At 31.6% G+C, this 144,179-nt stretch overlaps 6 protein-coding genes, 7 long non-coding RNA genes and 1 pseudogene across 24 annotated transcripts; 4 read left to right on the top strand and 10 right to left on the bottom strand.

Annotated features, from left to right (window-relative positions):
- Positions 1-14,286: 14,286 nt before the first annotated feature.
- Positions 14,287-30,461, bottom strand: LOC121121710 (N-acylneuraminate cytidylyltransferase). 11 transcript variants are annotated; one of them, XM_071890178.1, is made up of 6 exons: positions 29,935-30,454; positions 18,096-18,246; positions 17,798-17,992; positions 17,299-17,742; positions 16,861-17,225; positions 14,287-16,312 (listed from the first exon to the last, which is right to left on the bottom strand). In XM_071890178.1, exons 1-2 carry the CDS (start codon positions 30,379-30,381, stop codon positions 18,211-18,213), a joined length of 483 nt encoding a protein of 160 aa, XP_071746279.1. In that variant the 5' UTR covers positions 30,382-30,454; the 3' UTR covers positions 14,287-16,312; positions 16,861-17,225; positions 17,299-17,742; positions 17,798-17,992; positions 18,096-18,210. The 11 variants fall into 11 exon arrangements, with proteins under 11 accessions (XP_071746279.1, XP_071746280.1, XP_071746281.1 ...); XM_071890179.1 differs by having other exon boundaries at positions 14,287-15,267; positions 15,327-16,312; positions 17,299-17,992; XM_071890180.1 differs by having other exon boundaries at positions 18,092-18,246.
- LOC121121711 (uncharacterized) lies at positions 20,726-23,972 on the top strand. The gene is made up of 2 exons (XR_005865548.2): positions 20,726-20,984; positions 23,123-23,972. It is a non-coding gene; the product is annotated as an uncharacterized lncRNA (long non-coding RNA).
- Positions 21,303-22,808, bottom strand: LOC139906061 (uncharacterized). 2 transcript variants are annotated; one of them, XR_011781273.1, is made up of 4 exons: positions 22,342-22,808; positions 22,149-22,274; positions 21,997-22,086; positions 21,303-21,937 (listed from the first exon to the last, which is right to left on the bottom strand). It is a non-coding gene; the product is annotated as an uncharacterized lncRNA (long non-coding RNA). The 2 variants fall into 2 exon arrangements; XR_011781272.1 differs by having other exon boundaries at positions 22,149-22,288.
- Positions 30,462-30,570: 109 nt separating the features above from the next.
- LOC139906062 (uncharacterized) lies at positions 30,571-34,508 on the top strand. The gene is made up of 2 exons (XR_011781274.1): positions 30,571-31,097; positions 33,663-34,508. It is a non-coding gene; the product is annotated as an uncharacterized lncRNA (long non-coding RNA).
- Positions 34,509-37,088: 2,580 nt separating this feature from the next.
- LOC121121214 (N-acylneuraminate cytidylyltransferase pseudogene) lies at positions 37,089-42,871 on the bottom strand (annotated as a pseudogene).
- A 2,117-nt stretch (positions 42,872-44,988) lies between these two features.
- On the bottom strand, positions 44,989-46,638 carry LOC139906063 (uncharacterized). The gene is made up of 2 exons (XR_011781275.1): positions 45,760-46,638; positions 44,989-45,697 (listed from the first exon to the last, which is right to left on the bottom strand). It is a non-coding gene; the product is annotated as an uncharacterized lncRNA (long non-coding RNA).
- A 422-nt stretch (positions 46,639-47,060) lies between these two features.
- On the bottom strand, positions 47,061-48,249 carry LOC121121213 (CDAN1-interacting nuclease 1). Its single transcript, XM_040716089.2, has one exon. The coding sequence runs from the start codon at positions 48,247-48,249 to the stop codon at positions 47,428-47,430; it is 822 nt and encodes a 273-aa protein (XP_040572023.1). The 3' UTR covers positions 47,061-47,427.
- On the bottom strand, positions 47,061-48,772 carry MED10 (mediator complex subunit 10). Its single transcript, XM_040716093.2, has 2 exons — positions 48,638-48,772; positions 47,061-48,575 (listed from the first exon to the last, which is right to left on the bottom strand). The coding sequence occupies exons 1-2, from the start codon at positions 48,752-48,754 to the stop codon at positions 48,258-48,260; spliced, it is 435 nt and encodes a 144-aa protein (XP_040572027.1). The 5' UTR covers positions 48,755-48,772; the 3' UTR covers positions 47,061-48,257.
- Positions 48,773-48,788: 16 nt separating this feature from the next.
- tsu (40S ribosomal protein S12 homolog tsunagi) lies at positions 48,789-49,624 on the bottom strand. The gene is made up of 2 exons (XM_040716092.2): positions 49,286-49,624; positions 48,789-49,235 (listed from the first exon to the last, which is right to left on the bottom strand). Exons 1-2 carry the CDS (start codon positions 49,460-49,462, stop codon positions 48,927-48,929), a joined length of 486 nt encoding a protein of 161 aa, XP_040572026.1. The 5' UTR covers positions 49,463-49,624; the 3' UTR covers positions 48,789-48,926.
- A 3,503-nt stretch (positions 49,625-53,127) lies between these two features.
- LOC139906064 (uncharacterized) lies at positions 53,128-54,781 on the bottom strand. Its single transcript, XR_011781276.1, has 2 exons — positions 53,902-54,781; positions 53,128-53,839 (listed from the first exon to the last, which is right to left on the bottom strand). It is a non-coding gene; the product is annotated as an uncharacterized lncRNA (long non-coding RNA).
- Positions 54,782-60,326: 5,545 nt separating this feature from the next.
- LOC139906031 (uncharacterized) lies at positions 60,327-61,348 on the top strand. The gene is made up of 3 exons (XR_011781228.1): positions 60,327-60,844; positions 60,898-61,037; positions 61,100-61,348. It is a non-coding gene; the product is annotated as an uncharacterized lncRNA (long non-coding RNA).
- Positions 61,349-74,056: 12,708 nt separating this feature from the next.
- On the bottom strand, positions 74,057-80,999 carry LOC121122079 (uncharacterized). The gene is made up of 4 exons (XM_040717087.2): positions 79,301-80,999; positions 78,031-78,242; positions 74,739-74,913; positions 74,057-74,675 (listed from the first exon to the last, which is right to left on the bottom strand). The coding sequence occupies exons 1-4, from the start codon at positions 79,899-79,901 to the stop codon at positions 74,218-74,220; spliced, it is 1,446 nt and encodes a 481-aa protein (XP_040573021.1). The 5' UTR covers positions 79,902-80,999; the 3' UTR covers positions 74,057-74,217.
- Positions 81,000-133,214: 52,215 nt separating this feature from the next.
- Positions 133,215-135,540, bottom strand: LOC121122296 (uncharacterized). The gene is made up of 3 exons (XR_005865776.2): positions 135,196-135,540; positions 135,025-135,127; positions 133,215-133,721 (listed from the first exon to the last, which is right to left on the bottom strand). It is a non-coding gene; the product is annotated as an uncharacterized lncRNA (long non-coding RNA).
- Positions 135,541-143,268: 7,728 nt separating this feature from the next.
- On the top strand, positions 143,269-143,880 carry LOC121121454 (N-acylneuraminate cytidylyltransferase-like). The gene has a single exon (XM_040716388.2). It carries the CDS (start codon positions 143,269-143,271, stop codon positions 143,878-143,880), a length of 612 nt encoding a protein of 203 aa, XP_040572322.2.
- The last annotated feature ends 299 nt before the right edge of the window (positions 143,881-144,179 follow it).

Raw genomic sequence — 144,179 nt, forward strand, 5'->3', positions numbered from 1 at the left:
AAAATAGATGACAAATATATTGGGCCTGTATAACTTTTCCAATTGATTTCTTCATTACTAAATGGAATATTTAAATTCATTTATAATCCCTCAAGGTACAATGTTCTAAAGAATTACTCGTTAGTTTTTTTGTTTTAATTACTTTAGGAACATGTAATGCTTAAGCATGTTAAGGTTGGGATGTGTTAGGAACGTGAAATTGGATGCAAAAACATTATTGCATTACATTCTTGCAAATTGGTACGAAGGTACATTTTTTTAATTGATCAGGCCCTAAGCTATTTCAAACATTTAAAATAAGTATCAATAGTTTATGTATGCAATAAAAAAAATACATGTTTGTCAACGAGTGGTTTTTGTAGGCTCAAGTTTTTACGGTTCTAGGACACAGCCGAACTTACACATTGACCATTTTGCAGAAAGGCCCCCCAAAAAATAATAAATATATTTTATGACGATTCATGATCCAATACTATGTAATTATGATTCACATTCATGTTACTCCAATTTAAAAAGATGGAATGTATAACTATTTGCCACGAATGGCAATGATTAAGCGTTTTCTTTATTAAAAATCATCTCCCACTCGATAATTCTCCGGATGAGTTTTTCATTGGACAAGAAACTACACAAGAAGCACGAGTTCATTGTAAAAAAAAAAAAAATTATATAAAAAATACTCACACAAGATATCCAATCATCGACAGTGGTCAACCAAATACACTGTATATTTTTGTTTTAGCGATGTAATGCCATGATTTTTTCTACAACGGCTCTAATAACAGTTCGAGCCAACTGTTGAAGTATTCTCATATTGAAATAACTCAATTAACTATTAATTAATAGACGTTTAATCATTGTAATTCGTGGCTAATATATATATATATTATTTTTTTTGATTGGATTAACAGTAATGGGAATAATATAATTTAACTAAATCATCATCCACTCTACCAAGTGGTCTATTAGAATCGAATAATTTGAATTTTAAACTTCAACAAGATATTAATTATTAATTAACATCAGACATTCAACAAAATTAGTACTATAAATAGATGTGCGTCTGACCACACTAAATCATTAAAGGAGCCCTCCTTGGTAGCAATGACAGCTTCCAGGTGACGCAGCGGCTGCAGGCCTGGCACCCGCTGCAGATGTAGTCCTCTGCCATGGCGTTACAGTGCTGGCAGATGGTAGCTTTGAGGGCCTCAGTTTTGGAGTACAGATACTACAGACCTTTCCCTCGACATCCACCCAAAAGGTGTTGTCGAGGGAGTTAGCATTAGGGCCGTAGGGCAGCTAAAAGTGTCAAAAAAGAGTTTAAAAGACTAATTCAAAAGATTTTTGAAACGGAGGAGATGGGTTTATTTCATTGCTCGTGACAAAAGTGGCCTCTCCACCTTCACAAGACTCTTTTGGCCCATTTCTTAATAGTTTTCTGGACAGTCTGGTGATTTCTTGTATGGGGCATCATAGAATTGAGAGTATTTGCCTGGGCTGTTTTCTTTAACTACTCTGGGTCAAATTTAGCCTTGTTGACAGACCCCTTCTTCCTCGCCAACGTTTCAGACTTGCTGACAGCGTAGACGGTGGTCCTGGAGACATCCAACTGCTTGGAGTGTGCGAATGGTAATTCTGTGATCACTTTCGAGTGTCTTCTTCTCGACTTGTACGTAAGATATAGTAATCAAGTTTGTTTTTATTAATAACTCATTTTTTATGCTTTAATATATCGAAATATTAATTGATTATAATCACTTAACCTTCATTAATCCTTGAATTTGTAAGAGTTCAGGTTTCAATAGACCATCCAGTATGTATGTTAGGCATAGTGTCAGTTTGAGAAACAAGTCTTTCGGAAAACTGTCTGTTCGACAAAAATGACATTCGGCAAAGTGTCTGCCCACTAGTTTCTTACAAAACGATTAATATTATGTTATTTAAAAAAAATCTCAATGCTTGCTCAATGTCATCTTACGAAAAGAAATATCGAGAGATATACTCAATAAATTTATAGCAGACCTACATGAAGAAATTGGTCATAAATTAAATACACAGCGAATTTTATAGACATATGAATATTATTTGATGGAATAACTAATGAAAGTTATTGTTTTTTTTGTAGGGTAACAAGCCACGTTAATTTACAGGGGAAGAGGGGTCAAAATAGTTTCAAAAAATATACACAGAGCTAACATATCTCACTTTATTCAATTTTCAGTCAACAGCCTTTTAAAATAAAGATAAGTATGTAAACTATAACCTTTCAAAAGAACCATGCAAAATAACAGACAAATGCATTAAAGAAATGCCTCAGAAATACAACATTTTTTTTGTTTAGATGAGTGATGAGTGTTGCTAGATGAGAGACAAAGGAATGAAATTCGAAATAAATAGAAATCCATAACAATATTAATATGATAACAATAATTATTATGTCAAGATCCTTAGACATAATTATAACTTTTCTACTTCTTCCAAATAAAACTCAAATTTCAACTGATGAATAAGTTCTTTCTCAGTAGTTTAGGCTAAATTAAAAAAGCTGCCTGAATGGGTTTTTTTTCTTTCTTGTTTTTAGGAAGGGATTATAAAATACTACTGCCTTACGTAGAATTCTTTTTATTTTTCTATTTTCCTTAGCGCCTCCTTTAAGAGGAGGTGCGCTTGGTTTTTTGGAAAAAAAATGAAAAATTAAATGTTTTTTCAAAAAAGATTGATATTAAATTATTAAAAATATTAAATTTTTGCAAAATTTTCAAAAACCTAAAGCTATTTCTAAACAAAAATAGGGGCAAAAAAATTAAAGTAATTTTTTTTTGGAAAACAAATCCAAGAATCGACAACTATTGACGAACAATTAAATTTTTTAGAAAAAAATTCCAAAATCCGTAGGTATTCTGAAATAATTCAATTTTTTGGAAAATAAAATGAAAAGGTCTTAGGTGTTTACAAAAAGTCTTTTTTTTTTTTTAGTATAAAGGAAGAATTATTTTATATTTTTTATTTATGTTTTTTTTTTTTTGTGGGGGGAGGGTGGTTACACTCCTGAGTTCCATGACTTTGGATAACCTAATATAAAAATAATAATAAAATATATTTGTTATCTCAACAAAATAGGATGAACAAGCCTCGCATGTTAAGGACTTAACAAGGGACAAGCCAGAAGACTTCCTATTTCTCATTATTTTATTTTTACAACATTCATCATGTTATACATATATATGTGACTAAATAGTTTTTTTATGAGTTGATCATAGATCCATGTTATCTCATTGTGTTCTTTCTTAACTAACTAAATCATAGGTCCACAAATAGGTTTAACATCTGGTGTTGTTGTTTTTTCTATGAAAAAAAACTTCCGGGTTTTTTCCAGATAAGTCCAATTATAAATATATCTATCTTTCTACTAAAAAATGTAAAATAGAGCACCCCACTAATTACTATCCTTATTTGAACATTTATGGCTCAAGTACCATTTGCTGAGGGATTTACATAATTATGAGTATAAAGTGTACGTATTATATAACTATAAGTAGATCACGAAGGATAGTTAGTCTATTTGAACTAAAAATCCGGCTAAGAGAAACTTTCATTTCTCAGATAAAAAGTGGACTATCAGGGGCGTCCGCAGGGGCTGGGCTGAGAGTGTGTAGCTCCTACCCCCCCCCCAAATAAAGGAATTTTTTGGTGAGGATTTAAAATTTTGACGCAAAAACGGGGATTTTTTTTTTTTAAATATTTATTTTTCTTATAAAAAAGGTCATTTGGTCAAATTATGGGGGCTTTTAGACTTTTTTCCCCCAAGAATCTAATTTTTTGTGAATAGCTGTGCATTTTTGAAATTTATTTTATTTTTTTGAAGTTTAATTTAAAAAAAAGATAAAATCTTTTGTGGACAGCTATGGATCTAGAATTTTTTTTACAAAAAAATTAAATTTTTGTGAATAGCTATGGATTTTTGAAATTTTGTGTTAAGCGTTGGATTTTGGATTTTTTTCACAAATTTAAAATTTGAAAAATTTTTCCAAAAAAATTATTTTCTGAAAATTTTAATTTATGGCTTATTTTCAGAAAAATTCCAAAATCAAACCCCTTTCCCCCTAAAAAGATATATATAATCCTGCGGTCGACCCTCACTATATCTGGTTTTTGTTATATAAGATGTATATAAGGAAAAACAAAAAATTTGGGAACTTATGTGAATAAGTAATTTTGAAACTCCCTTTTTTGAGGCAATTCGTGTTTGATTAGATCCTATTTTTGAGGAATCATCGATGATTTTTAGCTTATCATTGAGCAAAAAAGTTTTTTGAGGGCATTCATCATAGGTATTGATTGAAAAGCAATGTGAAATTATTTTTTAAAGAACATATAGGACAAAAACTTTGGGCCTAGCTTATGATTATTGCCTTTAAAAAGGAAAAGTCTTCCTATGGAATTCTTTATTCTCATGAAATTCCCATGAAGTTGATACCAAAAAAAGAAAGAAAAAGGGATCTTTCTTGGAATTTTTTACTTTCTGCTTCTTATATGCAATCTTTCTGAGAGAACGTTCAGGAATAAGGGATACTGATTTGACTGGTTCTGCTAATTTCTAAAGAATGAAGAAATTATGCAACCTTCTGTATATAAGATATTGAATGAAATCGATTTTTTGAGATAATAATAATATTTATAAATGTATTACAAATATTAAAGATGATTGAAAAAATAAGACGTATAGACAACTGGTACCCCATAATTCATTCAGGGATTATTTACAAAGTATGTACTCAAATAGGAGGTTAAAATTGCTATAAAAAATTGTATTATATTTACAAAATACTTTCATCAAGATGAGGGGAGGGGGGAAATTCCATAAAATGCGGGCATCCTGTATACATAGACCTGTACCTTAATGGATCTTGCAAACTGAAAAATTAATTTAGGTTTGGAGCTTAATCCTCGTATAAAAATGAGGACTTTGGAAATTTATCTTCATTTGATCACATTTTATTTCACTTTGAAGTCTCTTAAAAAAAGTATATTAAATGTAATTTAATTGGTTTAGTAAACGGAAATCTAATAGATGACTTTAGTAGTGTGTATATTGCATTGTATAAATGACATTGATTTATGCTGGATGATGTAAGAAAAATAAGAGTATCTACTAAAGAATCTTTTAAGACAGTTTTGTGTTGTTTGACTCAGTATGGTTTGAGCACGCGTCAAATAACGCGTCAACCAGCAAATAGAGAATATGCCATATTTTATAATTATTCTTTGAACAAGGAGAAATGTAAGGCAGGCGGCTGAAAATGTAAATAGTGTTTATGACCCTGATACTCTAACAGGAAATTATACACAAGTTTGGTTTCATCTACTCCGTTTCGGTAATTTTTATGTAAAATATGCAAAACGATTTGGAAGGATAATGGTTGAAAATGCGGATAAAATAATGGCCATGCAACAGACACTGTAAAAAAAATATCCAATCAAATAATGGATTTCTCATCGATTTCTTTTTACAACAACAATATTTTCTACATTTTGTTTTAAAAAAAAACACATTGAACTCTTAAAACCAATGTCTAATGGTTTAATAATAAATATTGACTCCTCCTTTTAAAAAATAAAATGGAATTTCTATGGCCATGAGAACAAAAATGTTGGCCAAAAATGGATTTCTTAATTATTTTTATTTTGAAATCAACAAATTATCACATTTTACATAACACTTTTATATTACTTCATACATCAATATTTACTAATTTGTGGTTCATCCACTGTTAACAGTGAAATAGAACCGAAAATACATATTAAGGAATCATGTCGTAATTACAAAAATCTATTTGTAGGCAGGGATTAATTATATTTTTATTAGAGTTTTGATACTTCTGGGAAGGTTATCTCTCATTTTCAGTAGCAATATTAGCACTATTTTAAAGAAGATTCAGTACCCCCCCCCCTCCAGAACTAGATTAGAAAATAAACAAATAAATTTCTTGCAATGCTGAAACTGGTCTAGTTTATGAATTTGTGAATAAAAATATAAATTTTAACCATCCTCCTTTATTTTCAATCAACGCTTCTCAAAATGTCAAAAATAGTAATATTGCAATGATATGCTTAATATTGTAGATTAAGCCAGTCAAATGATAAAAGTAAAAGAAGCAACCACATTTTCCAAAAATAAAATAAACTGTCTTTAAAACAAAGCTTTGTTGATTTTGGGCAATTGGCAAACGATTTTTGCGGATTTTACCATTCTTATTTAATAGATAAATTATTTAACTATTACTTATAAGGCTCTATGAACGTGGTCGCGTGTCCAATGTGTATCCAGATGTTAAGTAAGAGTATGTAGTAGCATATGGAATGATTTGATAAACAAAACAATATTTGTAAGAGAAAAATGTTCACTCTTTAATTGTCCAATTATCCTAATTGGATAAAAAATTATTACAAATGTACCTTTTGGTCGACAATGCTTGATCACATTTCAGTTGTGCTGATATTAGTGGCATGAATAGGCACATAATGTGTATATATTCTTTTCTGAGTAAAAAAGAGCATTTAATTATACAACTTGTACCTATGATTCATATAATTTCTTATTTGGAACACACAAATTAGTATTGGGTAGAAAATTGCTTTGCAAATAGGTACTGTTTTATGGCCATCCTATTATAATGTAATCCCCTATTTATGTATTTATATATGTTATGGAGGGTATATCCATTTTCATTTTTTCAAGAATGACTAAAACTCAATGATTGATTCTAAATTAATTTTGGAATTATGGGATATCCTAAAGAGATGGGATTTCATGTCTAATTAAGTTATATAAAAAAAAGGAGGTCAAATATTGCGAATATTTGTTACTACTTTTTTTTTCGGTAGGTATTACAACTTCTGCTGAAATATTTAATACTAACAGGAGTACACAGCATTGCCAAGCTATTAGGGTCGACGTACATAGATTTTTTGTTTCAATAATATTGACGATAACTCCTTAACTAATTATCATTGTTATTCTCCGTTTATCTAGTCACACTCAACCGGAATTACTTAATACTTCAATATTCTCTCATTAAGAATTAAAAAATAATAATACCAGCTTGATAATTTTTTAAAATATGATTCGTTGAGCCAGGGAGTACTTTAGCCCGTTCCTAAACTTCAACTAATTCACATTCATGCCCATATTCCTCCAGATCATGCATCTAGACAGTGTTTTATCATATATTTATATCAACAAATAAGTATACAACTAATTATGAATCATTATTTCCGTGTAATATGTAAAATAAGTAGTTATATGAAAAATATTTTGTGGCATGCTTTAGACTTAAGATGCCTGGACATGCCATCAAGAGGCAAATATTCAAGTATGTGCAATCTAATATTATCATTACTGTTTCAGGTATCTAAATAAATCAAATAAATAATATTGCGTAACAATGTAGCATTAAATGCCACATGGTGGGATAATATGGATCTAGATATATATTTTATTGGTAAAACCATTTGATATTTTTTGTTGACAGCACAGAAAATTTAGATATCTATCACTTTTATACATAGAAAAAATTGTGCAGTGTTGAATGCAAATGCAGTTGAGATATCAGCTGTTTAATTTCTCTCTGTTTTAGTATGAGTTGAAATTAACAAGTGGGTGATTTCATTCCTTTTTACTTGCGAGCGTTTGATATTTTATACTATTCTTAACCTATACTGTAAATGTATAGGAATTATGCTATACATCAGAGAGCAATATTATACTGTGCTTCTGTATATTATACTTCCTTTTTGTTTTATACTGTATAGGTATATGATATACATCATACAGAACTATATACATTATATAGTGCACCCTGTATACACGCTCTTTACTTACAAAACGCCTGCTATATTTCATTGATAGGACCAATATAATAGAAATATAAGGTTATAACATAACGCTTGTATGACTGATATTTGACTTTCACCGAGCTTTTTAATAGTGATGTCATAGAACATGATTGATTGCATGTTTTTGTTAAATCTCTCTGTCTTGCCCAGAAGTCATTACGAAACATAAAATAGAAAATTCTATAAATACTGACGTCATAGAATATGAATGGTTGCGTATTTGGCAAAATCTCTCTGTCTTACCCAGCAGTTAGTACGATACATCAAATTGAAAATTCTATAAATACTCACGTCATAAAATATGATTGGTTGCGTGGTTTACCAAAATCGGTTTATTTTTGCCTAGCAGTCGGTAGGAATCATCAAATTGAAAATTATTTTAAGCCTCATTACATGATGGTCTAACCTTGTATTTCTAATAACTTTGAATAGGACTACGTTATTATTTCTCTCATCAAAAATGTTTTTTTTTTTTTTCAATCATGTATTCATAATATATCCAGATAAACTTTGCTTCATTAATATAAATATTTTCCCTTTTGCATACTATATATGTACAATGTACATACTAGCAATCTTGCCTTAGGCCTCCCAAGCAAAGTTTCCTTATTTTATCATAATAAAATGGACAAAAATAATAAAACAAGATAATGTATATTATGTGAAGAATTAGAAACGTTAATCAATTATAAAAATGGAAGGCCACGTATTAGAGCCCCTACTTTAAATGAAAATATAAATACAAGAAATTTAAATCTATTAAAAAACATGGAAAAAACTAATCGAGTAGATATACTATATGGCATTAAGACTGAAAATACAAAAAAAAAAATCCTCCACAGACCAGAAGATTAAGTTCATTCAGGTCTATTATCAACGCCTATACACTACCAAGAAAGAGCTTGTGACTAAAAGAGAAATAATAAAAGAAAATAATCTGTCTGAAAGAGAGCAGAGGGATCTGACAAAGAGATTTACTCCATCCCAGATCTAGGAATACATAACTAAAAAACTTAAAGTAAAAAAATCTCCATATATAACCGGATTTAGAGCTGAATTTTACAAGTTTTTTCCACAATTAACCTTATACTTTGTAAAACTCTTCAAGAATCTCTTTTTTGGCCAGGATCCTCAAACGGTAAAAAAAAGGAAAAGACAAGACAGAGATTAAAAATTGGCGACCAATCACACTACTTGAAAATGAGTATAAAATTTATTCAGGTATTGTATTACTGAGAGGTTAAAACTGATTTTGAACAAAAAGCTTCCTAGAACTCAATTCGTGTTCCATCCTGATCATCAAATGGAAGATGTAAGATGTCATTAAAACCATTGTCAGTTGTTACGAGGCAAAAGGAGAAGATGTTGCCTTGATTCTTCTGGACCATTGAAAAGCGGAGAGCATTCCTTCATTATTGACGAACTAACGATGATGAATTTCCCTAGAGTTATTTTTTCGGTTATGAAAAACTTAGCGCATGAATCAGAATCAATCATTGATATTAAAAAAGAGGAAGGTACCAGCGGGGTATGAGACAAGGGGATCCTGTGAGTCCCATGCTTTTTCTTTTAGCTGTCGCTCGCCTACAAAAAATGTTAGATACCGAGATTAGAGCTGCAAATATTGGAGGGGGGAAAAGTGACAAGCCTGTTTTATGGAGATGATGGAACTGACATTCTTAGTGGTTGCAACATTGACTCCCAAGCGTCTAGGATAGGAGAAGTGTTGGAAATATTCGGAGAAAGATCTGATTTAAGGGTGAAGGTATCTAAATCTCAGATGCTTACGAATATGACAACGATTCCTCAAAATCTATATTCCTTCAATCTAGTGGAAGAAGCAACAATCCTAGGAAATACCATCTAAACCATCAAGAACGATAGTGTAAAAAAAAACTACGGAAGATAAACATTATTAGTAAATCCATTGATGGAATTTTGAAATATAGACTCAACCTTATCGAAAAACAAAATATTGAAATCAAGTAGTAATTCCAAGAGTAAACCACATCTTGAGATGTCCACCATATGATGAGACATTGTGCCATACTTGGAGAAAGAAAGGAATTAATTTCATTCGGCTCCCAAAAACGGTTGGAAAGAGCCGTTTTTTTACTCAAATGAAACGTGAAGAATTGGGAATGATTGACTTAAAATTAAAGTGACATCTCCTTTTACTATCTTGGAGGAGGAGGAAGAGGGGCCCACATGTAGGGTTCCCGTGGAAGAGGGCGATACTAGAAGCTGAAGGTACAAAGTATACAGATAGTTTACAGAGGTGAGAGAAAGGACTAGCGTTCCGATTAAATCAGGAAAAGGATACTGGCTAGCTATAGGCTCAGGTGCCCCAATCGAAGGAAAAAAACTGATGTCCATATATCTACCTGAAAAGTGAATAATAATTTGGGGCTAGTGACTGTGGAAGATGTGATAAATGTCTGAGAAGTTCATTCTCTATTCGTGATCCTGAAGAATCTACTCCAGCAATACTCATTGCATCCAAAAAGGAAAAAAGATGGGGACCCTTTCAAAGTGGCCACATCGACTATTAGGAACAACATCTCTTGGCAAGACCATACAGACAAGTTTAAAGAGGAAGCGAGTGAAACAAAAAGAGATCAATACTTCATCAAGCGTGTTTAAGTTCCTATCCTTAAGCCAAAACAGATGTACTTGAAATACTGTATTTCGTCTCGGGTCTTTTTCAAAAAAGGGCTCTTCAAGGACGACCAGGCAATCTGCAAGTAATGTAATTAAAAAAAAGACATAATTTCTATAAAAAAATTCAAAGCCAATTTTAGGCTTGTGGCAGGGCAGTTTGGGAAAAAAAATACATTTTTGTAAATTAAAATGAGTTAGCTATATTATTGTACAAAAACAGTTTGGGAATTCTACGGGTTGGAGACTTATTCAAGATTAGTTAAATTATTTGAGCTCTAGACATTGGATGTTCTTAAATTAGGAATTGACTTATTTGATATAGCTAATAGATTTGCAATAAGTTAAAATATTTAGTTTATTAAATCTTGAGGAATGGACGTTTATAGTCCGCTAAGTTGAATAAAACAACTTCTAGATTTCATAAAGAATTGAAGTGATTCTTATATTAAAAATATAAATTATATCTCGAATCTACATACATCAATAAAGCAAAGTTTGTCTGGATGTTTGTCGTAGATTCATTTTTAAGTGTACACTTAATATATTATGGTTAGTACACTTGATTGATTGCGTATGCATATCTAAGTTCCTTTAATTTGTTAGATGGAGTTGGACTGATTAAGTATAAGTATACATCACAATATTACAACGACTCCATCTAACCTATGAAGTCCATATATATTAATTATATTCGTTTCTTAGGAACGACCAATTATCAAGCCTACGCACATTCTGTTCAAGAGAATAATTTATCCTGAGCACGTTGTTCATTGAGCTAAGTCGTTCCATTTATTATTATTAGACTAGCTTACGCATGCAGCGTGGTTAAGTTCATCAGTGAACCCAGCTTTAGAACTGTGTGACTCCTTGATCTAAGAAATAAGAATATAGCAACAAGTGTGTATAGCTATAGCTTAGCACGTCATATTTAAAAAGAATAAAAAGGAAAGTACCTACATTAATAACCCAAAAAATAATTAATGTGACTTTATATTAAGCTCATCACGTAATACTTTTGATGTTAACTTGAACAATGTTTTTTTTTATTTTTATCGAGCTATTATCATTAGTTTTTCATTCTTGAGAGGAGACCATCCTAGTTGTGAGTAACTACATGTGAGTGTGCTCATAAAAAACGGAGAGCTACAGTAGGAATTTGTTCGGCAGTTATAATTTATTGTTATATTATTATAACAAAGTTGTTTTTTTCCTTTCCTTGAGACCTAGTAACTCTGCATTGAGAATCACTGTACATAAATAGTATTAATGGATTATTGGGTATATTTTAAGTATTTATGTATGCAACTTAACATCCTTATTTCAAAAATTGTCGACCGTAAGGATACTATCAAAGTATCTTGGTTCTTGATTGATTTATTTATAAAATAGTTCCTGCCCAGCTTAGAGAAGAAGATCAAGGAGTACCCCACTTAATCGATGAATTGTCTCGCCAACGATTTCTCCTAGGCTTCTATGGCCATCAGGACTGCCGTGAAGGCCAACTTGTGATTGTCATCATACACGAGGAGCTCATAAAAGCTCACCTTCTAAAAGTGGTTATGAAGTCAGGAGGCTCTATAGTTAACGTTTACTACCCAAGGGGATTAAAATAGTTATGGAATCACCATAGCTCATAGACAACGCGCTCGGGGGAGTTATTCTCTTGAATTCAATGTGCGTTTGTGACCAGGCGATTCCTAGAGTAAGAAATATAAAGGAAGCGGGAAGCAAATTGTCGCCTACCTTGATAACTTGAAGACGACGTTATCAAATAAAAAACCGGTTACCAAATAGGAAAGCTATTCTCATCAGCTGAGGATAAGTAGTTCAGTTAGCATCATGCCGTAATCATATGAGGAGATAAAGAGCTATAAGTGGAACGAGGAGCTTTCGAGATCCGCCGTAGTCATGGCATTGGTTAAAAATGGAGGTGAAATCTCCAATTCAACGATTGCTTCAACCTTAGGAGTGAATTTACGGACTGTTCAGCGTATCCGTAAGAAGCTAGAGGACACCTGGGATGTTGATGCCACCATAAAGAGGGCACCCAAGGAGGAGGGCGCCGACAGGAAGGTCAGGGACACCGACTTTGTCGACAAGGTGAAGAAGATGGTTGAGGATGACTCTACCAGGTCCATGAAGGCCGGAGACAGGCCCTGGGTGTGGCAACAGGACTCAGCACCCTGCCATGTGTCCAAAATCTCCATGCAGTGGTTAACCGAGAACTGTTATGACGTTGTAACCAAGGATTTGTGGCCTCCTAACTCTCCCGACCATAATCCTTTGGACTATTTTGTCTGGGGCTATGTCGAGAGACATACCAACAGACATTTCCATAGCACCAAGGCCAGCCTGATGGACTCCATCAAGGAGGTATTCGGCAACATGGACAATGAGATGGTCAGAAGAGTCTGCGGCCGATTCAGAGGCCGTATTGAAGCCGTTATTCATGCCAACGGTGATTATATCGAATGAATGGCTACTCTATACCTATATGCTTGTCATAGTTTTAATTTTCGATAAAAAAGTTAAAAAATGTATATTTTGTGTTGTTTTTTGTAGAAAAATATTTTGACGACAATTTGATCCCCGCTCCCTTTACTTTCTGTATATGGATTTCACCAAAAGATTCCTAAGTCAGATGGAGTAAATTTTGTATAATGTTCACTTATACTTAATGAGTACAACTCCATCTAACCAATTAAAGGAACATTAAAAAAAAAGTTTAAAGATACTTCATATTCAAAATAGTTGATAATTATAAAGTCATAAGCGATTCATTTTTCCCCGAGAATATTATTGTAATCTATATTCAACTCGTAATCCCAGTTTGTTTGAAAACTAACCGTTGCATAATTTTTATAGGCTATCCTGAGTAATCAATATTGCTTAGAATTCAAAGACATATGCTGTTTTCTTTAGTTACATTCAATACATAGAAGTGAAGTGAAGGAAATATTATTCAGTTTATTCGTTTATCAATTAATTGTAATTATGACTCACTAATCAGAATTGTAGACTCGGACACGGGTATACTTAATTCTTATTAAATTCTCCACAAGGACTTGATTTGGACTACAAAAAGAAATTTCAGATTAGACTAGTACTAAATTTTAAAGACTCGTAACCCAACTAGAGTTCGTCGTCAGATCGACAAGGTCCAGATTTTAATAAGACGCAAGGCTTGAAACTCACTGTCCCAAGTACCCAGAAACTCGCAACTCTACTTGGACTCGTATTTTGAGATATTAGACTTTACCTTTGAGACTTCTCTCGATTTTATCTCTCAATAATTGAGATTCTACTAGTGGTCGTAAAAATTACTTATGAACAGATCTGTTTAAGAATATGCATGTATAGACATACTCGTAGTATTGAATTTTTATATGAATTTTAAATTTTTTTAAGAATTCTACTAAAGAATCATTCTCATCACATTCAATTGTTAATATGGAACTGAACTCTGTTTCCTCTTGAATTCGACTTATATGTTGATGTTAATATTGGGCAGCGCTTGATTCACTATTTCTGCAAATTTATAAGGATCTTTTAAACACAACATTATCAGAGATTAGAAGATGATCAAATGAGAGTATAACAATAAAAAAAAAATCCTAACAAAGTAAGTGAAGGCTGTATTAATAACAACAGATACCTAAACTCCAAAAATAAAAATATACACATGTCCTAGATGAAGATATTAGTAGTTGGAGAGAATAACACATGATATTATAATAAAAGATTTATTCTGTGTAATTCTGGATATATACAATAAATATTATTAAGTAATCATCATATTTATACTAAATATACATATATTAATATCCAGTGCCTAATTTCTTGGAATTACTCCTTTCTACTTATTAATAAATATTTGCTCATGAAAAATTATCAATAAAAAACATTCTCAGGAGGTTTGTCAACATAATATTGTTTGCTTATTTCTAGGTGAAAAGTATCAACATCTTTAAAAAATAATAACCAAAAATTTTACCAAAATAAAATTAATATTCAATTAATCCAAACAAAATTGTGGCTTATGAACAGTGACTGGATAATGAAGATAATTAATTAATAGAATAGTTATACATTTAGCATTAAGTAATATAGATATAAATTAAAATAGGAACTACTAATAAGAAAATGAATAAACCGTAGTTTTTGTAAAATACAGACGCTCGTTTTTAGCATTCAAGTCATGGATATTTCTAGCCATCTGGACTACATACAGAAGAATAAAAAGTGCACCGGCTCCAATACCCGGCTTATTTCTCAAATTAATTAGTCATTATGTTCATTAGTGTGAAAGGTACTTATAGCTTCAGGATTCCGATCTTGAATCTTAAGTTTAAGGTGATGGGATGCAAGTGCTGTACTCCCGGATGCCGTCAAGGTTATGACAGCACCCCTAAGATCCAATACCATAGTTTTCCTGGTTTCAATGTATCTCCTAATCCGGAACTTGAATCCAAATGGAAGAGGACTGTTCCAAAATAGAAAGTGGATCTCAAAGTGAATTAAAAAGTATAGACAATTACGAAGAATTCAAGACTGTACAGTAGAGGTTTCGCTATTTTATAAAATTGACCAAATCCAAAATTATCATGGATCACAAGATGTGTTTAGGTGTTGGTAATGAGCTCCTCATTTTTTTTTTCTGTGCCATCAAAAACCGTTGCCCTCCATCCGGTCAAAGTTATGAAACCATCGCTGCAATTGATTATGATTCTTCTAATGAAGAGGAAAATAATTAACTCAAAAAAACATACTCAATCTCTCAGAATCAAGTCAAGCACTCGTGAGATATGGTTTGTCCGTAAGAGCTGCGACTGCTTATGGCAATGCCTTATTGAAAAATCTTAAACTTTGTAGTTTAGAAAGTTTGCTCTCCACAACAAAAGTATTTTATCAAGCAAAAAAATATTTTAATATCTTACTCCAGAAACACAAATAAAAAAAAAGATTTATTTGTATCAAATTCGATAGACGCAAAGCACTACACATTGCAAATGAGTTGCATTCCATAATTGTTGAATCTGGAAGTGTCAATTCCATCAGAGCTATTGGAAGTGATGGTGCCCCTGATAACACTGGATACCAAGGTGGAATAATTAGACAGATTGAACTAAAATTGGAAACACCACTGCAATGGGTTATATGTTTACTTCACATGAATGAACTGACTTTGAAAAAAATATTGTAATACTATGAAACGAAAACAACAGCGTCAAAATCTTATACAGGTAAGATAGGCTCTCAAATTTCAAACTTTTCATGAAAAACAAAGACTATAAAATTTGTGGCTATCAGAGGATGTGTACCAGACATAGAATAAGATTTTTATAAAAGTTTGAGCAGAAATCAGCAGTACTTTGTGCAGATATTTCAGATTGTACAAAAGGGCCCACATTATGTACCTGAAAAGTTTCTTGAAAAATATTCTGGAATAGTGCATAATGCAAGGTGGATTACCACTGTTTCTACCCTTTTAAGATTACACGTTATATTAAAAAATCCATCAATGGAGCTTAAAAGACTTGTTTTAATGATTTTAAATGTCTATTATCATACTTTCCTTAATATAAAAAGATTCCCTCACATCAAGCACGGATCGAAATTCTTTTTCTTTTCAATAAATCAAGCAAGCCAGCATATCAACTCTGAAGAAATAAATGTAACATTGACCTCATTGAAGACAAATTCCTTCTTTGCACATCCAGAAAATGTCCTTATATGTGCATTGTTCGATTCAAACCTGAGGACAAGAAAAAAGCAGTTGACATCATCTTAGAAGATTGTAAAAGAAGTTAATACAAAACTGAACCTCTTCTAACATTTGATACAACAAATAATAAATTATTAAAATATGCACAAGGTGAAAATTTAACTATAGATATGTACTAAGATATGTTGCATCAGCAACAAAAGAATCCCAGAAAACATATGATCGCGATAAAAGACACAAAAAATTAATTGTTACACATAATTCAAGATCAGAATTTAAAAAACACTTTCAAAAGTCTGATTTCACGAATTAATTTACTGAGATTTCATAGATTTAGAAACTTTGCATGTATACGCCCATTTTTATGTTAAATACTAAAAAAGTTTATAGAAGAAAATTTGTTTTAATCTGAAAAAAGTAACAAAATAGTTTTATTTAAAAAAAAATATTATAATATCACTTGCTAAATAAATAGAAAATCCATAATTATTTATTTATGTTTGTATTCCGTTAATAAATCATTCATGAGTTTTAAGTAACAAAACCGACTTAATAATAAAGTAAAAAAAGTTACTAACAAATTCAAAAAAATAATCAAATCATTTTTTCTTTCCATGTGCCATAATTGTAACAAGATTTTTTCTTTTTTTTTAATTTGATGTAATTTTGAAGTAATTCCGGTACACTTGAACTTTGACCAGATGGAGGGTAACGGTTTTCGATGGTACAGAAAAAAATGAGGAGGTAATTACCAACACCTTAACACATCTTGTCATCCATGATAATTTTGGATTGGATCAACTTTATAAAATAGCGAAAACTCCACTTCACAAAATGGAATTACATTATCCAGTCTGTAGACCAAAGACAGGAAGTGGTCGTCAATTTAATCAGCAACTGGAACTGAGGTAGAGCTCTCATGGGTACACGTCAAAAACAGGTTCTAGTTTTTTGTTAAAAGGCAAAGTTACTTTTAAATGAAAACATAGAACTAAGGATTGATTTATGTACTTAACTTTATGGGAGACTAAAAAAGGATGGTGTGCCTTGAGTTTGGCCAAACCTTCCACTCTACCTCTCTTCTCCTCCGAGTCTTCCTAGACCCAGCCGAGCATCCACTAGTTGCCTACGAATCCGGCTCGAAAACGAGGGTCAGGAAGCGTTGGAGCTCAAAATATTTAAGGAAAAAGAGGGGTTAACCATTAACAAGCTTTATGATAAGTTGTAACTTGAAATATTACCGTTGTGATTTATACTAATTAAATCCCCTAAATTGGCCCTATTTAAGTTGGAAGCGACTGAAGGCAGGGGCCTTGATGTTAAGGCTAGCCTCGAAATCCAAGAAAACTTTACCTTTAGAATTTTTCATGGGCATCCTATGCTAAGCAATAGTTCAGTCTCCCACTGTCTTACAACAAAGGCTAATGTCATCAAATAAGCAACTGAAGTAATGAACACTACTGCGTATTTAGTATAAAAAAGTTCTTGAATAATGAGTTCACCAGTCCAACATACCTCAGTTCAAGAGCTTCTATCTGTCCTGAAGTCATTTGGTAAAAAGTCTGGGCTCTCATTAAATATCTCCAAACTCTCCAAAAGTTGTTTCGTCCATATCCCAAAATCTGAGGGAAATTTTCATGAGCTTTTGTGATTCTTTATCAGCTGGTTTACTTGGCATCCAGAGATCCCAATCAGAGGAGGAGATTCATTCTACAAAAAGAGAAAAATATTTTGAGATCTCTTGAAGTTTCTTCAAGTATAGTATAAATTTTATAGAGAAAAAATTAATGTGTGGAAAAAGTAGTTCACTTGCTCATGTAGGTCTCAATCTCTACTCCAATCAAAAGCAGTATAGACATCATCAGACAAAGATTTCTTTGGAACCCGAAAAGACCATATATATCCGAAACTAGGCTCCAAACGTCAATCTATGAATGGGAGTTTAGGATTACGAATGTTGAAATCTAAAAAAATGAAACAAAGATTATTTTTCAAATGAATTGTGATGAAGAGTACAACTCAAGTCAACAAGTTTCTACATAGTGTTGCCTGAGGGAAAACATAAAATCTAAATTTCACTCAGAAAAAACTTTAAATTTATCCATGCTAAAAAGTCTAAGGGGAAGTGGATAACTCTGGGGGAGTTATTCTATATAATAAAAAATGATAATATTTTCTGGAAAAACATGAATTTTTCATGGAACTCAGTAATAAAAAAGGTACATCCACTTTTCATTCAAGATGAACCTCCAAACTTTAACACAAGGATCAACAGTAGAGAAGACTTCTTTTATTACGCAGGAATGACCTCTAGAGGTCAACTCTTGCAATCAAAAACAGAACATCGTCCTCAGACGTTCTAGCTTGCCTCAAGATTGGCAATGAGAAAGCTGGAAATACCATACCGGGTGTCCATGATAAATTGGAACTACTTTAAACTTCATCTAGATCCATAATGTGGATACTCAGGGTTAAATCATACTAATATAAAAGGTTGCATGAACAATACACTATAACTTCCACCACAATTGTTTTGACAACAAACAATAGTCATCATGGAACATGCAAGGAGAGACTCCATCCTCGAATTGGCTCGCGCATGACACAAGCCCTCTGCTATGTACAAGCTTCTTAACTACCCAAGACCATGGTGTACCGGGTCTTCAATGCCTGGGAGGTTGAGGGGAAGGTCTGCCGCAAGGCCCACAACATGAGAAGTGACCAAATCCGCACTCCTCGCTTCCTTGAAGGCCTCCGGAAGTCCATCAAGGCTTTGCCGGGGACTTCCTGTCCAGGTTGGCCAAGAACCGTGGAGTGAGCAAGCGGCTGATCTCCAAGGCTGTGAATGAGGACCTCGGGTACAGTTCATACCGAATGGCCAAACAAAACATCCTCACGGCATCAATGAAGGCCACCAGGCTCACCAACGGTAAGCGTCTCCTCAATGACCTGAGAAGTCATGGAGGACGAATCATCTTCCTTTCCGACGAGAAGAACTGGACTGTCGACAGATGCTACAACGTCCAAAATGACAGGTGGCTTGCCAAGGAGAGAGAAAAGGTCCCTGTAGTCTTCCCCACAAAGTTCCCAGCCTCCTTGATGACCCTGAGTGTCATATGCAGCACCGGTGAGGTGATGCCTCCTTGATGACCCTGAGTGTCATATGCAGCACCGGTGAGGTGATGCCTCCTTTCTTCTTCAATCCCAAGGAAAGAGTTAACGCGATAAGGTACTGCGAAGTCATGGGGGAGTTCGTCATCCCCTGGATGAAGGATACGGCCGCTGGGAGGGAGTTCATAATTCCAACAAGACTCCGTGCCCGCACACATCGCCAAGAGGACACTAACCTCTTCAACTCCTACGACATCACTTTCTGGGGATTGCAACACCTGGCCCTCCAACTCACCCGACCTCAATCCGTGTGATTACTACTGGTAGGGGAAGTTGAAGAGGGAGGTGTGCAAGGTCAGCCACAAGAGCATCGTGGCCCTGAAGGGCTCCATTACGAGGGAGTGGAAAGCTGTCGATTCCGCGGAAGTCGTCAGGGCATGCTAATCCTTTAGGGGCAGGAAAAGAAGATGGTGGCTGCTGAGTGAGGACATGTTGAATAAATTTATTGTTTAATATCATGTCTAACTTTTTCATATTAACAAATACACTCCAAATTCCATTTTTGTCAAGCAGGTTAAGATAGTTCCAATTTATCGTAGACACCCTGTATGAACATCAGCTGTTCACTCCATTTTACATATCTTTTGAGTACCTTCCCTGCAAATCAATTAAGAAAGAAATTAATACGTATTTTAAGTCTAACTTCTCAAAGACGATAGTAAAAAGAAGAATCCGAGACCTTGGGGAAGAGGGAAACAAACATTTGTAATAATAAAGAACCCTTATACCAACTGAAGTCAAAAATGGCTCAGATAAAGGCTCGCTACCTCCAGCCATTATACAAACAAATCCAAAATGAACGAAGAAGAGAGGACATGTTTCTTTTGTGGCAAAGAGCAGGAAACCTTGCTACATATATTTTATGAGTGTGACAACACCATTCAGAATCAAAGTCAAGGAAATTATGATAAAGAAGTTTGGTCTAACTCCAACGAAGGTAGACTGGATGTTTGCTGGAGGTCTTCACTCCAGCAAAGCGAACTCCATTCTCACCAAAGTCATCTCCATAATGTACGCAACAAGGTGCATAGGGTGACCCCTACCCACAAGTATGGTCGATCTCATCTAGGACGTTGACCTTTTTCGGGGCTGTAGAAGATTAATTTTATATGTTTATAAAGTCACATACACAAACCATCATAATAAATGCAGGTTGCGTAAGTTAAATTTATAGAATTGTTCCGGGGAAGGAATTTTAAATAAATTGTGTTTTTTCTTCCCTTTTTGCATTTCTTTATGACTTCTTTTATTATAAGAAGGAAATTATTTCCTTTTATTCTCTCTGTTTGTCTTCTGTGGCAAAATGTTAGTACAGCCCTCTATGATCAAATCTTCAAGTCGATTTGCTTTACAGCTCCATGTCCAAAATATCTTAGAACTTTGTTTACTGCAGTTACCGTAGAAACTGGACTACTGTCATCTATACTTAAATATCTTGGAATAAGTATCAAACATCTTGACAGCAGAGAGTCTAATATCAATCTTATAATCGATGAGTTCTACTCCACAGAATGATTCAAGTTTGTTATAGGTATAGTTGATAATATTGTAGAGAATAACGCGTGCGAGTAGAAGGGGGGGAGAAAGACATATGGTATTATTGTTTAAATACTGATGAGATTATCATCTGCCCGCTGTATTATGATTATTTATATATATTATTTTATTATATGATTTTTGAGGGTATAACGAAAGAATTTATTAGCAAAATGTTTAATAAAAATATACTACGTATAATTGACTTAGACGGTTTTTATCCGTTACAGTGGATTTGAAAACGTCACATTCTATGAAATTGTAATTCATTATGAACCATATTCTCAGAATAATAACTAATAAAACGACAAAGTAAGAGTATTTCGAAATATATTTGAAGTTCCAAGTTTAAAATAGAAGGCTTAAATTAAATATAATCTACATACTAAAAATAAACCATCATACATTTAAGTTAAATATACAAAATTAAACAATTAGAATCATATAACTAATAATAACAATAAATTATAAACACAGAATATTGAAATAATAGATTGATCCAAATAATATTTTCTTGTTCTAACATCGGAATTCAGTTCAATATGTCATAACTTTAGGTTGCAAAACACAAGCCAGGCGTGGGGTTTAATAAAAATATCATCACCCTTTTTTCCTCATGTGCAAGTTGCATATACAATTGTGCACAGGATAGAAAAATCTCTACCGATAAGATCTTAATTATTAATAATAAAGTAAATGTCAAAATCATAAAATAATGTTAGATTTAAATCCATATCTTCTTCCAATCTTAGTACGAACAGCTTCTAGAATCCCACTTTCATTTATTTCATGTTTATCTAAGAAAAGAAAAGTTAATCCATGCAGTAAAATTTTAAACCTTAATTACTTATCTTAGATATAAAAATTATGTAGTAATATCCGGCGATATTACTCCTTATTAAGAGCATCAAAAAAGACCCTGGTGATTTATGCTTGTATAACAACATACTATTATAATGAAGGATACACACAATTACTAATTATAATGCTACACCCAATGTAACTACCTCCGTTGTTGTGACCATTTAAGCCGTTGTTTTTGCCTTTTATGAGTTTTTTGAACATCATTTCTTGGAGCTTATGAACCATAGCTAATCCTTAAGTGACAAAAAAGTAATATTTATAGACTATGTAATATTGGAAAACCTAATGATCATACCAAAGTCTTTAAGCGAAGTAAGTAGTCTCAGACAAACTAGTTGCGAACCATCCAAAGCTACTACCCCCGTTGGTGTGACCATTTAAGCAGTTGTTTTTGCCCTTTACTGAGTTGTGTATCATAATTCTTGATATGTTTAGCTAAAATAAAATCATATTTTATGGTTAGATTTAAAAAAAAATTGAATACTTACTGTGAGATAGTACAAAATTCAGAGTTCCATTTCGATATTCGTAAATACTTTTTACTGATAACATGATCATCATTTGGTGTGGATGACTCAAAACATTTTTATATGTATTTCTATATATGACATCAGTACCAACATCCTCCATTAATTTAATGATGGTTCCTCGGGAAGGGATATGTTTACCCTTGTATTTCTCCATAAATTTTTTGAACGTAGATGATTAGCAATGGATAAGGTTATATTACATGCAATAAGCATCGTTGTGAGATCAAAGTTAAAGTCTGACTTGATGTATTCATCGTCAAATTGATTTTATAGATGAATATCCATACTCTTGTTATGATATGAGGATAATGAGTGGCGTGTAATTCTAGACAGGGGACTAAAGGCACATTTATATCGACAAATCCGACAAACCATCTGTTTCTCATCAGGTAAGTATTTTCCAAATTCCTGGGCCTCCATTTTCATAAATCAGACAGAAGGCGACGTCATTTTTGTGGATTTTATTCAGTTCTCTATCGACTATTCTGAGAATAATAAAGGTATAACCATTTTCATAAATCCAGACAGAAGGCGACGTCATTTTGTGGATTTTATTCAGTTCTCTATCGACTATCACCATCTCATATTATATTAATATTGAATAATAAAGGCGGGAATGATAACGTTCATGATTGATAGAAGAAGATGTATATTATTTAATCAATGATGCCATAAGTAATTCTTCTTTTCTCCTCGCACGCTTTTGTATTCTTACCAAAATTATCACCCTTAGTTATAGGTAAGTTCTTGAGCTGCGAGAACAACCAAACAACTAAAACGGTCCTTACAAATATGATCAAATCTGTTGGAAGAAACTACATGGATGTGGTAGCACTTATACCGTGTATCAAATTAAACGGTGAATTCCTCTATAGCAAATATACTCTAATTATGAAAACCCTGTATCAAATTGGATTTATCGTTGTTTAAAATGTTTTGTTTTTTAATATTTATAACTGCTTGCAGAGGCAAGAATACTTCAGCATTCCCCCAAATCGTCAAGGAGTAAAATCATCATTACATCCTAACTTTGCTCATATAAAAGAAATCCACCATAAAGAGTCAAGAAAGAGCTCAGAAACTACAATAGAGGCAATAGTTTGATCAAGGTCACAAATGGAAAAGCATTCTTGGCAAAATTTCAACCATCCTCTTCAACGTGATGGGGAAAAATTTGGTTTATCAACTCAATGAAAACTGAAAACAAGCTCAAATCTAGAAAGTTGGTAAAATGTTGAGGGTGTTTAAGCTATGAACATTAATTTTTCTGGGGTATTTAAAAGTAAATTATATTGCAGCTTATTTAGTATTGATTTTTTATTATTTGTCCCATTATGAATAAAAATTTACTGATTTTAACTCATACAATCCGTATTGAAAAACCGTATTATTATATTTTTATTTTTTTTTAAATAACATATTTGTGAACTTCTTCTTAGTCATCCCTTGGATCACGCGTTTTCTAGTCCATGGCTCTAGAGAAGAAGTTTGCATTCTTTTCAATATTTTACAAGTTGTCATGCAAAAATTTTTATTCATTCAATGTATTTTAATTATATTATCGGATTGAATAAAAGTAGATAATATTATATTTATGTATATTCATATAATTATTCTTCGATAGGTTATCAATTAAGGCACCTCATATAAAAAAAATTATTCTTAAAGTGATGGGGAAAAAAATTTCTTATTTGACCTAGTACATATTTTCAAAAATTGCTCTAATAATTTCTTATGCCGTCGAAATTTCGTCTTCCCATCTTTTGAAAATAACAAAATTCCTGTTACTGCTAAATTAGACGACATTAAACCAATGTTTGAAAAGGAAATAAGCATGGGAATCAAATACGAGTATTAATGAACTAATCAAATAATTCATCCACATTCTATAGAAAATAAAACAATCTTTAACTTATCGCTAAAAAATGTATGAATTTACAATAGAGGCTTTATATCATTATAGTAAAAATAACGAAGAATTGCAAAGTTACATCTAAACATTTTCATATAAAATGAAGGGATGGGAGTAGAAAACCAATTTCTAACGATCAAAGAATACAAATATAGTATTTAATTTCATTCGGAGAATAGTTATTAAAATGGAAAACAATATCTGGTAAGCGCAACAGTTTATCATATGATACATTTCAAGGTGTAATTCACACAGTTAAAGGATCGACATAAGACTTTTCTTCTACATATAAAACAGACGTTCAGTTTATATTAATAAGAAAAATAAACTATTACTCCATTGAAAGAATATTCGGTTGGTATTGTCAATTTGGTGGCTTCAGATTCGGCCCCTGTTTCACTGCCAAAAGTGTGAAAAAAAATATTTAGGGTAGAAAATAAATATTGACATGTGAAAAAAATGCTGAAGCGATATTTGTTTTTCCATCAGATTAGACCTGCCTTTACAAAAATGAGTATATACAAAAAAATAATTGCCTATATTGTATTTCTGACTTCAGATTTAAAGTCTTCATAAAATTTTGGTCTACAAAACAGATACGTAGGCTGCTTTATATATTTCTGGCCTTGGCTACACTAAGTGTTGCCAGTTGGAATTTAACAGTTCCTTTAGTAAGTTTGACATTTTTGTAGCATAATTGTACTCGGAATGTTTTGACGTACTACCATCATTTGTGTTGTTTACAGTGACTTGAAAAAATTAATTTGGCAAAAAAATGGAATTAAGTCGTGAACATTTTCGTGCAATCATATTTCACAACTTTCTACGTGGATTATCACAAAAAGAGTGCATTGATGAACTTAAATCTTTGTATGGCGATGAAGCACCATCCTATAGCACTCTGAAAAACTGGTTTAATAAATTCAATCGTGGTCAAAGACGAATTCAGTGAAGGTGGTTTAAAAACAGCCGTTGTGCCAGAGAATATTGATTCCGTGCGTGAAGTGATAATGCAAGATCGTCATGTGACATACCGCGAGATAGATGCATCCTTGGGCATTTCTTCCACCAGCATACATTCGATATTGCATCTACACCTGGCGGTAAAAAAGGTTTGTTCTCGTTGGATCCCGCACAATTTGACAATCACTCAAAAGAAGGCTCGTCTCGATTGATGCAAAGAAATGTTGAAAAAATACGCTTGCGGTGTTCAAAAGACGTTTCTAAGATCGTCACTGGTGATGAATCATGGATCTTTGTGTATGAGTCCGAAACAAAACAGCATTCGACCATGTGGGTCTTCGAAGACGAGCCAAATCCAACGAAAGTTATTCGTGGAAGAAGCACTTCGAGGCAAATGTTCGCCTGTTTCTTCGGCAAAACTGGTCATGTGGCAACTTTTCTACTTGAACATCATAGGACGGTCAATTCTGAGTGGTACATCAAAGTTTGTTTGCCTGAAGTCATCGGAGAAATTCGAAAAACGAACAGGAGAAAACGAATCATTGTTCACCATGACAATGCGAGCTCTTACACATCGGCTCAAACCAGTGCCTTTTTGACCGGCCAAAACGTTGAACTGATGGGGCATCCACCGTACAGTCCTAACTTGGCACCCAACTACTTCTTTTTATTCCTGCACATTAAGAAAAAAATGCGGGGTCAACGATTTTGGTAGGCAAAAGATGCTGTTGAAGTGTTTAAAAACGATGTTTTGGAGGTGTCTCAATCGGAGTTGAAAAAGAGCTTCAACAATTGATTTGAGCGCATGCAAAAGTGTATGAATCATGCTGGAGAATACTTTGAAAATCAATAAAACTATTTTTGATGATAAATATTCGCATCTTCATTATTAGGACAGAAATATATATAACAGTCTTCTTTTTTCTTTTTTTTTTAATTCGATACTTGATATTTTTCCAATTTTGGCAGTGAAACCAGGGTCGAGTCTCAAACCATGTTATACATAGAATAGACATATATATGATAATTAATAAATGAATATTTATAGACATTCTTCTACGTGATTTTTTACTAAAATCGCATCAGAATCAGTATCAGGATTTTTTTCTTTCGGAATCGTCACATCACTACAAATAATGTTGTGCTCATTCTATTAGATGAATCTTTAATGTAAATTTCTTTATCAAGAAATATTTTCTTTCAAATCAAGTCATTGGTAAAGAAAGCTAATAATGGTTTATAATACGTAGAAGAAGAGAAATCATAGATGAGTCAATGAGAGGTCAAGTGTTTTTTCTGATCGCACGTCGAAATACTCGTTGAAATTTTGAAATGACAGTAGATTGTATTTAATCTCACAATATTAAAACCCAAACCTACATTGATTATTTATTAAATATGAAAATTAAAAAAATCAATTAAGATCGACCTGTTTTAAATTGTAATATTGGGGCTAATATAAAGGATTTGAAAAAACCAAAAGAATATGCTTTTCCCAATTATTTTTTTTATCAATTGATACTTTTTTTACTTCAATTGAACTTTGATGTATTTGTACATGGTTTTTTCACGTCCAAATATGGCTTTGAATCATAATTATAATATACTAAAAACTTGATTTGAAAAAGGCTAAACCAATGTAATGCAATGTTTATGATAAGTGTTGGAATCGTTTTCCACGGCTTAAGCAACAATAATAAATGTGGGTTAGATGACCTTAGGTACTTTAACATAAACTATTTCGCATTATGACATTTTGTCTCAAGGATATTTCCCCTTAAAATATAAATATATAATGATAGAATTTTGTTCAAAATTTCCATATATACATACTATCAAAATTTTACTATATAATGAGTTCAACCCAGAAACAAAATGTTAATAAAATAAGTATAATAAGAAAAAGAAAAATGAAAACAGAATAATGATTCGAACGGAAGGAGTCCTAATCACATTAGACATGTTGGATTGTTCATGACTTATGGATTGGAAAACAAGCTTAAAACGAGGAAAAAGCATATTTCCTTCATTAGTCCAATAGAAAACAACCATTTAACACATTTTATACTAATACACATTACATATTTTTTGATCAAAAAATTCAAAGGGAACATCAATTTCCACCAAAAAAAAAAAAAAAAAAAAAACAATAACTACGTATAATTCTAATTTATTCGTATTTTAAGGCTAAATGGCTTAATACAAATGTTATTTAACAGTGTTTGAATGTTTAAAACTTATTTGACTCTTTCCGCACATTTAGTAAAAAAGAATATATATATATATGTTACAGGCAATGTGCAAAATATCCGAGCAACGTACAAAATGGGTAATGTGCGAAATGCACAGGGCAATCTATATAATTTCTAATAGAGTTGTCAATGGTAACTTTAACTTTATTTACATTCTCAGCTAAAATGATTGTGGATAATTTGATTATTAAAATGTTAATAGCTAAGCAATTTGATCATTAAGGATTTGATTATGATAATATATCTTTGCTTTTAATTTGATCATCTAGTTAATGGATGTTCATCCTTTGAATAACGGGCAACATTGTGGTCCGCCGAATGTTTAGGTGAGGACAACTAGGGATATCACGGGAGCCCAAAATTGAGTTATCACGCATTCTGACGCCTCAAAAGTTGCAAATGATGAATAGAAATCCGTTTTACTAATATAATAAAATCACGGAGAAAAAAATTTACAATATTGGTCAGATAAAGAACTTATGAAAGCAAAGAATGAGCCTTTGAAATTACAGAAATATTCATGTCATTCCCAATCTCTAGAAAGAGCAGTGAAACTAGTTTCAGAGACTTCCTGTAAGGTTTACGGATATAACCAAAGACACAAATACATTTTGTCAACTTTAAAATCAAGAGATAAACGAAGTAAATTTAAAACTAAATGTCAGTACCCCGTTTGATATTTTTAATATAATAAGTTTAAAAATAACATTCAGCAAAGATTAAGGATAATTATCTACATTATTATTAACTAACTTATATAGAATTAAAAAAATAAGATATTGGCAGAATTTTCTCCTTTTCATAAGTAATTTTTATCTTTTTTGTCTATTTTTGCACTAAATCCGGGGATGCACAACGTTTATCCAGCTGTACAAGTAAGGGATTTAACTTTAGCAAAATAATTACTTATCGTGCAATCTCATTTTTTAAAGCACATAAAGTTTTTTTTATAAATTAAAAAAAAAAAGTATATTTCATAGTTGTTTTTTTTTAACTCATAGAGAAACCTTTCCCGATAAAAATGGAGTGGAGTAATTTTTTTCTCCGGGATTTTTTTAGTAAATTGTATTTCTATTCACCATTCACAACTTTTGAGGGACCAGAATGCGTGATTGCTCAATTTTGGCTACCATGGTACCCCTAAGGCACACTACTCATTTTCACTTCCAGTAGTATTTCTTGGGAAAATTATCGCAATATCATCAAAACGCGTAGAACGCTCATAATACGAACAAACATTGAAAAATATTTGAAAGTATTTTCAAAAACTCTAACATTTTGGCAGTTTAACTTTTTCTACTACTTAAAGTGAGAATGAGTAGTGGGCCTCACCTAAACATTCGGTGGACAACAATGTTGCCCGCTATCCACAGGTTGAGCATTCCTTCAATAGATTATCAAATTAATTTCAATTAAATATTATCTTTATCAAATCCTTAATGATGAAATTGCTGAGCAACGAATATTTTAATAATCAAATTACCCACAATCATTTTAGCTGACAACGTTAATGAAGTTAAAATTACCATTGACCAATCTAATGGAAATTATATAGATTGCCCGGGACATTTCGCACATTGCCTGCTCTAACTGACATTTTCTACATTGCCTGTAACATATATACTTTCGGAATTGAATTTCATTCTGATACAACAACTGACTCAATCATGCACCCAGTTAATGTCCCTTCTAGTCCTTCATACAAATAAATGGATAATTAGTGTGCCTCAGAATTATACTACACGTCATACAGTAGAGAGTTAAGCAAACATATCACGCATTGATTTAACAAGTGTTTCTTGCTTTGTGGAATTACATTTAGGAATCAAAACAATGAATTATTAACGTGTTGTATTTTCTTTCCTTTAGAAGAGAAACATTTAAATTCTAAATTTAGTGTAAAGACTTATGATGTTACATATATTTCAAACATTTAAGTAAGCTTCGAAATTGGAACAAAATTCAGTTTTGATAAACCTTATAATGACTAATGTGCTACAATTTTCTCGATATACATACATATGAGACGATAATCTTTTGAACATATTTTATTCTTATATTGTACTAACAAGTAGATCAAAGTTTTATTAACTGATTAAAAGAATTTATATCACAAAAAAAACCCAAGATGGCAGGAAAAAACAAATTAAATAGTTTGAAAATAGTAAATTATTTTTTCTCGTTTTGAATCATGTTTTCAGTGAGAAACATGTCAAAAGTGCTATCAATTTCAATAGAATATTCTAGAGGTATTTAAATGTTGCAATTTTTTCCCCCTTGCATTGCCCCTGCCTCAATTATATGTCTTTTGCCAAAATAAAACATGCCTTCCTTAACAAGTTTCCCAATCATATTTTTTTTCGTGTTCCTATCTTTGCGAAGATAGTTACAAGGTAATACGAAATCTTTACCATTAGAAACTACCGAAAGCTTTAGTTTACGAATTGCAGCAAAGACGGAGTCATATTGATCCGAAGTAATGAGATTGCAGGCTCGCTCCAAGAAACTCTCTTGAATAAAGGGACTTGTACATTGAATGAGGCCCACAATGTCCACTTCCTTATGGATAGCAAGGAACTCATTGATAGCAGCTACAGAGAATGCTTCATCCGTGGCATGTTCGTCAGATCGATCAAACACTTGAACTTTTGGCCCTGCAGAACGAGCCACCTCTGCTATTTCGGCATCATCTGTGGAGACCCAAATGGAGTCGAATTTACCACATGCAATAGCAGGTTCAAGAGTTCCAAGGAGGAGAGGTTTCACAGCAATGCCGTCAAAATTATTATTACCAAGTAATCCCTTGGATGCCCCTCGAGCAAGGATAACAGCCGCCACATGAGGTTTTTTGTTTTCTCTAATACAACTCATGATTATGTATTACTGAGTTATAACACAATAATAATACTAATGAATATTGATAGAATGTTCTAGACATGGTCAGAGATGTTCTCTGACGTCAGAGCGTCTTATAATTAGGGATGAGGCGATAGCTCACGAGCCGAGCTCTTAACGTCTATCCTCACAGTAATGATAAATGAAATGTAAAATAGACTTAGTATGTAGGTGAGAGCGTTTTTGCAATCAAATGACAATATGAATAGAGAGGAAAAATTGTCACAGATGTTCTTCTCTTTCTGACTGAAGCAAAAAGGATTTCATGTTATAACAAAAAAAAGGTAATATTGATTTACATCACAGGATTCGTATTTAATCATTATTGGATCCTGACCCACGAATCTACTCAAATGTTCTTATACAACATTTTTTGCTCTGCTGTATTCATCTTCCCCGAATGACGGAGAAAATTGTAGTAAAAAGCAAAAATTCAATAAAGTGTTTTTTTTTTTTTTTTTTTTTGGGGGGCTATAGTCCCTGCAGACTCCCCTGATATGAGTTCTAACACTGATAAAGTTCGGTCCTTCATGACATCACTCAACTTTATTTTTTCCTCTCTAATCAGTTATAGACAGTACTGACAGTCTGAAGGACCAACAGTCTTAAGGATCGATCCGAAGGACTCATAGGACTGGTCTTATGACTGGACCAGACCAAATACATCACTACTAACGAAGCACTAATTACGGGTAAGTGTATAACTATAATTATAGTTGATAATATTGTAGAGAAAAACGCGTGCGAGGAGACAGGGGGGAGAAAGACACATGGTATCATTGTTTAAAATACTGATGTGATTATCACTGATAATCACATCAGTATTTATCAGTTGCCTGCTTTATTATGATTTTTGAGGGTGTAACGAAAGTATTTATTAGCAAAATGTTTAATAAAGATATACTACGTATAATTGACTTAGACGATTTTTATCCGTTACAGTAGATTTGGAAACGTCACACTCCATGAAATAGTAATTTATTGTGAACCATATTCTCAGAAAAATAACTAATAAAACGACAAAATAAGAGTATTTCGAAATATATTTCAAGTTCCAAATTTAAAATAGAAGGGTTAAATTAAATATAATCGACATACTAAAAAATAAACCATCATACATTTAAGTTAAATATACAAAATTAAACAATTAGAATCATATAACTAATAATAACAATAAATTATAAATACAGAATATTGAAATAATAGATTGATCCAAATAATATCTTCTTGTTCTAACATCGGAATTCAGTTCAATATGTCATAACTTGAGGTTGCAAAATACAAGCCAGACGTGGAGTTTAATCAAAAAGATCATTACCTTTTTTCATTATGTGCAAGTTGCATATACAATTGTGCACAGGATAGATATATTTCTACCGATGAGATTTTAATAATTATTAATAATAAAGTAAATCATAAAATAATGTTATATTTCAATCCATATCTTCTTCCAATCTTAGTAAGAACAGCTTTTAGAATCCCACTTTCATTTATTTTATATTTATCTAAAAGAAAAGTTAATCCATGCAGTCAAATTTAACTGATAAGACAATTCAGGCAACCATTCTTGACTTATTGTAGTTTTCTAACATGACATCGTAAAGATTTAGAGCAAAAGCTAATTATGTAGTAATGTCCGGCGATATTACTCCTTATTAAGAGCATCAAAAAAGATTTTTTTCTCCGCTATTTATGCTTATATAACAACATATATGCACAATTGGTAATTATAATGCTACACCCAATGCAACTACCCCGTTGTTGTGACCATTTAAGCAGTTGTTTTTGCCTTTTATGAGTTTTCTGAACACCATTTCTTGAAGCCTATCAACCATAGCTAAGCCTTAAGTGATAAAAAAGTAATATTTATTGACTATGTAATATTGGAAAACCTAATGATCATACCCAAGTCTTTAAGTGAAGAAACTAGTCTCAGACAAGCTAGTTGCGAACCATCCAAAGCTACCACCCCCGTTGTTGTGACCATTTAAGCAGTTGTTTTTACTATTTAATGAGTTATGTATCATAATTCTTGATATGTTTAGCTAAAATAGAATCATATTTTAGGGTTAGATTTAAAAAAAATATTGAATACTTACTGTTAGATAGTACAAAATTCAGAGTTTCATTTCGAAATTAGTAAATATTTTATACTTTTTACTGATAACTTTGGTGTGGGTGACTCAAAACATTTTTACATGTATTTGTATAAATGACATCAGTACCAACATCCTCCATTAATTTAATGATGGCTCCTCGGGAAGGGATAGGTTTACTCGTGTATTTCTCCATAAATTTTTTGAACATAAATGATTAGCAATTGATAAGGTTATATTACATGCAATAAGCATCTTTGTGAGATCAGAGTTAAAGTTTGACTTGATGTATTCATCATTAACTTGATTTTATAGATGAATATCCATACTCTTGTTATGAGATGAGAATAATGAGTGGCGTGTAATTCTAGATAGGAGACCAAAGGCACATTTATTTCGACAAATCCGACAAACCATCTGTTTCTCATCTGGTAAGTATTTTCCAAATTCCTGGGCCTCCATTTTCATAAATCCAGACAGAAGGCGACGTCATTTTGGGGATTTTATTCAGTTCTCTATCGACTATCACCATCTAATATTATATTAATATTGAATAATAAAGGCGGGAATGACGATGTTCTTGATTGATAGAAGAAGATGTTTATTATTTAATCAATGATGCCATAAGTATTTCTTCTCTTCTGCTCGCACGCTTTTCTATTCTTACCAAAATTATCACCCTTAACTATAATAGATGTATTAACTCACTTGAAGAGGTGACCCTTATTGTGACCTCTTCTTTTGGAGAATATTTAACTGTTATTTTCTAAAAGTGGCTTTATGGATAAATAGTAATCATGTTTCATTGAATTGAACTTTTTTAGAATATTATATTGTTTTTGTTTTTGCAAATGACTTTAATTATTCTATTTTAGTTCTACTTGATAATAGGAAAATGCATTTGCAAAACATCGATATAAAATGATGAGTATCATTATTACTTGTTAGTTAGAATTAGTAATAAAGATATCAGATGTTGTTAATAAAAAATAAAGGGCCATAAATGAAAAACTACTATTTTGACATGTATATAATTAACATTATTTGATCGATAGTTGATTTTAAATAAAACACGTTAAGTGGGAACAAATCAGTTTATTTTTAATAGACAATAGACAAAGATCTTAATGTTTTTTTAATTTAATTTTATAAATCCACTAGGATGTACATATGAATCGTATTATACATAGATTCTATTTCGAATTATTTTATTAATGGTTTAAATAACTCCAGAATTTAGTAATACATCTCGATAAGAAAACATTTGAAGTTATTCCATCCCTGTGGCCATTATACCAGGTGTGACGAAAAAATCTTTACACTAAAAATAACTAATATTATGTCTTGGCCATCCTAATCATCGATGTAGCACCCCCTCCCCCCTTGGCAACAATTATAGGTTCCAGATGGTCATGGAAGGCATTGCACCCATTATGGAAGACGTCCTCAGACATGGCATCCCAGTAGTAGTACTGGTTGACTGTGTGCTTTTATTGATATTTGGCTGACAGACGGTGCAGGCCTTGTACTCAAAATGGGTAGGCATCTGGTGAGTAGAGGTCCACATTTTCTTTGGCCAGAAAGTCAAGTTGTCCTCCAACCACTTCTGGGCCTTTTTGGACGTGTGTGTAGGCGCACCATTCATGTCCGTATAGTTGGTCTGGACCCATGCTAACATGAAAATCTTCGTTGGTTTCTTACCAGCGTCCAAAAGTCCGCGGACCCAAGTTCATTGGTTATGTTCAGATGGCATTTTATCGCCTTTTAAGACCCTTAGGAAGATATAGATGTTGTTGTGGTTTTTTTGGTTTTTTTAGTATTTGACCGGAGTAATTTTACTGCATTCACCAAAACCTTGATATATGTATGTGGGAAAAACAAAATACAAAGATTTGTTCGCCACACACGTAAATTGGAAATATGTTCCGCCATCAACCAACTCACTCATTCCCTTCTTCCCTTTTTTTAATTCTTATTCAACATACGACGTTCTCCCTTTTTCCGTAAGTATGATAATTCGTTTTTTGGATTTTTAATATTTTTTGGTGTATTTTCGAATGAACAACCCATACCTTAAAAAAATTGGTCATGTTTTATGAAAAAAATCAACTTATGTGTGAAAAAACAAACTTGCCCTCCAGAGCCCAGGAATTTGGTCTGATCAGAATGAAACATAGCTTTAGGTATCTTAGGTCTAAGAAATTAATAAATCCCAGTTTTTAGGACATTATTTAACTCCAATATCAATCCTATCACAGGCCTCTTTTTAGGTATAGGCATATATTCGACTATTTAAATCTAATAAATGTGTATTTTTCCTTACAAATATGACAAATGGTTGAGAAATGGGATTATAAACTTATGTACTGTTAGTGTAGAAATTTCTAAGTTATTCTACCCCATTTGTAGCGGGCGCACATGAGCCTACGCTTACAGGTTTCTAGTATTATATGGCTAAGCTAACAATCTTCTCCGTGGAGCAAACACTATGGGAGAAAAAAATTTTTAAATACAACTCTCACGAATTATGAATTATTTTGTCAATAACGAAGAACATAACAGTTCATCTCTGGGACGAGATTAATTAACGAAATGGAGAATCCTATGGATTCCATTTTTGGGAGTTTTGATATTTCAGACTTCAGATGTTTAAAATGTATTTATATATTTATAAGAATTTGGAATACACCTGACTCATCTCAAGGGTAGGATTATATTTTGTTCCGTCGCATAATTTGATCGAATGACCTTTTTTTAGAAAAAAAAAATCGTCCATGTTTTTTCATGATAATTTATTCTTCCTTATCACTAATTTTTCAAAAATTCCTTTATTTTTTTTTTTTGAGGGGGGGCTACATCCCCCGCATATATATATTAATATTGGGCGTGGGTGTCAGAGAATTAGAGCCAACCCAAAGAGTGGATTTTTTTGAAACTTTTCATGTAGGCTCTTAAGGCACATGAAATGGTTACCATTTTTTTGGCTTTCAAGGCTAAGGCGACCTTAAAATAGTATTTTACTAAAACTATTTTCTTTGACAAACAAGCGACTACTTCATATACAACAAAAAATTAAAATTATAAAATTCTAAGAATTATTCTGGCTGTATGTTGGTACGTATCTTTTCATACTTAAAAAAAAAAAGATATTATAAGGTTCACAGAAGAAAAACATAAACAGAATAATACAAAGGATTTTTTTAATAGTATGAAAATTGAGGAAATGACAGTTCAACTTGAATATGTTTTCTTTCCTTAACCATAAAATCTTCTTTAAAAAAATTGTGCAAGGATACATAAAAACATGAAATGATAATAATTCTTAAAATCATCGACATTTATTTTGTGTCTTATATGAAGCAAAAGAGTTCATAATTATAATTTCTTAATAATGTCCAGGGAAATGCCAGGTAAATCTACTCAAGTTAGTGTTATATTCCAAATAATAATTTGTAAATTAGAATCATTTAATATTTTATGCTCCAAAACTTGTTTTCAGTTCCTATTTTTTTTTTGTTTTTTTTGTCCATCACAGACAACACTTGTATTTTGTTGCAAGCTGTGGATTTATCAGTTTCTTTTCTCCTAATCAGTGTTCTGAACGGTAATACGTTGAATTTGAAGTAGTTCTTGTTAGGATATGACCAATTATCAAGTATTATGAAAGAATAATTATATAGTTGAGAAGAAATGGCTTAATACCAACTTATTTTTTTTTTTTTTTAGGGGGGGGGTCCACCTGTTTGTTATTGTAAGAAAGACTGCGTAATAGAATGAAGGTATCAACGTCCCAATTAAATTGTCATCATTCTCCTCAACTTCAAGATTTGTATCAGTAAATACTTTTTTTGAGTCTTTTGATTCGAGAATACAATTCATTTATTCACAGAGATCTGTTTCTTCTGAGAACTCCAGAGCAGGGCTGAGCAAATGTCTCATTTTTACACACAACATCATAACGGAACTTGTGTTCAAATATATTTTCAACATCAGTGAGAATGAAAGAGGAGTTGCGCATCACGTATAAAAATGGAGTCACATCTGAGATCGTTCTTCGCTTCCATGGAATGACTTTAAACTCCATGGTCATTTTTAAACAGGCTTGAGATATTAAAACTATAGTTAAAGGTGAACGATCTTCTGATTGTATAGTGTATTATTTAATTATATGAATTTTACAATCAGGAGGGAAAGCACATTGGAATAATTCAATATATATACCTATAGTTAGGGAAGCTTTTTGTCATGTATGTTTAATAATGAAAATCCTTTACATTTTGGCCATGTTATAAAATAAGAAACCAAAAATCAATATGGTAACCCTGAAAATTTTAAGAATGTTCGGAGGAGAGCAGCTAAGCTAACATGACGTTTCATTCTACTATGAGTCCATCAAGAACTCACAATTATAACTCTGCCAAAGATTACTCAACATCTTTTAGGATCACACATAAATGTTTTATCCGGTTTCGTATGTTTTAGAAACGGAAGTTGACTCCTCAGAAATTATATAATAAGGATAGCAGGTTAGGAAGTGTTTGCCAACTCCCCAAAAAAATGGAGGAACTAATAAATGGTAGGCATTAGTATAAGAAGTGTGTTCCATATATTTAGGCTTCGCAAATAAACCATATATAAGTTTTAATGAAAAATAAAAATAATAATAATGAGAAAACATGTTAGATCTTTCTCTAGCACAGATTATAAATGATTACCTGATAAGCATATTATGTACAATCTGCAACTTATACAAGCCGCCTATGTAACGATACTCTTCAGATTAAATATTATTTCAAAGTTGTACAAACAAGTAAAATAAACTTTGAAGAATTGACTAAAAGATTCAAATAAAAGTATCACACTACAAAACACAAGATATCAACCAAAAACAATAGAAAATACTAAAAAATCACATTGTTTGAAAAAAAAAATAAGGGTTATTTTTTCTCATTTTGAATCATGGTTTCAGTGAGAAACATGTCAAAAGCGCTATCAATTTCAATTGAATATTCTGGAGGTATTTCAACGTAGAACATTCTCCCCCCTTGGATATATCCTTTCTCAATGAACTCCCTTTTAGTGAAATAAAACATGCCGTTCTCAACCAATTCCCCAGTCATATCCTGTCTCCTCTTTCTCTGTTTGGGACGAAAGTTAAGAGGGAAAATGCATTCTTCATCATCAACCCATCGAAACTTTTTGTCACGAGTTACAGCAAAGACGGAGTCATATTTATCCGAAGTAATGAGATTGCAGGCTCGCTCCAAGAAACTCTCTTGAATAAAGGGACTTGTACATTGAATGAGGCCAACAATGTCCACTTCTTTATGGGCAACAAGGAACTCATTCACAGCATCTATAGAGGATGATTCATCTGTGGCATTTTCAGGAGATCGATCAAAGACTTGAACTTTTGGCCCTGCAGAACGAGCCACCTCTGCTATTTTGGCATCATCTGTGGATACCCAAATGGAGTCGAATTTTCCGCATGCAATAGCAGGCTCAAGGGATCGGATGATGAGTGGTTTTCCTGCAATAGGGTAAATATTTTTACCGGGTATTCCCTTGGATCCACCTCGAGCAAGGATAAGAGCCGCCAAATGAGGTTTTTTGTTGTCTTCAATACAACTCATGATTATGTTCTAATCAGTAGTTAATAATATCTTGAATTGTAATGATAAATGAAATGTAAAATAGACTTAGTATGTAGGTGAGAGCGTTTTTGCAATCAAATGACAATATGAATAGAGAGGAAAAATTGTCACAGATGTTCTTCTCTTTCTGACTGAAGCAAAAAGGATTTCCTGTAATAACAAAAAAAAGTTAATATTGATTTACATCACAGGATTCGTATTTAATCATTATTGGATCCTGACCCACGAATCTACTCAGACCATTTTAATTTCCTACTCCGACGACCTATTACAGCTAGTCTACTTCAACTTCTTTCTGTAGACTCTGCGCGATAGCCTATATTATATTGTTTTAAAAAATTATTTTACCGATAACTTGCACCATGTACATTTCAATCAAAAAGTTTTTAAATTCGCCCTACGATAAGATTTTAAACTACTAAAAAGCTTCCCTAAATGTGTCTTTTTTTCAACTAATCCCATGAGTATAATTGGGGCCCACAACGGCGTAATGCTTATTATTGTTTTAAAACAAATTAAAGCTGTAACCCTTCATTTGATAAAGTGTTCAAATCTCAAATTAAACGTTAAAAACGTACGACAAATTGATGTATCCAAAATTATTTAATTGCTCGAATATTCATTAATAACACTATTATATTGTTTATCTATTTTATACAAACTTAGTCCATTAATATCACAGATATATTTGGTAAAAAATTATAAATATATCTAGTTGATGATAAATAAATCAATTGCTTATATCAAATCTGTTGGAGCTCCTTTGTATTTTGTCAAGTCCTGATTGACACTCCTCTATCCCCAGATTGTCTAGGACCATATAACTGTTAAAATGTATTTGTCGTTAGAGTAGTCTAATAGATCGTTACATAATAATGCTACATGAATCATCATCATCAAATATGTTAACTATATTTTCGGCAATGTGTCGGTTCAGCAAAATGACATACGGAAAAGTGGTTTTTGGCAATAAAGTTTTTGGCAACGTGTCCTAGAACCTTTTTCAACAACATTAATAAATGGACTTTTTTAAAGAAGATATAAAAAACTTATTGGCAGAAATTACATTTAAATGGATAATCTTTTCTTTATAAAAGACAAAATAAAACAAAATAAGAAATAGAATTTTCAAGATTTTGACATTTAAATTTGCTTAGGCTAGATTTCTCTAAAGGGCAGAATATCCCCTATGGTTCAAGATTTACTGCTCAAGACTCGATTATAAATTAGTTCCTAAGCTTATCTAACGTCAAATCAGCATAAATTAGTCATTTTTCATCAATTTACTCCAGCCCAGTACCATATTTTTTGCTAAGTAAAGTTACCAAAAATAATAATAGTAATACTTCCAATTTTCTTAGTCCCTTGAACCATATTAGCCTACCCCCCCATCCACCCGATTCCGATTCCTACATTTAGGGCTACTGTTATTTCAAATTTGAAACATAAAAAGCTAAATATTTACCAAATGATTATATGTATCTCATATAATCTACATAAGGGTACTCCAATTATTGCAGACACTCTGGTAGTTTCTATTAGGAATTTGAACCCTTTGTATTTACTTTTTGTTATACATCATAATAAATGTTGCAAAATGCCGATTTACGTAGAGGTAAAACTTGCAAGAGGTATCGCAAAAGTCTATAAGGGTTTTTGGGATTCTCGTAGAAATGCTGGATGTTTATTACTTAAACTTGGAAAATCAATTTGACGGCATTTATACTTAATGTAGATAAATTTTTAATCTTTTTCCGAGTTGCCTTTTTTTTAACTGGTGGTGCCGTTTAATCGCACCATTTGCTGGAAAATAAGTCATCTTAAGATAGTCTTCAAAATCACAAAATATGGTGTGATGGATAGAATAAAAGTTTTAATGTATTTTAAAACTTTTATTTACCTAGTATCTTATAAAGTTTTCAAAAATCTATTAATGCGACAAATATACAATTTAATCTTTATTCCTACGCAATATGAAAGTACTTTATCTTAATTTTTAACCTCTCCTTTTTTTAATAACTACCATTAATTGTGTGGAGAGCGTGCGAATGTTGTACAATTCAATTGCAGATATTTAAAAATATCCTCTTTTGCATGATATTGTACTCTTTAATTCATGAAAATTTCATTCAATTCTCTTGATGCTTAAGAAAGTTGTATTGTTTTATTGAAATATCATATTTTATTACATCACAAATTTTTGTGTAGGTTATATATATAACATTAACAGTAAACACTATAAAAAAAGGCGTGAAGTTTCGATCAAAATTAGTCATAACTTTCTTAATATTGAAATTAGATAAATGATTTTTTTTATCAGTATCTGTTTGCTAAAGAAAAAAATTATCTTTATTCATGGAAAATAATGTTTACAATATATTGTTTCACATTGTATAGGGCGGGAAAAAAGAAATTGAGTTTATGGATATCAATATATCAGCCATATTTTGGAGAACGCATTTTTTAGCATGCTGTCCATGTATAGAGACGTTCTTGGTTAAACTTTACATTTTATGTTCTTTTAAAACATGTAGACAGTAGTGCAATAAAAATTACAGCCCGATTTCGTATTTCTTCCTTTCCCTTGTTTAGGTGCCCCGGTTTTTTTTTCGTTTTTTTTTTTTGAATTTTTAATCTGAAGAATAAATCTTCTATTCCTTAGCTGCTGTCATTATTATTTAAATCCTGAGTAATGAAATTCCTTCCCACTACAGTATGTCCAAAAATTGATGGTGGTATTAAAAATATCCGTTTTATAGTTAAAAAAAAAATTGGTCGGAATAAAATGAAATTTGGCTGATACGATTATTAGGCAATATTGAATTGATGCAATAATTTTCGATGATTGCATCATATATCAGTATAAAAGGGCTCAGAAAAAACATCAGGGTGTTAGTTGAAATTCAATATCCGAAATGGTGAGAAATCACTCTTTGGAGACCAGGGGCAAGGCTATTTACATGATAGAGGGTGGATCAAGCCAGAGAGACTTTGCTCAAGGGTTACAAATTCCTCTCAGGACCATTGAGAATTGGTCTAAGAAAAGGAAGGAGGGACAAACCCTTGCAAATCAGAATGGTTGAGGAAGGAAGAAAAAAATTAGCAAAATTCCCAAACTGGTGATTTCAAAATCTTTGACCAAAAAGAGGCAATCCACAAGGAAACTTGCATCAAGATTGAATTCAAGGGGCTATCCAATATCCAAGTCATCTATCCACAACTACCTGAGGCACTCTTTGAATGTTTTGCCATATAAACCTCGTCTGCACCCCAATCTTTCAGAAACCCAAAGGAAGGCCGGCTTCAATTCTGTTGTAAGCGGAAACACTGGAATTCAGATGACTGGAAATGTATCCTGTTCAGTGATGAAAGTCCATATGAGCTATTTCATGCCCAAAAACCCCAAACAGATCAGGTTTGGGCTAGAGATAAGGGAGATGTGGAACCCACTCCAACTGTGAAATTTCCTCTGAAAACTCAGGTTTGGGTCATTATCAGGCAATGTCAGATCTTCACCTGATTCCATGAAACCAAACTGTGACGGCCAAGTACTACGTAACGGAGATCCTCAGCAAGTCTCTGGTGTCAGCCTTGTATCGTACTGAAGAAAGTGGTGTTCAGACAACTTGAATTATTTCTGGAGTAAAGGCACATGGCCTACTAACAGTCCTGATTTATCTCCCATTGAAAATTTGTGGGCCTTGGTCCAGAGGTAACTCAATGAAAATGCGCCAGTAACTTCAGAGGATGAATAAAAAAACTGACAAAAGTTTGGGGAAAAAATTCTACATATACTTTGAATAATCTGTATAAAGGGATGCCAAAACGCATAAAAAAATGTATTAAGCTTAAAGGTTGTCATATTGGGAAGTAAATAAAGTTGTTTGCTAAAAAAAATCACTTGTTTAGGTTATTTCATGTTTTTCTGGTTTTTTAAACAACACCTTCAATTTTTGGACATACTTTAGTCAGTGATCATAAAAGACGTAGAGTCACCTTGAGAATATATTGTAAAGTTATAATCGTAAGTCCTCGTTGAACTCAGAGTAGGATTGAGGATCGATTGAGGAGTCATTCTTGCAAATGACTATGACCTTGTTTATTTCCTTTTCCCTCTCCTCCCTCTTCAAAGCTGATTGTAACTGATCTAATGAAGCGTCATGATAGCTAAGCTGCTCTATTCCAAATAGTGCTATGTTGTTCGCGAACGTTTTAAGTGAACTTTCTGAACCTACTCAGTTTCATAAGTGATTTGTTTGTTTATACCGTAAGTTTCCCATATATAAAATATATCACTCAATCTCAATCAAATATTTATATCCATTTTGACTTTTTTGTTAAGTTATTATGAAATATAAATATATTCAAGTATTGCACGGTAGTTCATTAGCTGATACCTTGAGTGCAATCTAATTCGCGCACTAGAACGACTGCAAAATCAATAACTCACCAACCGAACTGTTTTAACAAAAGAATTGATTAACCAATCACTGAACCATCAAACGAACGAATCATCATAAGAACTGAATCTTTAAAGGAACGAATCATCAAAAGAACTGAATCTTTAAAATAACGAATCATCAAAAGAATTTAATTTTTAAAGAACTGAATCGTCAAAAGAACTGATTCACTAAAGGACATCTTATAATATCCAAAAATATACCCCGGCCCACAGGTTGATCACGTGAAGTGGTGAGCCCCAAGGTAGTTTAAACTCCCCCACCATCGGGTTTCTAAGCATTAACAGCCTATTCTAATAAGCTATAATACACTTCGGTCCAGGGTTGTTTTGGTGAAGACCACAAGGCATGTTAAATACCCCCACTGCCGGTTCCTTGAGCATCAAGGACCTCTTGTAATAACCAAAAATATACTCCGGCCCACAAGTTGTGTAGGAGAAGAGATGAGCCACAAGATTATTTAAACTTCACCGCCGTCGCGTTTTCAAGGACCTCTTGTAATATGCTATAATACACCCCGGTACACGGGTTGTTCTGGTGAATTGCTGGGCCCCAAGGCAGGTTAAACTCCCCTGCCGGCACTCCTTTGAGTACCAAGGACCTCTTGTAATATCCAAAAAATATAGCCCGGCCCATGGGTTGTGCAGGTGAAGTGCTGAGGCTTAAGGTAGGTTAAACTCCACAAAGATAATATATCATTATTCGTGTGATATTCAACTTTTAGTAAATAAGAAGTGCTGAAGTGGCATTTGAACTTTTGCATTAAGTTATCTAGTGAACCGAAATGTATTATGGGATATTACAAGATTTTCTTGATGCTCAGAGAAGCGTCTGTGCAAGAATTTAAACTGCACACTAAGGGTGTGTTTTAGTATTAAAGATTGATTTTTTTTAATCATAGTTTGCTTGCTGGAATATTATCAAGCAACTATATTACCCCGATCTTTTTCACAATACATTTACCGGCACCCATTTTATGGGAAGCCCCTACGCCCTTCCATTACTATTCAATAGCATCCCTAATCCCTATGCTTCGAGAAATGCATGGCTATTGGAAGGTAACATTATCATCCTATTGAGGAGGAAGTTTTGGAACAAGCTTGGAGTTAGAAGAGAGAAATTACCCCAGCCCACGAACAAAAGGGCCCCATTTAAAAATATTATTATATATATTTTTTTTTTTAGGACAAATCTATAAGATAACATTGGGAAGAGGAATCTAAAACCTCCCAAGCTTGTTTCATCCCATCAAATTTATGTTCAGTGAGGACGTCTAATTTCGAATTAGATAAAGCTAGACTTTAGATTTTTAGAATGCTTCTTCAGATACATTTTTATAAGTTCGTACTTTTGTAGCAGAATCTTTATTATCAAGAACTTCAGACCCTCTAGTCTAGTGGCAAAGTCGGCAGATTATTTATCCTAAGCTTGATTAATTCATGAAAAAAATACTATGCAACATCGCTACATCTGTCCCATCGGAACGTATTTTCAGGAAGATAGGACAAATAATCTCTGAACGTAGATATTGTTTAATTCCAACTAAATTCAGAGAGCTTTTATTACTTAATACTAATATGGATTAAATGCATTTCGTTCCGAATGAATACCGTAATGTAGTAATCAATGATCCAAAATATTTTTTTATGTATATTTTATATATATATATAATAAATTTATATCTAATAGTTTGCAGTTTTTCCGTTACAATTTAATCTTCTGATTCAGTGAACGAATCTTATTAGTGATTCAATTCAGTTCACTGAAAAGAGTCAAAATTCCCAAAATGCCCAAAGTAAAAACAATATCATCATTCATTACACAGGGAACACTGCTCCCTGCATGACTAGTCCAGAGCATAGATTCGTCTTTGGTCCGAGGATGAATTTTAAAGGAGTGTATTGACATAGCACCAATAAATAACTATTTCCTAAAAACAGATAATCTTTAAAAAGATAAAATATAATATGGTTACACCTTGTAAAGCCAGCACTTTTTCCCTTTTTGGTAATGGGTTTCAGTAGTGGCGGAGTGACTCGTCTTTCAGAGTACCCCTCACTACAGGCTTACAAGTATATTATAAGTATACTTGATAATATTGTAGAGAAAAACGCGTGCAAGGAGGAGGGGGGAAAAAAGACATATGGTATCATTGTTTAAAATACTGATGTGATTATCATCTGCCTGCTTTATTATGATTTTTGAGGGTATAACGAATGTATTTATTAGCAAAATGTTTAATGAAGATATACTACGTATAATTTACTTCGACGTTTTTTATCCGTTACAGTAGATTTGAAAACGTCACACTCCATGAAATTGTAATTCATTATGAACCTTATTATCAGAATAATAGCTAATGAAACGACAAAGTAGAGTATTTGAAATATATTTGAAGCTCAAAGTTTAAAAAAGAAGGTTTTAATTAAATATAATCTACATAATAAAAAATATACCATCATACATTTATGTTAAATATACAAAATTAAACAACTGGAATCATATAACTAAAAACAATAAATTATATATACAGAATATTGAAATAATAGATTGATCCTTTTAATATTTTCTTGTTCTGACATCGGAATCCAGTTAAATATGTCATAACTTTAGGTTGCAAAACACAAGGGAGACGTGGAGTTTAATCAAAAAGATAATCACCCCTCTTCTTCATGTGGAAGTTGCTATATACAATTGTGCACAGGATAGATATATCTCTACCGATGAGATCTAACTAATTATTAATAATAAAGTAAATGTCAAAATCATAAAATTAGACAATAAGTATACTAATAAAAAAAATGTAACAAATAAATCCATTTTAAAGATTTAGAGCAAAGGCTAATTATGTAGTAATGTCCGGCGATATTAGTCCTTATTAAGAGCATCAAAAAGGATTTTTTCCCCGTTATTTATGTTTATATAACAACATACTATTATCATGAAGGATATACACAATTGTTAATTATAATGCAACACCCAATGTAACTACCCTCGTTGTTGTGACCATTTAAACAGTTGTTTTTGCCTTTTATGAGTTTTCTGAACACCATTTCTTGGAGCCCATCAACCATAGCTAAGCCTTAAGTGATAAAAAAGTAATATTTATTGACTATGTAATATTGGAAAACCTAATTATCATACCCAAGTCTTAAAGCGAAGTAAGTAGTCTCAGACAAACTAGTTGCAAACCATCCAAAGCTACTACCCCACTTGTTGTGACCATTTAAGCAGATGTTTTTGCCCTTTACTGAGTTGTGTATCATAATTCTTGATATGTTTAGGTAAAATAGAATCATATTTTATGGTTAGATTTAAAAAAAAATTGAATACTTACTGTTAGATAGTACAAAATTCAGAGTTTCATTTCGAAGTTAGTAAATACTTTGTACTTTTTACTGATAACTTGATCGTCATTTGGTGTGGATGACTCAAAATATTTTTATATGTATTTCTATAAATGACATCAGTACCAACATCCTCCATTAATTTAATGATGATTCCTTGGGAAGGGATAGGTTTACCCGTGTATTTTCTCCATATACTTTTCGAACGTAGATGATTAGCAATGGATAAGGTTATATTACATGTAATAAGCATCTTTGTGAGATCAAAGTTAAAGTCTGACTTGATGTATTCATCGTTAACTTGATTTTATAGATGAATCTTGTTATGAGATGAGGATATTGAGTGGCGTGTAATTCTAGACAGGGGACTAAAGGCACATTTATATCGACAAATCCGACAAACCATCTGTTTCTCATCCGGTAAGTATTTTCCAAATTCCTAGGCCTCCATTTTCAGAAATCCAGACAGAAGGCGACGTTATTTTTTGCATTTTATTCAGTTCACTATAGTCTATCACCATCTAATATTATTATATTAATATTGAATAATAAAGGCGGGAATGATAACGTTCATGATTGATAGAAGAAGATGTATATTATTTAATCAATGATGCCATAAGTATTTCTTCTCTTCTCCTCGCACGCTTTTCTATTCTTACCAAAATTATCACCCTTAATTATAAATTGACGTCCCTTCTAACTTTTACCTCCCTATAAAATATGTATTGGAAGCGGAGGATCCCCAACTCGAGTGAAACAAAAATAATATTTCATTTGATGTTTTGAAGTGAAGATTTACATCCCTCAGTATCGTAGTATTTTTTTTTAGGGTGGAGGTATTTGAAATTTTACCCAAATAAATTAGCAGTTTTTAATTCTATATATTTTCTTCATTTTTTTTTCTAGAAAATATTATTGATGACGAAATAAAACAAGGTATCACTGTACGAATATACTGACAGCTTCCTGGCATTGTGAACTATTCATAAAATTTGATCATTCTTCAAAATCTTGACGAACAATTAGTTGGCTCGGTAACGAGTAACAATTTATGTATTTACCAAAATCATCAATAATTGAATATTTTTATTACATGAATCAACATTTGTATTTTTTATTTATTGTTCTGTATTAACAGTATATTATGTATGTATATAAATAATTGCACCTGTTATCAATATAATAGGTAGGTTAGCAATATATATTTCTTTTATAAATAACATGTTGATCGTCCTTGAATTTAAAAGAATATTATATTACACTGACTTGTAACAAAAAAAAAGCGTACTAAAATGACATGTCATAATAACCTCATAAATCGTTTCAAATAAAAATTATTATATTAACATTGAATAGTTCAAATTTGTACTTCTATTTTTTATAACCATTTTCTTTACTAATTAATAACATTTTTTCTTACATAAAAAATCAAAAGGTGAGCAGAGGTAATTCACATTAACATATTTTATGGTTTAAAGTAAGTAATATTTTCAGGAAACGAATCAGAGAGTAGAATTTTCCCTGTTTCAAGATCATTGAGTTCATCTATGAAACCAAACCAGTATATGACAAGTCCTGGTCCAAATCTATTCCAATAAGACCATAACTGATCGTCTAAGTAACCTTTGTGAGACTTCTTGTCACCAAACAATGCTTTAGATTCAATCCAATTGATGATTGTACCATTCACGGCTATGGGAACTTCTAATTTGACATCAGGCGTTTTGTCATAACCACGATCTCTCAAATCATTTTCATCAAGAAAAGCTATGTCCAATTTTTTAAGATTATTTTTCACTAATTGTTCATATTCAGCTCCAATACAATGTCTAATAGAGTTAGAAAAACTTCCATACATTTCATCCTTAACATTCGCCAGGAAAACTTCATAAGCTAAATCTCTGTCTTCCACAAGACTTGTATATTTTCCAAAATCAGATATTTGATTCTTACTGTAATTATCAGAGAGAGAACTTTCCAATATAGAACGACCAATAAGAGCAGGTGCAAATTTATTAGCTTTAGCTAATTGAACTATGACTCCAGGTGGATCTCCTGCTCTTACTCTTTTGACAAATTTATCATAGAGACGTTTCTTGTCCTGAGGTGTAGAATGCCTGTAGAAATTTTTCTTAATTCGACGTTGATATTCCAATGATAAAATACTTCTAAGAAGGACAGGTGATATATCTGGAAATTTTTTGATAATCTGAGCCAAAATTTGATCAAAATCGAATTCACATTCGTCAATCACTAGAATAATAGACTCATAAGTAGCTTGTTTCATTTTTACAATTAATTATTGGGTACGGATGGAAGATTAGGTCCAGTTGCACGTTCTTCTCCACGAGTTGCCCTATAATATCCCATTTCCTTAGGAAAGACTTGGTGTAATTCAACCAGCAATCGAGCTTTGAAGGCTCTATAAGCATCAATTTTGCCTTTTACTTCTTCATTCTTGGCAACAGCCTTTTCCATACAATCCTTAGTATACAATTGTGGGTTTCTTCCGCTATCAATATAGTCAAATACTTCTAAGGGAACTTGGATATCATTTAATTTCGGACGTAATTTGTCGATTTCTTGTAAATCCTTAACGATCGTTTGTAGTTTCTATATATATCATAGAAATAAATATTTATTATTACATAAGTCCACCTTAGGTCTTGTTATACCTGATTAAGTGCAGGCTGTCCCTGAGGTTGAAAATTACTAACAATAATACGAATCTGTCGTACGTTTTCAATGGATCTTTCTAGCTGTTGCTCTAATTGGTCAAGAGCATTAGACATCGTAGTATAACAGTACGTTAAATGGAAGGGTATGCTGAAAAAAAGATTGTTAAGCTAAGATCAGTACTTTGATATATCATATAATATACATATTAAGGTTTAATGACAATTTCTTGTATTTGTACTTAATAATAAAAAACACAATAACTAATAAGGAGTAGAGTCTCTGTTATTATCTTCGTCGTGAAGATTTTTTGGGTCCTTTGACAAAGGCCCAGTCCACAGTTATCTTTTGACCCAAAAGGTCAGAGCCGTCGAGAGATTCCTTGGCAGAGAGTGCTTCTTTATAGGTCTCAAACTCCACAAGAGCGTATCCTTTGAGGAACCCCGTTCTTCGATCTAAATTCAGGTGAACGTTTTTAATTTCCCCAAAATCTGAAAAGGAGTCGTGGATGTCATCTTCTTGGGCCTCTTCGTGAATCCCTGTCACAAAGAGAATCCAGCCCTCCACGGACCTTTGAGGAGCGGAAGCAGAGTCCACCTAGAACAAACAAAGTTAATACATCACTCGCTGCATCAGACCTTTCTTACGGATGTGGTCGTGTCAAGTCGATCAAATGCAGATCCTGTAGACTTACGAGGCTCCGCAAAATCGTCAAACCCGCGCCCCTTTCGTCTCTTGGCCTTATCTTTTAATGACTGAAGGACAGTAGAGTCTTCCTCTTCCCCGAATTCTTCCACGTTTTCAAGTTCCAGGACATCTCCCATGGCTCACTCTTTTTTCAGATACGAGATTATTTATTACTAATAGTCTAATTACTAATGGAATTTGTAAATCACCAATTAATTATTCAGTTTATTTCTCAGTACTACAAAAGCCGGAGTTATTCCTTCTGAGTCAGTTGTAGCTTTCTTTCTTTTTCTCTCTCTCTTCCTTTATTCCCTAGCTAGCTAAGAAATTATTCTCTTTTTCTTTTTTAGCTACCTATTTCCAAGAACTACTAGCTAAAGAGTCTAGTTGTCCTTGGCTATTTCTGGTAACCTTTATTCGATACTCTTATGACGTCAATCTATTATTTTTTTGATCCAGAATTATTTGCCTAGGACCATGGTCTAGCTGGGGCTAAAGCATTAAAATATTGAGACCAAGATACTTAGAGACAAGTATATATATATATATATATATAATCTTGCAGACTATATATGTCAAGTTACTATTGCGATCAATAAATATACATTATTATCAGTCTTGTTGATAAAGTGTTCAAAAAATGGTTCATGAACGATAAACGAATTAAAAACATGAAACATGAAACATAAAAGATAGTTTTAAATCGGTCGTCGTTTATTTATTATAAATTATTTCAGATCCCTAGTTTTTTAAATATCTTCTATAATCCTATTGTATATTATTATTATTTTTTTTTTTTTTTTTTTTTTTTTGAAGTGATTTTTCTCGATAGATATATTTTCTCACAGACGTAAATTAGTATTCATGACTTTACACGTCTCAATATTTTAATAATTTGTATAATGTACAGAACTTCACCCCAGTTTTGTACATTAAGGACGCGTTTGAATAACGAAATGGGAGGGGAATGAGAGGATATTGATTCTAAATTACAGGGAGTTAATCATAATAATTTCATCTCAATCTTAACTCCGTGAAGAAATATAGGTATATTTTATTGGATGAAATAAATCAGCTACACATACATGTTTTAAACAAAGTAGTTTCAAAAAATGTTAATCTCCCAAAGGTAGATTTATGTAGTAATAGGGTATAGGGGTGTGGGGAACTTGAACGCGATTTTCATACATCAAGCAATATCACGGTGACAAACCTTCTATACCTCATGGTGTGAAATCTTCTGTGACAGGCTCTCGGACTATTAAGCAAATAAAAATATTTTATGACGTATGTTGTTTTTGTTTTTTTACATTAAAAGCTTAAGAACTTCATTGATACAATAATCGGCCATTCCAATTACGAAAATGATATCGAACTCAACAGACTCTGATGGTGTAATATAAAGTGAACCAATCAACTTCTTTCCTTTAGATGAAATTGAAATTAGAAAATACTTTTATACCCATTGCTATAGTTGGTATTTATTACTGCAGACTGAAAATTTTAGTCGACTTAGGAGACAAAATCCCACTCCGTAGCTAGCAAGGACTTAAGATTTACATGTGTACACGTCTAAGACTGAACAGTCTGAATTTTTTTTAAATAGTTAAATAATTCTGTAATTTTTAAAGTGGTCGACGAATTAATTTATTTAATATGAAAGATGAGAGTTTTAGACACATTTCTATTCAATATAGCCGCCCATGTTCTCCACTACCAACTCCAGCCTGGACCGGAACTTGCTGCATGACTTGGCGATGAAGCTCTGGTAGAGGTTGGCTCAGGTATTCTTTAGAGCAGACTTCAGCTGGTCCTTGGACTTGTATTGGACTCCCGACAGCATCCCCTTTAAACTCCCAAACACTGCAAAGTCTAGCGGTGAACAATTAGGCGAGTGAGGTGGCCAATAATTCCGATCGAAGAAGGCTAAAGTCTCGATCTGAAGGAACTCTTGGGTAAAGTTGCTAGTGCTGCAGCTGGCACCGTCCTGCTGCCACTACCACCTGTCCACGTAAGTAGCCCTGTCCCAAGGGAACATTTTGTTCTTCAAGTATTGGCAGTACGTCTCGGAGTTAAGCCTCTCATGGTCCTCCAAGAAGATGAGATAACATTTCTGACCTTCGGACGCAACAACAGCTAGGACCTGGAGGTTGGCGAAGTACTGTTCCTTACCCACATGCACCACGTCATCATTCCTGGTACCGAGAGACTCCGCCAAATAAAATCCGGTGCCGTTGGCCGCCATCTCGCCTAGGCTGAAGGGCGTTTCATCACTGAACAAAACAACTATATCGGCTGGCCTTTTCTTAAGCTTGTTGAGAAGAATCTTCGAGCTGTCAAGGCGTTTTTCCTTATCTACAGGCTTGAGGGGTTCACTTGTAGACCTTAAGGCCAAGATCTTTCTTAACTAGCCGGTCCATGGTCCTTCTGCTGACGTTGAACTCCCTGGAGAGGCCGCTGACGGTGGCCTTGCCTCTCTTGTGCTATATATTTTATTACTTAAGTAGTCGTTCTAATCTTTACTTGTTCCTTGTATGTACATTGTGAATATTAAGTAGGAATAAAGTATCTCTAATCAGTTCTAGATGGGAATCTGAAGTATTAAGACGTTCATTTATTGATCATAAATCCTTGATTCGGTATTCCCGCGGTTCCCCTTTAGGAATCCCTCATCCTCCTTCTCGTATCACTAGCGTGCCTGGTGCCTTTTTGGGCCTACCCTTTCGGCGACGAGGAAGATAACTAATTAGTAGTTTATCATCATTCTTAAATAGGTAAATACACATCATCTTGTCCTCGACAGACTTTTTCACGGCAGCAACCATTTCGTCCGACCTTCGAGGCCTTGACTTAGATCTTGTGGTCGCCTCAGGAGTCTCTTTAGCTACCACGCTGTAAACGGTGGTGCGGCTACAGTTCAGAACCTTGGCAATTTCAGGGGAGTTTTTCCCCAGGTGGAAAGTTCCAAAATTGCGACTCGATGTCCCTCCATATGATCGGCTGTTGTTTCACTGTTGCTATTTAGATTTTGCTAGAGTTTTGTTTATAACTAGTCAAGAACCTTGCCTCGAAGTATTAACCGGTTTGAACTCGATAAAATGACGAATATGTGCATGGCGTAAAATTTAAACGAGTGTTCAGTTTTAGACGCGTACACCAGTATAATGATTAATGAGAGTCGATATTGTCATAATTTGTTGAGGGTGAGTGTTTTTCACAACTTGAGTAAAGTCGATACGAGTAAATACAACACACCTTTATATAATCTAAGCTCCAAGATTACCCATGGCGACTGCAGGATTTTATTTAGGGTAAAATGTTAGGACCGTGGCCTGAATTCTTCCCTTTTTTTCCATTTTAAATTTGTCTCAGAAAGTGATAATTTTTCATTGATTAAGACCGAAATTCCTTGATCCGGTCACGTGAAAACACTCCAGGACATTGGTTCTTAACGTGTTATACTAATTTTAGGATCTCCTAGAAATCTCCCTCCCACTTTTTATACAGTTATGACTAAAGTTGATAATATTGTAGAGAAAAACGCGTGCAAGGAGAAGGGGGGAAAAAGACATATGGTATCATTGTTTAAAATACTGATGTGATTATCATCTGCCTGCTTTATTATGATTTTTGAGGGTATAACGAATGTAATTATTAGCAGAATGTTTAATGAATATATACTACGTATAATTTACTTCGACGTTTTTTATCCGTTACAGTAGATTTGAAAACGTCACACTCCATTAAATTGTAATTCATTATGAACCTTATTCTCAGAATAATAGCTAATGAAACGACAAAATAGAGTATTTTGAAATATATTTGTAGTTCAAAGTTTAAAAAAGAAGACTTTAATTAAATATAATCTACATAATAAAAAATATACCATCATACATTTATGTTAAATATACAAAATTGAACAATTGGAATCATATACCTAATAACAATAAATTATATATATAGAATATTGAAATAATAGATTGATCCAAATAATATTTTCTTGTTCTGACATCGGAATCCAGTTAAATATGGCATAACTTTAGGTTGCAAGACACAAGCGAGACGTGGAGTTTAATCAAAAAGATAATCACCCCTCTTCTTCATGTGGAAGTTGCTATATACAATTGTACACAGGATAGACATATCTCTACCGATGAGATCTAACTAATTATTTTATAAAGTAAATGTCAAAATCATAAAATTAGACAATAAATATACTAATAAAAAAAAATGTTAGAAATAAATCCATCTGAAAGATTTAGAGCAAAAGCTAATTATGTAGTAATGTCCGGCGATCTTACTCCTTATTAAGAGCATCAAAAAAGATTTCCCCCCGTTATTTAGGTATGCTTATATAACAACATACTATTATCATGAAGGATATACACAATTGTTAATTATAATGCAACACCCAATGTAACTACCCTCGTTGTTGTGACCATTTAAACAGTAGTTTTTGCCTTTTATGAGTTTTCTTAACACCATTTCTTGGATCCCATCAACCATAGCTAAGCCTTAAGTGATAAAAAAGTAATATTTATTGACTATGTAATATTGTAAACCCTAATTATCATACCCAAGTCTTAAAGCGAAGTAAGTAGTCTCAGACAAACTAGTTGCAAACCATCCAAAGCTACTACCCCCCGTTGTTGTGACCATTTAAGCAGTTGTTTTTGCCCTTTACTGAGTTGTGTATCATAATTCTTGATATGTTTAGCTAAAATAGAATCATATTTTATGGTTAGATTTAAAAAAAATTGAATACTTATTGTGAGATAGTACAAAATTCAGAGTTCCATTTCGACATTAGTAAATACTTTTTACTGATAACTTGATCGTCATTTGGTGTGGATGACTCAAAACATTTTTCTATGTATTTCTATAAATGACATCAGTACCAACATCCTCCATTAATTAAATGATGGTTCCTCGGGAAGGGATAGGTTTACCCGTGTGTTTCTCCATAAATTTTTTGAACATAGATGATTAGCAATGGATAAGGTTATATTACATGCAATAAGCATCTTTGTGAGATGAAAGTTAAAGTCTGACTTGATGTATTCATCATTAACTTGATTTTTTAGATGAATATTCATGCTCTTGATATGAGATGAGGATAATGAGTGGCGTGTAACTCTAGACAGGGGACTACAGGCACATTTATATCGACAAATCCGACAAACCATCTGTTTCTCATCCAGTAAGTATTTTCCAAATTCCAGGTCCTCCATTTTCAGATATCCAGACAGAAGGTAACGTTATTTTAGGTATTTTATTCAGTTCTCTATAGTCTATCACCATCTAATATTATTATATTAATATTGAATAATAAAGGCGGGAATGATAACGTTCATCATTGATAGAAGAAGATGTATATTATTTAATCAATGAGGCCATAAGTATTTCTTCTCTTCTCCTCGCACGCTTTTCTATTCTTACCAAAATTATCACCCTTAGTTATGACTTTAGTTAAATGAATAACTTTTTTAAGAAATAATGTATATGTGTACATTAATAATAAAATATCTTACTTGCCTGTCGAGGATTTCTTGTTTTTTATAAAATAATTAAATATTTGCACTTCTTATATTGCTAATTAATCAGCAATTATTATTTTTTTTTGTTGTTGACTATTCTTCATGAGTCGTGCTACAACTCTGTGTACTTTTTTTATAGTTTTAATATTTTAATAATATACATTTAAAATCGAATTTTTAAATCACACGCTTTGAAAAAGATTAATTTCTGTAACTTTTGGACATGACTGGCCAATTACAGATACGGTAAGGAAAACTTTAATCTTTTGTCTATCAACGAACAAAATTTCATTAAATTATATAAGCCACTAAAAAAATTGAAACTGCAAAACTTTCTTTTATGCTTACATACATAGTTAGTAATGAGATATAGCTAGAAGAAAACTTTTTCATCAGCTACATTTTTTTAAAGTTGAGTTTTAATAGCTGACTAAAAAAAGTTGACTTTTAAAAATCGTGTTATATAAAAAGTTAATTTTTGTCAATTTCTGGACATTTCTGGTCAACAACGGGTAGAATGGGGTAAATTTTACGACAATGCCATCGGAATAAATTATTCTTTTGAACTCAATGTGTGTAGGTTTGCGTCTTGGTCGTTCCTAGAGGTTGAGATATACTTTATGTATTTAGACTTCAAAATCATTCCTGGTAAATTAAAAATTTGCAACAAAAATCAAATGAAAGCTAACATTCCGTAGTTTTCGTCTTCCCAATTATTAGTAATTATTTAGAGAATAAATAATAATTATTATATACATGCAATTAATAATTTTATGAAAGAATGAGTATGAATTTACACAAGTTATAAACAAAGGTCCTTGATTAAAACAAATTAATATAAAAATCCAAAACCTAACCCTTCATGATTTCATAATACGTAATGCCCGCTACTTTGAATCATACAAGAGTCAACTCATGAACATTAATTAAAACTGCTGAAAGGAAAATATAATTTGTTTATTTCAAAAACTGGGCCCTACGGTATGTAGGGAGGGATCCCGCTCAAATTACAATTATAAATCATATGTGAAACAATAAAAAATGTTAAATTGATTTGAGTATGTACAGTGTAACCTTAATGAAATTATTAATTGGGGATGAAATGTCCTGAAAATGAAATGTTGATGAGGAAGGAATTAGAAGAGATGAGTGATGAATAATTTAAATGAAAAATATTTTCATTATTTACTAAATTACCGTTAATTATCATAATAATGCTTAATATTTATGGATAAAATAATCTTTAGCAATAATTAGTGATTTTTTATTACAACAACAATTCTAATTACAAAGACGAAATGCAAATGTATTCAGAAAGACTTGTAATAATTGAGTATGTAACCATATATATATTTCAAAGAATATTCGATATAATTGGTCATTTATAAGAAATATCTGAATAAAAATATTACATTATTTAATGAAAATTGGGAAAAACTGGGCTCCATTGTTTTGTTCTGAAATAAATTATTTAAATATTCAATAATTTGGAATTTATTTACAATTTTGTTTAATCCCCCAAAAAAATGAAGCATGGTGGATCTTAATTTAAAATTAAAATATGTAAAAAAATATATAATATTATAAACAAACAATAGGAAATTTTAAATATCACGGAACTTTAATTAATGTCACGCAACTTCATCCTGCTGCCCTTATGAATAGAGCTGTTAAAATCAATAGATTCAACTAAAGGATTAAACAAAGTAGCGTATCGAAGGTTAACGTCATTATTAGCGAAAAAATTATTTTGGACAAAATTTACTTTTTTGGTCCACTGGAGGTATTATTATTTCAAAAGCATTTGGGAGAATTATTTTCCTGTATTCTCGTGAATGAGTCAAGTACTGTACTGTTTCTACTTTTATTGACTTCATTACTTTTTGCTTGAACAATTATGGAGAAGAAATTATGATTCAAAATGATTTTCACAAGTAGAATGGTCAGCAAGTTTCCAATTAGGAAGATATTTAAGATTTGATTTCATTTTTTTCTTCTTGCGACTTCTTGCGACTTCTTTTGAATTTTTGAGAATGGGAAATTCAAAAAAGCAAAGGTTTCTTTGAAGCTTTTGGAAATTTGACTCAATTCTATTTTTGTACCCTTGGACACTACAATGACCCATTATTTTGGAGTAATTTGTTTCAAATTTGCTTTATAATAATATCCTGTATAAGGAGTTAGGAAGAGGATGAGGGAGTTAATCTTAGTATGTATCTTCAATTTTCATTTTTGTTTATGGTTAAAGAAGGTAGTAATGGTAATGATAGTAAATAAATCACAGGGTAAAACCATTTGAAAAGTGGCTTTATATTTACAAAAATCAGCATTTTTACTTGGTCAATTTTATGTTGCATTTTCAAGAGTGTCAAAGGGGGATTCAGGTTAGATCATGGCAGAAACAACAAAAAATGTTGTATACAAGGAGGTTTGACTATAGAAATTTACCTATTATAGTTTATAATAAATCGTGTTAGTTTAGAATTTGAGCATAAATAAGCTATTTTTCATGGGATGTCTTTAAGATAGCGTGTTCGTGCTAGTGTAAATATAAAATATTTAAGACAACAATGAATTATATACGTATTATTACTAGTTCAAACTTATTAATACAACCTACAATAAATAAATGAATGACGTCATAGAAAAGCGACAAACTATTATGATAATTATTGACCATACTATTTCCTTAGGCTAACGGCACTCGATGCTCTACTTGGTTTAATGCTTTAGTTTCAATCAGTGGGAATTTTGGAAGTTATGGAGGAGGGGGATTGAGGTCTTGTATAGCACCATTTTTGTTAGTAAGCTGGTACTATTTCTTAAAAGGTCATTAAACAAAAGTCATAACTGCATCATAAAAACTGGAATGGAGATTTCTGGGAGTTCATGAAATTAGTATAAATGTTAAGAACCAATGTCCTGGAGTGTTTTCACATGACCGGATCAAGGAATTTCGGTCTTTATCAATGCAAAATTATCACTTTCTGGGACAAATTTAAAATGGAAAAAAGGGAAGAATTCAGGCCACGGTCCAAACATTTTACCCTATTAAAGTTTTTCTAAGAAATAAAATCCTGCAGTCGCCATGGATAATCTTGGAGCTTAGATTATATAAAGGTGTGTTGTATTTACTCCTATCGACTTTACTCAAATTTTGAAAAACACTCAACCTCAACAAATTATGACAATATCGACTCTCATTATATATCTAAAGTCCTTGCAGGCTATGGAGTGTGATTTGTGTATACTTCATTGCTCTTTGTAGTAGACTAAAATTTTGAGTCAATAAATACCAACTATAGCAATGGGTGTAAAAGTGTTTTTTGGTTCACTTTATATTACACCATCAGAGTCTGTTGAGTTCGATATCTTTTTCGTAATTGGAATGGCCGATTATTGTATCAATGAAGTTCTTAAGCTTTTAATGCAAAAAAAAAAAAAAATTTTTTTCTGAATCATATGACCATTTTGTTCCCTATATGTATTTATGTCCCAATGGAACGACTTCCTACCTGACTGGCCCAAATAGTTTGTTTAAAAAGTACGACCGAATAAGTTTCTGACCGTTTCTCTGAAGAATATTTAATATCTGATTTTTCAGATAAAAAAAAAAAAAAATTAAATTGTAGAATTTTTTTTCTAAAAAAATGGAATATTTGATTTTTTTTTTTTTTTTTAATGTTATATTTGATTTTTTTATAAAAAATTTAACTTTTTGTGAACAAATCTGGGTTTTTGAAAACTTTTTCCAAAAATTAAATCTTTTTGTGAAGACTGTGGATTTTTCCAAGTTCCCTCAAAATATAATCTTGCACCTGAGTCATGTCATGAGTCATTGATATGGAACTCAAGTTCAGTCTTCAAATTATGTAGCTACTCTAGCTTTATTTTGTCTTTATATAATTTGATTATAAAATAGAAATTCAATCTAACTGCATACAATACATATAGGAGTATATAAAATTATGTTCATACCTTATAATGCACTCATACAGATATAACTAAATCAAAACCATACGTAAATGTAAATATAAACATAATTAATAATATGTTATAATAGAAGTGTAGACGTCAATTCCAGACCAAAGAAGGAAACACCTCTTTTCAAATTATTCAGTTAAAAAGGACTCAAAATTTGGGAACTGGTGATTCAACACACGCTAAATGCTATATTCATGTTTGAAAGTAATACAATAACGGGAGAGGATTTTCGTAGTTTCTACCTTAATTTTTTTTTTAACAAACTGGCGGATAATATTATTTTCGTCTATGATGATGAGGGTCCAGACAAACAACTCTCTTCGGATTCTAACTCCAGTAGCGGATCATATGGAGTCTATATGAGTTGGTTGGAAATACTTATATTGGTCGACTTTAACTCAGCATAGTTAATTTTTTTCTGTAGTGTGGGGGAAGGGGGGGGGGGAGGTAGAATTCCTGTTAATAAAATTTTATTACAATCAACAATAGAGACTCGATTAACGAATTAATTTAATACAATTACCTTTGAATAGAGAGTATAAAACACTTAATCAAGTAATTATTTGAAAATGCTCGAAAATATTTTAGGAAATTGCCATTTGTCTACGATAATTTGTTGTGTAGACTATTTCAAGAATACTCCAAATTACCCACAAATTCAAATGCAATATTGAATACTTCTGAAATTGTATAAATAATGTATCGACACTATTTTTATATTTAACCATCTATAAATGTTATTGTTGAGAATCGAGTCCAGGGCAATATTTTTTCATTTTTTAAAAGTAATTTGTTCTATAACAATTGATGCATATTTTTCATTCGGGATCGCAGAAATGAGATCCTTTGCAAAATTTGTAACCAATATTATTTCATCTCAAACAAGGGGGCAAATTTCTTATTTCTTAGATCAGATGTGTTTTTTTATCATGATTTATATATAAGAAAGAGTCTAGAAACATCGGGAACACTCTACAAATCTAAAAGTTACTTCTATAACTACAAAAATCTGAATTAATAAAGCAAATTTAATCTGCCGGTCTGTCTATTTGGGTGTTCTGTGTGAGGACTCAAATATACCAACCAACTCATACAAAAAGAATAAAAAAATGAAGAATTTACATTTATTTACATACTGTAATATAATATCATACTTTATGTCTGTCCGTCTTTCTGCGGATTAGCAAGTCTCTCTTAGTATGTGCAAAAAAAAATAATTCGTAATAAAATATATTAAACGGGTACATCCTAGTCTACTTTAATATAATATTCTAGTAAACTAGGACGTACTTGTATTATATATTTCGAAATATATTCATTAATACATGGGTAAGGGTGATAATTTTGGTAAGAATACAAAAGCGTGCGAGGAGAAAAGAAGAATTACTTATGGCATCATTGATTAAATAATATACATCTTCTTCTATCAATTTCTTCCTTTATTATTCAATATTAATATAATATTAGATGGGGATAGTCGATAGAGACCTGAATAAAATGCCTAAAATAACGTCGCCTTCTGTCTGGATTTCTGAAAATGGAGGCCTAGGAATTTGGAAAATACTTACCGGATGAGAAACAGATGGTTTGTCGGATTTGTCGATATAAATGTGCCTTTAGTCCCCTGTCTAGAATTACACGCCACTCATTATCCTCATCTCATAACTAGAGTATGGATATTCATCTATAAAATCAATTTAACGATGAATACATCAAGTCAGACTTTAACTCTGATTTCACAAGGATGCTTATTGTATGTAATATAACCTTATCCATTGCTAATCATCTACGTTCAAAAAATTTATGGAGAAATACAAGGGTAAACATATCCCTTCCCGAGGAACCATCATTAAATTAATGGAGGATGTTGTTACTGATGTCATTTATAGAAATAGATATAAAATGTTTTGAGTCATCCACACCAAATGACGATCAAGTTATCAGTAAAAAGTATTTACGAATATCGAAATGGAACTCTGAATTTTGTACTATCTCACAGTAAGTATTCAATTTTTTTTTAAATCTAACCATAAAATATGATTCTATTTTAGCTAAACATATCAAGAATTATGATACACAACTCAGTAAAGGGCAAAAACAACTGCTTAAATGGTCACAACAACGGGGGTAGTAGCTTTGGATGGTTTGCAACAAGTTTGTCTGAGACTACTTACTTCGTTTTAAGACTTGGGTATGATAATTAGGTTTTCCAATATTACATAGTCATTAAATATTACTTTTTTATCCCTTAAGGCTTAGCTATGGTTGATGGGCTCCAAGAAATGGTGTTCAGAAAACTCATAAAAGGCAAAAATAACTGTTTAAATGGTCACAACAACGAGGGTAGTTACATTGGGTGTTGCATTATAATTAACAATTGTGTATATCCTTCATGATAATAGTATGTTGTTATATAAGCATACCTTAATAACGGGAGGAAATATTTTTTGATGCTCTTAATAAGGAGTAATATCGCCGGACATTACTACATAATTAGCTTTTGCTCTAAATCTAAATTTATTTCTAATATTTTTTTATTAATATATTTATTGTCTAATTTTATGATTTTGACATTTACTTTATTATTAATAATTAGTTAGATCTCATCGGTAGAGATATATCTATCCTGTGCACTGTTGTATATAGCAACTTCCACATGAAGAAGAGGGGTGATTATCTTTTTGATTAAACTCCACGTCTCGCTTGTGTATTGCAACCTAAAGTTATTACATATTTAACTGAATTCCGATGTTAGACCAAGAAAAAATTATCTGGATCAATCTATTATTTCAATATTCTTTATTTATAATTTATTATTATTAATAGTTATATGATTTTAATTGTTTAATTTTGTATATTTAACTTAAATGTTTAATGGTTTATTTTTTAGTATGTATATTATATTTCATTAAAGCCTTCTTTTTTAAACTTTGAGCTTCAAATATATTTCAAATACTCTACTTTGTCGTTTCATTAGCTATTATTCTGAGAATAAGGTTCATAATGAATTACAATTTCATGGAGTGTGACGTTTTCAAATCTACTGTAACGGATAAAAACGTCGAAGTCAATTATACGTAGTATATCTTCATTAAACATTTTGCTAATAAATACATTCGTTATACCCTCAAAAATCATAATAAAGCAGGCAGATGATAATCACATCAGTATTTTAAACAATGATACCATATGTCTTTTTTCCCCCCTCCTCCTCGCACGCGTTTTTCTCTACAATATTATCAACTATATACATGGGTTAATAGAAATACAAGGTTAGTCCATAAAGTAATCGGGCTTGCTATAATTTTCAATCTAATGTACTGTACCGACTACTGGACAAGACAGGCAGATTTTGACAAAACACGCAACCAATCAATGTCTATGACGTCAATATTGCTAGAATTTCAATTTAATGTATCGTACCAACTGCAGGGCAAGAACAACAGATTTTGACCAAACACACAACCACTAATCTACTATGACATCAATACTAAAAGCGTGGTGGAAGTCAAACATCAGTCGTATGGTATAACCTTGTATTTCTGTTACCCTTGAATAATACATACCGAAAAAAAATCGCTAATTCTCTTCTAAAGTCTGGTTTTTAATTTGTATTCAGTGCAAACGTTCTCTCTTGTTTCTGGTAGTACATTCATTCGTTTTTTGGTTTTTTTAGTGTGTATTTTCGAATCGACAACAACCCATATCTTGAAAAAAATTGTAGACACGGGGAAGTGATCTTGTTTTATAAAAAACCAAACAAATTATTATCAAAAAACAAACTTGCACTCCAGCGCCCAGGAATTTGGTCTGATTAGAATGAAGATTTGCTCTAGGTATGTACCTCAGAATTCTGAACAACTTTTATACTATGTCGAAGTCCTATATTTGCCTCATTTTGTGAAATAAATACCCTAGTTATGCGTTTTTATTAGCAGACGGACTAAAAGACAAGTAATATAATATTATATTACAGGCCATAGATGGAGGGCAAGTTTGTCTTTTATTAAATAATTTGATTGGCAAGTTTGTCTTGCTATGACTTAATATATAGTAAAATATAAAATAAAAAAATTATGTGAATTTAGACTGGGGTTAGCATCAAGTTTGTGTTGGTAAAGTAGAGCCCGTGAGCGCTCTAAAGAAGAAATTACTGCCTGCTCATCAAATCATTTAAAAAAAAAAGCTCGAATCATTACTCTTTCATTTTAGAGAAGAGAACATGGGTCTAAAACTACATGTGAGTCTGCTCATGAAAAACAGTGAGTAACACTGAAGGGTTTGTTGGGGAGTTATTATTACAATGGAATATACGAGCGTAGAAAGATGAAAAAAAAAGCAAGAAAGAATGAAAGTAGAAGAAAAGAAGCAGAGAGAAAAGGAGAGAAACAGAGAGAGAGAGAGAGATATAGAAAGAGGGAAAGGAAACAGTGTGTTTTTTTTGTAATTTTATATGTCAGAAACAGCCTCTTAATGACCTTGGAGGCCCACAAAAGTTATTAGGAACATATTTGCTTATTTTATACGTTCTCTTACTAAATTTCAGACTGATTTGTTCGACCGTCTTGGATTCACTGTGTGATAACACAAAAAAACAGACTCATAAATATATATAAGAGTAAAGTAAAGTTTGTATGTTGGTCAACCGCTAATTACTCTGGGTAATACCAGGTACAACAGCCCGCTGGGTAATAGGTCATAACTCAATTATATCATTCATAATATATTCTCTATGCAGGAAGGAACAAATTATATTTTATGCAATTTGTCCAAAAACTATAGATCAATTTCCTTTTAATATTAAGTTTGTGACAACCAACAACGGTCCTCTCCGTTCAGTTATGACGTCACACAATTAGTGTTCCCAATTTGAAAAAAACCATGAATTCATGAATAATTCCTCTATAAATATATCTGAGATCGATCTAGACCGAATTTTTCCGTGTGACCGATCCAACCCCAACTTCTTTAATGAGCCAAATAGTTTACTAAAGCTATAACGGTCTCAGAGCGATCTATAAGTTCCTTACGGAACATCTGCAGTAATAAATGGGTCTGTTGGCTCAGCTAGTTAAAGCGTATTACTCTAATAATATGCATTTTTTTCTAAGTTAAAAAATATAATGCTTGAGAGGTGAGTGTGAGATCAGTTAATCCGGAGTAGGTATAATTAATTCATAATGCCCTTTTACAAAATATGTCGCATAAAATATTTATGCTATTTAGTGAACTGTTTGTTATTGATTTTTCTTAACTAATTCAATTTTTCTATTAGTAGAATAGCTATGATATGAAAGAAGGAATTGAATTAAAAGAATCGAGTAATGCATGTCTAAGGAATTAAAATAACTTTTTTTACTAATTATTATTTCGATAGGATATAATTAATAGATACGCAATTAAAGAAAACATTTAATTCCATTAGACATTCATTACACGAAGTAATTTTCCTCATTTAATTTTATAACGAGTCTACTCTTTTTGGGCTTTTCATGGCTTCAAATCATTATTAAAAATGACTAAAGCACATACTATAATTTCTGTATATTGTCCGTAATGTGGTTTGACAGTTTGTAGCTTGTTGCTTAAAAAAATGGCATATGATGTGAAGAATTTTCACAGCACCCTCAATGTGAGTATATTCTATATTACATAATATTATTTTCATTCCCTTCAATTTGAGTCTTTGCATGATTGCATGATCAAGAAGATCGTCTGCTCCTTGGACAGGTTGCAGAGCTTACATACTAAAGCATTATTCAAAAACTCCGAAACTTTATTATGAACATCTGACATAATTAATTCATAATCAAAAGTAAAATAATTAACTCAATAGACAATATAACTTTTAAGATTAGAATATCAATATGGATATGGATAAGCATAAAACATGTGTTATCGTCTTCAGGATAAATAATCGATTTCAGAACATTGCACTAGTTGGGCGATTGGCAGGTTTCTTGCTTTATTTAATACGTAATGACGAACAACTATTTTTTATTTATGACACATTCCAGTGCCGGTAATTCTAAACTATCAAAAAAGTATTATGTCATGGATGAACGCTGTTGCTAATGCAGGATGATGAAGTGGGAATTACAGTGGCGTCAGAACTATAAGGGGTAATTGCTTTCCACTAGGTTGCGTGACTGCTGTTTTAATATAAGTAGCCTGAAAATTATATGTTTTCCTATGTTATTATAAACTTTACAAAAATAAAAAAAAGAGGAAACATTTCAATATGGATCATTTTTGAACTAGATACAGAAGCAGTGGGTTGGCTGGAGGGCTGAAGCACCCCTCCCCCAAATTAACAAATTTTTGCTTTCTACAAGAAAATTTAATGTTTGAAAAATTTAATATTTCAATTTTTTTCTCAATAATTAAATTTTTTGTAAACACCTTTGATTTTTTGAATTTTTTTCCAAAAAAATCCATTTTTTAAGAATGGCTATGATTTTGGAAATTTTTTCCACAGAATTAAATATTTTGTGAACAACTTAGGTCTTTCAAATATTTTTCGGGAAAAATTATTTTTTTTAAAGAAAGGTTTGCCTACACTTTGAAACCTCCCAAAGATTTGTTACGTAAAAACTCTTTTTGTTTCTATAGGATTTGCACAAGACTTACGACTATCCTTGCCATTTAACAGTGGTTATATCAATTTTAGAATCTGTCAATGCATCAATTAAAATACAATACTGCATTTTGATTTTTCAATTATTTCATGCGAAATAAAACTATGTGTGAATTTAAAGTACTTTGAGTACGTAATTTAATTGCTATGAATACTAACTTATTGACTTTATCAATATCCTAGTTTTATTTTATAAAATATCTAAATTTTCAATTATATTATAATGAAATAAGAATCCTAATTTATTTAATTAATCGACAGAAAATATGAATATTATGTAAAATACGAGTTGAAATATAGAAGAAGAATACTAATAAATAATAAAAGTGGTTCTACATCCTCTAATTAATGCTCTTGTAGGAAACATATACTGAGACATGTCCTATGTTTGCTGCTTGTCAGGGTCGACATTTTTGAATGCAGCACCAGAGCCCCAAACTTTTATTTTTGATTCAAATAATATTATGATTGAATATAAGTTACAGTTTATGTTCTTTTGCATGTTTTATCGTAATTTTTGTTAAAATTAAGCCACTATGAAAGGAATTATGGCCTTCTAAACAACACAGGTCCAAAGCATTAGGCCCACCTTTGAGCTGGCCTTGAACGGCCCAGGTGAATCACAGTACCCTATATTTCTCACACACTCTTATTTCAGATAGAAAAATCAGCTCACCAAAAATCATATTAATAGGTGATGTTCATGCCTTAAATTGTAAAAAAATGTGTTCACTTGATGTGGATCGACCCAACTATGGACTTTTGAAACTTTTTTCCAAAATATTTAATACTTGATTTTTTTTTTTTTTGTCAACAGCTGTGGACGAGATATGGAAAAGATTAGAGTTTGATCACTCATGCCTATAAGGATTAAATGTGTTGTTCAAATGTTATCAGAAGGATGTTTGTTCTACGTCTTTCAAAGTGAATAAGTCTGAGTGATTTCGTTTTATAAACTGCGACTTTGGTGCATCCCTCAGTGGTGACTTCTTCAAGAATAACAACAAAAAAAGCACAACATAACTCTTGTTAAAAGTTTTTTTTTTTTTAATATTACATTATAAAATTATATATATATTTACTTGTCTTATTTCCCGCCACTTCCAAAACATTTATGTTCCCCATTGCTTGGCAATGATCTAAGGGTAATTGAGCATAAAAACTTTGAGTATATCTCCTTTCCAGATTCACTCTAACTTTCCCTTAAATATGTACATATGACGACTTTCGCCAAACATTTCCACATAATTGAATAATATATATATATATGTAATATACAAAATCATTGCAATAAGGGTGGGTACATTTAAGAAATCTATTAGATAATGTGATATTCTTTTTTGTTTTGTTTTGTTTTGATTAAAATTAATATGTAATCTATATAATGTACTTTAGAGAACCCCTCAGAGTAGTTGTTAACATCCTCATTTGTCTTGATGGAGGATACAACAACTCCCTTGGGGCTTTTATGACGCCTTACTTTGCCAGATTCAAATCTGATTATTTATTTATTTCTCATGGAATGAACATTGAATTGAATGGAATATGTTTGTTCCTTCGTTTGTCTCTCAAATTTGTTTGTAATCACTCACAGAATGGTGTAAGCTAGTGTTGTGTCGGTTCTTACTTATTTGGTCCATTACAATCTGAGTACCGGTCCTTAACTGTTAGTCCTTTGAATTTGTCTCAGAAAAGTTAATGACTTATTATGCTAAATAAATATATGAGATATCTATTAAGATTATTGCACAGATCTTGCAAAATATTAGTTTGTGGAAAAGAAATTTCGTATTTCCCACCTTTTTTTAACTAAGTATATCTTGTCCATTATTGATCACATCGGATCGTAGGATATAGTGTTGCAAAGGTGTGAGTGTATACTACAAACGCTACCATTGTGCTTGGTCGGTTCAGCCGTTAATTATCGTGTGGCCAGTATGGATGTCTTAAAGGAAGAAATTCGCCATATTTTAAATTTTTACTACCTGAAAGGCAAAACGCAGATTGTAATTGGCGATGAAAAATTGATCACTTATGTCAATGTCAAGCAACAGAAATCCCGGTCAAAAGCCAAACAAAGTGGCACAGCCCCTGGCCAAGCCAGAGAGATGTTGCAGTACAGTTGGTGGGATTGAAAGAGAATAATCTAATCTGAGATTCTCCCCTGTGGCCTATTCTCAATTCTGCCCTCTATTGTGAACAAATTGACCGTTTAAAGATGGTAATCCAGCAGAGGTGGTCAGTATTGATGAATAAGAGAGGAATCATGTTTCGTCAAGACAAAACCACACCAGAAGCTCCATGAGTTTGAATGGGAAGTTGTTATGCATCCACCTACAAATATGTTTAATTATAATTAAACATATTAAATTCTTACTTGGTTATATAATTTATTCTGTTCTATAAGTGAATAATTTAAAAGAAGGAAAACCGCACTCAAGACATCACGAGGGATCCAGTTTACATTCTTTAAGGACCAACAGGTGTAACTGGACTTGACCGCAGTCCTTGACCCTAAAAAAGGACCAATAGAACACCAATGTTAGCTATCAGAACTTGTAAATATTATGTCGTCTCTGCACCGTCTATCATCAGCCATATGGTCATCATTTGTATGACAAGGGTTGAGATCATAATCACAAATCGTTGGGAAATGTGAAATAAAAGATGACAAAAAGAGAGAGGGGAAAAACTTGGGTATTAAATTTCCGGTGAGAAAATTAATTAAAGACTTTTAATGAGTAATAATTTTCAGAATCCTCAAATAATAATAATTATCTCACATTTAGAAATGAGTAAATGTCGTTTCATTTTGTGTGTACTATTATTTATTTTTTTAAATGTGGGAGCCAGACAGGGAGTCCATCTAAATAACAATAAACACTGCTGACTCCTGCGATTATTAATATTATTTTTACTCTCTGTTGGACGTCTCACCCCTCTCTTCTACTTATTTAATCAACATTATCATATGTATTTAGAAAAAAGAGGTTGTGTGACCAAGAGTAGCTTTCTTCTTGTCGTTTTTTCCTCCTAAAGCCTTTTTTTCTGCTAACATTATTTTATTCATTTGAAGAAGGGGAACAGGATTTAATCCTCACTAAGACAGCAATTTGCAATGTATTTAATTGTCAGCTGTCGATGTTTCATCTTCTTTCTCCCCTTGTTGGCAGTGTCTTGAACGTTGATTAGTTAAATTCTTTTTTTATTATTCATTAAATGTTCTTTTAAATTGTCAAATTGAATTCCACTGATTAAGTATAGGTAAACATTGTAGTATTGAATTTACTTCATCTGACCCAAGGCTAATAGAAATACAATGTTATACCATAACGTGTCATGAGTGGTTGCGTGTGTTGTCAAAATCTGCTGTTTTTCTTGCCCAGCAGTCGCTACGATACATTAAATTGAAAACTCTTGCAATAGTGACATCAAAGACTATGAGTGGTTGCGTGTTTTTTTTTGTCAATGTCTGCCTGTCTTGCCCAGCAATCAGTACAATACACCAGTTTGAAAATTCTTGCAAGCCCTATTAAACGATGGTCGAACCTTGTATTTCTATCAACCTAGCTCTGACCTAGAAAGCTACTTTGAAGTCCATATACATGAAGGAAGAATAATTCCTTCTCTAGGAACAACCAGGGTAGGAACCTACGCTCACTGAGTTCAAGAGAATAATTTCTCCAAAGTGAGTTAGTTGTTCTTTGAAGTTTGTGAAGAGAACGCGCTTTTTTTTTTACAGTAAAAAGGGATTGCGGCATTTAGTTTTAAGATTGAAAGAACCTGTACAATTGGTTTTTCTACCCAAAAAAAACAAACTTTTTTTTTTAATTTTTGCATTTCAAGGCTTTTTCAACCTATTTTGTGTGTAATCTGGAAAAACACTGAACTTGTATTGACGTATGGCCAAAATTAGAATTATATAAGACCGGATGTAAGATTTTCAGAACGAAAACTAAAACTAATTTTTTATATTCAGCCCCATAACAACCCTTGCACAATGTACACCCTTTACTAAAATTGATATGGTCGCTTTTTATAAAAAAAAATGAACGTATATTAACATAATTTTGGATTTTTACTTTTGGACAATTACAGATAATTAATTCCTTGTGGTCAATTTTTATTTTTTATGTATTTTTCTATAAAAAGTTATATGAAAAAATAGAAATAAAACATCACTTCCAACATTTTCATATTTTCCATTCAGTTTTATGTGATTTTTTGACAAATTGATCATATTTTTCTAATCCCAAAAAGTATCTAAATAATAGTGGATCGGGCAGTATGATAACTTTGTTATAGCGGGTGAGACAGATTGTAAAAACGCTCACGTCTTAGCCTCTATTTAAGCATGCAACCTTTCAGCCGAAAAGAAAGACAAAAAATCTAGAATGGGCACTCTGTAGAGTGCAAACCTCCGCCTATGGTCCTTTTTATGAAATTGAATTTTTTAGTGTATGAAGTATTTTTATCAAAATTACATAAAGACACCAATTTGACCTCAATACGTTTCAAAGCTATGGTCAATTACGTATTTTTAATGTTTTGTACAATCTTGACCTTGATTTCTCACAATTTAATCGCCTCTTTCTGTGAGTCTAAGAAATTTATGTCAAGTTTGATCAAAATCGATTTGCCGTAACTAGAGACTCACAAAGAAACAGAGGCAAAAAATCATAACAAATTGTTGGCGTAGGAAAATATGAAACAATTTGAGGTCGCAGTGTGGACCAAAATATCGTCTAGAAAAAATCACAAAGGAGTAAACTGAGTCTCAACACTACTAGATTTGCATAAATAATTTGCCTGGTTAATATATAATTTGATAATTCTTTTAAAAGAAAAATAACTCTTGGTCATATTCTTTGATTGTTTATATTTATGTATGTTTGGTGATTCCCCCTCCACCCTTCTCTCTTCTCCAAGGAAAACTTGTTCAATTTATCAAACTCAATGAGGGGTAAAGGAGGCGGATTATATCATCATGTTCCTCAAGAGATAATGAAATTTGTAATGTACGTCTCTGGAAAAAAAAGAGAAGAGAATGAACTTGTAATTTAATAATCTTTTTTGGTTAACCCGATTTTTATCTCGTTATTCTTGTTATTTTTATTATTTTATTATTATTGCCTTTGTCGATAAGATACATCTGATGAAGACGGAAAAAATAAGATTTCCATTCCATATGGCACTAGTGACTGAGGGCTCGCAAATGACTCAGATATTATCTTATCCTATTTCATCTCCATCATTACATCACATAACAAAATTTTTACATACTAACCAAATTGTGACGTCAGATCTCAACTCCTTAAAGGCAATTATTTTAAATTGACACAAAAAGATTTGCAATATATAGGTCATATAATTTTAGGATATAAGGTACTTTACCTTAAACTATGTTGCCTCAGGAAATTTTACCTTCAACCCCTTTGGACATTTTGCCTCAAGGATATTTCACCTTTAAATAGAAATAAATAATGATGAAATTATTCTCCAAAAATTCAATAGAATCTTACTATCGAAATTTCACTATGTAATGAGTTCAAACCAGAGACAAAATAGTTTATAAAATTAGTAAAGATTATAAAAAGGATAACGATTCGAACGGAAGAAATGCTAATCATCACTACTCTGTTAGTAATGGATTCTTCATTTTAGAAAATACTCATGGATAGACGAATACGCCTAATACAAGGAATGAGCATTATTCTAACAGAAAACAACCATTTAACCCATTTTATAGTAATATATATTATATATTTTGATTTATAAGATTCAAAGAGAACATCAATTTTTATCAAAAATAAACAATAACGACTAATAAACTTAATTCATTTAAGGTGAAATATCCTTGAGGCAAAATTGCTTTAAGGCCAAACAGTTTAAGGAAAAAGTAACGGGAACCGAATTCTAGACGACACATGAAAAAAAGGGATGGAGCTTAGCTTGTTGAAGGAGTTAAGCCAAATATGACGTTGATTCTTTTTTTTTTTTTTTTTTTCTCCTTTTTTTAAGCAGTCAATCCTTTTATTTTCCCCTCGTGTGGGAATAAAAAGTATAAATGATTATTCAAGGTCTTTAGAATTCTATCAAGACCGTCGTTAGGATTGTTCTTTGAGAGAATTTCAAACTTTCCGACAACCGACGCATTTTTTCCGCCTTTAATATGAAGTTACTTTTTTTTAGAAGGATTAATGTGAACTATTGAAATGGGAAAATGATATTTTAGAAAAGGTCAAGCAGCCTTCTTTCGGTCTTTTTGATAAAATGGTAACCATATTATATTTCATGACGTTTTTTAAAACAAAGAGTGTTCCTTTTAAAAAATGTTAAATTCTATCTTTTACCAAAGTAAATCTCATTTGTTCCGACTCATGTATGAAATAACTTTTTTTTTTTTGAGGATGGACTTTTAATTTATTTTTTTCACATAATGTAAAGTATATAGACTTAGATTATTTTTTTTTTACTCTTTTTTATTCATTTTTTTTTTTTTTTTTTGCTTTAAAAGGAGATTACATAAAATCTGGCGTGAGGACATGATCCCCTCCTCAACAGTGTAAGGGCGTGGCTGGAGGGGCTATACTCCTCCCCAAATTGAGATACCTTTAACGTTACTAGTATAAAGTGATCGTTTTTGCCTAAAAAAATTGGAATGTAAATATTTTGGGGAAATAATTTAAACTTCCCTGTGGATGTGATGTACTGTGTCAATACAATTAAGTAAATTGCTATACAAATACCTACATAAGAATGTCAAATGACTTTTGACTTGTTTTGGGTTTCGAGTACGAATTTTTGAATTCTACAAAAGTTCGAGTAGAGACAATATCCAAATTGTATAGTGGATTGAGTTCGAGTTTCTGATCCTTTCCACATAAACAAAGTGATTTTTCCTCTTGTTAGAAGGACAATAATTATTATTTTAATAAGAAAGAAGCGTCTGTATTTTGTTTTTACTGCCTTTTTTTTTAGTAATACTAGAAGTTTGATTAATAGTTACCCTAACGTTTTGATTACGGGGGATTTCCAACAAAGAACTATGTACAAACTACGTACCCAGGTAAGTGGGAGGCTTTAAATTGCGAACACAACATATAATTAAGTTCATATTAGGATTTCTCGGGGTTTTAAATCCAGAGGAAATTCTTGGAAATATTGCATTTAACTGCTTCATAATAAAAGCTTCATTCAATTGGATCAGGTCATGTATTTCACAATTATATAAATTCCAGCTCTATCAAAATTTGCTTCATGATTTAATAATAGCTGTAGTAAAAATAAATTCATTATTTCCAATAGATGGCTTTGGTAATGTGTATCTCACGTTTTATAAGTACGATCGGTTTACGCTAGACGGGATAAAAAAGAAAAAAAGTTCTATACAGTAGTTATGTGATTGTTTGACTGAGTATTGTTTGAGCACACGTCAAAAGTCAGGACCGTCTGCAAGATTATATATATATTTTTTTGGGGGGGGGGCTTGGTTTTGAAATTTTTTTGCTTAAAAATCCAAAAATTAACTTTTATTTTTTAATTTTTTTCTAATATTGAATTTTTTGGAAAAAATTCCAAAAATCCACAGCTATTCACAAAAAAAAAATCAAAAATTAACTTTTTTGAAAGAAAAAACAAAACTCCACAGCTATTCATATAAAAATTAAATTAAATTTTTTGAAAAAAAAAATCACATATTAAATTTTCCTGTGAAATGTAAAAATTCCTCCATTTGGAGGGGGGCTACAAACCCTCCAGCTCACCCGCTGCAGAGTCCCTTGAAGGTTTCCTACACTCTGAAAGGTCAATTGTCGAAAATGCCAATGCGATTAATAGAAAAATAGAAAAAAATAATTTAGTAAAAACAATGAATTTATTTTTACTTTACCTATTATATATATTTAAAAAAAATGTCGAGTCGGATCAGTGTACAGAATTCAAAAAGCGGGACCCGTAGGGTTTAAAAGTATAAACTCTTGCACAATTAGTGAAAATGATAATAATGAAAAAAATGACTATTTTTTCGCAATTATAATAGAAATACATAAATTTCAAAGTATTCCTTATTCACGAATGGGATACCCTAATTTAAAACTGTATTCCCCGAGATCCCCCGAAATGAGCAACCAGTGTACATGTATCATGAATAATAAAAATGACGAAATGGAGACAAAAATTGACAAAAAAACTTGTCCAAATACACTTTTCACGGCATAGACTTGGATTTTAGTAATAAAAAAGTTATTTGGCTTATTTTGAGTTAGTTTAAGTAAATTGTCGAGTTATTTTCCCTGGAGTATAATTTGTTTCTAAGGTCATTTTTGATTATTATTTTTTACAATGCATTTCAAGGAAGCTTTGGCGTTTTTGTGACATTTTATGGAAGGAAAGAGAGAGAGAGAGAGAGAGAGAAACAGAATAATTAATTATTTTCTAGAGTGTTTTCCAATTATACAGAAGCCATAGATATTTCTTTTTTTTTTGTATCTGACCTTTTCTTCCCCTCCCACTCAATAATATCGAGAAATAATTTCATTATTTCCCTCTAATGAAGTCGGCTGCATTCATGGAATAGAATTTGTATCTTTTATTCTTGGTATTACTATTATTTTTCATTTGTTTTTGTAGTTTTTTTGTTTGTTTTAAATACAGTGGATTTGAAAATGTATGTAGAGGAGAACGAGAAACTGAGAAAGAAGGAATAGAAATCAATGGATAATTATTAACGCAGTTAAGTGGTTGTCGAACTCGTAGAAGAAGTTGGAGGACGCAGATGAGGGAAAGAAGAGGAAGAGGATGATCCAACGACGGTCACAAAGGATTCATCATCGTCGCCATCATCTTCCTCAGACTTTTTATGCGATGCTAAGATTTTAGCAGAGTGTTCTTGAGCCTTTGCTCTGAGCACGGCAATGCTATTGGATCGAAGTTCAGCTTTTATGCGTTCATCTGGAAAGGCAGCCCGGAGTCCTCCTCCGACTTCCATGTCCTCTTCTCCATCCTCATCTTCATCCTCGGAGAGATCTTCGTATTTGCAAATGTCAGAGTCCCCTTCCAGGGGATGATGATGGTGGGATATTCCTCCAGCACCGATTTCAGGGTCTGGCGAGGGAGGACAGGAAAGAGGAGATGATTGGCCGTTCTCATTTCCGTAGTGCTTGGCAACCTCCATTGACTTGCGGTGCATTCCTGAAACGACAAAGAAAACGGGGCTGCTAACTGCCCATAACCATTAAATTGAGCTGCCCTTACCTAATAACCAGGGAGCCACACTTTCTCCACTCTCAGAGTCCTTGAGGATCGTTTCGGGAACAGGTAAGGAGTGTCTTACCATGGCTCCATAGAGTCCGTATTCCGCCATGATGGACGCCTTGCCCCAACACTTTTCCGTTTTCCGCCATTTGGCCCGTCTATTTTGAAACCAAACCTGAGGATTCACATCAATTAATAGAAAATAAAATATTCTTTTATTTTTTATTATTTAACACTCTCACTGGGTCTAATAGCACCCTCGCACGCACGCACGCACACTCTCTCTCTCAGTGAGTGCATACCTGCGTGCTTCCCTCTCTCCTCAAACGACGAAACACAGACGCCATGTTTTTTGTTTTATTTTTTTTAGAGAAAAGAACTGCTAATCAAAGGAAAGGCATTTGACGAAACATTTTTGACGGCGCTTAAGCGACGTTTCCCTCGCTTTGCCGCATCAAAAATAATATTTATACATTATAAATCTATATACTATTATTATATTGAAGCTCTCAATTAATTAACAAAAAAAAAAAAACCCTGACTCATTAATATTCATATTAAATCATTCTCAACCTCAATTAAAGAAATGCTCTTTCCTTTGACCAACAAAGCATAATTATATTAATCATAAGTCTATGTATGATTACTAATTGAAGTAGAATGGACATGCAAAGAACTTTATTTGACTCTGAATAATGTAAAGAGTTTATTCAGCAAGGGATTAGTGGACTGGATTAGACCCTATCATGAAGGTTAATCCCCATTATATTATGTATACAAAGGACTCAATAAGACGAGGGGATCTTAGCACAAAAAGAAAAGAAGGGGAAATATCCACTCCTTATTAAACATTAGGCTGTCTCTCTCATTTTCGCCTTAATATAATTTTCCACATACACAAATACACTTTTTCTAATAGGGAGAATCAAAGTACTGATTTTAGACAAGCTTCTCAGATCATTTGCGGCACTCGGGCCATTTAATTTAGGCCTCTGTTCTAAAAAGAGATACAATGAGTCAAAATTGTATTGTTTATATATGACCCATTTTCAATGCCCCTGCTCTGAGGTAAGGAAGTTGCCATCCAAGATTTTCAGGATACATGGCCAGGTCTACCCTCCCTTCTAATCGGAAAAGTTGTCATTTCTCACTCAACAACAGTAGAAACGGTGTTCTTGGGCTATAATCGCCAATTTCTTCCTCCAAACACTTTTTTTTTTGTTTATGGTTTATCCGTTAAAAATATATTACCCCTTGTTTTAATCATTTTGCCCAAAGAGTTGCTCAATGATTTTCACTTTCCCAGTTTTATTGAACATAAAATAGCTAACTTAAACCCTAGTTGACGTGATGATTGTTGAACGAAAAGAAGGAAAATTATCTTTGATAAAACAGGGAAACCTGCAGATCATGGAGCACATCTTAGGCCCTTAAATGATTAAAAAGGAGCTGTACATGATTTTTAACATGTAGGAAAGAAACACTGTTTAGCGATTAGAAAAGGAAAAAAACAGTTGTTGCTTTTGTAAAATTGACCATTTATGAGTCTCTTGCAATTTCCCAAATTGGATGTTATGAGTGAGAAATTGTACTTTCTTATATGTTTTCAGTATTCCGTTTAAAATATTGTAGACACCAAACACCTAAATATTTAAGGGGGCTAAGATGTGTCCCTGTTGTATCAAATATAACCTAACTAAATTTAACTCTAGTTAAAGGGATAGTTGCTGATTCCTTGCATTATATTTGGAACGGTACAGAGGTTTAAAAATCCCATTACTTTCAAATTAAAATGGCCCAGCGGGCTTTTCAGAATAAGTGTAATAGTTATATAATTAATTCTTGCAAGGTTGGGTGACTATGACATCACTATTATATATTATATTGTACTGCTATTGGCGCAACTTTGACCTATCGTGATCCTCCTCATACAATATAAAATAAATTTCCGCCTGCTATCATTTTGAGTCAGCTGTTGAGATGCAGCAGCTTTGAAGATACACGATCAATGTATTATTCCAGGTGAGCTAACCTCACTAGCTATTCCGGAAACATAATCTGGAGGTCTGTCAAGAAGCTGGAGACCTTCGGGCACATCACCAGGTCTCAGATAAAGAAGGCTACTCTTTCCCCGAAGGTTTGTCTGAAGAAATCCATCTTGGCAAAAACCTGAGCCCCTTGAAAATATATATCTAAGGAGACAGAATAGCGTGAAGTCTCTCAAGGCCGCCATCAAGCCCTTGTTTGCAAAGCTTCCCTCTGCAGACTTCATAAAAGCCTCCACAGCATTCTGTTAAAGAATTGAGTCAGTGTTTAAGGTCATATTAAAAATGCATATACCAATAAATAAAACCGAATAATTGTTCTCAATGGATTTGTTCATGATATGGATATGGCACCGCTGTCTGTTCCACGCCAAACATGGACTGAGAGGAGTCAAACTTTGACAAAGTCAGTTTTGATATTGTCCCCTGCAGAAAAGGTCTTTGTGCAGGAGAGAAATATTACCTCAGAAATGAAGCAGTCTAATTTATATATAACTTTACTCTTGATATTATTTCATATAAATTTCGGTAATTTAACCTATTAGCATTTAATTCATTTGTATGCTAATACAAATGAATAGAAATAATAATTATTATTATGGTAAACAGAAGGACAGAGAGACACACACAGAAAAAATCTTGGTCTACTTAAGTTGAATTAAATTAAATTAAAAAGTTGTTAAAAAGCTGATTCTCCTTCTTTTCCCTTCCCTTTGTATAAATACAATATTTAATTCAATTTCCATACAAAGAAGAAGAAAAACCCGAGTCTAACCTATCTTTAATGATTATTTGTGGCCCATCAATACAAAATAAAGCTAGAACTATTTTTCTTAAATTGAATGTGGATTATATTTGTATTCTTTGAGGAATATTTGTCAAAGAATTTCTATCAACACAATATTCTTTCTAAGCCTTTGGTTCCATCGCAAATTACACTTAAAGTAGTCATATAAAAGAAGGAGAAATTGAGAGATTTGAAAGGGGTCTTATCGGGGTCAATATGAGTCTCTCTTAAATCAATTAAAGATTCCAAACTATAACTAAAGTTATAAGGTATATTAACTCATCCCAGAAATTTGAATACGAAGCCTATATTTGACTCAATTATGACTTTGATTATTTTATATGAAGTAAAATAATGAATTAGGATTTTCTTGATTTTTGTTCAAGATTGTTTTTATGTTGAGACACTACATGTATTTTAGGTTTGAGCGTGGATCATACATAAACAAAAGTTGACGAACCTGTATTCGATCCTCTGGTAAATCCGTTTTGAGAGAGAGCATTTCCCGAGCATAAACATCTGGATAATGAGCATCCTTGAATGCCTTTTCAAGCTCATCTAACTGGTAGGAAGTAAAAATCGTTCGATGTCGACGTTTCTTTTTCTTCTTTTTGGAGTTAAGGAGTAAGGATGAGGAGGATGAGTCCTTCTCAAGATCTCCACTCATAAATCCTAGAGAATATGTAAATAGAAAATAAATATCAATCAAAATAATACCGAGTAGCAATTATGATTATTAAGTCAATACGACGACGATAACAAATTCATCAAAAACATCAACATGAACGACAACAGCAGCAGGGACATCATCCCCCCCTATTTTGACTTATAAGTGTCAAAATAAAATAATTATATCGTCAAATATCAAATAATGGATATTTTTCACTTTTGTATTATTTAATTACTTTGACACTTGTGAATTGGGAGGAATTATATGTCTGTAGGTAGGGGCAATATACTTATGGCTCACAACTTACTCGATGAGGTCCAGAAAGGCTGGAGAGAGACACTCTAATATTATTTTTTATTTTTTCATTTCAAGAGGATGATGATAAATAAATACATTTTATTTTTCTTCAACTTGAAATTATGAAGATTGAAGATATATTATTAGGTCGATTTTTGGTGGAGTTGCGGGCAAAGTAAAGCTATGCCTATTTGCACATGGGTGCTCTAGCGACAACGATACCCGCAATTGAGAAGGGTTCATAGGGTAATGAACCAAAAATCCACCTATAAAGGTACATCTTTTGCCCGGATCATGAGCGTCGTTCAGTGACTTTTTTTGGGGATTCATGAAATGTGTACTTTTTTATATGTTTATTGTAGTGCAACTTCGAACAACTTAGTTTGATCTCTTGGAGCATAAATATAACTCAAAAAAGTATAAGCATATATTTAGATTTCAAATAGTCAACATTATGTATTTTTTGAATCTCTAATTTCTATTTATTTAAAATCAGAACTGTACCAACTTTGGTGAACGTTGCCAGGTTGACAAAGTTACTCTGCGCCATATGCCATAAACATCGCGATCCATTAAATTAAGAGTTCATTTAAAAAGAATAAAAGACTACCATAAAAATAAACTTTAATAAACAATAATCAAAATGTACTCTTCAATCTTACTCATTTCAAATGGCCCTTAAACAAACACTGATCTGGGTTCAAATTTATTAATATTCTTTGGACATCAAAATAGATGCACATTAATTGAGATTGAGGCTTACCTGACATGGGATGTTCGTTTCGTAGAGCAGATGTATCAAAGATCCCGTGGCCAGAAGAGGCACTCAGTCCTGAAAAGCCCGAAGCCGCCACCGCAGCAGCAGATGAGAACAGACCCGCGCTGTTGAAGTACATTCTGGAGTATTCCTGAGCAGCTGTTTCCCTGTTGTTGGGGCCACTAGAACTGTGTCCATTGGTACTGTGAGTGGGTTTGGAGGAGTGATGCCCACCATGGTGATGGTGGAGAAGATGGTGATGGTGGGAGGAATGTGAATGCTGGTGATAGCTTTGTAAAGCCGCCGCAGCAGCTGCAGAGGAGGCGGAGAAACAGCTGGACTTGAGATCAACTGAGGGGGTATCAATGCCTCCATGTGTGGATGTGGAGGAGGTGGATGAGGAAGAGAGTCCAAGGAGCTCTTGGATTGCGAATGGGTTCTTGGGCTGAAATGAAGTTCTGGAACTGGAGTTATTGTTGTTGTTGTTGTTGTTATTTGTGGATCCTGAGGAGGAGGTTGTCGAAGAGGCAGAAGAAGAGCCAGAGTTGTTGGTCGTAGTGTTAGGTGTGCGGTGATGGAGAGGCAAGGGATCGTCCACGTGAATCATTTCACTCACTGCTCCCTAGGATTCAAATCAATTATATATATCCGGGAGTTCTTGTTTGAAGAAGAAGGATGGATGGATGGAGTCTCTTGTTAACTAACTAAGTACTACGTACGTACTATGATTACATATGTAAATATGTATGTATTTTCTTGTCTTGATAATGAGAATATTAGCTTTCTATTACAGGATTGAAACCAACTAATTCAACCAATTTGATTATTTTTTTGTATTAACATTTTCTTTGCTTTTTTTTTATTTGTTCCTATTGTGTGTGAAATACTATATGATGGAAAGACGCGCGCTTAAAGCACATTGGACGACTTTCCTCCTCTACAAAGAGCTAGAAGGAGGAGCCAGCTAACCCCCAACTCCATGTTGTTTCTTCATAACGACGAAACATTTCTTTCCCTCTCTCTCTCTCTCTCTCTTTCCCCTCTTCCACACTCACAAGCAGCAAGCCAGCTATTTTGTCTATTTATTAACATTATTTTGTGTTTTAACTACAGCAACGGGAAGAGAGGAGAGGAAAGAGAAGAAAAAGAAGAAGAGAACAAAATGGAGAAGAACCCAATTATAACTCACCAATTTGTGCATAGTTTTTGTGAGGCCCCCTTTTTTTACTAATATAATTAGGAGTTCATTAACTAACTTTCTTGGACTTTAAATAACAACTAAGGAAGCAAACATTTATTATTGGTCATTGACTTTCAAAGACTCTTTTGAGTCTACATATGTCTAAATAAAATTCTTCCCTTGGATTAAAATAGTTTTGTATTACAAATAATAAAATATAAGTTGGTGAGGGGATTCAAAGGAGAATAAAGGGTAAAATAGAGTCTTTTATCGATTTTCCACCCACTGGAATGTAGATTGGAATGGAAAATAGTTTGATGCGGACTCCGAATAACGAATAGTGAGAGTCCACATCTTATTAGCTATTGTCTAATTATGAATGTCCAGACATCTTTCATAAACTATTAAACGGATGCAATTAACGTCATTCAGCGTGAGCCCTGTTGATGTTTATATTCTAATGTATAAATAACGATATGAATCTTCCCTCTCTGTCTCAGAACGTAGGTAAGGCCACTCACTGGCTGCCTATTAATACAATGATAGAACAAATTGATGATTCTTTTTTCTCTTTCTATCTAGACTCACTGCTTGCTACCTTGATTACGTATCTAAAATGCCTTCATCTCCCTTTGCAGTATACACTGCATATACTGCAAGTCAAGTATCACGTCTTTCCTTAAAAGTCCTTGATTATTTTTATAAAGTCTAGTTCGAGTGCTCAGATTTATTTTGAGTTCAAAACAGTTGCATCAATATTTTACCTATAAGATTCTATAACAGGTAACTTTTTTAACATTACCCCAAAAGAACTTGTAGTAAAGTTAATTTGGCCGGAACTAGTCCAAGGACATCGGCTGGATTATATATATATATTTTTTTTTTGGGAGGGGGCTTGAGTTTCGGATTTTTTTTTTTTTAAATCCTAAAAATAAAATTTTTTGGAATTTAAGTTTCAAATATTAGTTTTTTTGGAATTTTATTTGAAAAATCCACAGCTTCTCATCAGCAAATTAAAATTTTAGGAAAAAAAATTTATAAAAAATACATCTATTTACATCAAATTAAATTAAATTTCAAATTTGACACTTTCTAATTCCTTAATTTGGGGGGGGGGGGCTACATCCCTGTATGCCCACCCCTTGCGGACGCACCTGTAGTGCCATGATGTTTATTTGTTTATTTCATTTAACACTAGTAAGTAAAAGAACTCCTTTATGGCATGCAAATAATATCCACTCCAATTAACTCCAAATTTTACTAAATTACACCATTTTAGGGAAAATTACCCCATTTCTCCAACTACTGTTATATATAGACTATTTAACGTCCAGCAAGACTTGTTTGTAGATGCACGGAGATAATATTGTGACAAAACTCAATAAGATTTTAAAGGATAACTACGACTGAATGAATACATAATGAAATGGGGAAAATCTGAACTCAAACCCAAGTTTATATCACAAGAAAATTTGAATTTTTTGACAATTTTAGAGCATTTTCACTGAAGTCATCAATTCAAAGGGATTCAAAGTTGATATTTTTACTATATAAAAAGGAGGACAAATTTCAAATAAACCTTGATGAAACTTCATCCCTGGCTTTAAAAAAAAGGACTTAACATCTCTATTGAATAATACTTGACACTGACTTTAAACAGACATATTAATTTAATTAAATTAAAGTAATATGTACTAAAAATCCCGAAAAATGGCTAGATTTGTAACAAATAATAATAATGTAATTTGTTAACAATTTTCTAAATCGATTAGGCACAAAAAAAATTGTAAAAGTTAACTTTTATCTACAATATGGAAATAAGATTTTATAACCATGTATCAACAACATATTTAAAATACATTTGAGGGTCAATTATATAATATAGATATAAATTTTTGATAGGCAGTCCTTTTATTTGATGGCCCCATTTTGACATCCAATGGTACAAAAGTGTCTTCATTATTATGAAACTTGATTGTTTAGGCCACAAAAATGTTCAACATTAAGATCACGTTAAAATATATTTATATATTAACTTAGATAGGTAGATATTGAAAGTAATAAATATCCAATCAAATTGAATTAGGTCATGCATGACGTAGTGGCGGATCTCAACTTTCACATACAGAGTCACTTTTATTGGTTTATTTTTGTCATTTTTTCCTGATACCATTACTAGTGATGCAAATAATATGTAAAGTGCGCATCTTAAAAAAAAAGAAATGGAAAATTGTCATGGTAACCTTCAAAACTTTGAAGAATTTTTTGGAGGAGACAACTTCGCTGTCATGAGGTTTCATTAGATTAGCTAAAAGCAGCTGTGGCAAGGAAGGAGATGGAGAAGGAAATAAACATTGACAAAAATTGACTACGATATCCATACCCCATTCCACTCTGAGTCCAACATGGACTACAATTAAAACTCCCCAACAAATCCTCAAGGTTACGCGCCGTCTTTTATGAACATACCATCAGATTTGTACTATAATTGAATGTTGTAGAAAAGGAAGTTCACTCCTCTGGAGGTAAATAATAATGACAACAACAGAGGAATAGAAAATTCATTCCAAAATAACAGGCAACTAAAAAATGCGTACACAATTTACATCACTAAACATTGTAGGTATTGAAACCTCGTGAGAGCTAAGCTTCTCTCCTCCAAAACATATTGTTTCGTATTGATGATCGTATTGATTAGGGTTTCTGTTTTTTGACATCCCAAAAATACTCCCGATTAGTAAGCCGGCTCATTAGATCTTTGATTCGGAAATCAAGTTGAGACTTTCAAATTTGTTCTAGAGAGAGGGATGGAGGGTAAATTGTATTTATTTGCAGACTAAGCATACATGTAAAATATACCTGTACATCAAGGTAAATAGAAACACGTGTTTTGACTTCCACCAGGATTTTTAATATTGACGTCATAGTGTATGTGTGGTTGTGTTTGCCGTCAAAATCTGTTTTTCTTGCCCAGCAGTCAATACGATACATTAAATTGAAAATTCTAGCAATAATGACGTCATAGACTATGCTTGGTTTCGAGTTTTGTCAAAATCTGACAGTCCTGTCCAGCAGTAGGTACGATTCATCAAATTGAATATTATTGCAAGCCCGATTAAATAATGGTCTTATCTTGTATTAACCTTGCCTGTATATATAATATTTAAGGGGGGTCGAACTCAATCTATATCTTCACCTCATATAACATGTTCTCAGGGGTGTCCCCAGGATTATATTTTGGGGTGGGCTTGGTTTTTTCTTTTTTTAAATCCAAAAATTATTTGTTTGGAAAATTATATTTATCTGAAAAAATTTAATTTTTTGAAAAAAAAATTATAATATTAATTTTTTCGATTTTTTTTTAAATATCCACAGCTATTCCCAAAAAATTAATTTTTGAGTAAAAAATTTTTAATTTGTTTGGTTTTTTGGTAAAAATTTTTTAAAATTGTTTCGGAAAAAAATTAAAACAACCAAAAAATCCACAGATATTAACAAAAAAAATTGGGAAATTAAATTAAATTTATAATAAAAAGCAAAAATCCTTTTTTGGGAGGGGCAGCCCTTGGAGCGGCCACCCCTGGTTCTGGATAGGATATGGACTGGGCAGACTCTTCCTCCTACTAGATTTGCCCTAGGATTCTTTGGGTGAACTCCAAATGATGTATTGTTGCATGAGATCTAACTCACCCTTCTTCTTGTTAGAGGCTTTTCCCATCCTAATTAAGCACAAGTTACTCTCTTTGATGTGGTTCCATGTCTTGTGTATTTCTACATCCGTCTATTTGTAACATCATTAAATTGGATTAAGGAATTCTTCTTGTTATTATTATCAAATACATGGTGATGAGAGTAAGGATGATAAATAAGCTAAAAGATCATTATTATCGTTTAATTATATTCCTTGACACGTTTCCCTGTCTCTTCTCTCTTATGTCCTCCTCCTCCCCTCTTTTTTCTTTTCATTTATACATTTATTTCTGTTCTTTCTCTCAATGCGAATATAATTCTCCGAAAAATTACTTTTTTTTTTTTGGTTCCTCTTTAGGACAAGAACAACTTCTTTATTTATTCTTATTATATTCTTGCACACATAATAATAATCATATAATAAAGTGAAACACGTGCAACTTTCATGGGTCCTTCCCCTTTTAACACTTTTTATTTTATCTCATAATATTTAGAGGAACAGGGTGACTCAGTACAAATTATCCCATTTCTCACCTCCTCTTGAATATTTGAGTGGGACTCCGTTTCTGTTTATCCTCATTGATAAAGCAGTCTTTGTTTATCCATTGGTAATCCATAGAGCCATTTGTGCTCCAAGACAGGATACAAAATAAGAGTCATAATGTAGGTTATGAAATAATTAAGTGCAGAATTCCCCTGAATTTCCCGTTGGTGTCAGTCAACCTTCAGGATCCTGAAAAAGAAGTCTTTCGAAGTAACTACTATTATGTACGAAATAGAGTGAGTGTTGATACTTACTAATCGTCTTACCTGCAATGCTTTCAGTTTACCAGTCATTATACTTTTAATTTAGTCATCTCTTCTCCAGGAGCTGTAGGTACAATATGTTAAATGTCAGATTTAACATAATGTGAAGAAGAAAAGAAAATATCGTGTTTCATTCTGTAAATTAAGAAGAATGTCCATAAATACATTACTTAAGAAAAAAACATATAATTAGAAGTCTTCTTCATGTCAGTATGTTTTTTTAATTTTTTATTATGAAATAAATTAAGCAAATTTGTCAGTCGCTACAAGGGGTTCTGTCTCGGGATAGCTGCAATTAATTATTGCATAAGATAAGCTTCATTTCATTATATCCTGTACAAGTTGCAATTTCTTCGTCTGAAAAAAAAAAAATTAATTACATCATTGATTATTCTAATTAACAACTATATCATTTCATTTTGATCTATTAAAATTAATTGGTTATGATGTATTTATGAGTAGTAATATAACTGAGGCATTTGAACTTTACTGTGAGCCTCTGAATAATTATGTTTTAGTCATTATTATTAAAATAGTCCGTAATTATATCATTAATAATATATCCAAGGAATATTCAATTATTAAAGTTACCCTCATCCCAAGAACCTACTCTAAATCCTTCATTAAAAATTATTCATCTCATTTTTTTGGTTGCAAATTGTATAATTTCCTCCTACAAGTTACAACATGTACAAAATCCAGCCTTGTACAAAAATATATAATCCACCAAAAATTAGACTGTTCATCACTTACCATTTAAATAGTTTTTTTTTTGTTACGGGTCGGATCGGGTGACGGAATTTTAAAAATTTCCATAATTTGGAAATGAGTAGTTCAATATCAATGTTTCAATCACAATTGTTTTAGGGGGGTGGATTATTTTAAAAATCAAAGGCACCTATGGATCACTCACTCTTAATTGGCCGATAACAACGACTACTGTAGAACTTTTGGGTGGACCATACCCCCTGGTGGTTATGGCCCTGCCTTGTTCCTTTTGGTACATAATATTATAAGAATATTTTGCTGAATATAAATTAATTAATGGACAGTGGGCATTCAGGGGCCAAACCATTTTCTGAGAAATTACAATTTGATAAAAGTTCATATTTTGATTTCCAACTAATAGGATATGTGGTCCAATTGGTGTTAATTTTAGGGGGGTAAATAATTTTAATTTTTGTAAAATTTGATTTTTTTTTTGTTATCTTGGAATTATTTAATTTAAAAAAATGAATGTATCTTTCTTTATTTTGGAATTGACTTTTTTATTAATACAGAAAATCCCTATTGTACATTAAATAAGAGAGATCAACTATCCTAATTTTGCACAAACTTTAAAATGGAGCCAACCCATAAAAACTGGACATTTCATGAATTTACTAAAAAGTCACCCGTTTGTAAAAAGAAGACATGCCTGGGAAAAGAAGGTCAGTTGGTCAGTCGCCTTACATACTTGTTAAGTAATTGAAAACTCGATACTTTATAACTAAAATGTTGACAAGTTCCTATTTCAGAAACTAGGGGGAGATACATTAACTGAACTTTGTATAGATGCTGGCACATGTGTTGCCATTTATTAATGGCCTTCTTCACATTGTATATAGTCTACCTGCTTGCCTAAGTCAAGTTTAGGATCTCTATTGGGTTGTGTTCTGCGCTCAGTAGAGCAGTGATCTTAATTCTTTTGTCTAATTGTGAAGCTCTTTTTCGATTGATTCTGTTAATTTTTTTGAAGGGGCTTCTTATTCCTATCTTTTATAAGTCTCCATATTTCAACTAAACCCCAATATGGGAGGAAAATAATCCTTTTTTACATTACAGTGATTGGGGCAACCCCTTTCAATAAGCCTGCCATGAGTAGCTGCTTAGTTTTGTCTCTTCCCCCTTCCCCCCTAATCGATCGACTTTAGTTGATCCTTAAGAGTTCACTTCAAGTAAAGACAACAGAGTTCAACCCATCTCTGCGACGTCAATCTAATTTTGTTTAGCACAGCATTCCATCTTCATAACTATGTACATAAATACATCTGACATATTTTATAGTATTTCAAATATGTAAGTACATTCTGAATATGTAAACCTATTGATTGGGATCGCTATATTCTTACTTTTGATAAAAGTGACACCATTCTTATTATTATTTTTTTCTTCAGAGTGAGCTATAACTCGACACATGTGTGAGTCACACTCTCTTACATGAAAAATAAAATCATATTTTGTCAAACTACTCATTATATATTATTTTCTTACCTTTATTGTAAACTTTCCTCCCCCAAAAAAAGAAAAATAAGAGGCCCAAAATCCGTTGGCACAAGTTAGCAGTTATTGATCTCCCAACTATGGAGTAGGGAATTATTCTTCAATAATTTTTGGCAATCTCTGCTTCGGATGAACCGCTCAAATATAATCCTAGGTTTTATACAAAAGGAGATCCTATTGCCCAAACAGCAGCTTACTTCGGTTGCCCAACTTTATAAAGAGTCTGTGAAGAAATACTCCAAGACGTTTCTATAACTTCCTTGAATTAATAAGATAATAAAAAGCGTTCATCCTTACTTCCTTGGTACTCCAATTCCCTTAAATATTCCCTTGATGATCGTCCCACTGAAGCGAGTTTTTAAGTTTATACATGGACGCATAAAAAGGAAACTACAGCAAAATTAGTCAAAGTTTCTATATCTATCTAATGAAATTGTTATTGAGGGCAATCTCTTCGCAAACACCATTCACAAAGCAAATGGGGATATGGTCCCAAAACCGGTTGGATTTCATTATTTACTGATATTCGAAAGTAAGCCACGTAGTAAACATGACTGTGGGGCTTTCGAAGGCTTTGTTTCAAAAGTCGAGCTCCAAAACGGATTGGCTGGGGATGTCATCTCCTTCCTTTAAAAACTGCAACAAAATCAAACTAATTATTACTAAAGTCTTACTTGTCGTCTTCTCCGCATGATCAAATAGGTCCAGGATTCCTAAAGGCCTTAATAAATTGGTCGGGAAGGAAGTTATTATATCTTTTGGAACCTTTGTCTTGTTTACGAATAGACTCAATGATCAGCCTATTTCACAGTCCTCAATCTAGCTTAGGCTGGGACGTTTTAGCTATTTTTAATTTATTATCTACCCCTACAACTAATCAAGTTCTCTTTTTTTTAAGAAACGGTGTTAAATCTTGTGTTTTTACGTATTTCGTTCGTTGCGTTCAAAGGTTGTGCCATTTTAGAAGTGTTTAAATAAATAATTATTGATTAAGAGAAAAAAAAAATATTGTTGGCAACTCTTGATCACTTACTACGAGCAAATTGAAATTCAACCAATCAACTTTCAGAACATTAATTAGGGGGGGGGGGAAGAAACACAAACATCAACAGCTGACAATAAAATACATTCTACATTTTTTGTGTTAGTGAGATAACGTTGTGCTAATCCATAAACTTTGATTTATGTAAATAACCTGGTATGATTAATTAAATGCCTTTATGTGGGTTGATGTATATACAAGAGTCAAGTAATAAAATAAAGTGACTTGTCTTAATCTAAGAATGTAGAATCCTAGAGATGAGGGAATGCAATGATTCAAATTCCCTCAGATGTTTAAATATATATATATATTAATAGAGTAATTTTTGACGTTTCTAAGAACAAATACTGATTAAAAATTATTTGATAGATTTGTAGAAAAATCAAGTGTTCCCAATTCAATCTTTCGTATATTAGAAAAGAAAAGAATAGTATATAATTTTGTTGCTTATTTAATAACCAAAATGAGAATACCAATCAAATAGAAAGGCTGGTACATCAAACGCCAAAGCCATATAGGCGAAATAAGGACAATAGATCCATTTTTATCTTTATTTAGTTAGATACACTGTCTGCTAAACGACTCTGAACATATAATGAATTATTCAAAAACTAAATACGGAAGCTTCATATCTTTATTTATTTATTTTTAAATTGAAAATGTGAATTCTGCAAATAGAAGAAAAAAACTGCATTCGTAACGATGAAAAAATGATAAGGCAATGTCTCAATAAGCGACATCTTGTAGATAAGAAACTTTCTTCAAGCTAACAGGCGCGCTTTGTCACTTTGTTTTATATCTTTGGTGAAAAACAAAGAAACACTTTAAGACAATATTAAAGAAGACAATTTCGTTTAATCAGTAAACAAATGTACATACATAACAGTTCTGTCGGTATGGATCTCGTTGCCTTATTGACCATACGTAGATACTATTCTTCATAGTTTGCCTGAAAGTGGCTTTTATCCACAAAATGCTTCACTGGAACTTTACTTAGATGATTGCATACATTTGCTTGAGAAGCTTAGAATTCAATTTAAAAAAAAAAGGAAGTCTACTTTTTTAATTGATGACAGAAATTGTAATGACTCACGATCATCTGATAAATACTTAGTCAGGCACGTCTAGAAGTTTTATTAATAGGCCAAAAATAAATAAATGAATACTTGACCTCATAAAACGTTGTAGAATGTATTGATTAGTAGGTAATTGATTTTGAGGTATGAGAGTATGCCCCTCTTTTTATCTTACTCATAACAGAGTGGGTTCCTAAAATTTGCAGAAGCATGACTAAGTTACAGGGGGGTGTGATTTTTATGGAATCAAGAAAATGCAAAACAAAACCAATTCGTGATATGTTAAAATTTAGCTATATTTTGTATTCAATATGTCCTCCTTCACAAGCAATAACATCATTTGCCACGCCAGCTAATAGATGACGATGAAAGGTGAGTCCATACGCGTAGCATGCTGTCATGATGGCAACTCGGAGCGAATCAAAGTTCAGAGGTAGCAGAGTCATTATTCTCCAATTGCAAAGTCCAGGGATGGAGGAAGGCCACACGGCAGCAGGATAGAAGTCAGCCATATTGTTGCTGCAGAAGGTTTGTTTCTTTTTGGATATATAGGACTGAAAGAGACTTCTTTATGTTGTAAGTAATCCAGATGGAGATGCAAACGGTTTCTGTAGCCTCCTCGACACAGGTACCGGCGCAAAAATAACTTGTCAAACTGCTCAAATCAAGAATTCCAAAACTCATGTATCAAATATGATACGTATGGCGTTAAACGTAGGGTTAAATCAATCAATTGATTCATGGGATAAAGATCCTACTCCCCTTTCCTTCTTCGGTAGAGGAAATGACTCATTCATTTAGCATTTCTATTATTGATAAATACATATTTCAAATTCTATCTCAACTTCCTAAGGTGTTCCAGGATACATAATATGATCCTTTTACCCTTCATCATGGGAGTCTATCAACGTCACATTTATTTCCCCTCCCCTACTTTAATCATAGATCCTTCTTCATTAATTTAAACTATGTTTACATTTAGTGGCTTAGTTACTTGTTCGTTGGTGAATCTTTGGATTAATTAACATTTTAATAATTAAAATGATTGTTTAGATTTAAATGGGTAATAAATAAATGTGAAGAGGACCAATCTTTGCTGAAATTTGTATATTAATACTTTAGAAATGTCAATTACAAAAAATGTTACCCCTATTAACCTCTTATTTATCAATAACGGTATTCACTGACATTGCACGAAGTTATAAGGCGGCGTAGAACAGACAAGCTTTGTTGACCAAATATAGAATATAGATACCCAAGAAATCCTCAATCTCACTTGCCGTTTTTCATGAGGACATTCACACGTAGTTTCTCAATACATAGGTGTCCTTTCCCAAATAAGCTACACATAATGGATGCTACATCCTAAAACTCCTGCAATATTTAGTAATACGAATATATTGTTAAAATATGTATACTCGCTGAAAGCTTTGTGCACACGTCTGTAATATTTCATATATACTCCTACATTCTTATTTCATAAATATGTATATAAATATGATGTACATACATCAGGGAGCACTATATACAGTACACCCTCTGCAGACGCTTAATGCTACATCCAAAACACAACGGAGTGTTTTATTTATATCATCATAGATGAAAATAATGTTATCCAATGGTAAGTTAAAAAAAGAACACTGGAAATTTTATGGAGAGCAGCTTAGCTGTCATGACGTTTCATTAAATTAGCTGCAAGCAGCTATGAGACGAAGACAAATAAACACTTAACATGTGTATGTCTCTCCTCAAGAATATGAATTATATATATATATTGTTATTTTAAAGATCAAAAACGACTGTTTTACATTTCAACATATATTCATACAGAATTAGACCGACTAACTTTGTTTGATTAATATAGAGTGTACTCGTATGGTGTACATCCTAATTGATTCGGTCCAGTCTAGTCTTAGGATCGGTCCTTGACCGTTCCTTAACTGTTGGTACTTGGAATGTTTCATAAAAATGTTGATGGTTTATTAAGCTAAATAAAATATATGAGATATGTATTAAGATTATTGAACATATTTTGATAAAATTTTCTTTTTTTCATTATAATACAATTTGATACAAAAATATTATATTGTTACTTAAAGTTATATAATATATGTATTTATTCTATTATATAACGGAATAAAAATGAAAAACAGCCAAAATGACGTCACGAGGGATCAACTGAAGTAGACCGGGGTACTCAGTCTGAATGAGGACCTACACAATACTAGATTATACACAAAAAGCTATGATTTTTTTTTTAAATTCATTTTTTTAACAGCTGTCGATTTTTGAAATTGTATCAAAAATAAATTATTTTTTCAAGAATAGCAATGGATTATTTTATTTGTTTCTAAAAAATTTAATATTTTGAATTTTATGTGAATAGTTGTGGATTTTGAAATTTTTTAGTTTTTGTGAACTGCGGATATCTGGATAAAGAGTAAAGATGGAATTATTCCTTTTCCATATGAATTTCTTCTTCCTGGGGGCTGGAAGGATGTTCCCCCCTAATTATTGATTATTTCCTTTTTTCTAGATAATTTAATATTTGCAATTAAAAAAAACTTCAAATTTTTTTCCAAATATATTGATAGTTTAGAAAAACAAATTATAACTATTTTTTGGGCAGCTTGTAGAACTTTGATATTTTTTTGAGAAATACTTTTGATTTTTGGAATTTTGTCCAAAAATTTTGTATTTGAATTTTTTTTTACAAAAAATTTAAGATTTGAGAAAAGTTTAAAATTTAATTTTTTGTGAATAGCTGTGGATTTTTTTATTTTTTTTCTTTAAAAATTAATATTTGAATTTATTTTTACAAAAAATATAAGTATCTGATACAGCAATGAAAGTTTTTTCAAAAAATTTGGAATATACTTTTCGTAATTTTTTTGTGAACAGCTGTGAAATTTAAAAAAAATACAAATAGTTAATTTTTTTTTGAAAGACTATGGATTTTTGGAATTTTTTCTAAAAATTTAATATTTAAAATTTTTTTATGAAAAGCTGTGGATTTCTGAAAAAAAAATAAAAAAAAAGTCTTACACTATCCACCTAATATAATCTTGTGGACGCTCCTGTATCTGGACTTCCCTGTTATTATAAACTTGGTGATTAAATGTGTGTAAAACATATTATTAGTAACAAATATACTTTGTATCTATGTAAGTAGTTCTAACCTATACCCTTTTCTTTATAAATAGAATAATTGGAATCCATGTTTTTGATATACTTACATAAATATTAATTAAATACATAAATGATTATTACTCCCCAAGTGACTACAGCCATTACTAAATACACTCATTAAACTCATGTATTCATTTATGTAATGTCTATGTAGATTCTAAGTCAATAGAATAAATAAATAAATACAGAACTCATAATTAAAAATGAATACTGTCTGCATAGGAGGTACATAATGATAATATTCATTATTATTGGGAAGTTTTCATAGTTCGTTGTTATTAATTCATGTCCGCAGGGGCGTCCAGGAGCTTATGTATCTATAAATATATACATTCATATATATATATTTTTTTTTTTTTTTGGCTTGGTTTTTGGATATTAAAAAAAAAAAAAAAAAAATTCCAAAAAAAAAAAAAAAAAGTTTTGGAAAATAATTTGAATTTTTTTAAAAATCCACAGCTGTACGCTAAAAATTAAATTTTTAAATATTATTTTTGGAAAAAAAATTCAAAAATTCACAAAAAATTAAATATTCAGCAAAAACTTGGGGAAATTAAATTAAATTTCAAATATTAAATTATTTTCTAGTAAAAAGCTTTTCCCCACCCCTGCGAACACCCCTGTCTTCAATGGTGTCTGTCAACATAAAGACGATCCCGAACGAAAATCAAATAAGGAAACAAATCCCAATGTATTTTTTAACTTCAATTATATCAAAAAAGCAAACTTTATCTCTCGTTCTTTCTCTAAGAATGTACTCGTAATTATGTCTGGACAAAGCCACTTGTGATCTAAGAAATTACAATGTACTACATATATTGAGGAAGATCTCTTCTAAAGTAATGGGCTGGCAGGAACATTTTATTAAAAATCCTTGACTGGACATTGCATCAGAGATTTCACCTTGAGGAATATGAGATTAAGAGAGTTCTTAAGAACACAAAAGTACGTAGAAATCGTTCACAGGATGATTATATAAAATATAAAACTGAGGGGGAGGGGTTGAGCTTAGTTTTTGGAACTTTTTTGGAAAAAAAAATACAGAAATATTAATTTTTTTTTGGAAAAAAAATTCAAAAATTAAACTTCATAATATTACATTTTTTGAAAAAAAAAAAAAAAAATCAACAGCTGTTCACAAAAAATTATTTTTTTAAACTAATACTTAAAAACTTTATCCTTTAGATACATGTATAGAAAAAACCCGGAGAAGAGACATTGTTTTTTTCTGTAAAATTGAAAAAGAGAGCCCGGAACATTTTTTTTCAAAATGTAAGCATACGGAATATAGAAGTTGAGTGTCAAACATATTTTATGAGAGATACAGAGTTACAAATCATTTTTGTTTTATCTATATTTTATATATATTTAAAATAACGTACTTGCTTAAAAAATTTAGAAGTACAGGTCCCTGTACTAAGTTTAATATTAATATCATTTAATGTTTGAATTTTTTCCCCCAAAAAAAATAATATTAGTAATGTAATAGATGTGGATTTTTGAAATTCATTTCCAAAAAATTTTATATAAGAAATTTGTTTCAAAAATTTGTTTGTTTCCAAAAAATTTAATCTAAGAAATTTGTTTCCAAAAAATTTAATTTTTTATGGATAGATTTTGAAACTATTTTCCAAAAAAAATAATAATAGATATTAAAAAAAAAAATAATAATACTTAAAATTTAATTTTCTGTGATTAGCAGCGAATTTTTGAGTATTTTTTTTTGTAAATTTAATATTTGAAATATCATTTTTGAAATTTTTCCCAAAAAATTTAAATTTTCTATTTTTTTTTCAAGAAATTGAAATTATATTTATTGTAAATAGCAATGGATTTTTAAATATTTCCCATAAAAAAAAATAATATTTGTAATGTAATAGATGTGGATTTTTGAAATTAATTTCCAAAAAATTTAATTTTTTATGAATAACTGGGAATTTTGAAACTGTTTTCCAAAAAAAATAATAATAGATATTTAAAAATAAAAAAGTAATACTTGAAATATAATTTTCTATGATTAGCTGCGAATTTCTGATTTTTTTTTTTTTTTTAAATGTAATATTTGAAATTTCATTTTCAATTCCAAAAAAATTTCAGTTTTCTATATTTCTTTTCAAGAAATTGAAATTATATTTATTGTAAATAGCAATGGATTTTATATTTTTTCCCGAAATAAATTAAATTTTTTTTTTTTTGAGATTAAAAAAAAAAGAAGATGTAATATATAATAATACATATATATATAGGTTCAGAGGGCACACCAATGTGTCGTGGCAACCACTTTAAAAAACACTGGTTTATTTGATTTAGAAGACTTGCATTGTTCCCGATATGGCCGTTATAATAAAATCCATCAATTTATCATTATTCCATTGTGATCATCAATTTTAACTAACATACGTGCCATTTGCGGCGTCTCTGAGGGATTAATAATTATAATTTGGCGATATAAATGGAAGATAATTCGTCTAAGAATACTAAGAAGCCACACTCAATTTTGATAAAAAAACTATTCCAGCTTCTTTTTGTGTTGACAAGTCACAAATCAAATAAGATTTGAGAGCTTGATTGCTTGTTTAATTGACATAAAATATAATTTCTACCCACATTCACTAGATATTTTATTAGATATTATTTATAACACACAAATTCTGAATTAATTTAATATAAAATTTGTATGTAATTTAATTTTTAAAGTGATCTAAGCAAAAAATGTCACGCATAAAATGATTTCAAGTTTTTATTATGAACTTATACAATTACTAATTAAAGGACAACAAAATACATTATCTTATTTTAATACAAACTTAAGAAGCACAAGTATACAAAATAATCCAAATTTCTTAGACCCTTCAAGAATGCAAATTAGTGTTCCTTAGTATCCTTGGATATAATTAATTTCATCTTTTCACAATAGGATTCACACATATCTTTTTATTATTTTAATTCCTTGTAATAGTTAGGAGTTGTGATTTTATCTAATATATTTGACTTTTTAAATTATTCTCATGCTAGGTCCGGCAGACGGACTTACCTTAGCTAGAGAAGATTTTGTTTAGTTTTGGTTATTCGAGTTTGAAGATGATAATGTTTATTCTGAGTTATTTTTCATATATAATTAATATAAAAATATATATTTTATATTAAATTACGGAGTCCAAGTTAAGACCATTTGAAAATAATTGGCGATTGCATTTTAAATTATACATTCATTATTATACTAATAATTATTATAATACCAATTAATAAATCATAGATGTGTAATAAATAACTCTTCTTCTCTTTGTAGGGAGAATCAAAGAATAAAATAATTCCTTCTTTCCCCACAAAAAATGTTAAAACGAAACACCTTTGTTCTCCTCAAGCTAATGCTCACGTTTCGTTATTTTGCTTTAAAAAGTAATATTTTAGATCTCCCTATTTTAGATCCGTGACCCATTTCTGGCCGGGATCATCCTATTGAGAAATATTTCTCAACCATACTCATGAGCATAGCAAAAATACTACATATTTATTCATATCAATTATCTTAAAAATAATTTATGCGTATTTTTTTAATGTTTTAATCAAATACAGGTGATTTATGTCGTTTTAAAGTTAACTTTGATTCGTTGGCAAAAGAGGAAACTATGTTTGAAGAAAAAAATTCAAAAAGCATTACCCTTATGTACATACATAATTTATAAGGAGCATGATGTTGCAGATTATAAAAAAATAAATAGTGCTGAACGTTGGAGTAGTAATGAAGGAAAATTGCAAATGGCAAAATGATAATAGCATAATTGAAGCACTAATAAGAGGTCTCATCTTATTTACAGATTTAATTGAATGCATGCCTATTTTGTTTATTTATAAATATTCATGTAATATAAAGAGTTGATTCTTCTCAAGGTAACATGGGTAAAAGTAAGGATTAAAAAAGAAAAATCCAACTTCAATTTTGTCCAAATGTTAATAAATAATTCAATACAAATTTGGGACTGTTTTTTTTTTAAGAAAGGGACATTACTTTGATGATATAATTTTATAAAAATACATATTTTTCATGTTATTATCCTTATTGTATCTCCCAGTGGCCGCCACAGACTCCCCCCACAATTTTTATCTTATATATTCGTTTATATATATATATATATTTAAATGTAGCAATTTATATAAGTAATTATACTACAGTATTGATTATTTTTTGGGCTAAGCCCCAAAAATGTGTGTTTTTTTTTCAATAGATTGGGTAGAGATGTCCTTAGTAATAATATATATATATAAGGACATTATATATGTCCTTTGTCTATATCTATGTTTGTTAATAGTTAAAATTTAGAGGAAGATATTTGCAAACTTGACATCCCCTCATATTTATTTATCTATACCATTTTTGTAGTTCTTTACCTCCATAGGTTAATTTTTATTTTCTGAAGCTGTCATTATTACTATTTTATTAAGAGAGAACAATAATTATAAAGTAACCCCAAGTGTCTGAAAAGTGATGTTTTGTAGCAGAGTTTTATGTGCAAGTTCTTGTTGAACTAAGTCAATTTTTTGGTTTCCTTTTTTTAAGGACACTGGCGAATCATATAAGTCATTTTCGACCAGAGTAATATGTAATCCTTTTGATGAATTAACCTTAGCATTGTAATGTACAAAGTACATATGTTTGGTTATTTTCAATTGATTCATGAAAATAAAAAATGCTGTTGATCATATATTTTCAACTTTAATTGCTCCATCCTCCTCGATTGATTTTGTCAAGTGTTTACTCTCCCTAATAGTTACAACAACAAACTTACTTTATCAGAACATATTAAGGCAATGCATGATGAAGTAAACAATGATATATCATGATTGAAGAAGAGGATGTGACACTTAAAACTTCGTTTATTTGGGCTACCCAAAAACATACCTGCGTAAGTACATCCCTCCACTCAATATATAACATACTTTTGAGTTCATCTTTTTGAACGAATGAATGCAGTAGATATTAACTAGAATTGCGAGGGAATATGTGTTCATTTACATACAAATATGATTTCAAATATTAAAGGGAAAGAGCGAGCTAGCTGGACCCATTTTTTGGCATATTACTCAGCATGTGGAAGTTAAATTGAGATAAGATTTTTTGCAAAGTTCATAAAAAAACTTTTACCACCAATTTCATAACATTGTAAGTGAGTTATACTTTGGCATATTGATTCTAATATTGGAAATATTCCAAAGAATATCTCCATTTACGAAGCAAGTTGCCGATCTTCGATAAATAATATAAATGAATGAAAATTAAAATTACATCATTGGATATGTGAGGGAGCCGACAACAGGGAATTAGAGGCAGGATATATTGTGTAGCAAATTGACTGCTGAATAATCCTCATAGAATCTTGCAACAATAAAGAAATACTTTTGATTAAAATTGCCCAATCCTCATGTTCCATTGATGCAAAAGGTAACACGTAATATCAGTGTCTGATAATATTGTGAGACGCCTTCATCTCACAATATCGCCATCTTCAAATTTTATTCAACTAATAATATTGACGTCCTTTTATTTTTTGTTCATTTTGCCCAGAAAAATTGCTCAAAAATCCCAAGTCATCTTATTAAGACTGTATGTGGATTCATTATTGATCTTCTGACGCTGTCTTAGGAAATGTTTTAATATAAAATATGTAAGTTCAAAGACTATTATGTAAAGAGCAAATTATTATTCTCTTATTAATTAATGAATTATGATTGATTGATTAATTGGATTGCTTTCAGTGATCTCTAAGAGAGGATGGGTGCAATTACAAAAGGTCAAGTTAAGGAAGTTAACGCGGGAGATGTATGAGAAGACATTTTCTCTTCATGTTTACCGTCTTCATTCAAACTGTGTACTTCATTTATTATTTTTACTACTTTTTGACGCAGCAAAAACAAACATTTTATCATACTTTTTATTTTTAAAGTATTTACTTCCTTCTGATCTGACTTTGTTTTCATAGTTATTTTGTCTTGTTTAAAAAGAAATTCCGTTCTAGAGTCATCATGAGATGTTGAAAATATGCAGTTACTCTATCTTGAATGATGTCAAGTAGAATGTTTTGTTTTCTTGTAATTCATTAGTGTTTAATGAGACTGGATGTTCTTTGTGAATTTTCATACTACTAAAAAGTACAGGAAGGGAATGACAAAATTGAGGTAAGGGAAAAGATGATTTGAGTCGATAAGATAATATGTTGTTATGTACATACATATGTATGGGAGGGAGGGGAGCGTGTCATCGTCGTCGGCTGTCGTTGATGATAAACAAGGAGTAGTAATTTCACACATTTTGACAAGATGAGATTGACTGATGAATAAATCAATTAGTGCATATGTCAGAATCAGTAAAAAAGAATTAACTAAACATTTACCTTAATAAATAAGAATAAACACCATAATAATATGTATGAATTATGAAGGATTCAAACAGAGATTTGAAATTTTTAAGAGCCAGGGGGCACCATATATTTGAGGTATAATTAGGCTTGTAAGTTTTAAGCATTTTTATGTGTGTGTGTTTTCTTGTTTTTTTTGCTGACACATTGCACAATGTTTTTTTATTTTCTAAGCTGTTATCATTCTTTTTTTTTTCATTCTTGAGGAGAGAACATCGAAGAATCAAGTGTAGCCACGAGTTTTTGTGATCATGAATGATGGAGAGTAACGCCCAAGAGTTACTGAGTGACCCATTAAAATCTGAACACTTTGAACTTAAAACTTCCAAAACATATAATTTATTAATTAAGTTTATATGTAATTTCAAAAAAATTAATGATATACAGAGATGTGCGTTTGAGCTCTCTTAATCATTAATGTAGCTAACCTGCGTGGCAATTATGACTTCCAGGTGGTAGGGGAACACCTGGTACCCGCTGTGGATCTAGTCCTCAGTCATGGTGTCCTTGTGCTAGCTGACAGTGGCCTTGCAGGCCTCAGTGTTTGAATGAAGGTCATTGCATCCCTTCCCTTCAACATGCACACAAAATTTGTAGTGGAGGTCCCACTCTCACAAATCTCTTTCCTCCCACTTTTTTATAGATCTCTAGGCAGTTCAGTGTCAAACCACGAGATCTGTTGCATGGGCTACCATGGACTTGAGTAATCGGCCTAGGCGTTTTCCTTTAATTCCTTTGGATCCAGTTTGGCCTTTTAGATAGAGCCCTTCTTCCTCTCAGACGTTTTGGACTTACTGACTCCGTAGACGGTGGTCCTGGAGGGACCCTTTCCTTAGATTGTGGGAAGCGATTCAGTTCAAGTGTAACTTTTTCGATTTGTAGGTAAACTAAAGAGGTCAGGTTTGTTCTATTTTGTAAATAATTTTTTACCCCTTAATATACCGAAATATGAATTAATTTTATATCCCTCAACCTTCATGAATTATAAAATTATTCAGTGTTCAGATTTCAATGGAACACCCGGTAAAAGTGAGTCCTTATTGGCTCTGAGAAGAATTGATGATCGAAAGCGGAGTAATTCCTGCCTATATCATTGCTAAATTGCTATGATGCTCTTTTAGCAAATATTTTCAAAATTATCATGGTTACTATGTTAATTTTCAGTTTCATTGTTGTTTTTTTTTTACACACTGAAAATCCTTACGATTTACAATCTTATTGGTAAGAGAGTTTCTTTCTTTCAATTATGGAGGGTAAAAGTCCAACAATTTTTTTTTCACTCAAATAATACATAGGAGTGTTACTTCCATCCCTCCATGGCAACTTATCAACAAATCCTCCATAAAATTGGTCAATACCGAATTAAAAATGATACCGATCAAGGCAGATTTTTTTTTGACAGACACACCATTAGTTCAGTCCAAAAAAAAAAATCACATGGAACGACGTAGCTCAAAGTATTTGTTATCTTTAACTCAATGCGCCTAAGTTCGCGCCCCAGTCGTTCCTAGAGAAGGAAATATACTCCTTCATGTATATGGACTTCAAACAAGATTCCTAGCTAAGATAGAGTAAATACAATACTATAATGTTAACTTATACTTAATCCCTGCAACTCCTTCTGACCAATTAAAGGAACATTAAAAAATATTCTCAGCCTCTAAGACAGATCTAGGAGATTTCAAGACTCAACACTACACCATGTTACAATTGAAGTTGCTTTTTTTGGAATTCAAGGACCATTTTTCAAATTGAGCTTAAAACCAAGGATTGTGTATAACGTCAAGATCGATATTGACATGTAAAATAAAGTCATATAAATCTTGAGTTGTGGCCTAAGATATGAAACCACAGGTTTCTAAAGCTTAGTAAAAAAATTTGGTGCTTAAGTCAACCCGATACATAACACAAGTAATTGATAAATAATATAATTCCATCGCAATTTAAAAATTGACGATGGTCTGATTTTTTTTTTCTAATAGAACGTGTCCGTCAGATCTAAAGAGAATAAAAGGGAATCTGAATGAATCAGCACAGTCTAATTTAAATTTAGAATAAACTATAATTTGATGATGAGGACAAGAAAATCAAAGATAAGTTGTTGCTCTTTGTTTGATTGAATGTATGTCTTAAATTAAATTATTTTCTTAATTTACGTATATGTACCCGTATATTGTAGCGGTAGGCTTTAATGTATTTTTACATAGTCTGTAAAGCACAAATGTATTATAGATCAATGTTGGGTTTTGATCTAAATGATTAATTTTAAGCTATAACGTTTATTTATGATTAATTTTATCGCAATCTCACTTTGCTACTTCTTGAGTCCATAGCATTGCAAATCTATAGCATATCTTGGTATTAATGGGGGATGTATTGATGCATCAGAATAAGCAAGAATTGGCCTTTTTGAAGTATTTTATTACATTACTTTTTATATGTATTTGTTACTAGCAGTTGTACCCACCGGCATTTTCCAGAGTAATTAAGCGTCGCCTCAAATAAAACTCCCCCAATTAATCCTCAGTCTTACTCTTCCTTTTTCATGAGCCCAGTCACATATAACTACTCAATACTTCAATCAAATCAAATGATGTGTTCTGTCCTCAAAAATAACGATAAGAGTTGAAAAAACATAATGTTGGGATGACTTACGAGTACTTAAGTCTTTAGAGGGCTCACTAATAAACCAAACAAAATCCTTTTGAACATACAATCGTATATATAATTAAATTCTTAACATAGTCGGAAAATACACATGAATTATGATATACATGAGAGACCACCCACAAAAATAGTGCCCTTGTTATACGCCTGCAACATTGCATTAATACGACTACATTATTAATTCTTTGATCAAAATATTTATATGATGTACATCAGGGAACATTATATAGAGTGCACCCTGTGTTCGATGTTAAATTCACACGCCTGCAACAGTTTATTGTTTTCTCTTAGATCCAAATATGTTTATGACATATATTATAATTTAAATTTAGAATAAAATAGTACTATGAATTGTTTTCATATATTCAGACATTCGTCCAGACAATCTTTGCTTTATTAATATAGATATCTATATTGATAATTTTAGTGAAAGCCAAATTAAAAGAAAACAATTATAAGTTTGTTTCAACTAGTAGAAGAAAAAGATGTTCTTTTAACTTTAATCAAGATTAAATCGTGTTTTACTTTATAACATCATCATGATGTTTTGAGTAACGTGTAAAATACGTTAATCTATTTCAACTTTTATTGTAGGTTACATCATCACCATTACTTGGTGTATTATGTAGATATTAAAAATGGTTTACTGAAAAGTCTAATGAGAAACACATCCTTCTCCATATTATACAGAAATACATACATATGTAGGTAGAGAAGAAATTCCGTTGGAGAATGAACTACCAACACTTAAAGTAGTACATCTATATTCTATAGATATAATAGAAACGTTTTGTGGTATTATATTATTTATAGTCTTATTATTAATATAATAATCATAATAGCAATAGAAAATTGAATAATAGAATCAAGATAAATGTTTCTCTTTCCTATGGTAGGAGGCGGCGTTGTTGGTTCATGGAACACTGGTAGAGAAAGAAAGAAATAGAGCGGATATGGTAGGTAGATAGTTGTACATATAGAACAACAGAATACTACACATTAGTGTTGAGACGGAGTCTGAAACCGGGTTTTTTTTTTGTTGTTGTTGAGTCCTAAGTGATTTTTTCTAGACCGATATTTCGGTCCATACCGTGGACCAAAAATGAATATGTCTCTAGTTTGGACATAAATTTACTGAATGCATACAAAAATTTACTTGGTACATACCAACGGTGCTGCTATTACATTTTTGAGATGGCTTAAGTTTTACAATAAAGTTTTAAAGCCCCACCAATTTTTTTTATGATATATTTATATACAAAAGTGGTCTGAAAAGTTTCTGACCTAACAAAGATTCATTTCTTCTTAATGCTGTGTGTTTTTTCAACAATGTATCCATGTAACTCTACACACTTCTCCCAGCTATGCTCCATCTTTGTGACCCACCCAAATGGTACTCGGCGTTGTTCTCTGCAAAATAATTCTTCACGAAGGCCTTTTCAATTGAGGTAAATCTTTGCGGTACACTGTTTGGACTGTACTTCTGTTTTGGGCGTATAATGGTATATCCAATTTTTTTCTACAGTAATTAATCAGCGCCAAAACTCGGATTTATTGCGCGTAATCTGTGCCAACAGAGCCATACTCGATGTTGCCCAAAAACATTCACATCAACTCACTCAAATGACGTTTACATAACAATTATGCATCTAGAATGGCTATAACTTTGGTGAGATGTTCGATAGATGTGACTAGCTTTTATTTATGAGTGCTGTCATCTTCAAGTTCAGGTAGATGACTTTTTAGACAACCCTTGTATATGTTGTGTACAAGTTGCAATGCCTTAATGGTGTACAACTTTTCTAAGTTAATTGTACAGGTTTCAATTTCTTTCTCTTCTAATAGCTTTTTTAATTGCAATATTGCTCAATAAAATGACCAACTACACATTGATACTATCATTTTATTTTGATATATTAAAATTACATGCTTATATTGTATTTATGAGTAATATAGCTGTGAGGGTCTGAAATTTAATGTGTCACAGAATAATTGTATTTGAGTAATTTATATTAAAAGAGTCAAAAATTACACTATTAAAATATCAATCTTCATTGGAGTATTCAATTATTGCAGGATTTAAATCCCAAGTAATTTAAATCCATCAGTTAAAGTTATTCATCTCATTTTTGATTGTAACTTGCACAATTTACTTATACAAGTTACAAAATCGCAACTTGTACACAGCTCATATAAAATAAACCTATTTATATAGATAATAACATTACGGTATTGGTCATTTTTTGGAGGCTAAGTCCTCTCCCATATCATGAAAGCCTGCAACGCCCCTGATCCAGACCATGAATCGAAACTAAATTTTGTTATTAGACCGATCCATGGGTCCACACAGTCAACCCTATATTAAGCAGTCAGGCAATGAAAACCGTAAAAGTGATACCTTACTCCAATTTTCCTATTTTGTAACCATTATAAATTTGAAAAGTAGATGATATAGTGGCTTTGTGCGTTGACAAGCTTAAAACAGGTTGACCCGTTAAACATGGTTTGATTATATATCGATCAATATTTAACCGATATAGACCAGTCTTTTAAAAAACTTATATCGTTCTTGAACCGGTTTGAAACTTTCCCAACACAACTGTATATCTATATGATTGGTTGTAATATTGCACGTCATTCACAGAAAGAGAGAGAGAATGCAGGGATCTCCATTATTTTTGGGACCCCACTACTTCTGTTTACAAATGAATTTCCTTGATATACCCTACATAAAATGTCTGCAAACATTCATTCTGGTGTGTTGATGTACAATGTACATACATACATGTTATGTAGTGAAGGAAGCTTGAATAAGAAGAGTGTCAAAATATGTATTAGATTTACATAAATATATTTATTATTATTTGTCTACTTTGAGGATGAGGGAGTTCTCCTATTACTACGGACGACACACATCCAAACAATTGTTTGTTCGCTTCTTGTCTTTGTGTTAAAAATAACACAAAAATAAAAAGATGTGTACAAAGTATCAATTGGCCCCTGGTTGACTGCGTTGTGTGGACAGCAAATAAAAAGGTCATACTCCAATTTGTGGTTGATATGAGTACGTTTGTATTCACAGGGCCGGTTTTAGGGGCAATTGTGCCGGCCTCCGCCCTTGATTTAAAAAAAAAAAAGGATAAATACCCTTTCTATAATAAAAAAATATACTTAAAATAGACAGAAAAGCTCCCTGCACATATACATTTGCCCCGGTAATCAAACAAAAAATATAAGACGTCATCGAAGTAACGTCCTTAAAATAAATCCCAAAGATATGTCATCAAAGAAATATCTCTTATAAAAAAAAGTCAAATAACAACTTCTTTTAGGGATAAAAGTCATCAAATTTAAAAAAAATCCTAGGCCCAATTTTAAATTGAACCAAGCATCATAAAAATGATCATCTTCTACGCCTATCTTTGACATACTATTATTGGTTGTCCAGCCTTGCCTGAACGTACCCATAGTCCCATTCTCCGTATAAGATAAGTAGGATGTCAAATTTTTGCAATTCCTGTGAGAATACATCTAAAAACCCGTGTACAGACATACTTTTGCCGAATAAACACATTGCCGAAAAAAATAATAAATGCATTTGATGATGATTCATGCCGCAATAAATAATTCTGATTCTAATTTATATTACTCAACTTTTAAAGCATAAAATTTTTAATTATATGCCAAAAATTGAATGATTTATCTTTCATTAATTAATAATTGATTCATTTAATTATAAAGGTACCTCAACAGTTGGCTCGAACCGCATATAGAACCCTTCTTACAAAAATCATGACAATTGTCCAATAAATTAGGCATATTTTTCATATTGGCAGAGGCCTATCCCCTCGCTAACACAAAACTATACACTGTATTTTGATGTCAGCTATTTATGTTTTGATTATGTACATGAAAGTCTAAGTATGAACGTCATTTTGTTTTCCTTTTTTCCCTGTCAAAAAAGTATGTTGTCCATCAAAGTCATGAGATCCTTTTTCTTGTATATACTTTATACACTTCCTGTTCTGAGTGTATCATTGTTTGGAAATTAACATATTAAACAATATTCGTCCATGATAAGTAATGAATTATTACATAACAATTTTAAAAATTAGGGTCCCTATTTTACTTTGATTTATTATTGTATATATTAAACGAAAAAATGACTCATTTGGGAAAAGGAAAAATGCCGTTAAAAATGCTTTATTACCCATCAATGGGTCTAAGGACCATTTTGTTGTTCAACGATCTTGACTATTTTCTATTGTTCATCGAAGGTTACATAAAATAAAATATACTTCCTTCTCTAGGAACGACAGAGACGCGAACCTAAGCACATATAGTTCAAGGGAATAAATTATCCAAGCGCGTCGTCCATTTAACTACGTTCTTCCATTATTTTCTTCACTCCTAGTTAGGATTGAACAAAATAATAAATGATGGCCAGGTTAAACTTCAGGTGTCTTGTCTCTTTGAAAGAGTTATGATGCAACTTCAACATCTGAAATAATGTAGTTAATAATTTCAGCTGTTACAGTTACCATAAAAGACCGATAAGGACTGGTCCTAGGACTGAACTGATAGGACACCAGTCTTTCTAGTTGTTTTAGACCAATCCAACAATAAAAGAATAATGGACTCATATGTGAACAAGAAAAATGCCGTCTTTACGCTAGGTTTTTAGATTTTCATATGTAGGTATACTTTTCTTTCTGATTTACACTCACAAGGATTTAAACCATTTTCACATCCCTAATAATAAGTAGATATCTAGGCTTTATGCATTTTCTTCATAGCGACAATAGTCCTAAAATATATGTATTGTCATTATGTTTTTACTCAGGTATAATCAAGGGCTTTTCTTTCCCGCCATCACTCACTTACCCATCCTCATCGTTCACATATAAACTATTATATGATATGATATACATATAACATATTAAATTGTCTATCAAAAATTAAATGAAGAGGGATTTGTCAGAGTCTATATAACACAGACAACTTTAAATAAATTTGTTACATCTCTGAATAATGGCATTTGAAGGAAATGACGCTTCAAATCTCCAAATATGTATATTGTACATATATATTATAGTATTCGTCTATTATTATCACATTTAGTAGCATGTAATAGGATGTTTTAAACTAATCATGTCTACATACTTTAATTACATTGCAGTGCATTAACGGTCTGAAGAAGTTATGAATTATGATGCATCCAAGGAGAGAACATGTAAATAAGTAAAGAATTGAACCATTTACTTTATTTATGTAGATTGTAGAGCTTGAAAAAATACATACATTTATAGCGGATGAGATGGGGTGAAAATCCTAAGCATTTTTTAGCATGCAAGTTTTGTAGTTGTTGTTGGGAATCTGAACAGTGTTATTATATTTTTACCACCACCAACAAAGTTAAATGGAGGTAATGATTTTGCCTCTTTTTGTTTGTAAATTAGTTAGTTTGTTTATCTCTGCTCACAAATATTACTGCAAAAGTTACAGATCGGTTATTATCTAACTATGTGCGAATATTATATAGAGTCAGTGTAGATACCATTGAATTTTGAGAAGTCAAGTTTAAGGTCAAATTAGCCAAAAAACCGTTAAAAATGCATAATCAACGATAACTTTGGAACATATTAAGATACAGATCTCAAATTAGTGTCGGTATGTAGGTTTAATAAATATGTTTCGTATAAAAAAAAATCATATCAGAAAAAATGACTATAGGTAGAAATACTATGCTCTACAAAGTCCCTATTTACAATATTCCCTAAGACAATATTTAAGTATAAAGTGTAGATACGAGTGTTTGTGCACATGAATAAGAGAGAGTCACGCTGAGGAGTTATAAGTTTAAATCCTTGTTCGACTAGGAGTATAATCTATGATCGAAAATGGGGTATTGCCTAATTATGTCCTTGCTTGATATGAACCTGGGGGTTTAAATCCTTCATCGCATAGCTACTCGCAGCTAATTTAATGATCCCCTCTCAAACATTCTTCAAATTGTCAGGGGTACCATGTTAATGTTCGATTTTTTTTACTTAGCAAAAATGTTTACTTTTTTCAACAGTATCAATGAGGTTTTCTACTTGTTAGCAGGATTTTCGTAGTAACTATTTATCATTATTCTTGGACGGTTTGGGGGCCACCTCTAGATTTTTTTTTTTTAAATTGAACTATATACATATAACATATATAGAAGAAAATGATTTATATTTGTTTTGTATATTTTGTTATATTAAAATATATATACAATAATAGAGATAACTATTATTTTTCTAAGAAAATTTAAATAAATAAAAAAAGTTCATTTGAATAAAAAATATATTTTTTTTTAATTTTCTGGAAAAATAGATAAATCATTTTTTTTTTAAATATTATAGATTTCTTTAAAAAAAATGGCTTGTCAAAATCTAACTAACTTGAAGTAATTGCCAAAAGGTGTTAAAACTACATTTTCGATGGGCTTCCACTATTGTGAAATCCCAGTTGATAAAATACGGACTAAAGGAGATATTTTTGCCATATTTATTTCGCACTAAAAATAAACATTTCTAGATGATGTTTCTAACCTACCTTTTGAGAAAGTATAATACAATTACGGAGAAATAGTGACTTTGGCATTTGTTATGACTTGTATATCAAACATACATCTTCATTATTAATTTAATTAAGCCTTGTCAATCAATTTTTGTTCTTAATTATCATTCATTTACATACATATATGCATTTAAGTGAATCATAACACATGTGACAATCTCTTAATTGTGATACTCCCTATGAATATTACATGTTAATGGAACACGATGCGCCTAGGAGAAATCAATCTCTACATCTCAATGTGCTTAGGTTCCCGTCTCTGCTGTTCCTAGAGAAGAAAGTATATTTAATGTATAGTGACTTCAAAGAAGATTCCAAGGTTTGATGGAGTATTATAATGTTTACTTATATTTAATCAGTACGACTCCATCTCACCAAATAAAGGAACTTTTTTAGAATGGTACAGGGTGCTCAATATTTAAAGTCCCATTATCACTCACAGATTTTGATTTGTATCAGAATATGTATTGATACTGTTTATTATTTAAATCAGGGGTGTAGAGTCGGGTGTCAATGTCGAAGTCGTCCAATTTTACAATGTTGGATTCGGTATGGCTAAACGAAAGTTCACAAAGAAGAACATATTCCATCTAATATTTTACACTTTTATGACGTCACATACACCCCAAAATTGATGTTACTATTAATAGAAGAGCCAAGAATATGCAATACTAGATCCAAATCAAATTCGCAAAATAATCCTCCGATTCCCTCAACCCTTTGTTTAATATTGTCTAATATTTAAATAATATCTTATTCAATGTACTGACTTGCAGCTGAAACGGACAATATGTCCCGTGATTTTATACTGACGTAGTCTCTACGGGTGCTATCAGTAAGCTCTTGCTAAGCCTGGATCCGATGAAGAGAGGGACCCAAAAGTTTTTGACTCAAAAGTGTCTCAATTGTACTTGCGCCAATTTTGCTTTTTATTTCCAGTGTGAGTTTGGGCCTTATCCTACTGTCGCAATATTTCGTAATTGGGTATTTAAATCTCCACACACAATACTCTTAATTTGAAGACATTAAGCAGGGGCGTCCGCGGGTGGTGGACTGGAAAATTTAATATTTGAAATAAATCTAATTTTACAGATTTTTTTTCAAAAAATTTATAATTGAAATATAATATAAAATAATATATAAATTTTTTAGAGAATCACTATGAATTTTTAAATTTTGTTTCCAAAAATGAATACTCACAATTATTTTCGAAAAAACTTAATTTTTTGTCAATGGCTTTGGATTTTAGAATTTTTTTTTAAAAAGTGCAATATTTGAGATCAAATTTTTGAATTTTTGTTCGACAAAATTTCATTTTTTTCATATTTTTTTTTTTAATAACAAATTCCAAAAACCTATAGCCTTCCCTCAAATATAATACTGCGGACGCCCCTTTAAAGTTAATGGAATTATTATTGTGCACTATCCTGCACATATATGAACAAACTCGGTGGGTACCAAAATTCTTAAATGACGGAGAGTAAACTTTATGATTTGTTGTGAAGTCTTAATTGTAAGTCATTGTTGGACTCAAAGTTGAATTGAGGATCGACATCTTTGAAATCCTGCCCAATATCCTTGTTTATTTCCTTCTCCCCTCCTCCCTTGTCACAGCTGATGTAATGAAATGTCATGACAGCTAAACTTCTCCCCTCCAAAACATTCGCCAAACTGTCGTCTTTACCATGTTGATTTCCTTGGGGGTGGAGTTAATATGCCCAAAATACACACTATTTTCATCACTACCCATAGAGTATATTTTTGTATTGGTAGTTGAGTTAGCTGAGTGAGTAATTGATTTGAAACGACTGACTCTTTGATTTATTAGGATAAAAGCTTATTCTCCTGTAAAGAAAAGAAGAAGAACGTTAATTGAATGTATTTAAGTGGACTCTATAGCTGAAGAATATTTGATTCACTATAAAGGCAAATATGTACACACTCTAGAGTGAGGAAACTTTGTCAACTGATACCCTTAATTAATGTTCTTAGACACATTCATATCTTTTCATTAATTTGTACTATGATAGTTGGTTCTCTTACAATTAATGTAAGAATACTATTTACACAATGATATTATCAGAACGTCTAAAAATAACATAAGCAATGTGAATCAAATAATGTTGTATATAGTGGTACACATATTTGTAACAAAAACAAATAATGTATATTTCATGTATTTATTAAAATACTTCCTTGGAGATTATTTCATCTCCTTAATGTTCAATATATACATGGTATAGAAATAAACCCCCATAATTCACTCCATCATCTTAGCTTTTAAGAAACAATAAAAAAAACCAAAAGATGGATTACTATTGTTTTTTGGAGAGATAAACTGAATTGGTATATGATTTAGAATTTATCATCTGGAATTTTTGATCAATATTAGTAATAAGTAGAACACGGTACAAATCAAGTCATAGGGGATATTTTAGTAAGTAGGTATGGGCAAAACGTAGATTAAGTTTTAAGAGAAAAACGGTTTGTGCTAAAGTTCTTTTTCCTTTTTTCTGCATTCTTGAATAAGTCAGCGTGGTGTTAATATAAATTTCTGTTATGAAGAACTCACACAGACCTCCTTTGACACATTTAAAACAAAACAAAACAAAAATATATACCTATTTGTTTAAAATTTAAATATTTAGGTTGAGGAAAGAGTCATTTCGTATTTCCATTTCCTTTATTTAACTAAGTTCATAGTTCTTGTTCATTATTGGTCCCATCGGATCATACGATACGGTGGTGTAAGGTGGGAGTGAATACTACAAACTTTATTGAACAGTTTTACGTTTTGTCTTTTCATTCGTGAATTATCATGCGTTGAGTGTGGTAGTTTCAATGGAAGACATTCATCATATTTTACTTTTTGACTACCTGAAGGGGAAGAACCCGTCGAAAGCGACCAAGAAAATTTGAATTCGGTTCACGTTGCACAACAGTGATTCCAGTGATTTTTTCCCCGTCTTAACTATGAGCAACCCGACTGTTTGAAGCTGGCGATCGAACAGAAGCGATCAGCATTGCTGAATAGGAGACAACAAAACAACACCAGGCCCCAACACCTTTGGTGATGTGCCAGAAGCTCTGGTAGCTCAGGGTGGAAGTTCTTACGTATCCACCCTACATTCCAGACCTGACACCAAGTGACTAATACCCGTTCCTGTCTATAGCCAACGCGCTTGGGGGTACAAATTTGGCTCAATAGAAGCCTGTACGAGTTTTTTGCCAATAAATACAAGAGCTTCGATGAAAAGGACACTATGAAGTTGAATTTTTGTTAGCGAAAAATTATTGAACTGGACGGAGCAACCTTGGCTTACATCGGAGGATTATAAAACTCCTTATAAAGCATTGAAATATACCTAAAAATATAAAATTATTTTTTCCCCAACCTATTTTTTTCCCTGCAGTAATTATATTTCTAATGTAAAAGCCTATCTTCTTTATAGCAGTAAATCATTTTCTCCTACCAAAGTCAAATAACAGGTAGCTGATGTTAACAAAAGTCTAAATTCAGTAATACCGTATGCCTACCTCTTCTAACAAGCAGTGATGCGTAAAAGTTTGTAAAAATAAAAGTAAATGAAAATGAAAGTAGTGATCCTGACAATTCATAAAATGTTTAAGTCTAGATCAGCTTATTATATTTTGAAATCATTTAACCACATATAAATAATGTGAGAGCTTTTTAGATTGATATCCACTCCATATTTATTGGCTCTATATTTTGATTGACTTTTCGACTGGAACTTTTTAAAATTAAAATGAATATGGATCAGCCTGCTCATTTGTCAAATTGGACATTCACAAACCAGATGGCTAATTAGGCGGAGAAGTATATGCCCAAAAATTAGGAAGACCTTAATAATATGCAAAGATGGCATAAACGACGTTACATTGAAAAAGGAAAAAAATATTTTGAAAAATAGAATTAGTAATATATTACTATTTATAGTAATATTTTTTTATCTTATTAAAAAAATAGAAAAAAAAGGGATCTGTATTATATTTCTGATTGTGGAAAAAGAACTACGTGGCTAACAACAATTATTGGTTTGACATTTATGTATTATTTTATTCAATGTGACTGCCCTCAGCGGCAATCGCTTTCTCGATCCTAGTCCTAAAGCTCTTGCAAGCATTCTCCACATCTGCAGCCGAAATCCTCGCCCACTCCTTCTTCATGGTTGCCTTCAGGCTGTCCACGCTGTTGTGGTGCATTGAGCATACCTTCCTCTCCAACTTTCCGCAGAAGAAGTAATCCAACAGATTGCAATCAGGAGAGTTGGAGGGCCAGAAATCGTAAAAGTTGGTCCTGATGGACGTGTGAGTTCTGTTGCCACACGTAGGGGTCAGGGACGTTTGCCTGTACCCACAGAAGTACAATGGACCTCAAGTACTCCACATACACAGTAGAATTGACCTTTTCTCCCTTCTTGAAGAAGAATGGTGGCATGACCTTCCCTGTGCTGATGATGGCGCCCAAGACCTTGATCGAGCTGGAGTTCTTTGACTTTTACACATAGGGGATATTGTCCTTGGACGCGGGGAGGCATTTGTCATTTTGAGAGTTCCTTTTACGTTCAATAGTGAATATTTTCTCATCTGAGGAAATGATGATAGCTAATGCTCCATGGTCTGCATGATCGGATTCGATGACAGTGGATCTTTTGCTTTGCACCATGACTCTAAGACTTTATTTTGATAAAAAATCAGAAGAATATTATACACAAGACTGCAATTTTCCTCTTAATTGAGGCACACTGATGTCAACTCCGTGCCAGGATACCAGTGTTATTATCAATTGTTTTTTGTCCGGATTTATCTAAGCAACCCAAAATGTGAATATATTTTGCATGAACAATATTTAGTCCCTTGGTGTCAAGATACTTAAAAATACTTTCGTGTTCTATTATTGAAAAATAATAGGTACCAACTGCGTTCGTCGAAAAGAATATTTTTTTATTTTTTGTCTTTTCCTCCATTACAATATTTTGATGTGAGTACAAAGAGATGATGAATAATCCTCCATTAAGAATAATGATTTAGGTCGATGCAATATCATTTATATCTATTTAAAAACAGTTTCTTTATAATATAGAATAGAATTGTAGATATTTATTTTGTTATTCATGTATATAAACAAAATACATATTATATATATATATGAATAAATATCAATGTGTTATGTTGTCTAAGGTGAGTCATTTGGCAAACGGTTCCTACAAAGTTCTCTTTCAATTTTATGCTTATTCAAAGTATAATTATAACTTATTGTTATAGTCATATCTATGAATTATTATGTACCTATATTTAATGCATAGACACTTTAATACTATTAATTTTTGTTTTTCCATTCTTTCCACATATACAACATATCCCACTAAATATTAATAATTTAAATACAAAAAACATAATTTTCTCAAGTTCTTTAAAAAAAGCATTATAGATTTAAAAGTTATTAAAAGATGGGGTAAAAGTCCCGTGTATTAAATAAAATTATATTTTTTGTACAGTTTAAAAGTACATGGATTCTATAAATCTCGTGATTGCTGTGTTTAGAACTGCAGGAAGAGGAGTCCTTTTTGATCTGCAAGCGTAAATAATCGTCTTTACTATTATCGCTTCCACTTTAAAATCATTCTTTCCTCTCATTGTAAGAGCAATGAGCTAATATGACGCCTTGGACCTTGTGTCAAACCTATCGGTAATGATATTCTCCACCGTAAACAATAGAGGTCTCACTCACCGAAGCCACCTATGAGAAAATAGGTGGAACGAAGATTCTACTCCTTCATTGCAGAAAAACCATCTACTGCTTGTTTTATTTCACTTGCTGGTGTATATCGAGGTTGTCGCTAGCCTGTACCGAAACCACTTATGGGACCATATAGTAAAGATTGCTTCTTCTTCCTTATTAAGGTTTTTCCATCCCTTTGCCACCAACAAACTTAGTGTTGATTTTGTTTTGTTTTTCAATCATTACTCTTTGTTTTTTTTACATTTCTACTGAACCAATTTCTATAAAGAAGGAGATTGGCGGGCCTTGATGTAGGAATTGGCAGCACGACTCATGGAAGTGACCCCTGCGTGAAGAATCCAATTAACAATGTTTCCTTATAATATTTTCAGGTCTCCTGTTGAAGTTAGGGTTTTCATAAGAATTTAATTTGTCATCCCTAGGAAAAGTTATCTACCTCATGAACCCTCAATATCATTCACAAAATAAGGATAACGTAAATAATGAAATAATGATTGTACATTTATGTTGGTGGTTCGGTATATCATTAGAATAAAAATAGCTAAAATTCATCGTGCCAATTAAAAAAATGGCCAAATTAAGTATCAGAAAACAAATGAAGATGCTACACATTTTTAGTTGTCTCATATTTTTCCTAGAAATCTGAATACCAACTCAATTATTAACAGATTTAAAAAAAAGGGAGATTTCGCTGTTTCTTGATTTTTGTTCAAGATTGTTCCAGATTTATATATAAAATTAATCAACACACATTTATTAATGACGTATCAATCTTCAAAACTATAGTAATTTCCATTTATGTTCTATTTCGAATAAGTGGTGATCAGAGGTATAATAATAATTGAATGGGACTTTCCTAAAATTATACCAGACTTTCTTGATGTACCATCCTGGCTAAATCTTAAGAATGCATCCAAACCAAACCCAAAAATCACCATATGGACCAATCATTCCTAGATGACATCATGATTAAAGAAGGGATGCGTCTAAAGAAAAAACTAAGCATAGCAACTAGAAAAGGAAAAACGGTTGTTGCGTGTGCTCTTTCTTTTTTCTTTTTTTCATTATTTAATCAGCCGCGTGTGTATTAACATCTCCCTCTAAAAGAAGAATTCACGCCTATTTTTGGTATAAATTGATTTATAAATGCATAATAAATACATATATATTATAATTTAAAAATAGTTATAATATTTTTCCAATGCTATTTTAAATGACGAAAGCTCTCCTCTAAATAGTAGTTTTTCATTTCTTTTCCTCCAAAATCTTATATGTTTTAGGAAGCTGATATTAACAATGGTCTTAATTCAGGTGTAGCATATACCTCGCTTTCGTCTTATCCTCGCGCTCTTACAAAAGTACCATCTCTAATCAAAAGAGATTCTCTAAACGTGGCGTCATATATTGTAAATAAAAAGATACAATGCTTCTTAGATTTTTTAGGTGAATTAAATTGTAGTATACTTTTTGTTTCCCACTCTGTAAGTATACATAGTTTGATAATTGTAGTAAATCTGGGAGGGAAGACGAATTGGGGTTACAGAAAATATTATGAGGGATCATGTTCCGAATGCCAACTACGCCCAGTATCATTTAGAAAATCATAATAACTGATGACTTATTTTAATGATTAATTGAATTAATTCATAGAAGCAAATATATATATTTATATCTTGGGGAAAAATACGTTTATAAAATTTCATAACTCTTATTTTAAAATTGCTTAATGTTCTGTTCTAATGTTATAAAAAGTTTTTTTTTTTTTTGTTCCTATTTTATCTTTTTTAAACAATTTACACAAAGGAAGGAATAATTCTACGAATGGAATCTGTATTATTTTTTCTACAATAAAATGTATCAGTACTTCAGTCTGTTTTCTTCATTCTACTCATAAACAAATTTGCTTCATTCCAAGAGGGAAGGGAATAATGATGATTAGATTAAAAAGTAATTAACTTCTATTAGTGCATGCTCTTAAATATGATTAAAAGGAACATATAATGAATGATAATAATTTACAAATTAGAAAGCGAAAACATTTTATTTCTTTGCCTCATCAAATCTCTCACACTGAGAGTTGACTCATTTTATTTCAATTCCTCTCTCATCGTTGTCTCTAATAAATATGTATGAAGGGCTCCTTATTTCCCGGGAAATTGGCTTTGAGTGGTATACCGGGAACCCCATTTTTAGTTGTCGGGATTCTATCTGTATATATGAATATTTCTTTTTATATTTCAAAAAGAAAAAATACATTTGAAGCTAAGTTTGAAATACCCATGTTTTTCAATTCTCAGATTCTTCATTTTATCATCATACAAAACAATAATTAAATCGTAAGTGAGGACCGAGCTAAATTGTTCATAAAGCTAGGGGTTATAAAATTGTGAAATACACAGCCCGCCCAGCGGCCTAAAACTCAACTTCTGTAAAACTAGAATCCCTGATCCTATTTTGATGGAAGTATGTGAGTGACAACTAGTGTTGAGTCTGTCCTTATTTAGGAGTAAAGTCTGCGTTCCCTTCCAGTTCAGTCTTGGTCTGTTCCAGTTCATTCCTGCATATCAATTTCAAAAACTTATCAAGTTCAGTCCTTGATGACGTTACTGAGCGTTATTTCTTATTTATTTAATCTGTTCTAATACTGACAGTCCGAAGGACTCACTGCCTTAAGGACAGACCCTAAGACTAGACTGAACCGAATACATAAGGACTCACACAACATTAGTAGGGGCTTCCGTAGGATTATATAAATTTACAGGGTAGGGAAGTAAAACGTGGACTCTTAATTAATGTTTATTTTCTCATTACTATGAAAAGGCTTTGTGATTATCTTTTGATATTCTGTTTCTGCCGTTCTTTTAACATATACAAACTATACTAATCATTTAGTCATTTCATCATCATGAGCGAGCAACAAGCAAAAAGTAAGTGCATCTCAGATCTCCTAGATACTGGAGCTGATGATATGAAGATTACATACATTATTAAGTGTTCTAGGACCTGGTTTTTAAGTTGGCAAAGATAAAAAAAAATGGAGAAGACCTCTCCAGGATGTTAGAAAGTGGAGGGTATAATTAAAAAAGGATACGAAGTTCTTGTTATGTTTGGTAGGAGATTATAAAGAAAGATCGCATTAAATCAATAAATCGCCTTACCAACGACTTCTCTGTTGTTTCTAGGCCCATCAAGAGGACTATAAAGCACAACTTAAGACTATTTTCTTTCACAAGGACACCACGTCACCTTCTAACAGAGTGCATGAAAGCCAGGAGGCTCAAGAGGTGCAAGAAAATCCTCACATGGATCAAGGCAAATGGGTGAATTGAGAAAACATTTCTCGGACATGAAAAGTGCCACAGTTGATCAAGCGCCTAGAAATCCCGAGAAAACGGGTGACTGGGATCCTGAGAGAGATCTCTAGTCTCTACATACATATATTAATATTCTAATAGACAATAGTGGTGTTTGCCTCTTTCTTCTCTCTCTCTCTCTCGTTAAAAAGCACACATCCACACACTCGAGAAAGCCAAATGGCATTTAATAGATGAACTGAGGAAAGTAAGTACTTGATAAATGAGTATAAATTCATTCCTAATCAAGTAGCACGACCTCCTTTATACAAAACATAAAGTGGAAAGTGATGGAACTGATTTCGTTTTTTTTACCCCCTCTATAAATAGAATATACTATATACATATAGGTGGAGTTTTCAGGAGGGCCGGGGAATTAGCCTCAAGATTTATTATATAAACATGCATATTTTATATGTAAATAAATGCAGTTTGCCCCCCCAAGTATAAAGTTCAAATTCCACCATTATACAAACAATCAAACCTGTATTATTAAGCGGTCCGGTAAATAAATTTCCTATTTTGTAACAATTCTAAATTTTAAAACTGGATGTGACCATTACAAGCGGTGATACGCTTAACAGGTGGGTATTAAACCAGGTTTGCATATCTATTTTATGTACACGCTGCTATATCTGTACAAGTTGTAAATTGTAAAAACAAATTGTACAAGTTACTATTTGTACATCTTATAAAGGAATTGACATTTTTGTAATGAAAAAACTACCTTTAAAATTAGAAAAGGAAAAACAGTTATTGTCTATTTATTAAAATTTGTTCATTATTGAAATGGTCGTCGTGCTATTAACTTCTTCCTCTGAACTAAGCATTCTTGCCTATCTGTGGTGTAAATTGTTTTTTTAAAAAAAAAAACATAATAAAATGTATATGAATTTAAAAATAGTTATATTATTATCCCTGCACTAATGATATTTATACATTAAAAATTTTCTACTCTGAATAGCAGTGGTTCATTTTCTCTCCCCAAAATCATATAACTAACAGTTGATATACAAAGATTTTAATTTAGTAGTACCAATTGTTTCGGTCCCGCTAACTCCCTTGCCCTCTTTCGTTCCTCACAAAAATATCAACTCTAACAACAATCATTTATCATAAATTCTTTTTGATATATTAAAATTACTGAATTGATTATCTAGGCATTTACAAGTAATATGACTCTGAGCATTTGTAATTTATAATGAGCCACATAATACTTATCAGTCAGTAATTGTTGTAAATATATTCAAAGATTAATATATCCATGTTCCAAAAAAGAATTTATTTATTGCGTTTCCTGATGACACTAAGTTCTAAATTTTTCATTTAAAATTATTTAACTCATCATTTTTGGTTTGCAACTTGTACACAACATATATTTATAGGTTCAAAATGGTATACTGATGGTGTATTAGAAGCAGTGGATAACTTTTATATCTACAAATTATTAATACTCTATCTCTAGACCATATTTTTGGGGATGGAGACTGAAAGTAATCGGGTTTACATGGAAACCCAATTATCAAGAGAGACATGACCGGTTTTAGCGTGAGGGACTCTCGCAGTAAAGATAAATGTGCAGGGCCCTTTTCTTTCTTTCTATTTGTGAATTTGAACTTTATTTCGATTTTCTTACTAAAGAAATTTCTCAAATGACGATTTAAGAAAAACAAAAGAATTTTGTTTTTTCTAGAAAATAAATTCCGTGGCCCTTGAGAGTTTTTTTCATTGGCCAGTTATAACATTTAATAATTTACCCTGGGTAGGCCCCTCGATCAACTGCAGGGTAAGCCCCCCACAAAAAAAAAAAAAAAAAAAAAAACTTACACTGACTATACATTTTTAATTATACAATACAAATGAAAAGTTGAATATTGTACATTTTCAAGTTCTGTCAAACGATCATCAAATAATTTACAATCCTCGTTAATTTTTACACAAATGCTTTTAAGTTTTTCTTTTTTTTATTGTTTAAGTAACATTAAACCTATTTTTTTCATTTGACTTTTTTTTTTTTAAAGTTAACTATTTTGATTACTTTTTTTTATTAAGGACATTATTTTTTATTTTTAATCATTTTTTTAAAAACATATTCGAAATATTAAAGTCCATATCCAGAGATTAAATATATTAAATAAATTTATATAGACGCGTATTTAAATATTTTTTATTTGATTGACATATTGTCTAATTCTCACATCAGAAGAAATCAAGTCTTTTACTAGTCTCGGAATGCATTTTCAAGTTGAGGGGGGGGAGTTATATAATGTTGACGTCATCAGGGGCGACTGCATGTTTTTTTTTGTTTTTTTTAATGATAATTTTAAAGTTTTTTTTTTTTTTTTGAAAGGGATAAAATTTGAACAGGTAACCTTCTTTCTTTTTTCTTTTTTTTAAATGATAGTATCGTTTTCATGTTTATTTTAGCTCTCTAGATGTTTACAAAAGAATACAAATGAGATGGTGGGCCCTATAACTGAGGAGGATTATTTTAAAATAGAATGTTGATACATATGCTTTTTATTTTTGCATTCCTTCCTTAATTATTTTTTTATGATTTCATGATGTTATGTATGCTATATTTTTGAGAATAATAAAGACTCGTGACATTTTTTTTTATTCCTATCATTGTAAAAATTCTGCCAAAGTGGGGGCAATAGAGTAAAATTAAGAGCTAAATTAAGGAATTTTTTCTTTTTACTAGTAAATTTAATATTTGAAATTTAACTTTTGAAATTTTTTGTGTATAGCTGTGGATTTTAATTTTTTTTTCAAAAAAAAAATAATATTTTAAATATTTTTCCAAAAATTAAATTTTTTGTGTGTAGCTGTGTATTTCGAATTTTTTTTCCAATAAATTTAACATTTGAAATTTAAAAAAAACATGTTTATTATTTGAAATTTTTCTCCAAAAAATTTAATTTTTTCTGTAAATCTGTGAATTTTTAATACTTTTTTCAAAAAATTATTTTTTTGGATTATAGCTCTGGATTTTGATTTTTTTTTTTCAAAAAAATGTTAGCTTTGAAATATTATTCTAAAAAATTAATTTATGCTTATAGAAATAGATTTTGAATTTTTTTGTGAACAAAAATCCAAAAACCAAGCCTTTCCCTAAAATATTATCCTACAGACGCCCCTGATATATATATAGTATACATACAAACTAGCAGGTGTGAAGAAAGGAATCAATGGAGAGAAGAAAACGAAGCCCTATTAATTGTAGATTGATAAAAAAGTGGATGATGAAATATTCATCTGCTACCCTTGTTTTTTACTCTTTCTTCCTCTTTTTCTTTCCTAACGGGGAGTGAATAACGATATTTTTAGTCTTCTTTTCAAAAATAATAATAATAATAATAGTTTCCTCCCTTTTCATTTACCCTTTATTACTTGAAAAAATACTATTAAATTTTATTTATAGACAAGTCGAACTTTTTTATTATCTCGCAACCTCGAGTATCAAAAAGGGGGGGGGGCAAATAAGAATTTCATCAAACATACGGAAACTAGCCTTTTCTATTTTTATTGAGCTACCAACTGTTAATTATTATTTATACATGAATTAATCATTATTATACATGTCCCGTCAACACAAAAGCAAGATAAATGTTTTTTCTCAAAATGGAGTGTGGATTACATTTGTATTCTTCCACAAATAATTATTCTTAATTTTTGATCAACAGATTATTCTTATTAACCCTTGGAAGTTGTGCAAAATTGCATTAAAAGTAGCCAAAATTGATTGTCACGAACAAAGAATTAGAAAACGACCTATTTTATTTTAATAAGGCCCTTAAATCAAATGAAGGCTCCAAACTTTAACTAAAATTCGTACCACAAATTTGGAACAAAAAAATTATAAATGACTCATATATGTGTACAAAATATTAGATTAAATAGAGTGCTCGAATGGTAAGGCGATGTGAGGGGGCAACCCCCCAACTCTAATGAAAATGGTTAGAAAATATCCCTTTTAAAACAGGCATATTTTGCACTTTAATTAATTGTATTTTCAATATTTTCTAGCGGGAGACTCCTTCGAAATCCTAATAATCAGAATCCATATCTGACCATTTCCTTTGGTCAACTCGACCACTTGTTATCTGTATATATTAGCAGAGGGTTACCAGGCGTTGCTCAGCGAAGGAGGGAGAGGGAAATCATATTAACAATCGTCAAACTAATTGAAAATTAGTCCAGAAAATAATTATATATACAGAATTATTCTAGTATACTTATGATATGAATGCTTCGTTTGTTGTCGAGAAAGATCCTGATAATTCTAATTCTAATTGTCTTACTATGATAATAACGATGTAGCGGGAAATTGACCTTATTTTATACTATATCAGACTATATAAAGGCTCATCATAGTAACTCCCCCCCCCCCTCTTATTATTGGCTCATGTAACCTTAGTAGTATTATTATGATTTTTTTTTTAAACAATGTTTTGTAAACTTCCAATAACATACCAAGATAATAAAATCCAGAAAATTGTGTAGATGAGAAGTCAATTTTTTATTTTTGTCAAAAAATTACCAAATCAATATTCGCAACAAAAATCTCAACAAAAAAAATGACACTACCTTTACAGAAAAATAGTTAATAGCATAAATTAGCATTGCAAAAAGAAACACAAAACAACCGATATTTTTTCTGTACTTGCAAAAAAAAAAAAAGATATGGAGAATAGTGTTCTCGAAAATATAACCCTCAATAATTGGTTCATTTTGCAGATATTGCAAAAAATATTCCGGAATTTGAAAATAATGTAATTTAATATGTTAGAGTTTCAAATTTTACATACATTATGCATCGTTTTGTGGCATTTCTTTTTAAAAATGGAAAATTGACGGTTGAAACTAGAAAATAATGATTGTTTAACCCTAAAATTGTTAATGTAACTATTAATTTAACAATATATATATAACAGATTTTATAGGTGCTTTATACTCAGACAGGTTACAGATAATGACTCAAAATGTACAGAATTGAACATATGTAGGTTATAGAAAAAACAACAATTACGCAAAAAAAAAGAATAACAATATGATCTTCTTATTTGATAAAAGAGTGAACATGGATCAACTTTCCCCAAATTACAAGTATTAACTAGGCCCTAAGCCCTAAGATGATGCTTGAACTTCAGAAGATAAATAATAAATATTCCAAGAGTATTTAATATGAAAAAATGAATCACTCCTCCGAAATAGGTGCACTCTCCATCTAGGGCCCCAACAACAGGAAGAAGCACAACTATTATTCAACTAAAGATGTTAAATTACTTGAAAACATTATAAATTCAAAAATTGTCATTTTTTATAATTTTGTCGAATAATGATCGAAAGAATTTTCAATTCTTTCCGGGCCCTTTTTTCCTCAAAAATCTTTTTATAAAAAAAACAGATATTTTAGAGAATACATTTTTTTTACAATTGAATTTTTATTATCTATTTGTAATGAAAAGGTATTTATTTAAATTGTTCTAATGATTTTTTTATATTCACAATATTAAACTACATAATCGGGGATTGGATATAAGTTAGAAGCCCAATTTTTGGTTTAATTAACAGATTTAGTGTCAATTTTTCTTGGGTTTCAACTAGAACCTGCACTTTTTACTATAAATTCTGCAATAGGGCTATGTAAAAAGTACGAATGCAGGTAAGAGAAGGGGAGGTTGACATTATAAACACTATCTATAATTAGAGTTGACATGTTTGTTATGAAAAAAAAAAAAAAACACATATAAAACTGAAAATAGAAAAAAACAGTTGTTGCATGTGCACTTTGTTTCTTTTTCGTTCATTTTTTAATAGATCGTCGTGGTGCTCAGCTCCTTCTCTCAAGTAAGCATTCTCGTTTATCTTTGGCATAAATTGTTTTAAAAATCCATAATAAAATGATTATATATAATTTTAAATATATTTTACAAAAAATTTCCTGAATTAATGTTTTTTTAAATGCAGAAGGTTCTCCTCACTATACCGAAATTCATTTTCTTTTCCCAAAATCATATTTAACAAGAAAATGGTCTTAATACACTTGTACCATATGTATCACTCCATTTTGTCCTTGCCTTCTTTTTTATTACAAAAATGTCAATAATCAAGTGGGTAATTTGACTAATTATATGTGATAAGTCATTAATATTTTAGAGTAAAGGAGATTAATCCAAATTTAAATATACATCGTATCCGATGTATTTGATTAGTATTTAATACAAATTTAGTCATGAATTCGACTTTTATATATAATATTAATATTTTTATCTATTTAGTTCATTCACGTCGAAATATGGCTATGAGTTGAAGTTATACTCTTTAACCGAAGTTTTTAGGGCCATTTTAAAAACTAAAATAATACATTTGTGTTTCAGGCAGAGGCCAAAGATGTTGTTGCTTAGTTTTATGTGCCCTAAATGCAATCATGAATACGAAAAACTTTCATATATATATATTCTAAATGGTCCTTAACGCATGATATCGCAAGTGCAGAATCTGTTGTGTCAGTCTTTATTTATTCGGTCCAGTTCAGTCCAGTCTTATCTGTCTTTTGTACCGGTCCCTAAGACTGTCAGTATTTAAGACGGATTGAACAAAAAAAGTAAAGTTCTTGACGTCATCAAGGACCGAACTTTATAAGTTTTTAGGGCTGAATTGGACACGACTTTAGTCTTAAATAAGGACAGGCACAACACTAGTTAAAGTAATAAAAAAATAGGTAAACAAGCTACTACGAAAAATAAAACTAACAAGAGGGGGCCACTAACAACAGTCTATCAGAGCAAACTACTATTAAGTAAACAACGCTCATGCCCCATGAAAGCAGTTCAATTCATGTTTTATGAATTGCAACTTGTACAAAATCCCAACTTGTACACGATATAATAATAATCTATAGATGGAATCATTCAAGGATCCCTTTTACGTAAAGAAAAAATAATTATGTCAAATAATGCGTGAATTGATAATCAAATTATTGATATTAATAACACTTTTTTTCTTCGTGAGGGGGGGATGGGTTCTTCCAGCATAATACATCCATTAAAAAAGAATAAAACGAGAGATTCATGGGCGCATAGCATAGCATAACACATCCAGATACATACATACATACACAATAACAAAAAGAATAGGAATAACAAATATGGATCCTTTTTTCTTTTCTTTTCTTTTTTCCTTCCTTCCATCGACGTGTTTTCCCCTAGCTTCCTCCCTTCCTCTCTCTCTCTCTCTTCACTTATCTTTTATAATGTTTGTAAAATAGTAATTTTAACAACTTGGGACAAATTCCCCTGTGGTGCATTATTATGGTATGGTGGCAGTAGCAATTCATTTGCTCTTTAGCACGAATAACATCTGTAAAGGGTTTTCCATACATTAAATTAAATTATTGTTATTTGATGTTGTTGTTGTTGTTTCTACTATCATCAAATCGTTTTCGACACATTGTAAGTTTGATTTGAGATCAAAAATCTATTATAACCAAACAAATAATATCATGGCTTTCATTTACAGCATTTAAGGACATTTTCTCATAGAAATAAAATATCTCGTCTTGACAGAAAGTTCTTGGACAACCCCTCCTTATCACATATCTGAGTTACAACTTGTAAAAATAAGAAGTTGTCTTGTGATCAACAACGTCTACAAAATATTGACAAAATGGATCCAGATCGCTACTTTCTTGCACAGCGGGCAAGACTCTGACTGAAATCATCAGATAAATGGGACAACCAGAAGCACTGTCTACCTGATTAAAGGGCGTATCAAGCGAGGGAAGGGACTGGAGGATACGCGTAGAAGTGATCTATCTCAGGTCATCACCTCTTTGTTAATGAAGAGGGTCCAGACTACCTGAATACGGCTGACTAAATCACCACGCTCGGTTCGAGGGAGAGGTGTTGCTATGGATTCAGCAGGTTTTTGGGCACCCCTCCCTTTTGCCTTGCAGATGTGTGTATTTCGAAACTTCTCTTCCGAACGGTAAGTTCTTTTCAAAGGAGATGTGGCCCCTTCCAGGCTGGAGCTGAACTTCTTGACTTTCACAATTTGGGTGCAAATTAAGGAGGAGACCTGCAAAAATCGGCACGTGTCTCTGGCGGAGCTGAGGACATTCATATCGACAACTATAGAAATACTATTCATAATTGTTGTGAATTGCTCACAAGTTAAAGAGAACTAGCTTTAATTCAACCTATCAACGTTCAGAGCACTGATTAGTGGAAAAGAAGCAGAAACATCGACAGCTGACAAAAAAAATACATATTGTATTAGCGAGGCAGCGCCATGATCCCTCTCTCCCTATATACATATATATATGTATTAGGACTGGTACGATACAGGATTGTACCGCGGATCGCTTCGGTACGACCCTTAGGGTGCGGTACGTATATACATAATCACATATTAAATATATTTAAATTATAAAATTTTGGTAATTTTTATAAATTAATAGATTTAGTTAATGAGGTAAGATTTAATCAATAAGCATCCTTTTATATAATAAATAATTGATGTATCTGCAAATACAAAAAAAGAGATAATTACTTACAAAATGATTAAATGCATCCTAGTTGACAAAAACCCAGTCGTATTGTCGAGGGATAATTTAAATAAATTGAGTGAGTGGAAATTTCACAATGTTTCCAAGTTAGCTTCACAATACCTCACAACTACAGGTACGTTACGATCAAGAAAAATAATTTTTTCTACAACTGGCGATATCGGGATTGCTTATCGGTTATAATTATAAACAAAGAAGAAGAACAGAGAAGTTAGGAATCATTTATTTGTAGGGAAATGGAATTATAAAAGAATGAAATATCGAAAAAACTTGAAAAACTACATTAATTATATTTTAAAAAAGAAAAAACAGTTTACTATTTTATCCTAATGAAATGCGTACCATGAAAGGTGTACACTGGTTAGTACCGAACCGTGGGTTTAGCGTACCGTCCGAGCCCTAATATAAATGTATATAGATTATTCAATTTCAGAATGACGAGTAACTTGATTCAAAATCATCCTTCTTAGGTCTTCTCCAAATTTGTGTTACATATTGTATCAATATATCTAGAGACAAGGTCTATCAGAGGCACTACATTGAAGAAGAAAAAAAAAAGATTTTGATTAACGAAATAAGATAAATTTTTCAAATATAAGAGAAGAATCACTATACCCATATTGCCTATTTCACTCATCTATTTTATCTTCTTTTATTCAGATCTGCATGGTAGGGTTCAAAAAATGATGACATATATTCCTTGTCCTGAAGTATCTTAACTGTATGCATTCAATCAGATCCGACATAGGGTGTATTGTAGGTCGGCTTTAGTGTGAGTTGTGTCTGGGGGAAATACAAGGTTAGACCATAATGTAATCAGGCTTGCTATAATTTTCAATCTAAGGTATTGTTGACAAGACACGCAACCACTCATAGACTATGACGTCAATATTAAAAAGCGTGGTGGAAGTCAAATATCAGTCGTACACGCTTTATGGTATAAGCTTGTATTTTTATTAACCTTTGGGCAAATATCGAGCTGTTTTCTTTTATCCCTTTCATTAAATTTGTCATTAAAAAATTTATTTTTGTTTATACAATTTTGACAAAATTATCTCCAGTGCTGGGGCCGAGTAAGATTGTTGGTTTAAGGGAAGTGCCCCTAAAAACCGGCTTTTGGTATAGCAGTAAAATATACTTAAATATATTTTTACCTCCTTTTACCGGCTTCACATTTTGAATACACTAAAACAAAAGAATGTCAAAATTTCGCGTCAAAACATGAACTTACTTGTTGGTCCATCTGAGCAAATGGAATAATACAAGTTCAATGTACAATATTTGCAGGTAAGAACAACAAAGCGCAGACCACCTTATTAGCAGATGTCAATTCTTCTCATATGAGAAATACCAAGCCATACAAGAAGAGAATGAAGATTTCATATTTATGAAATATACAAAAAATTAAACAAACTATTGATAATAACTATAAAATTAAGTAGGACTTAAGATCAATTTCTGCTGTAGTAACACATATACCCCACACAAAGGGGTATATGTGTTCTTTGCCATATGTATGTATAGTTTTGTAATGCATGGATTTGTACAATTTTAAATGTATGTATATGCTATTGTAAACAGCAATAAATTCTTAACTAACTAACAATCATATGTAGGTACATAATAGATTACTCATGTACAACTTAACGATTATATCATTAATAGTTTAGTTCCTGATCAAAATTCTCTTTTTAGGTAGGGGCAGGTTTTCTAAAGTTTCACAACCTATTGGATAATTTGGATTGAGTAATTTCACATCTATGTAAGAGATAAAAAGAAAATAAAAGAGGAAAAGAGTGGACATGAGGGATTCAGTGTCAAAAAAAAAAAAAAAAATGAAAGACTTACAAGTTTTCAATCTCCCGTAATTAACCTGTAAGAAAAAATAACTTACCCTCCCCATGTTCAACGCGAATTGTAAATTTTGATGATTTATGTTTTAGTATAATTTATTTAGTGTTTTTTTATTTTTAGTTGTTATATATTATAGGTAACATTTTTATTTTTTTTAAATTCCAATATATTTTGGTTTTGTAATTTTACCAATTTACCAGTATATTGATTTTCTTATATGAGAAGTACTCTCAAATTTAAGTTTCTTCCCAAGAAATTATGGCTTCTTTTAAGATATAACAGGTATCCGGGGAGTTCGCAGGATTATATATTATTTCCCGCTTCGTTTTGTTGAATTTTTTGAAATAAATAAAACTAATTTTGCTCCAGAATTTGTTCGAATGACCTTTTTATAAAATAAAATCCTTTAAGGAAAAAGGCATAAATTCCTTCAATTGGGGTTGGGATACAGTTCATCCAGCCACCTTCTCTACGAACACCTCCTTTTTTTGCCCTTGGATTGAGATGGTATTTCTGATTGTTTTTACCACAAAAAACATGAAAAGCACCTTTATTGCACAAAATGTCTGGTTTTTTTTTTTTTTTTAAATATGTTTTTGCAATATATACATGATTATCTTCATTTTTTGTCTTGATGCATCTTAACATACGAAAAAAAAATTACAATTTGTCGTAAAGCAAAGACATACAACTTTATAATAAAAAAAAGAACATCTTAAAAAAGTTAATATTTCAAAAGATTTGTTGCCTGAACATATATATTTTGTTTAATTATTAAACTAAAACTGTCAAAGATTATTGATAGTATATGTATAAAATATTACAGTTTGTAAACTAAAGGAACATAAATTTTGGGATATAATGGTTACACTAAGTAATCTTGGCTGAAAGTAATCAGAGCTCAATCCAAGTGCAAAAATGAGTTGACTAGTGTAATCATTCAATACAATTAGCAGCTTTTATCTTTGGAGAATTGTATTAAATATTACAGAGTTTACATTAAAATAAGTTGAAACCTATTCCTTACGTTTCATATACATTTTTCCAGTCATATGTACTCGTATATTGTATATACGACACAAAGGAGTTTAAGGAAACTATTGCTGGTGAGCTGTTTGGAAGGATAGATGGAGTTTCCGGGAGATTATCCCCCCTCCACACACACACCCAGATCCTCAAGATTGATATATATAAACAAGAGATTTGTTCCCTCTAGAACAAATGTCAAAGTCTACCTATGTTTGGAAGATAGGCCCTAGAATATATGTCCTTTAGATATTTGTATAATGTTAAAAAATACTAAGTGTAAATCGAAAGAAAATAATTTGAAACTATTTCATAATAGACTCTAATCAGTGATTCCCAACCTTACCATGAATGTATTTTTTTAATATCTTACGGCATAGAAAATATGATCAGCAAAATATTCTATTCATTATTTATCATGATCAGTAATTTTATCATGTACATTTTCCTGCATGACATATTCGCCTCTTCCTTAGATTATTATTTTATAGGTTCGAACTTTATCTTAATTTATATTATATTGGGGATTGGTATTATATCATCTTAAAAGAATCTTCCCATGTTTTCAACTAAGAAACTTTTCCTTTTTTATCTCCTACCATTTTTTCCTTGAAATTTTTTCCTGACACCGGATTTGCCTATCTTATGATTTCTATTAAAAAATGTTGCCTACTCTTTAATTAAATATTACATGCAATATTCTTATATAGTATTGAATAAAATAATACGTAGGATTTTAATATTATGAAATATATTTATGTAATTCAATACAAAATTTGTGGAGAAATAATATGACAATGATTGTCTGATAGTGCTTAAGAGATCAAGAGCAGTTACTATGATTTACTTATTTGGCTAACCACCAAATGATTTCAAACCTTCTTCCAGTTTATTTTTGTATGAAAGGTTGTGTGATGTAATAAAGGTAACGGCATGAGAAATGAAGTAATGTTTCAACAGTAAAGACTAAATATAAAGTTATAACCCATACTATTCAAACATTAAAAGACTGTAAATATGTCATGCGATAAAATCTCAGAATTGTTAGTGGCAAAACCTATTATTATATTTGAAAGTTATGTTCTAAAGGAGTTGCAGCTGTAGGCCCAATATTTTTAGGAAGGGAGGAAAGACATTGTGGAAAAAGTGTTTATTGATTAAAAATTATATAGTTTAAAATATTTCTCGAGTTCTTTTAATAATTATGAAGAAACTTAAGTCTCCAGTTTAAATCTAAGTCCGTGCAAAACGGAGGGCTTGTCTACTTTCTGAGGATTTACAATTATCATAGTACAGGGATAAAATACAGATCCATTATTAACTTGAAAGGAATGCATTTTCATAAAAATGTTCTGAAAGTAACGTCAATGCAATTTGTACCATGTGTTTTATCTACACATATATATACGCATTGTTTGGGTATCCCAAAAGAAGATTCAGTCTAAATTGAAAAAAGTTATAATGTATTTTAGAATGTGTGTTTAATGTTTACGCAAGACACATCTCGTACAAACATAATATTATTTACATTTACATTTATTGATAAATGAAAACAAATAATGAGAAATAAAAGCTGAAAATAGAGTCAGTCCCATGACGATTGCATCTTGAAAATAAAAAGATGCATTCAAGTGCTGGGTTTTTTACTCAAATATATTCTGTTTGTGATGAATACTTATGTATGAAAGTTAAATCAGTACTTCATTTGAAGAGTTTTCATAGTCAAATCTATGTCAAAACATGTGGTTAAATTAATTGATTAAGTAGATTTATTCATTAGGAAAATCTTATACAAATTATTATTTGTTGAATGGATATACATACATATGTAAGCTGTACTTAACCTAGTATTGTCATGGGTTAAAGAACCATGTACTCGAGACCAACGTGAATAGGCCTTGGGTTAAATGTGAGTATCCTTTTCTTTCTTAGCAAATGACCTCTAAAAAAAGGTACATTCTATTTGTATAGTCTTTTTATAATTTTTTTTTTCCTACAAATATCTATTCAATTTTTCCCAAAGTTATATTGAGCGTGGGGCCCCCAGTCAAGGGTGTACGCTAGGCACTTAATTTTGGGGGAAAAAAACCTTCAAAAATCTTGAGTTGTTCAGAAAAAAGAATTGAAAAATAAATTCAGAAATTAAATTTGGAATATTATATTTTGGAAAAAAAAAATCAAAAATCCATAACTATACATAAATAATTAAATTTTTGAAAAAAAAACTTCAAATATTAAATTTTTGAAATAAAATTTAAGAAATCTATAGCTACTTATACCAAAAAAACATTTTGGGGAAAAAATTGAAAAATTAAGCTTTTTGGAAAAAAAATTGAAAAATTGAAAAAAAATTGAAAAAAAGAAATTTAAAATATTAAATTTGTTAGTAAAAAGCAAAAAATTCTTAATTTGGAAGGAGGGGTACAGCCCCTCCAGCCTACCCCCTGCTGCCGCTCATATTTATAAATAGCATGGGCGCACAACGTAAATATTTAAAAAGGGTATTCCTTCTTAATTTTTAATTAAAGAAAAAATCTCTTTATGGCGTCACGTTCGGTTACTTTTTTAACAAACTAATATGTTAAACAACGATCTTGCTCTATTGTAAGTATAATTTGTTAATTTCATTATTAATAGTGAAATATAAATTAATTTTATAGATAATAGAAAATTATGAATAGGTATTAAAAGACCATTAGCTTAAAAATAATAAAATTCCCTTAGAACCAAGGTTAATAGAAATACAAAGTTAGACCATCATGTAAACGGGCTTGCCAGAATTTTCTTTTTGATAACCCGTACCGACTAGACTGCATGTCAAAACTAAATAAGATGTTAAACGATAATTATGACTGAAAACATAAAATGTGAAAAATCCAAGCTCAAGCAAAATTTATATCACAAGAAAAGGATGCAATGGAGTTGTTTGAATTTTTGGAGGGAAATTGGAACTCATCTCAGTGTTTATCTATTCAAAATTTAAGGGTGCGTTCTCAGTGTTCAAAGTTTCCCTATTTCACAAATGATATTAATATAAAAGATTAGTGATAGAGTGATAGAAATATGGGACATTGGGGGGCATTTGTAGTAGAGTCCCGTGCATTATATTTATTGGGAATAAAAGAGCCTAGCATATAGTCTTCCCCTCATGCTCTGTTCCTAGTAAAACTGGTCCTAACAAAGACTTTCAAAAATAGATATAACTGCCAAGACCCATCTGGAAAACTACAGCTCCAACATGGCTTTGACAGATTCTAATATGTATATAATTTAGACTTAATCTGATACAAAAAAAGATCAGATCCAATAAGAATATTTAAATACCAATTTCTCAAAGACTAGTCAAAACTAATGTTAACCGACAGTTAAGGACCGTCGGTCCTTGGAATATTTCATAAAAATGGTAATGGTTTATTAAGCCAAATAAGATATAAGGGATACATATTAAGATCATTGCACAATTCTTGCAAAAAATATTCCTATTTTCATTATAGTATGAATATTTTATTTTTTTACTTAGTTATATAATTTTTATATTATCTAACTGTATAACTAACTAAAAGGAAAAACACACATTCAATGAGTCAGAAGTGATCAATTTTACTTTCTTTAACTGCAAAAATTGGGACTGGTCTAAACAGGAGCACGATCCTTGATCATGTATAGACATCCCACTAGTCAAAATACTTTCACTCATTTGCTATAAATTAGAATCTACATATATTATGAGAACTAGACTTAGGATTTGTGTGCGATCGCTGGAGCGTTCAAAAATTGCTCACTTTGACCTTTTTTTTTTTTTTTGAAAAACTGATCATTTTGCCCTATTTTTATGCAAAAATGTCTCATTTTTCTAAACTACTTTGAAATACATATAAAAAGTTTGGGTTCTAGTTAAATTACAGAAGAGCTTTTGATTATTTATTTATTGATATTTTTCGAGGGAAAATCTTCCTGCCAAGGGCCCTCTTTTTGGAGGTAAAATATGTAAATGATGAAATCAGGGATATGATTACATGATCGGATATGTGAAGGAGCTAATAACAGCCAATTAGTCGAAGGATACATTTGGCGCAAAATTGACTGTTGAATCATCCCCATAGAATCTTGTAAAAAATAAGAAATACTTTTGCACCAAATTACCAAATCATGATCTTCTATTTTTTACTCATTTTAGCCAAAAAAAAAAAAGAAAATCACTCAAACATCCCAAGTTTAATGATTACACAGTTAAAAATATGAACGTAATATCATAATGGACAGTTGATTTTTGTAATATATAACCATTGGTGTGGGAAATATCTATAAATGGGTTATTTCTTTTTGATTTTTAGTTTGTAATGAATACTAAGGAAATTCCTCTAATTGAAAAGTAAATGATGAAACTCTTAAAGCAAATTTTATGTGGTTGATTAAATAAATTGTACTTATTTATTAGAGAACAAGAATGATTTACTGAATATTCCTTCGTGTAATATGGATCTATTAATATTCATTTCGCTGTCGAAATATTTTATACGACACTTCTTCCTTCCTTCTCCTTCATGGTGTATTGCACAAATAAATTCAATAAATCTCTCTACTGCTAGCTACTCCATGAATCGAATATAATATATAAATCACATTTAGGGATCTTTTACATATTATCTACTCGTACAATATATTATTTCTTTAACCAACCATAAATATCTTTCATTTTTCCCACTTGTAGTAGTCCTCGATCATAATTTTATTCAAGATTTGATCTATTCTTTTTTCATCAGTTCTCTAAAGAGTGGTAAATTCCACGACCTTTTCACCTCTCTTCACAATCTTTGTGTACATGTATTATGTCTCAAATTACTTTAAAATCATTATAACAATACCTATTCAGACACAAGAAGATGACGGACAATTGATCATGGTATATATTGAGTCTCATATCTGATGTAAGAAAAAGAGAATATTATTTAAAAAGATACTTTTATGAGATTTTTAAAACGAATTTAATTACATAATAAACCCTATTTACTTGGAAAATAATTAACAAGGGCGCCCGTAGAATTAAATATTTTTTTTTTAAAACATAAATAAATTTAAACAAAAATTGGAAAAAAAATTCAAATATTAAATTATTTATTTTTGAAATTGAAAAAATAATAGCTATTAATAAAAAAATTCAAAAAACAAAAGCTATTCACAAAAACATTCAAAAAATAAAAATTGTTCACAAAAAGTTAAATGTTTTTGAGAATAATTTCAAAAAATCATAGTCATTTGAAGAAAATTATTTTTTTTAAAAAAGAAAAAATTGAAAAATTAAATTTCAAATATTAAATTTTAAAAAAAAACAATAAAAATATATAGTTATTCACAGAAAATTAAATTTTTGTAAAAAAAATTTGATAAATTTACTAGTAAAAAGCAAAAATTTCTTATGTTGGAAGGGAGGCTATTTTTTTCATAACTTAAAAAAGTAATGAATACTTAAATAACAGTAATAAATAAGAATCATAATTGCAAATTAAACATTATTTTTCCGATGCCAATCCCGATTCTAGAAAAAACACCCGATTTTCCCATTCCCGATTAATTGTTCCATCACTAACCAAACTCATATCTCTAGCTTCAATATTAAGGGATTTATGACCAATAAATAATAAAAATTTCAGGCCTTTTTTTGTACTGTTTATGTTTTAAGCAAAATCTCTGATCGAATAAAATATCATATTTCTATCAAACTAAATGAATGAAATATTCATTAATTACAGAGTATAGTATTGTGCAAAAGATGATATTTTTAAATACCCGCAATTGAATAGCATAATATTAAGTTTTTTTTAAAATTTGCCAAAATATTTGAATTATTTCTTGATGTGAGCAACTGTGGATTTTGAATTTTTTTGAGAATAACCTTGGATTTTTGAAATTTCTTTCCAAAAAATGTAATCTTATGAGGATATTTGTGGATTTAAAAAAAAATCAATATTAAATTAATTTTTTTTTTTTTAATTAAATTTTTAGAATTTTTTTTTCAATTCTCCCCAAAATGTACCTTTTAACTATTATTTAAAATATTCAAGAATTGCAATTGGAAATTTTACTAGAATTGCATTGGATTCGGGGTTGTTTTTTTTTGGAATCGTCCCATCATTAATTTTGGTATTAAAATGTCATTTTCATCATTATCCATTAGATGAAATAGGTTTCAAAGGACAAAATAAAATTTGAAATTTTTGTAACATACCTAATGTGTGTTCTTTCTTTTTACGCAGTCTACGCATCATCACTACACTTGCTTTAGTGATAAAGGTTCCGAGAGATTTAAATGTAAATGTTTCGTTGTTATGCTATAAAATATAATTCCGATATAGTATTACAACGTATTATTAACAAATTAATTGTACTATTGCCATACCTGGATATGTAATGTGTATCCATTATACGTATCCTTACAGGGGCGTTCGCAGGGGCTAGACTAGAGGGGTTGTAACAGCCACCCACCCACGGATTAAGGATTTTTCCCCTTTTTACTAGAACATTTAATATTAAAAATGTCATTTAATTTTTCCATTTTTTGTGAAGAGCTCTGAATTCTTGAAATTTTTTCCAAAAAATGTATTATTGAATTGTTTTTTCAAAAAATGACAAACGCAATCCCTGCCAAAATATAATACTACGCACGCCCCTCCCTTATTTTACCTTATAACATATTTTGTGTTGCGTTTTATTCAATTTAATCATCCATAGCTTTCAAATAATATCTATTAAATGTATACTCTACCCATATCAACAAATTAATATTTAATGATAATTCTCTGATTATAATGGAAAGTAGAAAATTAGACTATTAATCGAAGAATTTGTACTAAGAAAATGGGAAATTTAGTTATCAAAGTTCCACTTTATTCTTTATTTTAAAACTGGAAAAATCGGAATTTTTAAATCATCATTTTCAAATCAAAGGAGTAATTTGATTATGAACTGACTTTTTAAGATTGAAACCATGACCACATTAATTTCAGGCCAGAAGAGGGGAAAAATGCATGTATATAGTAAAAATTATACTTTCTAAAAGATACAATATAACCATCATTGGCATGAAAATCGTGTATATTTTGGACATGTTTAAAAAACCAAAAATCTACATGGTAACCCTGAGATTTTTTTTTTTTTTGAGGGGAGCAACTTAACCGTCATGACATTTCATTAGATTAACTACACTCAGCACTGATAAGAGAGGAGGGGAAAAAGGATGTAAACAAGAACATTGGCCAGAATAACTGCAGTGTCAATCCTCAGGGCCGTTGCCACGGAGAAGGGTGTTGTGTCTTGACGAGGGTGAGGAGACACAAACTATTTATAAGGTGGAGAGATCCAGGACGACCGAGAGAAGTGAGGAGAAGGAAAGGCGTGGAGTAATAATACAAGTCTTATTTATAAGAACATCCATATTATTATTAATACAAAAACCTACTCTGATACATACATAAAATACACGACTATTTATACTTAAAACACGGTAAAAGACTGTACTTTACACATATATATATACAAGAAAATAAGAGAAGAGAAGAAGGGGAAGAAAACCCTAATACATTACAAAGGGGGAAGGGGTGATCCCCCATCCCCTTGAAGTTTTCAAGCGTGCCACTCGGGAAAACTAGGATATCAATTGGAAAATTTGATCAAATTACAAATTTAGTCCATTTTCATATCCCTATATTAAATAATAACAAAAAGATGATCCGGTACAGAGAGAAGAATCGAGAAAGAAGAGCCAAAAAAAGTGGAATCATTATTCATTGCTTCGTATGATTATTGAGTAAAGAACTTGTCAGATATAAGGAAATGGATCTAAAGTATGAGTAATTGAGAGAAAAGACAAAGATAGGAGCTGAAGAAGCAAAAGGACGCATATATTTATCGCGGTTCATTTTGGCCTTTTCAACAACAGGCAACAACGACCTACCCTTTCAAATAAAGAAGATGAGTTATATCAAGATGAAGAAAGTTTAGCTTTAGCTTTAGTAGTAATGACACCCATTCTTTGTAACGAAATTGTAGTTGTAAGTAACGAGTAACTACAAAGCTTTTCCTTTCTTTTCTATAATGTACAGCTCCAACTATAGAGAATATATAGAGTAATGAAGTTTTTAGTTGATGGCGCTGCAGTAGGGGATTATGAGTCAGCTGTTGTTGGAGGCATAGTCATGTTATGAATTGAATCTTGTTAGCTATTAATACTTATCGCTTATTAGTTATCAGTAACAATTAAAATGTTTTAATATTGCATGAATGGATAATGCCCTGCTTTTGCAATTTTGCCAGATGATAGATGAAACATTTTGGTTGAATAATTTACGTTTCAAACAAGCGCTAAAAGTACCGTTTTGAGAATTTATACGGTTATTCGACAATTAAATAATACATACAGTCCTAGACAAAAATGTATGATTTGCTTGAATTAAAAAAGATGCTATTGTCATGTCAATAGAAATAAAGGATTAAATATCACAAAGAAGGTAAATACAATACTTTATACAATTTCGTCAAATGATAGATGAAATATTTTGGTTAACTAATTTAAGTTTAAAAATAAAATATTAAAAAAAAAAAAGAATTATATACTTATAGTTATTTTCATCTTGAAAAATATCAGCCTTATTTTGGAAAAAAAAAAAACCAAAAGCAACACAAATATGAGCCATATTGGATACTTATTTGAATTATTTAATTCAATCATGAATGGATAAAGAACTTCTTTTATAATATCTGGGCAATACAAAATTAAATAAGTGAATAAATAATAATAGTAAAAATAAATAATAATTCCCGCCACGACCTTTTCATTCAAAATAATAATACGTCATAGCTCATATGTATGTCATACATAAAGTTATTCTATTCTAATAAAAGTATAAAGCAGGGGTCGGCAAGCTATGGCATGCAGAGGTATATTTACTGGAACGCGCAAAATGCAACATATTTCCGTAGTTTGTGTGTTTTTTATTGTTGATAATTGATGTTGAAGTTGGCACTCCATGTCTCAAAGGTTGCCTACACCTGGTATAAAGTATTGTATGATCATTGATCACTCAATGAGTAGTAAGAGAAAAGGAGAGTGCAAGCCTACAAACTCAGGCCCATATTTTAAAAAAGGAGAGGGATAATAAATACATGATCCTAGTAAAATTAATTTCAATTCAAAAAATATTTGTACTACAATTTGGAGCCAACAAAGAATTCAGAAGCTTTATGTAGGCACATATTAATATTACATTTTTGAATCACGTGTTTCACAGACAAAATAGCCTTTAACTTAGACAATCTTTTCAGCTATCAGAATTACTGTCTTTAGATCCTGGTTTACACCCAAAAAATTTAAGTGATGCCCAGCGCTGATATTTAATAGCTAAAGGCCCATATCAGCCAAAACTAAAGAACAATGCAATTTCGACACAAAAACAACAACAATTTCCTGTTCTAAGGTACAACGAGTTTCCGATGATAGAGTATAGTATCGATCAATATGCTGCATATTGCTTTGCTTGCTCTCTCTTTCAGCCGCATAATAGAGAAAATACATGGGTGAGAAATGGTGTATCATCCTGGAGTAAGATGAAAAGTGTCGGGATGCCAAAGAAGGGCAAATTAAGTGTGTCCTTCTCATCCAAGGATCATAGAGAAACCATAGCTATTCTTGCACAGTTTTCAGATCCATCATGCCCCGTTGATGTGCTTGTTGATAGATCTTGTCGTACCCTATATATTTAAGAAGAAGTAGAATGACTTAAGAATACTAGAGTTGTTGAAATTTTAATGGATGTTGTAAAAACGTTAGCTAGACAGAACATCTCCTTTCGTGGAGATGGTCCTAATGAATGTAATAGAAGCTTCAACCAAATTTTAAATCTTATATTTCGACATTATTATTCGACGATGAAAGACTAGTTAGAAACCAGAAACGGGCGAGCGCATTTTGTTTCTTATATATCAAGTCAATCCCATATCGGATGATAGACATCTTGGGTAATGAGGTACGAAGGACGATTATAAACGAGATTAATGCAGAAGGAATGTTCGGAATATCTGCTGACACAACACCTAATCTTTTTTGTTATGATCAAATGACTGTTGTTGCGAGATACGTGAAAGATATGACACCTTATGAACGCTTGTTGTCTCTTAAACATTAAAGAGTAAAACTGGGGAGTATAAACCCAAGGATATTATTTCAGTAATATTGAACAACCAACTGTATACAAAAAAGATAGCTTCACAGTCAACCGATTTTGCAGCTACAATCCCTGGCAAGTACAACGGAGTACAACAAAAACTGCAAGAATTGATAGGACGAAATGTGACATCCATCCCGTGTCAGAGTCCCTGGAGCCACACTGTAGTTGAAAATGGGTGTAATGCAAATAAAAAAACTACTTCAATGTAGATAGTAGTAGAGTCTTTATACACAATCTAAGTATTATATTCGTAAATGATATTGAAACATTTTTTACACTTTTTCCATTTATATCTCCGTATTTATGTATATGTAACCTACATATACATATGTATTCCAGTCCCAGGAGTACATACTAGAAAAAAGGAGAGGGGACCTAAATATACAATACCTAAGTATACAAACTCAGGCCTATATTTCAAAAAAGAAGAGGGAGAATAAATAAATAACTCTAGTATTAGTAATTTATATCATTTTAAATAACCTACTTTTAAATTCAAACAGTTCCCGAGCTAGACCACATAACTTCATATTTAAGTAAAGTAAATAATAAGACAAATTTCAATTCAAAAAATATTTGTACCACAATTTGGAGCCAACAAAGAATTCAGAAGCTTTATGTAAGCACATATTAATATTACATTTTTGAATCACGTGTCTCCCAGAATAGTGAAGTAATGCACTATTATAACTAAAGGATAATTGAGAGTGTTATGTCCTGTCCCTCCTTTAAGAAATGCCTTATGACGGTCAGAGCAAAGGGCAAGGAGATAAATTTAATATGTTCTATCCTCTTTCCGAGTTACGACTCTGAATAGGCTTCCATTGACCATTTCGAAGAAAAATGAACTATGTTACTTCTAGGTCTTCTTACGTACAATCCCAATGTTGGTCATTAAAGATAATTGATTCAAATTCTTCCTTGATCTTTCTGAGTGGGATTACCTCCATATTTTTTAACACTTAATAATGATAGCTATGCAATTTTGGTGGCACTAGATCAAACATTATAATAAACAAACAAAAACAGAAAAAAAATCGAAGAAATGAAAAGAAAAAAGGAATAATTCTTCCGTCCTCTTTTTAGATGTTCTTGTTTAGTCTTGCTCAAAATATTCTTGTTTTGCTAATCATTGATTCCACACATCATGATCAAACAACAATCAAATTACATTTTTGAGGACAAAAGTATTTGAAAAGCAACCAAGAACATCGAAAATTTGTTAAAACTTCGTAACTTGTCAAAGACTGGATGGCTCGCTCGTTCTGAATCCATTTTTGCTTTATGGTTTAATTTTGACGAGTTAATTGAAGTATTAAGATTACTTTCTAGTTCAAATCGTTTCGATAAAAAAAAAACGGCATATATTGCAATATCTTTGCTTGATAATTTGCTATGCGTCGACTTTGTGATTTTCCTTATAATGAATTGAAAAATATTATGGAAAGGATTTACAAAATGACTAAAATCTTGTAAATGGAGGAACTTAACATCCTTGATGGAACTGATAATAATACAATCAACAGTCAAAAACTTGTCAATGATAAGAGATGGCACCAACGTTATGAATGAAGAAATTGTAGCAGGTGTAATATTTTTGAAGAAAATCGGTATTGCTGACCCTGAAGCTGAATTTAACAAGAAACATCGATGCAGAAAACAACCTTCACGATTTCATAAAAACAATGATACGGCAGTAAATTTATCAATGACACGATTTTACAGGAAATAATTTATTGAATTTTTGAATGCCATTATTGTGGAATACTGTGACAATTTAAAGAAAAGTCTTGATGTGTTGAAACTATTTTTCTCAATTCTAAAACCATCTTTTGCGGATCCATCAGTTTTAGATATTGACAGCCTTCTTGAATTCTTTCCAAAGGAGGTTAATAAAGATTCATATTCTCTTCAATCAGAATTTTACAACTTTGTTTCCCATGTAGCTTTTCTCAAGAAGGAACATGCAAGCTTTAAAGAAGTGCCCAACTTTTCTCACGTGAGGAAATATATATTTCTATTAATTAGATTGTGTTATCATCTTGTCTTGAGAATACCAGTAACAGTTGCAAAGGACGACAGAGCATTAAGTAGATTGAACCATATAAAAACTCATCTAAGAACTACAATAACTGATAGCAGTCTTCAATACCTAAAACTTTTGTCCTACGAGAAAGATTTGACTGATAAAATTGATTTATCAAGGATAGCACACTCATGGACCTCCTTGAAAACTCGTAGAATAAAGTTCCTTTAGGTTTAGTCATCAAATATTGTTAACACGTTATAAGTTAAGATATGTAAATAAAACATAAGTTACAAATTATGACTAATCTGATTATTTAGTACTAATTTGCAATATTCGTGCATTTTTGTCCTATTGTTCTTTTCTCTAATACTTATAATCCTAATTAATGTGTTTGTTGTTTAAAAAAATTTATACTAGTGGGATTTTTTTAATTACACCCCTCTACTAAAATTCCCTCGCAACGGCACTATCGATCCTCAATTATAGTCTGAGTCCAACAAGGACTTACTTACTCGATTTCTCAAATTGCAAAAGTTTCCTATACGTGCTCTATAGTCGTTACAATCCCAATTCTCAAACACCTCTAAAGTCTAAATTGTTATGTGTCTTAAAGCGTAGTCACTAGCCATTCTAGTACATCACTTAATCTTGTGAATAGTGAATGTCATCGGTGTATGTAAAGTGTAGTGTTGCAGTGAGAGATGTGTGCATTATCGTTCCTCGGTTAGGAGAAAATAAATTATGTTCGGAAACTTATTAATGAACCAAGATTAATAGAAATACAAGTTTTAATAACAAGGCCACAAAAAAGTGACTCAAGAAGAAGCACGTTAAGGTCATGGAGTGATCCAGGCAGTTTTTGGATCTCTTTCAATATTTATCAGTAGGCAAATTTACAAAATCGAAAGTGGATAAAATACTAATTTCATCCACTGTATAAATTGGAATAAAAAAAGATTACCATTAAAGTTTTACTTTCAAATACTAATTTGCAATATTTTCTTACCTTGCCAAATATTGAAAAATAATAAAAATTAACTATTGTTTATAATAGGAATCTTAGTTGAGAGGAAAAACGACCGCCTTCGAAGAAATAGTCTCATTTCATTTTTTTAGTATTCAATCATGAGGTAAGGTTATTTATAGACAATATTAAAATTGGAGAAAAATAGAAAATAATAAAAGAAAGTACAATTTAATTTTCTTATAAGTACAATTTCTACTACTTTTTACGCTTTCTTTGACATCTTTTACACACCTTTAATGATGAATATCATCTATCGCACGGAGTCAACAAGAAGAAACACGGCGTCACCTCACTAACACAAAAATATCCAATATATTTTGTTCTCAGATGTCCATTCCCTCCTCTCGCTTGATACGTCATGGCTATTTCAAATGTATTATCTTTGACAAATAAATAAAGTAATAACTAATAACTTACTCTATACGTCTTATGCTCCGTTTCCAAAAGAACAGGAATAAAATTTCTTGCTGATACCTCGTACTTTATAATATATATTAAAATATTGGCCATTTTATTATTTATTTGAATACATTTTGCCTATAATATAGAAATGCAAATTTTTAGCTACGCTTTTAATAGAATATTACTAAGCAATGTTATAATAAAGTATACTATGTATATTTTAATAATACGAAGTATATATATATATATATATTTCATTTTAAAAATGGTGAAGAAGTAATATAAGGGTGAGAGTCTGGGGGTTAATAAGAGAAATATTGCAGTTTGTATGATTGACTTATTTTGCTAACTATCATATGATTTTGGACCTTTTTTCTGTTTCTTTTCGGATGAAAGGTTGCGTTATACAATCAAGGTAAAGACATGGAAGTTGAGTAGCTATGTCATAAGGGTAGAAAATTAAAATGGTCTGAATAAATAGCTTGTTCGAGATCGCAGAATGAATAAATACGAATCCTGTCATGTAAATCAACACTGTTTCTTTATGTAAATTAAAAGTATTATGTTTTCCCTAATGATGGCATGTTTTTACAGAAATAGGCAAAACATCTGTGACAATTTTTCCAAGTGTTCATATTGACATAAATTGATATTTGATTGCAAAAACGATATCACCTAAAAATTAAGTCATATTTAGAATTCCTTTATCATTACTGTTCAAAAAAATTGACTGTAAAGGTAGGATACTCCTTTAGGAATTCAGAAATACGGATAACTGATTAGAACCTAATCATGAGCTGTACCGAAGAAACCAAAAAACCTCATTTGGCGGCTCTTATCCTTGCTCGAGGCGGATCCAAGGGAATACCCGGTAAAAATATTTACCCTATTGCAGGAAAACCACTCATCATCCGATCCCTTGAGCCTGCTATTGCATGCGGCAAATTCGACTCCATTTGGGTATCCACAGATGATGCCAAAATAGCAGAGGTGGCTCGTTCTGCAGGGTCAAAAGTTCAAGTCTTTGATCGATCTCCTGAAAATGCCACAGATGAATCATCCTCTATAGATGCTGTGAATGAGTTCCTTGTTGCCCATAAAGAAGTTGACATTGTTGGCCTCATTCAATGTACAAGTCCCTTTATTCAAGAGAGTTTCTTGGAGCGAGCCTGCAATCTCATTACTTCGGACACATATGACTCCGTCTTTGCTGTAACTCGTGACAAAAAGTTTCGATGGGTTGATGATGAAGAATGCATTTTCCCTCTTAACTTTCGTCCCAAACAGAGAAAGAGGAGACAGGATATGACTGGGGAATTGGTTGAGAACGGCATGTTTTATTTCACTAAAAGGGAGTTCATTGAGAAAGGATATATCCAAGGGGGGGAGAATGTTCTACGTTGAAATACCTCCAGAATATTCAATTGAAATTGATAGCGCTTTTGACATGTTTCTCACTGAAACCATGATTCAAAATGAGAAAAAATAATCCCTTTTTTTTTTCAAACATTGTGATTTAGTATTTTCTATTGTTTTTGGTTGATATCTTGTTTTTTGTATTGTGATATTATTATTTGAATCTTTTAGTCAATTCTTCAAAAGTTTATTTTACTTGTTTGTACAACTTAGAAATAAAATATACTCTAAAGAGTATTGTTACATATGTTTGCATTGTGTTTTTTTTGGGTTGACAAACAGAAGAG

Source organism: Lepeophtheirus salmonis, chromosome 7 (genome assembly GCF_016086655.4).
Source record: "Lepeophtheirus salmonis chromosome 7, UVic_Lsal_1.4, whole genome shotgun sequence".
In the NCBI taxonomy this organism is placed as follows: Eukaryota; Metazoa; Arthropoda; class Copepoda; order Siphonostomatoida; family Caligidae; genus Lepeophtheirus; species Lepeophtheirus salmonis.

Excerpts from the sequence above, each read along its gene's own strand:
- LOC121121710 (XM_071890183.1), bottom strand. The coding sequence starts at position 30,381 with ATGAGTTGTATTAGAGAAAACAAAAAACCTCATGTGGCGGCTGTTATC. Across the intron at positions 18,247-29,934 it reads TTCGTAAACTAAAGCTTTCG|ATTTCAACATTCGTAATCCT; the intron begins GTAGTTTCTAAT and ends TCATTTTTTTAG.
- LOC121121213 (XM_040716089.2), bottom strand. The coding sequence starts at position 48,249 with ATGAAACAAGCTACTTATGAGTCTATTATTCTAGTGATTGACGAATGT.
- MED10 (XM_040716093.2), bottom strand. The coding sequence starts at position 48,754 with ATGTCTAATGCTCTTGACCAATTAGAGCAACAGCTAGAAAGATCCATT. Across the intron at positions 48,576-48,637 it reads GACAGCCTGCACTTAATCAG|AAACTACAAACGATCGTTAA; the intron begins GTATAACAAGAC and ends TGATATATATAG.
- tsu (XM_040716092.2), bottom strand. The coding sequence starts at position 49,462 with ATGGGAGATGTCCTGGAACTTGAAAACGTGGAAGAATTCGGGGAAGAG. Across the intron at positions 49,236-49,285 it reads GACTTGACACGACCACATCC|GTGGACTCTGCTTCCGCTCC; the intron begins GTAAGAAAGGTC and ends TGTTTGTTCTAG.
- LOC121122079 (XM_040717087.2), bottom strand. The coding sequence starts at position 79,901 with ATGATTCACGTGGACGATCCCTTGCCTCTCCATCACCGCACACCTAAC. Across the intron at positions 78,243-79,300 it reads AAACGAACATCCCATGTCAG|GATTTATGAGTGGAGATCTT; the intron begins GTAAGCCTCAAT and ends CATATTCTCTAG. Across the intron at positions 74,676-74,738 it reads TGTGGCTCCCTGGTTATTAG|GAATGCACCGCAAGTCAATG; the intron begins GTAAGGGCAGCT and ends TTGTCGTTTCAG.
- LOC121121454 (XM_040716388.2), top strand. The coding sequence starts at position 143,269 with ATGAGCTGTACCGAAGAAACCAAAAAACCTCATTTGGCGGCTCTTATC.